Source organism: Drosophila novamexicana, unplaced genomic scaffold (genome assembly GCF_003285875.2).
Source record: "Drosophila novamexicana strain 15010-1031.04,08,12 unplaced genomic scaffold, DnovRS2.1 tig00000193-arrow-pilon, whole genome shotgun sequence".
Lineage (NCBI taxonomy): Eukaryota > Metazoa > Arthropoda > Insecta > Diptera > Drosophilidae > Drosophila > Drosophila novamexicana.
In genome coordinates, this window is record NW_020824787.1 from 1655 (window position 1) to 143890 (window position 142236).

The window sequence follows — 142236 nt, forward strand, 5'->3', positions numbered from 1 at the left end:
TATTTTTGGTCAAAATTCATGTCAAAATGATACCCTCAAATATCCTATATAGACATAGGTCAAAATTCCCCCCCCCATAACTTGGTCAAATCTCATCCGATTTTCAAATGGTTTGGCTTTTTGTTCATGGTTTGGCCTCTAGATCAATTCTGCATCCAAATCTGGTAACATTATTTTTGGTCAAAATTCATGTCAAAATGATACCCTCAAATATCCTATATAGACATAGGTCAATATTTCCCACCCCCATAACTTGGTCAAATCTCATCCGATTTTCAAATAGTTTGGCTTTTTGTTCATGGTTTGGCCTCTAGATCAATTCTGCATCCAAATCTGGTAACATTATTTTTGGTCAAAATTCATTTCAAAATGATACCCTCAAATATCCTATATAGACATAGTTCAATATTTCCCACCCCCATAACTCGGTCAAAACTCAACCGATTTTCAAATGGTTTGGCTTTTTGTTCATGGTTTGGCCTCTAGATCAATTCTGCATCCAAATCTGGTAACATTATTTTTGGTCAAAATTCATGTCAAAATGGTACTCTCAAATATCCTATATAGACGTAGGTCAAAATTTCCCACCCCCATAGCTTGGTCAAATCTCATCCGATTTTCAAAAGGTTTGGCTTTTTGTTCATGGTTTGGCCTCTAGATCAATTCTGCATCCAAACGTGGCAACATTATTTTTGGTCAAAATGGTAACCTCAAATATCCTATATAGACATAGGTCAAAATTTCCCCCCCCATAACTTGGTCAAATGCCAACCGATTTTCATTAGGTTTGGCCTTATGTTCATGTTTTGGCCTCTATATCAATTCTGCATCCAAATCTGGCAACATTATTTTTGGTCGAAATTCATGTGAAAATTATGCTCTCAAATATCCTATATAGACATAGGTCAAAACTTCCCACCCCCATAACTTGGTCAAATCTCATCCGATTTTCAAAAGGTTTGGCTTTTTGTTCATGGTTTGACCTCTAGATCAATTCTGCATTCAAATCTGGCAACATTATTTTTGGTCAAAATTCATGTCAAAATGATACCCTCAAATATCCTATATAGACATAGGTCAAAACTTCACACCCCCATAACTTGGTCAAATGCCAACCGATTTTCATTAGGTTTGGCCTTATGTTCATGTTTTGGCCTCTTTATCAATTCTGCATCCAAATCTGGCAACATTATTTTTGGTCGAAATTCATGTGAAAATTATACCCTCAAATATCCTATATAGACATAGGTCAAAACTTCCCACCCCCATAACTTGGTCAAATCTCATCCGATTTTCAAAAGGTTTGGCTTTTTGTTCATGGTTTGGCCTCTAGATCAATTCTGCATCCAATTCTGGCAACATTATTTTTGGTCAAAATTCATGTCAAAATGGTACCCTCAAATATCCTATATAGACATAGGTCAAAATTTCCCCCCCCCATAACTTGGTCAAATGCCAACCGATTTTCATTAGGTTTGGCCTTATGTTCATGTTTTGGCCTCTATATCAATTCTGCATCCAAATCTGGCAACATTATTTTTGGTCGAAATTCATGTGAAAATTATACCCTCAAATATCCTATATAGACATAGGTCAAAACTTCCCACACCCCATAACTTGGTCAAATGCCAACCGATTTTCATTAGGTTTGGCCTTATGTTCATGTTTTGGCCTCTAAATCAATTCTGCATCCAAATCTGGCAACATTATTTTTGGTCGAAATTCATGTGAAAATTATACCCTCAAATATCCTATATAGACATAGGTCAAAACTTCCCATCCCCATAACTTGGTCAAATCTCATCCGATTTTCAAAAGGTTTGGCTTTTTGTTCATGGTTTGGCCTCTAGATCAATTCTGCATCCAAATCTGGCAACATTATTTTTGGTCAAAATTCATGTGAAAATTATACCCTCAAATATCCTATATAGACATAGGTCAATATTTCCCACCCCCATAACTCGGTCAAAACTCAACCGATTTTCAAAAGGATTGGCTTTTTGTTCATGGTTTGGCCTCTAGATCAATTCTGCATCCAAATCTGGCAACATTATTTTTGGTCAAAATTCATGTCAAAATGGTACCCTCAAATATCCTATATAGACATAGGTCAAAACTTTCCACCCCATAACTTGGTCAAATCTCATCCGATTTTCAAAAGGTTTGGCTTTTTGTTCATGGTTTGGCCTCTAGATCAATTCTGCATCCAAATCTGGCAACATTATTTTTGGTCAAAATTCATGTCAAAATGATACCCTCAAATATCCTATATAGACATAGGTCAATATTTCCCACCCCCATAACTCGGTCAAAACTCAACCGATTTTCAAAAGGATTGGCTTTTTGCTCATGGTTTGGCCTCTAGATCAATTCTGCATCCAAATCTGACAACATTATTTTTGGTCAAAATTCATGTCAAAATGGTACCCTCAAATATCCTATATAGACATAGGTCAAAACTTTCCACCCCCATAACTTGGTCAAATCTCATCCGATTTTCAAAAGGTTTGGCTTTTTCTTCATGGTTTGGCCTCTAGATCAATTCTGCATCCAAATCTGGGAACAATATTTTTGGTCAAAATTCATGTCAAAATGGTACCCTCAAATATCCTATATAGATAGGTCAAAATTCCCCCCCCCCCCCATAACTTGGTCAAATGCCAACCGATTTTCATTAGGTTTGGCCTTATGTTCATGTTTTGGCCTCTATATCAATTCTGCATCCAAATCTGGCAACATTATTTTTGGTCAAAATTCATGTCAAAATGATACCCTCAAATATCCTATATAGACATAGGTCTAAACTTCCCACCCCCATAACTTGGTCAAATCTCATCCGATTTTCAAAAGGCTTTATGTTCATGGTTTGGCCTCTAGATCAATTCTGCATCCAAATCTGGCAACATTATTTTTGGTCGAAATTCATGTGAAGATTATACCCTCAAATATCCTATATAGACATAGGTCAAAACTTTCTACCCCATAACTTGGTCAAATCTCATCCGATTTTCAAAAGGTTTGCCTTTTTGTTCATGGTTTGGCCTCTAGATCAATTCTGCATCCAAATCTGGCAACATTATTTTTGGTCAAAATTCATGTCAAAATGGTACCCTCAAATATCCTATATAGACATAGGTCAAAACTTTCCACCCCATAACTTGGTCAAATCTCATCCGATTTTCAAAAGGTTTGCCTTTTTGTTCATGGTTTGGCCTCTAGATCAATTCTGCATCCAAATCTGGCAACATTATTTTTGGTCAAAATTCATGTCAAAATGGTACCCTCAAATATCCTATATAGACATAGGTCAAAACTTTCCACCCCATAACTTGGTCAAATCTCATCCGATTTTCAAAAGGTTTGCCTGTTTGTTCATGGTTTGGCCTCTAGATCAATTCTGCATCCAAATCTGGCAACATTATTTTTGGTCAAAATTCATGTCAAAATGGTACCCTCAAATATCCTATATAGACATAGGTCAAAACTTTCCACCCCATAACTTGGTCAAATCTCATCCGATTTTCAAAAGGTTTGCCTTTTTGTTCATGGTTTGGCCTCTAGATCAATTCTGCATCCAAATCTGGCAACATTATTTTTGGTCAAAATTCATGTCAAAATGATACCCTCAAATATCCTATATAGACATAGGTCTAAACTTCCCACCCCCATAACTTGGTCAAATCTCATCCGATTTTCAAAAGGTTTGGCTTTATGTTCATGGTTTGGCCTCTAGATCAATTCTGCATCCAAATCTGGCAACATTATTTTTGGTCGAAATTCATGTGAAGATTATACCCTCAAATATCCTATATAGACATAGGTCAAAACTTTCTACCCCATAACTTGGTCAAATCTCATCCGATTTTCAAAAGGTTTGCCTTTTTGTTCATGGTTTGGCCTCTAGATCAATTCTGCATCCAAATCTGGCAACATTATTTTTGGTCAAAATTCATGTCAAAATGGTACCCTCAAATATCCTATATAGACATAGGTCAAAACTTTCCACCCCATAACTTGGTCAAATCTCATCCGATTTTCAAAAGGTTTGCCTTTTTGTTCATGGTTTGGCCTCTAGATCAATTCTGCATCCAAATCTGGCAACATTATTTTTGGTCAAAATTCATGTCAAAATGGTACCCTCAAATATCCTATATAGACATAGGTCAAAACTTCCCACCCCCATAACTTGGTCAAATCTCATCCGATTTTCAAAAGGTTTGGCTTTTTGTTCATGGTTTGGCCTCTAGTTCAATTCTCTACACCAAATGGCACTAAATCTGGTAACATTATTCTTGTTAAAAATCATGTGAGAATGTTATCCTCAAATATCTTATATAGACAAAGGCTAAAATTTCCCACCAAAATGAATTGTGTGCTTTCTCGTATTTTAACTGCAGCTGTATAGATGTATTTATTGTCTACTCTCGTACTTACCTATTTTTGGTTCAATCTTGATTTACAAACTCAAACAAGTCTTGTAAAATATATTATATGTTTATATTTAATCGTTGCTTATAATGGATAAAATTCATGTTTAGTTAGATATATATAATTAATAGTCTATCTATCGTATGTTCTTATGTTTGTATGTTTCCCTTTTAGTTCTTGTCCTTTCTCATTGATTGGCAAATCTGAAGTATTACCGATAATAACTAGTACTTATAGAGCCTCGGCTTGAGCCGCTGCTACGTGCTCGCATCGATGTTGACATTCATTTTGGCCAGATTAGCGCGACTTGTGGCATGCCCCGGTTGCAGTTGCAGCGCCCTGCGGTAACACTCCACCGCCTGCTGCCGTTGGCCGCGCATTTGCAGAATAGCGCCTAGATTGGCGTGTGCGTGCGCCGCCTGCGGATGCAGTGCAGCTGCCTGACGATACCACAACTCCGCCTCGACAAGGCGATTGAGCAGACGCAGTGCATCAGCGACGGCTGACTGCAGGGCATAATTGTGAGGCGCCAGGGCAGCGGCACGCAGTCGATACCCAAGCGCCTCTTGCGGGCGCTGCTGCTGCTCCAGGAAGTCAGCTGGCGAAGGAAGCAAAAAGGAGCAGCATGTAAGGATATGTGTACGTAACCACAAAGTGTTGTTTCATCTTACCGTAATGGTGATGCGTGCTGGGCTCCAAGGGTGACAGTTCCACAGCGCGTTTGAACCACAGTTCCGCTTCCGCATAGCGACTGCACTGCAAAATTTCCGACAGGGGTAAAGAAAGAGGAACGAGCTGACAACAAGCTTTCACACTTACATTTCTGGCCAGCGCCTGGCCGTAAGACACATATGCCACACCCTCCTCGGGCTGCAGATGCAGCGCCAATCGCTGTTGCTCCTCGGCATCCTGCCACTGCTCCAGCTCGACATGCACTGCCGCCAGGCGTTGATGCAGCACCGCTCGCTGTCTCCGCCTGTCAATGGGCAACGTTGCCAGCGCCTCGTTAAGCACCTCCAGAGCGTGTTGGTGTCTGCCCCGCGAGCGATGCAGCGCACTTAATTGAAGGTAGGCGCTGTATCGCGCTTCCTCGTGGGCGTTGCGATCGCGCACCCCATGCCCCGGCAGCCTGGCGCCCGCCAGCAGCATCGCGCCGGCCTCCTCGTGTCGTTCCTTGTCCCAGGCCAACAGAGATGTGGCCAGATTCAGATACGCCAGCGCCAGCTGTGGGCGCAACTCTATGGCCCGGCGGTAGTAGGGCAGAGCGGAGCTGTAGTTTTGCTGCTGTTGATGCACGATGCCCCTGAAAGTGTGCAACAAAATATTGCATATCAAAAATTGCAAGCTGCCAAGCGAGTATTCTGCTAGTATAAATCCACAAAATAGTGTATTCAAATTATTATTCGGATTTTAAGCTGGCTAAGATTTGCAGTTCCTTAATTTTAGTTTTCAGCTTAAAAGCTAAATAATTAAGGTTGCTTTCGACGTAAATTCCATTTGAAAGAATGCAAATCGGGTACTTCAAAAAATCGGATTATGCGACTAGACAACTGAAGGGATTATTTAATAGCTAATTTTAGTCCTAACATATGGTGCCTTTAGCTTATATTATTTTATTATAGAAATTGAAGCAGCTGTGCGTATAAACACATTCCAAAGGTTTTTTTATCTACAACTGTTCATCTGCTTCTTTGCCGACTTGTGTTATTTTTTTCTTACATAAAGAAACCATAAGGCAAAACTTGTTAGAAATGCAAAAGTGGATAGCAGAAAAAAAAAATAGAAGCAGGCAGTTACTTAGCCCCGAGATTGGACCCTACCCAGGTCTAATAGTGTGCCGGAGTGCCAGAGTAAATTAACTTTTGCAGTGTTTTGCAGCGGTTTCTGTGGGGTTTCTCTGGGGTTTTGTTGCTCTAATTGCAGCGCTCGCTCAAATACTTCAAAATGTTGACCTTCAAGTATTTTCACTGGGCGCTCACTTAGTATTCTGTTTTTATATTTTTTATTCGGTCTCGCCACGTCGCTGGCTTCATTTAATTAACTGAACACACTCCGTGAGGTGGGGGGAGGGGGGCATGGATGCTTCAAAAATGTCTACTGGGCGGCGGATCTGTGCTTGCACATTGGGTAAACAAATATCAATGGGAATGGATATTCATGGCAATCTTGGTCTGGGTTTTTAATATAAACAAAGAGTTCGTATATGCATGAATAAGTGCTTTTAAATAAAGGATGCATTTTATTTGCAGCTAGAACGTAACAAAACAGTGCAAAATAAACCCGAGCACAGATTGCACAACAGCTTCACCAAAACAACAAAGACAGAAAACAACAGCAACAGTAACAACAACAAAAATAAGTTATTCAAACAAACGACGCGTTCTAAAATTTGTGTTGAGTTGCGACAAGAAGTCCATAAAATCAACACGAGGGCTATTTAAAAATTTGCATATTTTAATGTGCATTTCTAAATATGGCAATTGATAATTGAGAATATTTTCTTAGCTGTTAATTATTATTAATTGTTAATATAATATTTTTTTAATTATAACTTTATTATTATTTTTATTTAATAATTATTTTATTATAATAATATAATATCATTAATATGATGATGATGATGATTATTTTTATTATTATTATTATCTTTTTTATTGGTAATATTCTTATTATTATTGTTATTATTATAATTATTATTATTATTTTTTTTATTGGTATTATTCTTATTATTATTATTATTTTTATTATTATTATTATTATTATTGGTATTATTATTATTACTTTTGTCGCACTCAACTCTTCTTTAAAGTCAAAGTACAAGTTTTCGAGCAGCCCTCGATATGCAGTAGCTACAATTGTATTTTTTTTTATTTGCTTAAATTTTGTTTATCGTAGTGCAACAACCCATTGAGATTCCATGTAAAGTCTCCCGTTGCCCACAAATTTTAGAACCTGGCCAGCCGCCCGTTCCATTCCGCCAGGGCAGGTCCCATTCGCAACTCGGAATGCCAATGCGAATGGATAGACAAGTGGGAAGCAATGCGAAACGAGCCAAGTGAATGCATGCGAAATGCAAGCGAACAACGGATGGATTTGCTCAACTGAATATTGAGTGCGACTTTTCTATTCTATACTATTCCACAATATAGAAAACCGAAAATGTTGTTTTATACCATTTTCAATGTTGTCTCGACCCAATCTCTCTCCCTCACTCACCCTCATTCTCTCTCTCTCTCTCTCTCTCTCTCTCTTTCTCTCTCTTTCACTCTTTTTGGCAGGTAAGCAAACAAGAGCTAGTGTAAGAAGGGGAAGGGGTGGAAAAAGAGTGAAAAACAGAAATCGAATTATACAGCTCAGTGATTTTTCGGTTTTGGTGTTTGGTTGCCTGTTACTTGTAGTACTGCTCCCTCTCCCCAGCTGCCCCAGCTTTGATGTGGCATGCTACAGCTAAAAATCACAGCAGCATCCAGCACAATAAATCCATGACAGTTGACTGGCACTGGGGCTGAAGACCCGCAGACACGACGTGCGCCTCATGGACACGTGGCACAAGGTAAAAGCATCTGAAAATTTCGCAGCCGCAGGTTGCAAGTAGAGTGCGGGATTACAGGCGGGGTGTGTTTCGTTGTACGACTATTGATGGCTTTACGAGTAAATAATGTACAAACAGCTGCTTATCCACGTTGCATGTTGGCTGCCGCAGGGGGGGGGGGGGGGGGGGGGGGGGGAAAGGAGGGGTTTGCTATTGACATTGATTTTCGATTAGACGCCGGAAATGTGACATTCTGAGGCGCTTGCTTTTTATTACTTGGCAGCTTTAAGGTGCTCAACGACGCCGTCATATGAAGTGTTTATGGAAATGCGACCCAACTTGACTTTGAGATTAGTAGCAGCAGCAGCCGGCAAAGCCACCCCGCTCGCTGCCTTGTCCTCTTTCGCCTGGGCTGCATAATGCAAGTGGGCGGCGGGTGTAGAAAAATTCAATCAGGCAACTTTCCGATAAGCTGCAAAGGCAACTGCCAACATTGAGTAAAAGGCGCAGACGAGGAAAATGCGAGAGAAAAGCGTCTTAAACTTTCACCGTCGTTAAAATGCTTTAGCTTTAGTTGGACTTGCCGACTTCTGGATAGTGCTATGACAGCCGGGAAAGCAGCAGCAGCAGCCGCAGCAGGAAAAGCAGCAACAGCAACTGCGGATCGGGTATCGCTTTGAGCCAAGTTAATAACTTGAAGCCTTAGCAGTTATGAAGTTCGCGCTTTGCTTTTATGTCGTTGACTTTATTTGAAATTCCAAAATGTCAACTGGTTGGAAATATATTCTACACTTACTTATGCTAACTTTTTTCCGCACTTTATTATTATAACTTTATTATTATATCTATATTTGCTTAGGCAGCAATCGCTCTTAACGTTTTTTTTTTATCTGATTAATTTTAAAACTAATAATAATATCAAAGTGTAGAGATTTTGTAACTTCTCTACTAAGCATAAATCGACGATGTTTAGAGTGAGATACAGCATGTTTTGTATTTAGGCTCTCTTGTAGTATATACAAATTAAGAGATTTACTTTATTTTCGTACGATTCCTTGTTGCCCTTTACTTTTCTAAATCGTAATATTTATACGTAATCTGAAAATTACTGAATTACCTGAAAATTACATACCAATCGGCTTCTAAAGATCGCAGTTATTTGAGTATGAATTTCTATAAGCGTGGCACTAAGATAAGAATGCGCACAGCTGATTTGTAAAGTGCGAATCGTGAGGTGTGCGTACTTACGTTTATTTGTGTGTGTATGTGTATATATGCGTGTGTCTTTGATGTTTATGTGCATAGTGGGAAGCATGGCAGCTCGCCTCCGCGAATAGAGTATCGGCAAGTCAGACACAGTCCCAACTAGAGCACACTATTTTTTCGGGACTGTTCATCTTTTTGCGCTCCGTGTAATTACGCATCGTCGAATCCAGGTTGAGTTTTCTAGTTTCTTATTTTCGGTTCTGTCTCTGGCGCTTTCTCATGCAGCTTTTACGCTCTGTTTCTAAATGAAGGCAATTTGGCAACTGGCGGGGCAGGGGGAATTATGTACTATACTCGCATGATTACAGACTCCTTTATGCGGCGCAAGGTAGTTGGCCCAGCTGAGCAGCTGCTGCGGTTCCGCACACCGGGTGCCCAACCGGGAGTCGTGCGCAATTATTTGTATTGGGCGAACAGCTGTCGGCAGCTCAGTTTGCATTTTTGTCGCTGAGGGGCGGCAAGTTGGAGGAAAGTTGGCAAACGAACGAAAAGGGATTTGCCTACAATTTGCCAAAGAAGCAAAGCGAAAGCGTTTCTGTCCTTCGTTTGCCGCTTCTTTTATATACTTTTCTTTCCTTTCTTCTCTTCGCTTCTCTTCTCTTCTCTTTTTTTTGGAGCGTAAAGCCTATTATGTCAAACACAATAATCAACAATAAGAGGGGCGACAACAACAACAGCAATCATGACAATGACAACGGGGCGTATGAGCATTGGTCGCTTGGCTGTGCAGAACTGCAGGACGGTAGGACTGAGGGACTGTAGGGGTGAAGATCTGAAAATGACGTTGCTGCATATTCAAAAGGACACTCGCGCTCATATGCCAAGCAGGAGGTGCGGTCGTTGAACACAAGAGGCTGGGTGCGGCCAGGGGTAATGCGTTGGCATGTTGGCGCATGTTTGCGCTGCCACTGATCCCAATGGGAACTGGAAGGCAGCTCAGCTTTACGGGCGGTCGCCGCAGCGCGAATACATTTCCTCTTTGCCATGGCGGCAGGAAAGCGGGAATGGGACGGCGTGGGTAAGTGCAAGTGTCATTGGCCTTAAAAGCCAAAGCGGCAGCTGCAGTCGCAGTCGCAGTGCCAACCACTGAGCGTCCAGCGGATGCCGACGTAATGCATCAGCAGTTTAACTCGTATTTTCTCGCTGCATTGTTGCATCAACTGCAACACAGTGCATAAATGCCAATAGAGCTTGCAACGAGCACAGCTATTACCAGCAAATGCTATAAGCCGCATTCCTGTGTCCTCCATTTCACTGGCCAATTGGCACGCAGTGAAAACTGTTTAACAATTGTTGGAAAACAACCAGTTTGTGTACGTCACAAGTTGAAGGTGCTGATAATGTTTCATTTTATTTCATTGTAGGCCATATTTGATATCGTCTTAATTCCCTTTTTACTATAACATACTTCCTTTCTTACTCTTTATCAGACTTGCAGTTGAGTCCAACGATGAGAGCCTAAGGTCTGGCCCAAGTTAGCATCTGCTTGCAGCCCAGTTATTAAAATACAACTTTCCTAGCGTATGCTTTTATATAGAGTATTCTGCTGGGGGCGAGTTTTAGCTGAAGATTGGGTCAGAATTCAAATATTTACTAACCCCGACCCAAGGCTCAGTAATGCAGACATTTGAATTTCAAACGATTGTATAATGGAATACGTAGTTAACCGGCGCTGTCCGTCATCAGGTATTTTTGTTTAAGTTTTGGATGTACTATTTCCTTGAATTTCTCACTTGTGCGAAACTTATAACTAAACATATATATATATATGTTCATGATCTCCATCCTATACACTAGCAGCTAGGACACGACAAATAAAAGTGCTATATTAAGAGTTTGAAGCCGATCGGTGTAATAACAAAAGGGACAGCACGAAACACAAAAGATCAAGCACTGGAAAGTTTTCCCCAGCAATTTAACTATCATGCCTGGTACCCTACGCTATGATTGCCCTAGTGAAGATGACAGCCAATGTTGGCGCATTATTTGCGAAGTTTGACATCATTTTTGTGTTATTCCCCAAACTTTAATGTGTGAGCACTTGTATGGCAACTGAGATTAGACAGCATGGGATGCATATCCCCCGCGGCTGCAATGCATGACCTAATTAATGGCACACATTCGTTTCTGCAGGGGATTACAGCGCAATACCCGTTGAAAGCCTCTGCTTGTAGCGCTTAGGGGCTAGGCAAGTTAATGGGTGGGGCCAAAGGGAAGTTGCGCAAAAAAAAAATATGTATAGGTAGAAGAGCCAGCGGGCAACTGTTTGCTGTTGATGGTTGTCGAGTGCATGCAAATTGCCATCCAAAAGATGCAGAACATGTGCCCTTGTCCGTCCTGCATCCATACCCATACCGTTGCCCATTCCTCCCGCTTTCCGCTCCAAACCAACCCGTACGCCCAGATGATTTGTATGCGCGCAGCGGTTTGGGGCAGCGCTCTTTTTTGTACAACTTCTTAGATGTTGTCCAAACGTTTTTGCCAAGTGGCAAACAGGACAGAAGCAGCTGGCATTTGGCGTGCCTCAGACCACGGCGACCGAGCCTTTCCTCGCCAGCACTTCAGCTCCTAGCAGCCCCTTAACTGCCCCAAGGTCGCTCCAGCCATTCACTTTGAGCTTTTGAATTTTCAAAAGGCAGCGCGCAAAAACTGACATCCATTTTGAGGATTCAGGTTGCATGTTTGGCAGCCGCAGAAAAAAACGCCGAACTGGCAAAATTGCAATGCAGGTGCGAATTTCGCCTCAATCTGCATAGAGATGATGAGTTGGACGTGCTAAGCTTCGTTTACTTACAGATTAAAGTGCGCATCTGCCATATTTGGCCGGTATGCAATGGCCGACTGTAGTGCTAACTTGGCCTCCTCGTAGCGTCCCTGGCTGCTCAAGACACTGCCCAGATTGCCAAGCGCTGCAAAAGAGAGTAGAACTAGTTTAATACAATGCCACTGAGAGTCAGCTGAGCTTTAAGTGGATTAAATTGAAAGCTCAGTAATTAATAAATCCAATGCTTTAATAAGCAATTGTGTTAAGTACAAACAATTCATCCAACTCAAAGCTTTAAGCTCTTCCTTCAAATTGGGCGGGCTTTAAGTATTTGCTTAAAGTCTTCAGAAGTCGTATTATTACAGCTTTTAAATCAAAACACTTCTGATTAAAGCTTTCGCAGCTTTTTTCGATATTTCAAAGTTTAAGAGAATTAAAAATAGAAATTTCTTAAAGAATATAATATTTATTTTATGTTTAAAGCTTTTAACGCTCAATTTAGATATTTCAGAATAGAATAGAATTACATACAATTTATTAAGCTAAAAGCTCTCAAAGCTGTTCGGGTTAAGGCTTTTAAAGCTGGTTTTGGGAATATTATTGCCATGTTTGACAATATTTTGGCAATGTTTCGTGTTCGGCACTTACCTTTGGGTGGATTGATGGTCACAGCGCTCCGGAAAAGCTGCTCCTCATTATGCCAATCGCGGTTGCGTTGCACGGTGCGCAGGCCAAAGGTGACCAGCAGCAGACCAAGGCAGAATAGCAGCAACAGTCTGTGGGCAGAGCCGTTTAGACGCTGCCATAGCTTGCCAAAGCCAAGGCCAAGAAGCAGGCAGAAGCCCACGCTGGGCAGGTACAGCAGACGCTCGGCGAGCACAAAGCCCACGTGGAAGAACAAATTGCAGGCGGGCAGAAACGGCAGCACCAAAAAGCTAATGCAAATGACAAGTACAGGCTCCGATGCGGATATCGCGCTGCCTGGGAAGAGACAGCAGGCAGATGAGCTTGTACCTATAATTGAGGCACTTGACTGCTGCGGTGATCGCTGCTGCTTCAGCTGATGATGGCAGCCGCAAACGAGTCCATGCCACGCCTGGCAGCTGTTGCCGCCCAGACGCTGGAGCAGAGGCAGCGAAATGCTTGCCACAGCTGCATAGTCCGTGGAGGAGCTGCTGGCACCGCAGCGCAATCGTATACACTTGCAGCTCACGGCCAGCAAGGTGGCATAAAAGCCAGCGCTGAGCATGTTGCGCGCATCCCACAGCGTCCTGATGCGCGGTATGGCCTCCATGCCCCAGTCGAAGCTCAGGTATTGTGGCCAGAGCAGCAGCTTTAGGTTCACCACGGGCAGGTACAGAAAGGAGAGTGTGCGTGTCCACCAGCAGGACTCGTGGGCGGTTGGATTGTCAGCGGCTGAAAAGGCAACAGTGGGGCGTGGCACAATGCTAAGGCGACAATACACGGCGCAGAGCAGAGCTGTGCTTAAAATGGACAGAGAGCGCAGACGATGCTGGAATTAGAAAGCAAAAGGATAAAACAGATAATAAGGTGATAAACATTTTCCTTTTAATTTTCAAAGAATTCTCAAATATTACTCAAATCATTCTAAAGTAATTATAATTAATTAAGTAATAACATAGTAAACAAAACAAGACGTCCCTGAAATTAAGAATTATAAAATGAAAAGATAATAAGAAAATAGATAGATAGATAGGTATAATGAGAAGTAGGCAGTATACTTGTAAGTTTAGAAGAATACTGAAGTATTCAACAAATTAATTAGTTAAGTAATTCCAGTAAATTAAGTATTTGGTAATCACAATTAGACTTATTTCACCTAAAGAACTATAAAACAAAGTAAAACTAATTAACCAATAAGTGAGCTACGAAGCAAATTTATGTTTTTGAGAGCAGCTCAGTTATAATTCTCAAGTGCTTCTTGCTTTAGCTGAATATCATTGGCACAGTTCGTGGTCCACACTCCTGCTAACTATAAAGGGCTCAAGCTGCCACTCACCTTGTCATCTCCGGCGTGTTTCAGTCCCAGACCGCACAGCACGTCGCAAAGTCCGCATAGCAGCAGCGTCGTAATGGCCGTCTCCTTGCATAGCAGCGCGGCCAAAGCCGCAAGCAGTGTAACTGCCAGTGAGCGCCAATCCCTGAGTAGCATGTGGCGGCGATAGGTCAAGTAGGCGAACAGGCTGCAGACGCAGGCGCTCAAATCCGCCCGACCCACAATGCTTGCAACGGCCTCCGTATGAATGGGATGGGCGGCAAAGAGAACGCTGGCGGCCCAAACGCCGGCACGTGTGGGCAACAGCGTGCGTGCCACGAGCACGACTAGAGCGGTGGCCAGGCCGTGCAACAGCAGGTTGATCAGATGGAAGGAAAAGGCAGCACCGCTGCCCAGCAGGAAGTTGAGACGAAAGCTCAGCACGCACAACGGACGCCAGGAGCCATGGGAGCCGCTGTCCGTCAGCGGTGTGCCCCAGTAATCATTTTGCAGCAGCTGAGCCAGCGGCCCGGCTCCAGTTACATCCGCATTGCCCAAGATGGCCCGCCTGCAAGAGAGAGAAGGAGAGAAAGATAGAGCAAAAGAAATGAGCTCGCATTACCTGGGCCCGACAACAACCTGTGGCACACCTGTCCTATTAATTAAAATGATTAATTGCCCGCCCTGGCCAGGCCCTGCGGCCTGCCGCCTACTGCCTGCTGCCAAACTTAACTCGCCGCTTGACTCGACACGACTCCACTCTGCTCCACTCTATTGGGCACAGCTCGGATCGGCTTGCCTGCCACATGCAACTTGAGCTACTCAAATTCAAAGGCTGTGCCTTTGCTTATTTTATTGTCCTTTTGCTTTTGTGCTCGGCATAAATATTGTTAAAGTGCCGAGCGACAGGACTCCTCTAGCCCCCTTTTCGTACCTTGATTAATTGCCGATTTGTTAGCGCACTTGGTGTCGTTGTTATTGTTGTTGTTGTGGCTGTTGTTGTTATTATTGTATTTGTTGTGCCATACACATACACACACTTACACACACATCTGCACAGTCTATTGTCACTGGCAAAGTCAACGGTTCTTTGGTAATTGCCTCACCGTTGTACCTTTGCTTGTTGTTCTAATCGATTTCCAGAGTCTCCAGTCTGCCCCAGATCCGCACATCTGTCCGCTCTCCGCCAACGCCCTCACCCACCCGCACTGGGGCCCAGTTCCAGGCCATTGCTGCTGTTGTTCTCGGTGCTGTTTTGTTGTTATTGTTGCACAGTTTGAAATTTATAGTAGGTTTGCAATAATACCTTAGCTATTTTATGCATAATTAGTTTTCAACGTTATCCAGCAAATGCCATTAATTAACTTTCCCTCACTTCCTACACAGCCAAGGCTTCAACGATAAAAGGCAAACAAATAAAGTTATTGCATAAAAAAAAGAGTGTAGCAAGTATTAAACAAAAGTAAGATAACAAGGGCCGACATTGTGATTGATTTTCTTACGAGAGGCCTTTTAAAATAAGTATTATGTATTTATGATGGTATGGCAGCTATAAGATATACTCCTCTGACTCGGGGAGAGAGATAGAGAGAGAGAGAGACGAACGGGCGGACTGTTGATACTGATCAAGAATATAATTATATATTTTATAGAGTGATCTAGAGAGGGAGACGGAGAGAGAATCATACGAACGAACGGACTGTTGATAAGTATCCAGGATATAAGTATACACAGTATATCCGTCCCCATAGTCTGAGAAGTATCCTCCTCTATAAAGACATAAAAACGTAATGCAGAACTCAACAGTGTTAATTAATAAAACAAACAACAACATAGCATAGATAACAGAGCAAAATACGCGTTAACAGTGAAGTATAAATTAACATTTGCTTAACATTTAATTAAAAAAAAAAGAAAAAACAAATAAGCAAACGAAGATTCTTACAATTTTCTCAAATGAAAATGTTGCCAACTTTGTGAGCTAACAACAAGCTGGTTAACGCTTAAAACAATAATTTTGTAAGCTGGAGAAATATCGAGCCGCGAGTCGAGCCTCCTGCTGTTTATTTGGTCAACTTACCAGAAAAATATTTGTAGTCGAAATGTTAATAAAAAGTTACTTAACACGGAGATTTTTCAAATGTTAAAACGGCTTTGCGAGCTTATCGCTGAGAGGTTGCCTGCTTGTCAAAGTGCTTTAAGTACATTTTGTACACATTGTTAATGCTCATTAAAAAAATTATAATATGAATATAATTTTAGTTTTTATCTAGCGTAAACTTTAAAAAATGGAAAGCTATGTGAAAATAATAAGCTTATTTACGAAATGAAATTCTGTGTTTCTTTTCCATAATGTGAATGCATTTTAGAACAAAGTTGACCGCTTATTGCTGAGACGTTGCACATTATTAACATTTAGTTTACAAAAGGTTAAGGATAATGTGAACATAATTAGGTGTTTATATAAAGTAAACTTTAACAAATGGCAAGGTATGTTAACATTACAAATCTTGTTAAAAAAAAAAAAACAGAATTCTTTGTGTTCCTAATTAAAATGTGCACACATTTTTGTTTCATGCTTTAAGCTCTGTTAATATACCATAGATAACTGACACGCACAGACACACACACACACACACATATGCACACACGGAGAGGGCCTCACACGAAAGTAATTTGTGTTTACTTTGGTCTTAACTGCCCCGCGGGCTGTAGTTTTAGGTTTTTGGCATACGAGCTCAAAAGTTAACACAACCAAATGGCTTTATTTTTGCCTAGCTGCAGGCTATAAAAGGGACGAATCTGTTTTCAAACCATAAATAAAAAAACAAAAAATATAAATAAAAGAAGGCAAAAAATAATAAAAGCACTTCATATGCAAAACCAAAATATTTTTGTAATTTCTAAAGCATTTCATATATATATACATACATATGTATATGTATATATATATATTTGTATAAATGCATTTTTCAATTTTAATACGAATATTTTATTTAGCAGCTGGCCGGAAATACCATGAGTATATATTGTAAAAGGTTTGCATGGCGTCAATTCTTTTATGGCATTTATGTGTTTGTGTTGCATGCAACTTTTCATATGCATGAATGGTGGCATAAAAACGGATTCTCAAGTGCGGGGTGGCGGCGGGCGGGTGAAGTATATGCCACAAATTGGGTTGGCAAATTCGACGGCGAGACGCGGTTAAGTTATTGGTGGGGCAGCAGCAGCACCAGCAGCCATCACTTGGGCCACTCATCCACACTTCAATTTCAATTGGCATTTTATTCTGCGCAAAGCAGCCACAAAAATGTTGTTGAGAGCAAACAAATTCTTATCGGAAGCGCACAAAGCTCAAGAAAAACTGAACATGGAGCTGGAGTAGCTGCCACAGCGTGCATGTGTGTGTGTGTGTGTGTGTTAGGTTTGCAGTTTCAATTTTTGCATTTCTCTTGCTCTCGCTATGCCAACGCATAACAAAATTTAGCTACGCCTCATTTGCAAGGATTTCAAGCAGAGGAGCCAAACGATGGCGAATATTGAAAAGCATTTCGGGCTGCATACCTTGAAGAGCTGCCGGGGGGACATTGTATGCCCCATGCTGTGTGTGCTGCCTTTCGGCTTAATTTCTGGCTACGCAACGCACAAGTCAATGGGCGGCTATGGAGTGGGGAGTGGGGAGCGGTGAGCGGGGAGGGAGGAGCTAGCTTGCCTTGACGACACTGAAACTTGTCGCCCAACGTCAGCGTCAACATTATCGTCTCATCAGCAGAATTTCCGCAGTGCCTTTTTTGTGCTTTATCATCGTAACTAGTGAATGAATAGCAATACTCTCAGGACAGGTGCAGGGGAAGCGGCAGGGGGGGGGGGGGGGCACAACAACGAAAACATCAACACCACCAGCAGCAGGCAACATTGGTGGGCACTTTGTTAGCAGCAGCAGCAACAACAGCAACAGCAGCAACAAAAATGCCAAGCTTGAAGCAGCTTACAAGTGTGGCATGTAGTAGCTGCCGTTATCGTTCGCTTTTCACTCGCAGTCGAGAGCCGACGCTGGAGCCGGCACTGGAGCCAGTAGACAGCAGGAGCTGCTATGCCAAGGCTGGAGCCGTAGCCTGAGCCACAAGGCACAGGCTGAGACAGTGGACTCAGTAGACAGAAACAAGCAACGATCTGAAGTGTATAAAATATATATTTTCTGGCTAACGAGGCTTCAAACTATTGGTTAAGCCAATACTAATAATTTTTATTTTGTGGTTATCGATAAATGCTATCGATATGTAAGCAGAGTGCAATGAAATGGGTACGATTAAAAAATTTAATTTATTTTCAGTTGTTATCTCTTACGTATATCTATCGATTGCAGGTTATCGATTACTGCTGTCGATTAGCTCTATCGATATTGAATAAAATACACTTATTCTTTTGCTTTTATCGTCGTTTCTGTCTTACTTAACTTACTGATGTCGACTACTGTCATTTAATTTAATTCGATTTTTGTTGTAAGTTATCGATAACTGGCTTTGTTCCTATAAGCATGATTTTCACTACTTTTGTTGACGTATTCGTACAAACATCTCGTTTAATTTAGTTGTTTTCGTGTTAAACTTATTAAAGGATCTGCTTTATAGATGCAAGTCTGAAACTCGCATATAGGGAAGGTTCCGCTTTTAGAAAAAATATTCAATAATTTGGGAATTTCAATAAGGAAATCGTTCCACTGTGCTCTGGAGCCTTGCCTACACACACTCACAAACACGCACGCACTCACAGAACTGTGGTTGGCTTTTGTTGAAGACAATATATCATAGCATCAGCAGCGAGGAGGACACCCAATGTGAACATACCATACTCAACTGGCTCCCCCTACCTAACCCACTCTTCCGCTGCCCTCCCATTTTTTTATCACCTTCTTTTGCTGCCCTTACCTGGCACGCCGGCGTTATGGCTACCCACAAACACTTGTATGTTTTGTGGAGCTGCTTCTGCTTATGTAAAGTGAAAATTTTCGATTTTCTATAAAAAAGAAGCACAAAATGCCGTTGCTACTCTGCAGAGGTGGAAGTGGAAGTGCGCTTGGAGCCTTACGGGCGTGTGGCCATCAAAAAATTACGTATACGTAACGTTGGCTCTATACTTTTTTGTTGCTGGGCGTTTGTTGTCGCTGTCCTTTTAATATGGCACATAAATTATTGTAAGACTGCAGATTGGCTCTTTGGTAACATTTTGTAGCTGCGTTGTTGTTCTTGTTTTTTCCATACTACCTTTATTTTTACGAAAAGGCAAATATATCAAGTTGTGAGGTGTGAAACGCTTGACCGTAGGCAAACCTATTTAAAATCTGCCATGAAAGCTCTTTGAAACAGACAGGAGAATTACTTCGGCGGTATGATGATAAGCATTGTCTACCTGTTGGCCAACTAAGCTTTATGGGCACAATTTGAGAGCATTAAAGATTTAATTCTGCTTTGGGCATTATTATAAAAAAATAAATATTACAAAAACGATTTTTAATAAAGCCGCATACAGCATGCGTAAAATGTATTCTAAGTTATTCTAAGCAAAATAACTTGAAAAGCACATGAAAGCTCTCTAAAATTGTTAACATATCTAAAGTGAAGCACTTACTAGAAAACAGTTTAAAAAATTTAGTTGATTTAGCTTGAAATATTATTCCCGAACATGGAAAATATACAATGTTATAAGACTCAAGCTTTAATATGATTTAAAACTTAAGGCTATGTAATAAAGAGCTTTAAAAACATGTTTAATGCTTTTTAACTAAGATACGTCAGCTTAATAGAAGATAGTGAAAACTTTTTAAATAATGTGAAGCTTTACTATTGCTACTAAATAATTCTTTGCAGTTAAAAGCTTTCCTATGTTTCCATTAAATTTATATATACTTATAATCTCTGCTTATCCTATCATCAGAAACACTTAATTAAATGGATTTATTAGCACTATACGATATATGGCCCGTAACTTTGAACATAACTCGTTTTATTTGTGATTTGTATCCGAAATATATCATGCGAAACTTTTTAAAAACTCATATCTCGGCAACTATTGTACAACAGCATACATATTATACCCATACCTATAAAATGTGATATCCTGTGAGTATATACAAAATGGTAAAAACGACGAAACATGAAACAATTCACAACACACGTGAAAAATGTTTATGGATCGCTACGCCACACAACCCCTCCCCCTCCCCCTCCCCCACCACAACACCCAAACACCCAAACCCCCACAACAATTTTGCCACCGGCTCTGTATAAGCATTGGCCATTGCTCTTTTTCCAGTTGATAGGAAACAAATTGAAGGGAATGCTGCCATTTAATAAATCATGTTTTGTTTGGCTTGGCTTGACAATAATAACTTGTGCTCATGTGGCAACTGTGGCCATGTTCTGTGTGTGTGACCACAACAACAACAAAAATAACAACAACAACCACGACAACAACAACAGCAACAGGAGCTGCATAGGTAGGCACTGCCAGTGGTGTTGGCAGCTGCGTGAAAGTGACCACAGGAGCATCCGCTATTGGGCAAAAAACATAAACTCGCCAAGAACTTTTTGTCCCCGAAAGGGACGCCTTGTTCAGCTAGTAGGGGTAGTAGCTGTAAGGGATTGGGGCTAAGGTGGAGCTGAGTTATATAAGTTGCGTTTATTATTTGAGTCTGTCTGTAAGTTTTGTGCTTGTTTTCTGGCGAAGCCAAAAAAAAAAGGAACAACAAAGTAAGCGCTACAATATTATTGACTAGATGATACTGTATATAGGTAATAATTTATCTAAATGCATATCTAAAATTGCATAGCTGAAGTTCTTAGTGAAAATTTTCAGCTGCGACTATGAAAAATTAAGTGGCAAACGGTTGCATGCAACTTTTTTAATAACCATCCAATCGGGTTGAGAATTGCTTACAAAGATCTTTGTGAAAATTCATGGGAACAACGGGTTGTATAAGTGAATTATCATGAATTATGAATACATATTTGTTTCACCGTTTTTAGAAAATCCACCCGCACCTGTGGAATTTTATGTATAAAGTTCATCTGAAAAATCTAAGCTTCCATGGCTGGAAAACTTTTGTCTCGTAATTTTAAAAAGTCACATGGTATGGGCAAAGCCGGGTATACAGTAAGCACTTTCTAAAGTTTTTGTTTGCTTCTGGAGCTGTTCTATCTAATATGTTAATATGCGGAAAGTTTTAGCTTAGGATTCTATATTTGCTGAGGTCATTTAACCAGGTGGTGCTTATTATGATAATAAAAACAATGCCCATTAGGAGCCTATTATATTGCTAAGATTTTATATCTGACTCTAACTGGCATAGGAGATTTCTTTGGCACTAGCATGCCACCTTGGATCCATTTTGTGGTACAGGGTATAGAGTCAGGAGAAACTGCACAAAATAACGAGCTACAACTGAAGCTTTTGGCTGAGCACTTTGTGCATAACTTCCCATTTATGCTACGAGCCCCTCGTAAGCCCTGTCCCCAGCCCCCCTCCATTTGGCTGTACACAGTACAATTGTTTGCTCGTTTTTGTAGTTGTGGCGTCACTTGGCGTCCAGAAACGCAGCGGTTGACTTCGTCTATGGCAATGGGAATGGAAATGGCATAGGGTGGAGGTATTGGGGTAGGGGTCACTCCGTGTCCGGCGGTGTACAGACTGTGAACTGTGGCTGCCGCCTGACTGTTGCTGGTGCTGATGCTGCTGCTGCTAGTGGTCCAAGTGCTCGTCCTCGGGGGAAATTCCTGTCCATTGTACATGACTTTTGATATTTATGGGTAATTTCGTTTGCGTTTGCGCTTGGTTTTGGGTTTGGGTTTGCGTTAGCAGCATTTCAATGCTAGGTGAGCGAACAGAATGAGCCTAAGAACAAGTTCAGACCAATTTTGTACAGTGACTGCCAGCAAAACGACAACATAAATCAACAATTTTTGTTTTTAATTTGCTTGCCAGCAGCCATCGTCTGATTTTGACAATGGAAGAAAATATATACAGCGATAAGCTGGCAGCTCGTTGCCAGTTTTACAATTAGGCAAACCGAAAATTTATTATTGTGATTTTTATCAAACGAACGGCGGCACTTGGCGGCCCAATTAATCATAAGCATTCTGCACCACCCAGAGACCAACCACTCATCCAGTCGGCCAGAATTGTCGTTCAGGCTGAGACCCAGACGTGGTAAACTGGAGTCCCATTTACCTTCGTCAACTTGCTGACATATGGAATTTTTAATTCGGTTAAATTTCTCTTACCTGTCATCGTAGACAAATCCGGCGTTTAATGTGTTTAAGTATAGAACAAAGGCGAGCATCGTGCAGCCGGCAAGTCCTGCGTAGTCGGTGGCCTCCATGCTGCAAAGAGAGCGAGCCGAAACAAAACAAAAGTAGACAGTCAGACAAATGAAGAAAATATGTCCACAAATATTAAAGTTGAGTGTCATAAAATATATGCTCAAATTAATTCTCAAAGGCTCGACAACAAAGCACATAATCCCACCTGGCGAAGGCAAAGCTTTTATGCCCATCTCCAGCTGGCATTCACTTTTTTTGGGTTTCTCTTTATTTGTTTTTTGCTACAATTCTTAAAGGTAAAAAAGTCATGGAGCTTAAAATTGTAATATCTTTAAAAAGTCTCTAGTCGCCCAATATTCCTGTCAGATTACTTTGTCATAATGAAATCAGAACGAATTTTGTATGCCTGGTTTCTCTTCTAGCCTAGAAGTTCTAGATTTTTCAATATCATTAAATTACTCTCTATTAGTCTATAAATATGAAAATCTGAAATCTCACTTCAAATTTACGCTTTTCAAACAACTTCGATAAAGACTTTTGAATAATATTTCAAAGTACTCTAATCAAATTATGGAAATTCATTTTTTTTTAGGAAACTCCATTAACTCTAACTGACATATTAACTCGCTCTGAAGTATATTAAAAAATCTTAAAATTTTTATAATTAATTCTAAATAATTCAAGACAATTAATTTAATTTTTTGCGTATTAGTTTCTAATTATATATTTATTTATTTGGGTGCAAAAAAATTGTAATTACCAACAATGTCAAAAGCTAACACACTTTTCTGATAACAATTTCGAAATTGGTTCGCTTTTGGAATCAATTTTAACAACGAATTTGATCGAAATGCAATAGCAATGAGCAACATTCCTGCGTCCACAAATGTTCCCAATAGAAATGCTGCTAGTTTCTAACGTGTAATGGATATAACAATATATATTTCTGGTCTGGATAAACGTGTCGCCATAACGGGAACAAATCAGCAATCAAAAACTGTTGAGTTCAAACAAACCGTAACGCACGTTCATAACGATTATTGTTCGAATGTTATGTAATTGATGCGAATGCGGATACGACCGGACTAGGACATGGCACTGGATCTGGTGAACTGTTGTCATCCTCAGTCCCCAAGCCCATCCCCATCCCCATCCCCATACTCATCCTCATCGCCATCGTCATCGCCATTGCACATAATGCGCTGTTCGTCGTACCTCATGGCATTCTTCGTTTTATATTAGCCGCAGACATGTTGTGTGTTGTATGCATTGCTCTCTCTCTCTCTCTCCCACTTTCTCTCTGTCTCCCTCGCTCTCTCTCTCTGTGTGACGGAAATTAAACGTTACGAGTACATTTCGAATCGCCTGGCCTAGCATGGTGCATGGCTATCGGCTTCGGTGGACAACTGAATGCAGAATCCAGAAATGCCACTTGAAATGCAATCCGCTGCCCGGTTCCGCTTCAGTTGCTTGTTTTTGTGCTGGACACCATTGTTGTTGCTCCTGTTGCTGTTGTTGTTGCTCATGTTGTTGTTGCTGTAGTTGTCATCATCACCATCAAGCGCCATTACAAGTAATGAGTGCGGTAGGTAGTTGGGTGGAGCATTGGTTAGCTGGCTGGGTCGTCTCGGTCATTGCATGAAAATTGTTATCTCGCACAATGCAGACGATTTCCGGCAGGCATTTTCACATGTACACGCCCCAAAAGACACGAATGTCCTGCCCTCCACCCCCCTTACCCATTATCATCCCGCTCCCGACCATCTCACGGCATGTGCACGCGCCAGCACAGAAATTAAGTCGCACCGTTTGCAAATGACAATGGTCGCCATTCCACTGCGCGGCGTCTCGTTGCGAATGTTGCTGTCATTCTGTTTGGCTTTCCGCTGCTGCAGGTGAAACTTTTCTTTTTCTTAGTTTTCCAACTTATTGTTTGTTTTATTTTTATTTCCCTTTCACTTTGCGCAAATTAAGTGAATTGTTTTGATCGAAATGATATGATCCAATTGAGCTAGGCCAGCATTCCAAGACCCCCGCTATATATATATATATTCGTTATCCCAAATACTATAACCATCTAGAATTCCCAATGATAAGTACCGGCTGTTCGGCAAACATAATAACGCATTTCAGTTTACTTGAGCGCCCCAAGCGTTCAGGCAAATTAGCTCACATTCAATACTCATGGCTCCTCTGTCTGGGCTCATATCAGCACTCCAGGCGCCCACACACACACACACACACACACACACACACACACACATTCACATACACACATACCAACACTCAAGCCTCAACCTATTCAAATAGATTGTATATCGTTTCGCTTTCACATCCACCCACTTATCTGCCCTTCCCTTTATATCTATAGCTGAAATGATGCTGCTAATGAGTTCTAATAACGATAATATTTCGCTGCCATGTACTAAAAATAAATACAGGGTATATGCATAAATATCTGGGGCCACGTAAATATACGTAATTTTAGTTTAGTTACAGGCTGAAGTTCATAAATGCCTGAACTGCTGATTCGTAATTTCTTTTGATGGTTTTTGCTGCGCATGGGCCTCTGGACTTGCCCAAGGGACTTGAGCCTATACGAACTGACAATCTATTATAATAGCAGTCTGCATTATAAAGTAAAACTAATTTCGAGTCACCAAATTTGGAATGTAGCTTCTTAAGCATCTTGTATGAGTATACAGATCAAGCATCTTTCATTTTATAGCTACAGCCACCGCCCAGCGAAAGCTGCATGTGGTGTTGGTAGAAGAAGTTTCAGGGTATCCCCTAGCTAGAGCTCTCTTAGTTTTTATTCATGGGAAAATTCAGAAAAAAATGTTTTTCCATGCCACTCCTGATGAATTCATTCCGTCGATAAATCAAGTACCTTTTATAAGCTAATGCATATTTATAAATTTTTCAAAACCGAAATAAGTCTCAAAGTACTTAAAATATTATGTTGCCCCCGAACCCATTTATACAAATAACATTTTACTTCGTTTATGCAAATCTCATAAATTGTGTTTAGTCTTTCATCGAGCCGAAATATGCGCATTTGAAATGAGAGCATTATTTCAAGCCTTAGACTCGTGGGATTCCAGCCTACGCCAATGTTCCATTTGCAGCTTTAAAATGGCTCTTTAATCTCGGTGTGGATTTCATTTAGGTATTGATATTGATTTTTCTTTATGTTTGGAAAGGCTAACAAATTGAAGAACTGGTAGCCCAAAATTAACAGGTGCTTGCTCGGAATTTCTATAGAATATTCCACCTTTAACCTTTAGCCGTGAAATTAATTTAGCTTGTCATAAATAGACTGAGACGCAATAAAAATAAATGAAGGTATTCATCAAATGGCGCCCGAAAACAAGCATCTGGGCGACATGAAGAGGCCTTGAGACTGACACCGTGCTGTGGATCACTTTGCTAATTTTGTCAAGCCAGACATAAAAGGACACTGACACACAGACAGTCACACAGACAGTCAAACAGACCAACTACCAGCCCCAATCCCAGCACATGTGTGCGTCCTTGATCATGTGTCTACACCGTACTGTACTGTATACACAATGTCGCAAATTCATTGGCATGTATACGGTTGAGAAGTCAAAGTGCAATTAGCGCAACGCTGTGTGCTTGGCTTCACATTTTATTTTTAATACCCTGAACTAATTGAAAATGTGGAAAAAGGGTGTATTCCGGATCTCCGAATCCTCTGAATATATACATATATTATTGATCAGGAAGGCGAATCGATCTTGCCATGTCTATCTGACTGTTCAGCTGTGAGAATACGTCGAACTCGAGAACTACAAAAGTTAGAGATCTCAAATTTTTTATTTATATCATCTTCGATTTTTTCTCTTTTTTAATCGATATCTCAATTTCACATCGATATCGATTAATTTAAAGACTTGGCTATAGTATAGTTTATATAGATTCAAAACATTTTATATTTTTTATATTATAACTCCACCTTTTCACGCCGGAATTTGGATAAAAATAAAATTGCATAAGGATCGGACTAGTACCGAAGAAGGTGGCTGGTGTCTTCAAAGTATGCTCGACGCGAGGTTCAGGGTATCGGCTAGTCGTGCACATCCGACTAGAGCATTGCTACTTGTTTTTTTTTTGTATCACTGCAAATATTTGCTTTCAATTTCGTATGCAAATGTCGCTTGTGCCCTGTGCCATTAATCACAGTATAGTCACCCACCCATTGGCGGGGCCTTTCTTATCGTGCGGCACTAACTGTGGAGCATCCCTCAGAGGCGAAGGCAGATGACAGAAAAAAATAATTACGTTGTCATGTTTACGGCGCACTGAAATTAGCTGAAAGTATCAAAATGTTACCATCTTTGATGTTGATAGCGCGCAGAAGCCGCGCACAGCGACAGCAATTTATACTATACTATATATAGGTGTCTTTGCAAGTATTTCTAAGTTAAGCAGAAACTTTAGACTTTTTGGCTTTCGGTGACTTGCAGACTTTTGTTTTATTAAATCAGCTAAAGAGCATGTTGACCTTATTTCTGGCGCCCAACGTGGGGGCCAAGTGGGCGGAAATTGTCGCATACAGTGCCTTGGAACACAGGCGCACAGCACACCTTAAACCGGAACCGGAAACATTATTCCCAAAATGTCAAAAAACATAACAAAAACCCATTAGACACAATTCTGTTTTCTGGGTCAGGCGTCAGCACAAAAAGCAGCAGGCAGACAAGCTGGGCAGCTCCAACTCCCAAAAGTGGAAGCACACAAAAACAGACCAAACAGAACAAAACAGCAAAGAAGCAGGCAACGTAAAGCTAAAACAAAACGACGTGGGTGGCCCTCGATGGTGACACAAAACAGCGAATAGACTCCACAACTCGACTAAACTAAGGACTGAACCTGAGGAGGACCCCGAAACTGCACTCGGGCACTGCTGACCAGTCACGGCCAGGGTGTGGCGCGCGGGGGTTCGTGGGAGCAGCGAAACGATTGCGGAAATCAAGTTGTGTCAACAGCTTAAAAGCCAAAATGTAATAAGCCAGGGAAATGTAATGTAATAAAATATCAAATATAAAATGAAGCTGGCGGGAGAGCGTTGGTTGCCATTAAAGTTTTCTGCTTTGAAATTGGAAACAGAGGGCACAGTGAACAGCATAAGCAAGTAGGGAAAGAAAAATGGGTAATAATAAAGCGCACAATATTCTAGACATTTACATTTTAATCGTTAGCTGAAAGTCCTGGAAAATTATCGGTATGACTGTATCGATAGTAAACCTTATCGGGAGAGAAGAAACTATCGGTCTGATCGATTATTCTGAACATCGATAAATTTGAACTTTAAATGACTTAACAAAGAAACAAATTGACTCCTTAAAATATCGACTATCGAAACCATTAAATGATGCGCCTATCGATAATAATAGTTATTGTTGATTAGCCCCATTTCTTCCTTTAAAAGATTCCGAACTCATTTTCAACTGGTTTCTAGCTATAAAAAATGTCGATTTCAGCGCAAATGCGAGATAAGCTGGTGGTAAAAATCTTGTTAAAGATGCAGCAGATTAGCTCGCGGCTTGAAAACAACTCAGTCAAGTGAAGCACTGTGGCAGGGGGCCCATAAAAAGCGCTGTTATAATTTTGTGCAGCCGCAAAATATGCGATATTTTATTATTGTTGCGCCAAACAGTATGCAACACTTTATTTCAGCGCTATGTGCTTCCGCCGCTTCCTGTGCCTTGAAGCGCCCAAAAGCATTCCACGTTTTATATTGCTATTTTTGGTGGTGCCGCCGCCGCCGCAGCTGCTTCTACTGCTGTTGCTGGAACCAGTCCAAGTGCTGACTCCTCGGGCTGTGCCAAAAAGTACGCTACATAGTTTTTACATGCGATTTGAATGAGCACAAACGGATATCATGTCTTTCCCAGGGTGTTTGTGCATGTGTGTGTATGTTGTCCAAAGTAAGTAGCATATAAGTGCAATGGGAATCGTTTTAAAACACTCGAAAGCAATTCAGTTTGGGGTTTTTTCTAGAAAGATTATTAGAACAGACGTTTTTCTTGGCGCCAGAGTCTGGCATTTTGTCAGCTTGTGAGGCTACAAAATTATTATGGACTGCCGGCTAAAGCTAATTATGACAAGGAGCATAAGTTCGCCTTGCAGCCTTTATTTTAGATACCTATTTAGTTTGCATCGAGCATTAATATATTTATATAGACTCAGGAGCGAGAAATTAGCACAATTATTGATTGTCTAATTCGATAAAAGTATCCAATTTGAGAGCATTAAAATACTCTCCTTTAAATTATTAACTAGAAAGCTGTTAAAATTGTTCAATCTAAATGAAGCATATTGTGTTATTTAATAAAAAATAAATCAAATGCAGATTTCGTACGCAATTTATGCTCATTTATAAAATCTATTTATTGTTAATTGAATCAATTCCTTTTTATAACGAATACACGCCGCAATACGGTTGGCGTGAAACTTTTAATAAACCATCGTTGGGCCATTGAACCAAGTATCAAACAAATAAATGAAAAAAAATATGCATAAATAAAATATTCGTTAACTTTTCTCACCAGGCTTTTGTTATGTCATGTTCAAACCGAGTTCAGAGCTCAGCCCTTTGAAAGTTCAATAGCAAACATTTAAAAAAAACTCAACTCGCAATAAAGTTGGAAATAACTGTTGTGGGGGAGGGAGTGAGGGGGAAAGGGGGATGGGGTTGAAGTACTCACTGACGAGACTTTTTAATGGGCCGGCTTCAAACTACGTTGGATATCCGTTTCAGACTTTGGCATTGTTGTGCCGTTTGCCCGGGTTTTTGACCGATGTTTCAGATGGGTTTTAACCATGACGTTTGCTAGCCCAAAATTGAAGATGGAGAAGGGGTTGTGGGTCGGGGCGGGGGTGCGGGAGGTGCCACATTCGTGCTGGGCGTTTATTTTATGTCCTCTATTGCACTGTGTTGCACGCAATGTAAATGCTAATTAAGACCCGTTACATGCCACTATCTGGGCGTGGCAAAGTATGTGTGTGTGTGTGTGCTGGTGGGGGAGGGGGGCGTGGGCGTGGGCGTTTTGGACCGTGTTTGCCTCTTAATTGCGTAAACCAAGCGTTTGATTAGTATTTGCACAGCAATTGACATTAAACAGTTCAATCAATAAAAAATTCAAACGGAAGCCGCATGCCACACTCAAGTGTGAGCTCCGGCAAATATTTAATGTCTTAAGGGTTGTCCGAAATGGGGCTGTCATTCCTGTTGCTGTTGTTTTCGCTCCGCAATGACTGGAATATTATTATTAGCACACATCAGAATTCCACAATGGCTCGACTGGGGCTAAAGCGGTCGTTGGCCCCAAAAGTTAAAGAAGTCAGGAACCTCAATTGGGCTGTCAATCAATGCGTCCACTCGCGTCACTTTGTGCCACAATAATAGAGCTATTGATTTTTCGGCTTCCCCTTCCACAATCGCAATGCCTCCTTCCTAATGAGTTTCGGGGCGTGCATTGACATGGGCACGACCCTTGATCGTCTAATTAGCTGACTGTTTGACATTGGCTTCGATTTGACTGCGCGTAACTAAAAATTTTAATGCGACGGCATTCAAAAAATCCAAGATAAATAAACAATTTTTGTGGATTGAGTGAAGGGTAAACACTCAAGTGTATGAAGTAGAGTAAATTCTAGACCTCATTTTCTTTGTGAAAAATTCTACTGAATGTATAATGTTAAATAAGTTTGTCAAAGCTACAATTTGTATTCCCTTCAGTTTCCTGTTATATTTTTGGAAATCAGTATTCACATTTATCCTGTTCCAATATACTTAGAAGAATTTCATTCAAAAGTTCTTGTATTGTAACAATAATATTAATATTTGTAATGTGAAGAATATAATTGAGATATTTAATATATTTTTAGCTTTAATCAAATAATGTTATACTTAAAACACAAGTTAATATTAAGTTTATTACTGAGTCAGCTAGCTGAGTTCCTTTAAGTTCTCATAACAGTGTAGAGCATGACTGTTTCGACTTGATTAGACTTATAAATAGCGCTGCAGTCGGCCACAAGCCTACACTGAAAGCAAAAGGGAGTGAGTCGAACTGCCCTCCAAATTGGTTTCATTTCATGCGCTCAGCTTGAGCTCAAATGTCGACTCGGCGCCACACCAAAACATATTATTTTCAAGCTAAATAAATAAATAAAATATTGCCAGCATTGGAAGATTGCGCTGTTTATGCTGAAGCGGCGCACAAAATGGGAACCACTTGTTGTGCCATTTCGAAAAGAGTTGGCAGTGAGTACAGACTTATTTCTAAATCTATTTAATATAACTATTAAGTATTTTAATTATTAATTTTATTATTATTATTATAATTATATTATCGTTATTATGATAAGCATCATAACATATTATGTATTATATATTATATTATTATTATTAATTATTATAGAATATGTGTTGTTAAGTATATTTATTAAGTTACTTTCTTTCATATTATATCGAACTTATACATTAGTATCTAACAGTCGATTTATATTTGGAACTATTCGACATAGTTTTAAAAGTAAAATCTTAATCGAACATGTTTCTGCTGCCGTCAGTTAGTCAAAATTTCTGGTAAACATACCGCAGGGCTAACAAAACTGCTGTCTTGTGGATCTAAATTTAAAAAAATTGTGATTTGAACAATAGAAGAAAATGTCATTTTAATGAAATATGCGTTTGTTTAAGTCGTAAATGAAAATCATAATTGTGACGTTTGGTTTGCCTGAGTTGGTAAACTGAAACTGACGTCAGATGAAATCTAAGACTTTCAATGCATATCTGAGTCGAGCAGACTCTTGTGCACACGCATACATACATGTTCATTTAATTGTCACTCTTACAAGCGCACACACACAGGCACACACACACACACATACGGGTGGCAGCTACGTTGTGGCAAGTTCGTAACTTGCTTTGCCAGTTGTAAGAAAAAACCAATAATGAAATGGCACTGAGATTGTACTTGTAGCCACATGCAGCATCCTTATGGGGGGTCGGAGGTGTGAGTGTGAGTGAGGGTGAGGGTATGCGTGGGTCGGCTCAGCTGGCCCCTTTATCGATTAGCGCATGTAACTGTTTCTACCTATGAGTGTGTGCACCCACACACACACCTACACCTACAACAACAACAACAACTGCTTGCCCCTTTAACTTATATAAGCTAATGTGGGTTGCAGGCGTACTGTGTGGGGCGGCGGGAGATTTGGGCCTGTACTTTTTGGTGGCACAAAGCAAATGACGCTGGAATGAAAGCAGGAAACGTTGCCGCATTCATTCATTTTACACACAAAAGCCATTAAAACGCTTTGATTCCATTGTTTTGTTTGTCATCATCAACATTAGCGTCAGAGCCGAACGGGGCAACATCAAGGGGGTTGGCCAGATTAAAGGCTTAACAGCTTAAAGGCAAGTCTAACATTTTAGTTTTCTATTAAAAAAGTTACACGGTCGATAAAGAATTCATGGCAATTCAATTATGAACCGGACTAGTTGGATAATGAAGAATCCAAGTTAGTTTTAGTTTTGCATATTTGCTATTTAACATATTAATTAAATACCTGGATAGACACAAGTATGAAGTTGAACTCTTTTCTTTATAGGTTGCATTTAACTTTCTGTCTTACCTATTACATGCTCTTATTATTCTCCGCCCAACTGTGCACTTTCACTCAATATTTCGCTGTTATTGTGGTTGTTCCTGTACCTCAATATTTTTATTATTGAAAGACTTTTGCCTGAGCTGCGGGTTTTTTTATAAAGTGCCTGCGGTATCTGCTCCGCCCTGCTCCCTATGGAGCCACGACCCTCGAACGTCTCGACGTCCGACCGATTCTTGCGGAAAAATCAACATTGCACAAAAGTTTTCATCGCCCGCTGCCAGCTGCCAGCACCACCAAGCAACAGCAGCACCACCTCCACCACAATCAACCAGCATGCTTTTGCACCACACTTTTTTGTTTTGGCTTAGCGTTGATGATGTATGCACTTTGAAAAGAGTTGAGCAAAGTGGTTTTTCGGGTTTGATGAGCTAACGTCAGCCATCTGCACCGCCCAAAAGCCCACCCACCTACCATCGACCCTGGAAATATGAGTGCTCTGTGCTAGTGTGTCTGTGTGTGTGTGTGTGTGTGCGGTGTGCTTGTGTGTGCCCGTTTGTCTATGTGTGCGTGTTTACATTTCGTTGGCTGCATAATAAAGTTATTAATAGACTTCAATGGCGTTTCAATTATGCAATTTCTGCGATTTGAATTTAAATGATATTTTGATTGTTTGCTTTGCCGGTTAGTTTTTCAAAGTTTTTAGCTGAATGAGCGATTAATGTGCAGATTATAAAATTTCCAAGTCCGTTACCATTTTCATAGAAATAAGAGTTTCATTTACATTGAAATAAAAACAAGAAAGTTCGGCTTTCCTTGGCAGAGCACTCCGAATGATTGTTCCAATGAGAGCCCTATACAGATCTGTTGAGTAAGGTTTCGTATATTTATAAAAAGACTAGTTCGGCAAGTAATTGCTAAATTTGGTAAAATAATAATTTCGACCAATTATTCCTCCTTCAGTTATAAAAATGGTTAATCCGTTTTTGGGTTGGTTTTACGCTTTTTCGCAGTTAAATAAACAACTTAGTTTTCTACCAATAATTTCTATAGAAAGTATTTGATATAGTGGCCCAAGCCGACTAATAAGTTGATGTATCAAAGTACATCAAATACATAATGAAATCCTAAAAACATCATAATGATTAAAACACAATGATTAAATTCTGTAAACATAATCATGTTAAACAATGTGGTATACGATATATCGTTTAGCTGTTTGAATAAATACTAAGTTTCAGGGCAGCAAACATGGGCTCTACATAAAAGCTGGGCACACTGTAAAGAACACAAGATAAACGAATTGTCCGAAATTAATTTGATGTAAGTGCATTCCGAACGTAATTAACAATAAGAAAAAGTAGCTCGTTTTATATATTTAGTATGATTTTCAGAAGAAACGTGGCGAAAAGAACAAATATAAATGAAGCATAAAGACCATAAAAGAGTCAAAAAGGCAAAAAAAGATAAGAAACGTTCAAAAACGCACCGAGATGGTTCTAAAAAGTTAAAGAAGAGAGACAAAGAGGCAAAGCACAAGACGGAATCAGGTCCAATAAGCAGCGATCCAGAGCAACAGACCAACAACGACAATAAGCAGCAGACGCAGCCGGTTATGTCCGACTTCGATGTGCTCAGCATCTATGAGGATATATCAAAACTAAGCGCTGTAGAGCGCTATTTGAACATGCTATATCGGTAAGTCACAGCCGACCGATTCATATGCAAGGCGTGTGTTCAAAAGGTTTCGTTTCAGTCCCTTCACGTGCTTCGTGAAAACCAACTGCGAGTTCAAACTCTCCGAGTTGGACTGTTTTCTGTCGGACACGCGCTATGAGCCGGATAAGCACTCGGCTCTGCTCATACGGCTCTCGAGTCCAATATGCAGCTTAAGGCTTTACGATAATGGAAACATCTGCTGCCAGGGCTACTCGTACGACAGCGCCGCCCTGGGCATACATCGCTTTATTGGCACCATGGAGCACCTGGGCTACTCGCCCGTGTTTCAGAATCCCAAGTTTAATGTGGTCAATGCGACATTCTGTATGCCATTTAGCATTCACCTAGAGCAGCTTCATAGGGAATATCATGAGGATTGCTTATACAATCCAGAAACACGCCCATATCTGACATACCAAATACGCAACTCCTCCATTAAATTGGCCATTTTTCACGTAGGCTATGTGTACGTACTTCTGTCCTCCCAGCCGCGCTTCACCCAAAAGGCAATCGCTTTCATAATGCCCATACTCTTTCGACATAGAGCCGCCAATAGGCCCCATGTTGCGGAGTGTAGCAGCGGCGACATCAATTTCAAGTTGCTGTGGGAAAATGAATTCCAGAAGGCATACCAAGGCACTCTTAAATATTCCAGATGAGCAATAACTTTGCTCAACAATGTTGATTCTTTACTGCTGCCGCTGTTGTTGTGATTGCTGTAGTTGTTACTGTTGCATTTTTGCGCTGGCGTTGAAGCCAAACTTTAATTTTCATATATATGAACACCAAAGTTTTCTATATGAGCAAGCATATCCGGTTTATTCTCATAACTGTCGAAATGCAGCGCCCGGAGCACAGGAAACTTATTAGTCGGTTATTTAAATGACAAGAGCCGTTATGCAAACACACACACACACACGCACACACACACACACCAAATTATTTAAATATGTTCATAGCTAATTCCAAGAGAAAACAAAGAAAAATGCTGAAAGCTAAAATTTTATAAGTAAATAAATGAAAATATATTTCTGTTATCACCTTTTTTATACACCCTGTAACCATTGAGAATTGTTAAGAAAAGATCACCTGGTCTTATGCAGGCAGAAGGAGGCATCTCAGACCACACAGTATATGTACTTAATATTTTATCAATCTGAGTCGACTCGGCCATTTCCGTCTTGATATACGAATCGAGCTCGGAAAATCTAAAAGTTAGTCCCGGAATTTGAAAAATACGTTAGATACCATACCATATATCAATATGTGTCTTTTTGTTTATAAAATCGATAAATATCGATTTTGAAACATGATTTCTAAGGCATATCTCGGAGATTATAGGAGTTATAGACATACAATTTGCTATGTATATTCTTGGATGTTTCACATTTTACTTCACATAAAGTGAAGTTAAGGCAAATAGACAAAAGATTATGAGAAATTCGAATGCTTAAACGGCAGCTTGGCGGTTGGTTAAGGGCATCTCCTAGTCGGCCACTGCCGACCAGAGTACTCCTGTTTTTTATTTTTTATGTGAGTTTTTTACAAGTCATTAGCTCCATTTGCTTCCACACACAAATGTCAACCCATTTAAGGGGTCGCGGCGCAAAAACACTAAAAATCACTCACAAATTTACAATGTAAATTCAAAATGCAGCTCATCGAATTCCATGTTTGCATTTGGCAGACATAAAAATGACAGTGACAGGGCTTGCCACAGGGTGGGGCAGGGTGTGTCAGGGTTGGAGTTGGGGCTGGGGTTGAGGCTGAGCTTTCCGAGAGCCACGAGAAACCGGATCGCAGCGCAAATGTGTGAAATGAAATTTGAAACTGTCGTTCGCCCAGTTGCTGGCCATTTCAGACCTATTGCATTTGAATAGTTTTTGTTGGCGTGAAAAACAATTCAGTGCCATATTTGTGTGCACTTGTCGCATTTGTGTTTGTTTTGCGATACACACACCCACCCATGTAGAGTATTCACTGGGTCGGTCTGGCCCAGAGCGATATGGCTGTAGCGGTTACGATATAAGCGGATAATTTTCAATATTTTTGTTTGCAGTTTTTGGTCGCGTTTGGCTGCTTTTGTTTGTATTGAAACATTTTTGAACCGTTGACGGCTTTTCGCGTGTTTTCGCTCTGTTTGAGTGGCTTGTGGGCTATTGGGATTATTCATTAGATTGGCGAATGCCCTGTATACCCTTTTGTTTGTCTTACCTCAGCTCAACAAAATTGAAATTGTAGTTCTCATACTTTCTGGCAGTTAGACTATTGATGCTGAGCTGGGAGCAAATGTGCCATAATTTATCCTGTTACTTACGTTTGCACAAACCATAATAGCCTTTTTCTTACACATTTTCAAAATGTACAGGTTACAGCAACGGTCAATTGCTTACGATAGGTGCTTACAATATCGATATGTTGCTTAAGGCGCGCAAGTGTTATCGATAGTAATTGCTGCTGGTTGTCCTAAACTAAAATCTGCTCTTGTTTGTGTTTCAGTTATAAATTGTTTTATTTGGTGTTTTAATTGTTATCTTGCCTGGCAACCCAGGTGAGTACTCATACGCACAACTATTGTAACTATCTTGATTGGAACAGCAAGAATTCTGGCGTACATTTTTTGCACGAAGCTAGACAAATTCTTGCGTATGTCTCGTTTGCGTTTGGCTTAATGAAAATTGTACTTTTGCATTCAAAAATGTTTGCGCTGTAAGCAAATTAACTATAAAATCATTTTAAACTGCAAACGCAAAAATGCAGAGCTTAAAATGCAGAAAATAATTAATATTGGGTTGTTGTGTGGGTGCTGCCATTTCTAGAGTGACCATGCCATGCTGTTGTTGTTGTGTTACGGCTGTAAGCGGGGTGCCGAGTGACCAAGCATTCATGAAGCTGCTGCTTCTTGTTGTTATTGGAAGGGGCTAGAAATCTGTGTGTGTGTGTGTGTGTGTGTGTGTGTGTATGCCTGCATTTTCATAATTTCTGCACAACAAAAAACGAAGACCACGACAATGGTGCAAAGGGACGAAACGAAGCGCAGCAAATTCCAAAGCAATGGAATTTATGCAGCAAATATTAACTTACCACACACTCACTCACACATAACCAAACACACATACATATACACACACATAAATTGTGTGCAAAATTTCTCATGCAATTCATGTAAAACGCAGCGCAGAGAAAAACCGAAAGCAAAGGCAAAGAGCAAGGGAGAGTAGGTCGCAGCAGCCGTTGCCCAATTTGTGCATGGGCCAGCAAGAACTGACAACAAAACTCATTAGCAGAAGCGGCGACCGTGACCGAGACGGCGAGTATGCCGTTAGAATTGTGGGCAAAGGGCGTGCGAATGCCCGAGGGAGAGTTGGGGGCGTTGCTGCTGGTCAACCGAAGCCAGAACGCAGCATGCACTTTCATTTCTGAAAGTTTTCGCTATTTTATTCATATTTTTGCTGGGCCGCTGCCGCTGCCACTGCTGCACTTTATCTTTCTGTGGCGGTCTTAGTTGGCGAAATTGTGTGCAACCACGAAAATCTAATAAGCGCGCAAATTTGTTGACATTGCGCAAATGTTTTTTACGAGCGTCGCTCGCAAGTCCAAGAGCCTAAGAGCAAAAACTTTGAGCACTGTGCACCCCTCGCTCACCCCTCGCTCAACACTGTACACCGCAGATGTCCATTAAAGAAGGAGAAAGTCGCACCTAAAGCGCAACGGATGAAGCAACTGCAATGACAAAGAGCGATAGACATGCGGTAAATGAGGGAGACTGAGTAAAAGAGAGTGACATAGAGAGGGAGGGAGAGAGCGAAAAAGTGATTGTGAGCGGGAGCTACTGAAAGTACTTGACGCTTTTGACTTTGCTTAGTCTCGCGAGATGTTGCGTAAACTTTTTGGCTTTTGCGCTTTGAAAATAAAAATATAAGAAACAAAAAAAAAACAAAAAGCAACTGAGAACGAAAGCTTGCATCAAAGTCCATCAGGTAGCTGCAGACACATCACAGACACAAAGATGGCGGAGGGACAGTGTTGCCACACCATCAACTGATATGTCAGCGGATAGCCGCAGTCGAGACGAGACAATTTCATTAACCGCGGGGCGAAGGGCAGCAGGCAGCAGGCAGAGGGCAGCAGGCTGCAGGCACGTTAAGTCCAACAGACTTGCCTTTGATTTTATCAGTTAAAGCTTCACTGTACTATATGTACACGAGTATATGTATGTAAATCGGATTCTGCATAATGGACGCGTAAAGTTTTTTAATTATTTTTGTGGTTTTAAATTGCATTTCTTGTGAATCTGTGCAAAAAGGGCGGACGACACGATGTCCGTGCGAGAAAGGGAACCACAAATGCGCCGACTTTATCAGCGCGCCTGGCAATTGTCATCTGTGCGCATGCTGGGGGCGGGAGGGGTGCTTTGTAAAATAAAGGATGAAAGCTCACGTCGAAGTGCGTTTCATTCAGTTAAGGAAAAGTGCAATAACATGTTATTTTATTTCATGTTTTACCAACGTGCATTTCGCTTTCCTCATCATGTCGCCTGTTAACAGCGAGCGGCTTTAAAGCATTCCAGCCCTATTACGCAATTACAAGTGGAATGACACAGGGCGCGCATTTCGCTTTCAGAGTTGCATTTACTTTTCATTATATTATTGAGGCAAATATACGAGTAATTGAAATCACACACTCCACATTTCATTCGGCCGAGCAATATGAAATTCATGGGTAATTGGAATGGATACCATACATAAAGTATAAATGCACGAATTGCAATAAAGGCCTATATACGGTCAAACATTGTTGAATAACAACGACAGGAAATGAAATTAACTCAATTCAAGTATTTTGCACTGAAGCTCAAAAATATGAAAGTGGTATTGTTTTAAATGTGATATTTCAGCTTTAAGATGTACCACAACAAATTGATTTCAAATTGTTTTCATGTCTATTATTATAGACTATACGAGTACTTAATCTAAAAAATATTCAAATCCTCGTTGTTAACAGAAAAAAAAAATCATTTAAGTTATTTTGGGCAGTGTGTAAAATTGTAAATTTATATACAATTCCAATGATAATGTTAATTAAAGTTGAACATGCTTGTGCTGATGGAAGACTTGCTAATTTATTGGCAAAACTATTTTTTACTCAATAAAAACCAATTTCAATTTTGCTAATTAAATATTTATTATTTTGCACTAGTGCATACCGAAAGGCTTTTTCAAGTAGCACAAAATGCTGGCGTTCCACTTGCAAATCAATTAGTTGATATGCTGCTAGCAAAAAGAAAAGAGTGTATAAAGAAAAGTTAGGAAAATTTGCTACCGCCTGTCAAAAGTCGCTGCTAGCAAAAACTTTCTCCCGAGCAAGTACTATGCATTTTATTTAACACTCGGCCAGCGGCATACGCCTTCTAAACATGGCAAGTAAAGTTGTTCCGAGTGCTCACATCAATTTTGCCAAAAAACTGGGTTAGGGATGCCACACACACACGCACACTCACACACACACACACACACTCACACACATGCTTAAATGTTTTCCGACCAAACACGATTTCAATTTGGCTCGTTGATAAACGCCAAAAAATTAATTCAGCTAGCTCACAAAATGCCTCTAGTTTTTATCTGTGTATGTGGTAAAAATATTTTCACTTTTTAGCTGTGATTCCATTTTTGGCTAACACACACACATACATACACACTCATGTGTGTGTGCAGTATTTATGTAAAAATAAAGTTGGCTTTCTTTTGACTGTGCCAGGCACAAAGTTGCACCGGACTCGTCTTCGCCTGCGTCTTCAGGCCCGCCCACTTTCAGCCCCATCATGTGACTTAACTGTACTAAATAGTTTCTCACGTGACTCTTGCACATAAAAAATGGCTTTATTGCTGCACACGTATTCATTAATGGCAGCAATGAACTCACATGTGAATAGAGTGTGGGCTGTGGGCTGTTGTGGGCATGTGTGTGTGTGTGCCCTGAAGAATGTCAGCCCATCGGGCGAGGGGGCACAGACCCACGCTTACCACCCACACACACATAAACTGCATTGTTTGTTGTTGTTGGTGCAACTTTTGTTGCTTGGCTGCACTCAGAAAATGGTTGCAAGTCGTCTGCACAGGAAGTGCATATTAATTGTGAAAATTTGTACGGGTATTTCTTCGAAAATAGTTGCCTGCTTACTTACAACATGGCTGTTGTTCCTGCTGCCGCTGTTGCTGGCTGTTGTGGCAAGTTGCTGGCTTAGTTGGCTTAAGACCATGGCTTGGCTTGGTGCAGTGCTAAAAATATTACCTTATTGGAGCACTTGAAAAGTCAGTCAGAGTTTAATTTTTGGGTTTAGCCATGATGTTACAATGTTCAAGCTATGAAACCAAAAGGTATTAAATAATCAGAAACATTTGGTCAGACAGTCTAATGCAAGTCTTAACGAGAAAATATGTTTTTTTGACTCATTGGCGCCCAACGTGAGCCAGTCAGAAGTCAGCAAGGTAGTCAGATTCTGGTAATGAAAAGAAAGCATTTCGTTAAGTGAAAGCCTTAACAGAAAATACAATCAATCGACTCGGCTTAAAGGAATAAAACGTATTTAAGCAAATTTTTGTGCTATCATCTCTTTTCATCTCTAAAAATTCCTTTTAACAAATTTTTAGCCTAGATTCGCCCTGCGAATGATATTGATTGATATTTATATATTATATATTAATTTCAATTATGTTAAGTTTGCGCAAAAAGTATGAAATTCAGAAGGCTGTAGGGCAGTGAAATTAATTTTCTTATGAGATACTGGGGATTGAAATTAATATATAATTTTTATTAAAATATATCTCTATAAATTTATTGAAATGTTTTTTTTTTTTTTAAGCTTATGTCTAAGCGAATTATAATACAAATTTACTTTTTAGCTAAGCTGCATAGCATTGGCGCCCAACGTAGGACAATCCTTCTGTTGGTAAAAACCGTTAACTAAGAACATTTGATTTTGAAATGAAATGAAAACATAAAATAGATTGCAGTTGTCGATTTGATAGTTGAATTTAAGCAATCTTTTTATTCAATTTGTATGTAAAGCCCCTCCAAACTTGACTTTAGCCATAATCAATCCCAGGGATTAAAATTGCAATAGTTCAACGGGTTAATGGCCTTTCGGTTAGACCACATTTCAAATGTGGTTATGTTTTTCTTAAATTGCAAAGCCACAAATTGAACTGGGATTATGCCATATTGTTTGCCCGTATACATTACTCGTGCATATATCTATGTAGACCAGAAGTTCAAGAGCAGATTCAGGGCTGAGAATCGATTTGCAATAAAAATGTAGAGCTCACTCTGAAAGCTGTAAGCATTTTGTTGTTTGGCTATAAAATTAAAAACCAACACTACATATGGCAATGCTAATGGAAGAGTGTAACAGCATGGCGCGGGTCTATATGGATTTCGGATCTGTGGCAGCCATCCATTGCCCTGCAGTTGTATTAACAATGTGTGTGTGCGAGTGTATGTGTGTGTGTGCGTTTTCTAGTAGCAGTTGCAGTTACATTTGTTTTGTTGATTGCAGCGCAGAACAATTTTTACAAATGAATGAATTCGTGTTGTGCTCGTTTCCGTTTTCATTTTCATTTTCCATTTAACTGGCAACAACAAAGACCAAACAAATTTTTAGTTAATTAATGGGAAGTGTTGCTGCAGCAGGACGAGCGCGGCGTCGACGACGACGTCGTCAGTTTCAATGTTGATTTTCAGCTCGGTTGCAAGTAACAGCAGCAGCAGCAACAGCAACAGCAACAGCAACAGCAGCAAGCAACAAAAAAGGCAACAACAGCAGCAAGAGCAACAACAATGCGCCCAATTGGCTCAAAATGAGTTTTTATGGGATTTGCATACTCTGAATAGGGAAATAAGTGCAAACAATAGCAAAAGCAAAACACCGCCAAGTCTTCTGCACTGTTTTCTTTTTCTCACACACCAAATTTTTGTAAATTCTCTCATATTGTTTGGCATTTTGCTGGCTTAAAATTTGCATTTGCATAATTTTCATTTTTATGATACGCGGCTCATTTTCTGTTTTTCTTAATTGTTTCTTGTTGGAAAAGAAAAAACCGCAAGCCTGAAGTGTTACTTAAAAACCGAGTTAGATATGATGGAATTGGTGATACTCTGTACGGAGATAAATGCTACTGTTGTTCTCTTTATCGTTTATCCGATTGCTTTGAAATCAATGAAAATATAAAAAATATATTAATATCAAACCATCAAGCCGGTTTTAGCACGGATTGCAAATTATGATACCTATCTTAGCCTTTGTTCAGTAGAACGGAACCGAAACCTGCATCGAATCATATTCTTTCAAAGAAGTGAGAGTGCTACTAGGAAATATTCTGACATCAGCGCCGAGTCACCTTGACATTCCAGCTTTCTTCTATACTTGCTTCAAGGGAATCTTTCTCTTGGTCCACCCGATCGGAAATGGTACAGGGCAATATAATATAGGGTATATTTCAATTTCAAATCTCTATTGTATTTAGTTGCTAGATAAACGTGCTCACGGGGACGGACTAAAACATATACACTTTATGGGAAGAGATGTTTTCTTCTACATGTGAAATACACAAAAACATTCGCTATTTAACCATTTTAATAAATGATGTTAATTTGCCTCATTAAGTTTATAAACAAGTGTAAAGTTGTATTAAAAAAAATGTTACGAACCCAAAACTGAGGTTCACAGCAGAGCCTTAAGGATAGGCGTTGATTAGAACTGTGATCCGAACTAAAGAAGCAATGTTAAATATACAATTATGCTACACGCTTTGCACCCATAATATCTACAGGGTATACTACAAGGCAACAGAACTAAACAGAACAGAACAGAACAGAAAAGAACATTTAATGCGCACAATTACTTTGCATACATTACGGCGCGTGTGAGTGTCCGGCGCAGATTTGTGTGGTCTGGAGTTGGGAGTTGAGCTGGGTGCTGGAGTTGCAGCTGGAATTGCCTGCCTTTTATGGCGGCTCCTGCCTGACTTCTTTTACATAATAAAAGCGTAAACACGTTTTCACCATGGGCCGGCCGGCGCGCCCATTACTTTGGCGCCTCTAAGTGCCTCTAGGGTCGGGATTAGGTCTCATTCCATGTGGCGTCCACTTACGCGTGGCTGTTGCAAATAAAATTGCCTTTTTGGCTAGTTTTATGAATTGTTTCAATGCTCATTTACCGGTTGGCCTAATGGGTGCATTGCCTTCGCATTCTCGCCAATATATTTACTCTAAGTAGTGTACACGAATGTTATTAAACGGCCTATAAAGGGCACAATGCTTGCTTGTTTTATGGCGCATGGAACTGTTTTGAGTAGATTCTAGCAATAGCTACGCTTACGATAATGTTTAGATAAAGCACATATGGTGGGAGGAGTACAAGAAGGCTTAGGCGAAAGGGGATAGATAATGTTTACATATAGCAAAGATGGTGGGAGGTCGACGAGAAGGTTTGTGCGAAAGGGGATATGGAAAAACATATGTTCTCAGCTTCTTTAATTTATTCAACAAAAATTATGTTTTTATTATAAAGCAGACATTAATTATCTGTATCGATTTTTTCTTGGCTTTGTTAGAAAAATATTTAATATTGTTTATATTTACACAATTTGTCTAATCTATAAAATTTGGTTGAAATTCAAGAACCAACTTTCTGATTATGTATCTGATTTCTTAAAGGAACGAATGAAAAGAAAACTATTTTAAGGGAGGCAAATAAAATCAATTCCAAGAATTTTTCAATGTTTTCTCTGATTGTTTCTGCAAGATTTATATCAAAGATTCCTCGACACATAAATATACTACAATTGGAAAGGTCGGTTAGTCTAAAAGAGTTAAGATTTTGAATCGTTACCCAATTTATAAAAAGAAAACTTGAAATTTTTGTTGTTGGGTTTTTATATGATAATTTTATTGTTTTATTTTATAGATTTTTTTTAAACTCATTTTTTTGACAAACGGCTTAACGAAATTTGATTGTTATTAAAGAAGAACTTGTGTGTTCCTTGAGCTTGTTACTTCTCTTCATTTTGCATTTCAAGATTTTTTCTGCTCCCGACATCAAATTGGAACTTTGAAACACTTTTTTCGCCATTGTTTTCATAAATTGTAGAGCTTAGTTGCTTAGCTTGGAGAACACATATCTTAGTTATAAGCCATTTCCACAAAGTAACTGAAAATTCGCATTTAGCTCGCTTTTTCCCTGCTCGAATCACTTTTTTTTCGGTGCGTATTGCACAAAGAAGTTTAGCTTCCCGTTTTTTCATGCGCCACTTCGCTGTGCAATGTGCACGCATTTTCAGCATTGCCACTCGGTTGTGTGTGTGTATTTGTGTGTAAGTGTAAGGATATGCTCGGATGTGCGGATACGTAGACATACGCACCCACACATACTACTGTCCCAGTCGAAGCAGATTACTAAAGTCGCAGCTAACATATTTTTGGAGAGGGAGCACTGGAAAAAGGCGAACAGGAAAAGCAAGTGAAGAAATAGAAAAACAAATATAAGAAGGAAAAATAATTTTATAGGTCCGAAAACTAAATACCCTGGCTGACATGTTGTTAATATATTCAAAGTTCAAGGCATAATTAGAGCAAGAAATATAAACCAATTGCAATGGATATGGTATGGATAATAAACAATTAATCGGATATAGATGCAAGTACATATATAATATATGCTTACTGAGAGAATATCTGATTTTCGGTAAGCATTAATCGTGACATTAGTTTATATATCATTAAAAACTTGTATGAATTAACACATCTTTTTGCAAATTCTTAATTTGCTTTCTTAAATAATTTATAATTTAGGTTTCAGAGCTTTAACTGCCCGGTTAACTGAAAATAATTCTCTCTGTGCTATTATACAAGTCTTGTATGCATTCATTGGCAACTTCCACATATGAATAAAATTAAAAAATAAAAAATAAAAAAATGTATAGATAAATTTCTCCTTTCCTCGAATCTCTTCCAATCAATATGAAATAGTCATGCAATATGCTTATGATAAAAACAAACCTAATCTTTAACAAAATAGAGAAAAGTTGACTTCATTTGCCTGCAAAGCGTTACATATTACATGCCGCAACTCAAATGCCCCACGTGAGGGGGAAAAAAAATGAAAAAAACTGTTGCAAGTGCGCTAAAGTTTCATGCTTCAATGGAGGCCGACGCCAATGGCCACTCCCCCTGCTACCCGCCCTCGCCACCGCCCTCGCCGTGTGGTTGTTTCTGTTGGAGCTTCGTTTTCTTGGCGGAGCGGCAGCTTTAGTAACAATCAAATTTGCAGCCAGCTGAATTTCTGTTGTTGCCCCTGGGCATAATATTCTCATTGTTGTTCGTGTTGTTGTTGTTGTTGCACATGCATTGGGCTGTGGCTGGCAGCGGGCGGCACTCGATTCGGAGGGGCAGCACTTTCATAATCGAAATGCCAGCTAACCGGAGCCGATAGCCTGCCACAAACCTCCTGTGGGTTCTTTCCACATTAAAGCCGTAACGGGGCACACTTGAAATTTAAAAGGCTCCAGGAGCCCCAATCCATTGTCTGCCAGGCACTCGAGCACACATATGCTTAACGCTTACGGCTGGGAATATGTCTCTGGCTCTGCCTTTGGCTTTGGCTTTGGCGCTGTCTCTGGCTGTGGCTGTGTGTGTGGGTTTAGTTTTTGGCTTGAACGTTGCCTGCTTTTTGGGGCAGAGTGGGGTTTACTTGGGTGTGTTTTTTTTTCGTTGCTTCTTTCACTTTTTTATTTGCATATTTTAATGCAAATTGTGCAGAATTAATTTAGTGCTGTTTAGTCTGCTGTCTCTTCCCCCCTCAGACCGCTTGCTTGTATCCAATTTCCAGGCACTTTTACCCCGCCCAAAACCAAAATGTTCCGCCACAATTTTGGCTGTTCGTGTCGAGTGGGCGAGAGGTTTTGTTTCATATGTAAATATTTCGAGTTTCAACTTTTATTTCCTTCAAGTTCGTCGCTTTTCTTTATTGTTTATGCTTAAGCTGTGTTTCAAGGCGCATTGAAGTGTGGCCTAGTTTGCCGCCAAGGGCTGTCTTCCCCTCTCTGTTGGCCTGGGCCAGAGAGGTCGAGGGCGAAAAATATTTTATGAGCCATATTATGTAAACTGAATTTAGTTTTTGGCATTTGCTTGCTGTCTTCATTGCCAGTTTGTTGCTGAATTATTCGACAAGGCATTCAACTGGCACAACAATTTGCTCTGCTATGCGTCTTCCTTTTCAGACAAATTTTCGAAAAAGGGTTAAAGTAACGCGTTCAAACAAATGTGGTGTGTTCTATATGAATATAGGGGTTAAATTTAATGAATAATATAATTTGATTTCATGTTTCTACACACTTAATTGTTACATATTAAATTATTTGTACTCCGCCTAGACATTGTAGTTCTTAACACTCTTGTATTTGGCAGTTCAAGTGGTGCGTAATCAGCTAGCAAGAACTGAAAGAATTATTAGACAAGAAATTGTATAAAAAATTTCACTCACGTACAAAGGAAATGAAATGAAATGAATTTCTGAGCCGTCCTTCAGTTTGTGCTCTCCTAGTTATCTACATAGTCCGCGCCTGTGTCTCCTTTTTTTTTGCTCTTGCCCAACGGCAGCAGCAGCTGCAATTCGTGAGAGTCCGCGAAATTTATGCTGATCATTCATAATGTCAGACGCAAGTGAACAGGACCCTGCACCGACCCCGACCTCGACCCAGAGAAGCCGACGTGGTGCCCTTTAGAGCGGAGGCGGGGCCTAGGCCCAGGAGCTCTAACGAGCGGGAGCTGCGAAAATGAATGCGCATAAAGTGGGTCAGATCACATGACCGATTTCTCTTTACTTTAAAGGTGAAATACGCTTGGGCCTTGGAATATACATATATACATTTTCTATTATTTATTGAAGGTATATTACATAGGCAACATCCTTTAAGCGGAATCTATCTGTGAATGAATAAATGCAGAGCCAGAGTTTATTAATTTGTCAGTGCTTATGTCTGATGCCCTGCCAGAGTTTAAAATTTAAATGTTGATTTAATGTATATGTGATCTTAAGGGTAATAATAAAGGCAACGAGGGTATGCTGATTTTGTTCAAATGTATGAGACAGGCAGAGCCTATAAAATAGAAAGACTTCAATTTGGAAAATTAACATTGAAAACTCGTGCCTTTTCTATGAAATCCATTAAAATCAATGTTGATATTTGTTGTGCGCTTATGAAATGTGCGCTATAGATAGTCCAAGAAGCGAATCGAAGCGGTTCAGATATTATATTGTTGGTATAATTATAATTAAATGGATAATTAAGAAGTCGCCAAGTTTAGACAAGCTCAGATCGCACCAATAGATACCCTATAAATTAATGTGTTTATTTATATGTATGTAAGGCCAGTGCGCCGATAGGGTAAGTGGGCAGCTTTAAGGAAGGGAGGGGAGGGGAAGCAAATGAAAAAAATGTAAGAAAGAAATCAGCAAAGCAACACAAAAGTCGTGCACAATAAGAAAGGAAAATCAATTTCCGCTTTCAAAATAATTCCAAAGCCATACAAAGCTGTATGAACCGAGCCAAGATGAGGCTGAACTGAGCTCAGCTCCGCTCAGCGGAACAATGAGAGCGGACGGAGGAGAGCAGAGTGAGAATTGAGGTGCGGATGGAGATGGCAGGCGGGAGAGAATGGAGGATAGAGGATGGAGGGCTGAGAAAAAGTTGCCATTATCCTGTGCGCCAGCGAGAGATAAGATATTTGCACAAGAATGGCATTCAGTTGATAAAATCCGATTTGAAAATGAGCGAATGCCTGGCAATGAGCAAGGCACGCGGCACGGACTCCCCCATCGAAGAATGGTGGCAAAAGCTGTAGCAAAACAAAGCCCAGACACTGTAGTGGGTGGTTGGGGGGGAGGTGTATTAAAGGAGTCTGGCCTCGTCGCTGGCAAGGATAACAATTTTATAAATAAATATTTGTGCGCCCAGCAAAGTTGCCTTCGCTCCTTTGCGTTTCGCTTTTGAACTCAACTATCTGGCGATAAATCATTTGAAGTTGTCGTTCCCTGCAATTGGCCCGGTGACAATCTTTGTACCAAAAAATAAAAGAAAGAAAGAAAACAGAAAAGCTAAGGAAAAAGAGAAAAACAAAAAAACTCAAGGACACAATCGGCTGCTGCTCCAGCTGCTTGTTGTTGTTGTTGCTGTTGGCCACGTTTTACGCACTTTCGCCCGTAAATCTGCGACGAGCTGTACTGAAGCGCAAAGCGGAAGCGTGTCTCCGTCTGATAGTCCAATGACTTCCGCTCCTGGCGTTTAATGCTTTTTAATGAGTTGCTGCTCCCTGCCAGTAAAAGGTGCCAGAGAGAGTGAGAGGGGGCGGAATGGGGGGTGCAACGACATGCGATCGATTTCATTGATGACATCGCATGTGTTCCCAAAATTAAAAAGCCCTCTCACGCGTTCGGGGCTGGTCAGCAGCATTTGTGCATAAAAGTTTTACAGAACCTCAGACGCTGTTTAATACAATTAAACTCATTCAAAAAATGTAGATTTAGTAATTTCTTAGCTGGTATCTTATCTAGATTTATTTAAACTCCGCTGTATGTATAACGCAATTTTACCAACCTTGACGTGAGTCAATGTCAAGTGTCAAGTGTAAAAAACTGGTCGAAACAAGGAAAAAATTGATTTCTGGAACAACCCACATATGTATTTTTTAATACGTCTGCTCCGATTGATGACGTTTTGCCTTTGCCTTTGCTTCACTTTTTTTTTTTTTGGATTTTTCAGTCTGGGCTTGGACCATTGTGTCCAAATCGCTTTTGGACGACAGTTTAGAATTCGATTGGAGCGCCATTTGGTAGCCTGATTACTTATGCCGGTCAGGTAAATCTTGTAAAAATTGCCATCCCCACCTCCCCCCACAACCTACCCCACCATGCGCCCACCCTCTCAATCAGATGCTTGTGGCCAGTTCCTTTTATTTTTTTTGTCACTGTTGATTGACTCGATTTGTTGTTGGGCGGCGCCTTAAAATGCTTAGTACAACTTTAATTTGTTGTTTTTTTTGTTGTTTTTTTATTTTTTGTTTTGTCGGCCATCGCTCAGATTTGACTGTCTTTAGAAGCATGCGTTCCGGGCACTTGTTTTCGCTTTGTCGAGGAAAGGGAGTGCTTGGAGCCGCGGGCGTTTGGCTTTCTTCGTGCCGTGCATTGATAAATGAGCTAGCTACAAAGGTCGTTGCCAGGGTCGCGGGCCTTGGCTCTCTTTTACTTTTATTATTTGTTTATGCGCTGCGGACTGTCCGTCGTTTGGTCTATTGAAAAGTCGCCCATACACACCTCTCCCACCCTCGGCCGACTTGCTTGCTCTGGGCTCTACCCGGAAGATAAACAAGTGGCCGCAAATGGCGGGTCCAAAGTCGATGGCGAGTTGCTAACAAATTGTGGGCAATATTTTTGTTTCATCAACAGTGTCCTTGTCGTCGTTGCCCAGCTCCTTGGGGCCATTGGCAACTTTATTGCATTATTGAAAAACTTGTCCAAATATTTTGAATGTGTAGAAAAGCTTTTTGCTCTTATTAAATTTGCAGCCCTCTCGCACGTCGCACTTAATTTAATTGTATCAAAATATTGTATATACAGATCGTACGTATATACATAAATATATATATATATATATATAAGAGTGCACTCTCAAGTGTTTTCAGATTTATCCTACCTTAGTTTTCGGCTTCTGGAGCTGCAGTTGTGACAGCGCTGCTCAGTTTTCAGTTTCATCCAATTTGTTGCCATATTTACACATGATTTTATTAATGCATTTTCCCATAGTTTTCACATAGTTATGAAATTTTTATGACTTTTCATGCCTCGCACTGCATACAAGTATGATAAATATTATTTTTTTTTTTTGTTTTGTTTTGTTTTGCTTGCAGCAGGCACTTTACTTCGTGCCAACCATTTTAATCAAGCGAATTCTTTTGAGGCTTAATTAAATTTCACTTTATATTTTCCGATAGTTGGGTTTATTTTTTCATTCCCTCCGTTCATCAAACATTTACGAGCTGAAAAAAAGAATTAAATATTTTTCAATTTATATTACATTGTTTGGTATTTTATTATTAAGGTACAAAGAAGTAACTGGCAATATAAGTTACTTATTGTTGGCCACAGTCCCATCATTAAAGCCCTACGAATGATTTTCTGATTCGCAAGTAATTATATATATTTGTATGAAAAGAGCAGGAATGCAAAATGCGTATTACATACTTCTTGCATCATACTTGTGTATAAATCAAAGCAAAGAATTTGACTTTCGCCAACAGGTGGGCAGACAAATAACTCATAGGTACGGCAGCTTAAAATACAACAAAATAAATAAGTACAGAAAGAACAGTACAACGAGACTGGGAGCTTTTCATTCAAATCGGCAAACAAAAAGCGATTTTATAAATTCAATGCGAGAACGAAATTCATAGCATTGGCTTTGTAAAGCTATATATATATATATTTATAGAACTGCAAATCAAATTAGATTGTTATATTTTGTTTGTGAATATTAAAATACAATAAGAACAAGTAAGAGGTTCTATTCGGGAGCTCCCGACTAGGTGATACCCTGAATCCTCTTCTTCCAACATAAAATGCATATATATATTCTATTTTAGAAGCTATATGTCAAGTTAGGTGACTCTAGCTCTTATTATTTACCAAAATTGCCCAAAAAACAGGATATCGATATCGCTTTTTATTGATTGCTTGGAAACGGAGTAAGTTATCGACTATCGGAAACAAACTCGATCTGCGCGGGAACTAGAAGCATCTACATCTAAAATTTGTCTCTAGCTCTTATAGGTTCTGAGATCCTTGCGTTCATACATACGGACGGACGGACGGACGGACGGACAGACAGACGGACATGGCTAGATCGACTCGGCTATTGATGCTGATCAAGAATATATATACTTTATGGGGTCGGAGATGCTTCCTTTTGCCTGTTACATATATACATTTGGATTTTGCACAAAAACAATATACCCTTATACAGGGTATAAAAAGTGGTAAGAGGTACAAGAAAGATCTTTACTCGGATAGCTCCAAGTAACAGCTGAATGCGATACTAAAAGTTTTTGATATTTTTGAAAAGCTTTCGATAATAATATCCATAGCACTCAAAATGTCCTACGGCCCACTATTATCATGTCTGCCTTTATATCGTAGGTTAAATTTGTTGATTGAATCACAATCTTACGAATTTTGTCCTGCACTTCTAGTTAATTCCGGAACACGCAATCCAATTTACTTAGAAATTTGCAGCTGTTCCCTCTGGGCGTCACAAGTGGCGTATGCGCAATTTATGCGCCATACAAATGTATTATTAATATGGTATATCGCATATGAACGCACAGTATTATTTTTATGCAGCATGCAAATAAAATGGAAACGTGGCTAATTTTCAGCGTCTCCTAGCGAAATCAATGGCAGCTGTCAACGTGTTTGTTCCGTCCGCTCCACCATACACCGCTGCGCCCAGAAGGCTTCTCGATAAAATAATAAATAATAGAAAAATGCGCATAGAAATTGGTGGGCTGATTTTTTATATCTGACTGTGGAGTAGGGATAAGTGTGCGTGACACGCGCTCAACTCTTGGGCTTTTGGCCAACTGATTTTCCTCTATATACATGTGTTTAGCTTGTGTGCGTTTGTGTGCGTTTCTGTGTGTGTGCTATTGTGTGTGTGTGTGAATATAAGTCGATTTTAAAATGTGTGCGTTTGTCTCTTGTATTATTGAATACGACATTTATATGCCACCACAGGCCACATGCGTATTTTCACATAATAGACTCAAACACATACACATACACAGTCACAGATACATATACATATACGTACATAGAGATAGAGATACAGATATAGATACAGATACAGATACAAATGCGCTGCCATTTGGCGTACCCAACTGTCAGGCGCACGCATTTCGGCGGTTGACATCCTGACAAAAGCAGAAACAACACCAAAGCGCACAATAGACAGCCAATAGATGCAGAAACACGAGCCCAATACAAACGCACATCGACACATATGCAAGCACACACACACACACGCCTCACAGGCACAACGCTTTGTTGGCCAAATGAGGCGAAAGCCTTCACTAATTAGGCCTCAATTTCAATTACGTGCACAGCAAACTAAACAAATATTAGCTGGAAAATTAAAAATGAATTTTTGTTTGTATAAAATATAAAAATATATATTAAAAGTATCTATGCACATAGCTCAAAGTGGCTTAACGATTAATTAATGGCATTGCAATCAACTCTAAATATATAAATTAGCATCAGACACAAAAGAAACAAAATAGTTGTTTGTTTAAACAAATAAATATAACATAATAAAGGGATTGACTAGGTCACACCCTGTATCAAGCTCTTGTAATTTACTTAAATCCTTTCATCAAAAAAGCAGTGATAATACTGAAAGCAAATATAAAAGATACATTTTTCAAATTATTATTTTTTTTCTTAGTTTTTATTATTTTTACTCAACATTTCATCTATAATAATATTGATTGGGTAATTATTTAGGAATGAAATATTTATAGTATATTCCATTAAATATTATAAAATAATAACAGATATAGATGCAGATATCTGATAAAGATATAGATAATATTTAAAATACACATTCTTAATCCTTATATTTAAAATGATAATTATTTAGATATTGTTGAAAATAAGCACGAGTTCCGGCAACAATGCCTATTTGAAAGTTCATCACACTTAAGTTTAATGTTTTTAATTTTTCTTTAACCTTTGTCTGTCGTTCACGAACTATCGAAAGATGTTGATTCCCACATGCGTTATAAATATTCACACATTCATGTACACTATATGTATTTATTTTATATATTAAATATAAGGTAATAATATTATTATATATAAACTATCCACATTATCTGTCTGTTATCCTTCTGTCGGTACTCAAATATTAATATTATTAACACTGGGTATGCTGCCACACGTAATGTTGCTGGCATCAAATATCAACTTCTCAGCAAATAATTACCTCGAAATAATTTACTATATAATAGTATTAGATGCGATGTACACACACACACACACACACACACACACACACACACACACACACATACATCGACAACAGAACAGCGGAGGGGGGGCAAACAGCAACAAACACGAAAGTGGAACGAAAAATAAATTAGAATTTTTGTTTAATTGGAAATTTGATGCGAAATAACAAAAACGTTTTTACTTGCACGTTCTTGTTGTTGTCGCTGTTGTTGTTGTTGTTGTATTTGATGTTGGTTTTGTTATTGTTGTTGTTGTTTTACGCTTTGCTTTTCTCCTGCGCTGGCATTTCGCAAATTGAGCTTTTCTCATCATATTAAATTTCATCAATATGTACCTATTATTTTCATTTTTAGCATCATTATTTCTGAAGATGAAATATGGCATAAAATACTGAAATATCAGCAGCACGCCGCGGTTCGCTGTTCAAGGCATTTATAATTTACACTGAATTGGAGGGCGGGTGCCCCTGCCCAATAGGCAGGGGAAATTAATGTTGAGACTGGGCCATTGGGAGAAAATAATTTATATAAGGCAAGCGACAATCACTTAAAATGTTAAATGAAGACTAGCTGAATGGATGAATAGTACTCGATAAAGTAATTTTGGGAATGATTGAAGTCTAGCAATGAAATGAACAATTAAAACTAATTTTATATCAATTATTTTAGGTTTTTTTTGTCATTTTCCTAGATTCTTATTTAAAATATGCTACTATAAATATTAAAAAAAGAATAGCTCTTTACTTGCTTCTCCTAACCTTCTCTTTGCATAATTCAAAAATGTTGAGAAATTAACAAGAGCTTAAAAGAGAAGCAGTATATTCCATAATTACTCAAAAGCCATGCGACTTGTTTTATTATATTACATTACTAACTTATGGGAGTTTTGAATTTGAATTTTGAATTTTACTTAGAAAACTAAATAGTTCTTGCTATAAATTTAAAAAATGACAAAAAATATATTTAACTACTTCATGAATTCTTTGAAGACACAGTTCCCGACAAAAAATATATATTATGTTCCCACATCTTACCCGCTGCAAAATCATAAAACGAACGCATAAGCATTATCGTTTCGAAAAATACTTTAAATTTTGGCAGACCATTAACGTGGCCATAAAGTTTGTTAGTTGATATAAGCCAGAAACAAATAAATTCAACTGGCTCTCCCCTTTGTTCACCCTCTGGCGCCATTTTGGTTCATTGTGAATGAGAAAAAGTTAAAACGCATTTCCGCTTTCCCGCTACGGCTCGCCCGCGCGCCTGATGTGTGGCGCATTATTAACGCACATAAAACTCGCATATAAAGTGATTTAAATTTATTAAATATAAAAACCACGATGCAGCAAAGATGTGCGCATAACAATTGCAATAAAATTTAACGTGCATCGATAAAAATATAAAATCCAATAAAAGCAACAACAAAGCAACAGCGATCTCTGCCACACAAACAGACAGGCTGAAAAGAGAACTTCATTACTTATTTGAATGGAAAAAGAAAAAAACAAAAACACAAAATGATGGAAAAACTCACAATGCAACCCATGAATGGAAACTGCGGCAGGCGGCAGGAGGCAGAAGGCAGGAGGCAAGGGGCATCTTTATTCATTCCCCGCAAATGAAGCGTATGAGTCGAGTGGAGTCGAGTTGAGGCGTCAACAAAGGCGAGCGTTAAATGTTTTATATTTAAGAGCTCGCCAAACAACCTGCTGCCTGACCGACTGCATAGCCCACGTCTCGCATTGACGTTTTCTATACGACACGGCGTACCATAAATAATTATAATTTTCAATTTATGCAACATTTTCATATTGCAAGTATGCCACTTTATGACTTTTGCTTCTCCTTTCGAATGTCAACAGGCCCGAAGTTGGAGTTCCGCTTTCCACACTCCCAAAAGGTGCCTTCAAAAATTGCATTTTAATTGTTATGCAATAAACTCGTGTTCAATTGCGTGTTCGCAAGTATAAAAAAATGCTTTGTTTTTCCAGCAGGAATTAACTTTAGTCTGATGGCCTGATGTTTATCTAGCATTGCAAAAAAGTACAGCATTGCATATAAATCTGTTCTAATATTTAAATTTTTAGATTATTACAAAAACAGATTTATATGTAAGTTGAATATACTCTAAATTATTAATTCCCATCAGAGTGAGGCGCCTCAATAGGGTAGACCCCTGCGACCTACCTCATCAACTCAATACACCACAAATATCTGGAACAAAGTATATAATAATACAGGTATTTTGTTCAAGTGCATATATATATATATATATGTGTGAGTGTATGTATATGCGTGTGTGTGTGTTAGTGTATGCATGCATGTGTGTATGCATTTATGCATATACATATGTACGCATGAATGTTAATTTTCTAATACCAAGTGCAGTCCGAGCATATTTGTCGCTGTGCAGCAAATTTAAATAAAACAAAATTCTACCAAGTGCTCTACTCCTCGATTCTCAAGAATTCTAGTAGGCTCTGCAACTTTTCATGCTTAGTTAGTAGTGTAGTATTTTTTTTGGTGTTTTTTTTTGGTGATTTTTTTGTATGTATGTATGTATGTATGTATGTATGTATGTATGTATGTATGTACGTATGTATGCATGTATGTATGTATGTATGTATGTATGTATGTATGTATGTATGTATGTATGTATGTACATATGTAAGTATGTACATATGTATGTATGTTCGTTTGTATGTGTGTATGTATGGATGTATGTATGTATGCATGTATGCATGCATGCATGCGTGCACACATGCATCCGTGCGTGTTTGCATATGTACAAAACAAACATGTATACATGTATGTACAAAAAGGGATACATATTCACCTTGCCCAAAATTCTTTGAAACTACCGAAAAAGCTTGGCCGGTTTCACATAGGAGGTATAGATTCCCATAAACTGCGAAACACCCATTAGATTAATTTTGACAAAACTTCTTTGAAAAGGTTCTTGAAGCCAATCAGGTGGTAAGTAAAAAACCTTCATCCAACCGTTTTTCGGTTTATAACGAGTGTTGCGGGTGATATTTCCCAGGAGTTGGAGTTGGAGCTCCAAGCTATTTCGATTTTAGTACAAGATTAATCTGTTCTGAATTCTGAAGTTCTGAAGAATTTTAATTTAGAAATATTAAAATTGACCTGAAGCTTGTTTTCTGTAAACTAATCGAAATGTTAAAGATTTATAAGATGATTAGAATTTTAAGAAACTGTCTTTTTGCTCCTATTATAGTGTTACATTTCGCATAAGGATCGCTTTCGTAATTACTAGTAATTGCTTAAAAAAATGTTTTAAGTAAAGCAGAAATTGTTAGCCGCTATCTTGTTTGGCTAGAATTGTTTGTGAGTAACTTTTTAAAATATCTTCAGAGAATAGGAATAGCATAGAAACCAATTGCATAACTTTCTTATGGTCTGTTGTGACCGCACTCCAATGGCTGGAGCATGGGCATGGGCATGGGCTTGGATCCCGGTCTCCGGTCTGCGGAGTCGGTCCTCAACGACATCAAATAAAGTTCTGCAGTTTTTGTGCACTTGGATGTCAACACATCGACACATAACGGCACATTCGTCCAATTTACGCACACACACACACACACATACACAGACAAGTTGGTCCTGCGGCAGGCAAGAGCCACTCCAAGGACTTCAGCGCCAGACAAGCAGCGTCGTCCTCGGAGTTGAGCAAACTTGAACTTTTGTGGTCCGGCCAGCTGCTGACTGTTGCACAGTCTCCCACAGCTGTATTCATACTGCGAACCACCTATATATATGTGTATATAGACCTATATACAATTGTGTGTGTGTGTGTGTGTACATCAAAGCGCTGCGCCCACAACATTTTTGGCAAGTGCGCGCATTGCTTGGGCTCTAATTACATGTTGGCCTAAAGGAAAACTCGAAACTTGGCGACTGTGGAAAACTCGACTTGAGCATGCGTTGCGGTTTTTCATTTGCATTCGCTTGGACGAACTTAGTTTCCCAACGACTTTTAAGTGAATGAATTGTGTTGAAGTACATTCTTCTTTTTTCCTCCTCTCTGTCTCCCTCTCTCTCGCTCTTTTTCGGTTGCAGCGAGCATAATTACATTTGGAGCGTCTGTGCGAAGTAGTCGTATCTATATTTTATTTATGATTTCCACAGTTTTTCTTCCGAGATTGTCAACAGACGTCGAGTGTGCTGCTGTTGCTGCTGCTGCTGCTGATAATTTCGGTCGGCTAGGCAAATTCACAGTGAGCCACAGAGTTCACGGTTTAGTGAACAACAACAATTTTCTAGCCATGAATGCATCCGGTATAACCAAAACCCCTGCATCCCCCATACCCACCCCAGCCAGTCCCTCATTGCCCCGCTGTTGCCCAAGAATGCAGCGTTGCTGCGACTGTTTCGGTTTTCTTATGCGCCAACTTTATGTGGGGTGAAGGAAAATCATTTATCAATGTCAGAGAATGTGCTGCATGCACGAGAAGTTGTGTCCTGATGGCGGCGGGGCTGGTGGGTGCTTCCTTCAACAGCCTAAACTCTGATGGGTGTGTGTGCGTGTATATGTGTGTGGGAGTGGGGGTGTGGTGGTGTGTGCCGAAAAACTTGCGACTTTGTTTCACAAGTGATTTTGAAAATTATGCACACGCATAAATGCGCTCGTTCGTTTCAAGCCTGAAAACTTTGAAACCATTTTATCAATACATAATTCAGAAAACAAAAAAAAAAAAACAATAAAAACAAGAGAGCACGTCACTCCGCAGATGAAATACCCTTTCCTTCTTGTACATATGTGTGCAGAATTGTGCAGTTCGTAATTGTTAGATCTGGAGCTGATGATATAGGATTTCGCTCTCGTGTAAGATGCAAAGACTGCAAAAAAAGCAGTTTTTTCCATACAAAACTATATACAAGGTTCGAAGTTGTGCATGGAGCCTAAGCTTAATCAAGATATCTTGAAGAACTGAAAAGTTGTTACACAAGAATTAATTTACTTATTTACTAATACTGACAAAATTGTAAGACTCTCTGCAAGGGCAACAAAAGGCTGAACAGCACGCATAACGATTGTAGATTCTGGATTTGTTCATTTAGTTTGTTATTTGATTTTTTTTTTCGTGTTTCTTGCGATTTCTTAGCTCAATGTGGGCGTTTGCTTTTGTCTTGGTTTATGGCAGAAAACTTTAGCACTTAGCCGCAGAGCGCAGAGCGCAGAACAAGCTGCAGAGTGCTGCTTTGAAGTGCCGTCTCGTAGCGGCATTCGTTCTTTTTAAGCGGTCGAGCGGCGCTTCTAATTCTCTGGCCGCCACTTGTTTGCTGGCGAAACAAGTTTGCACTCGAAACTCGTAAATAATGAATGGGGCAAAAGCGCAACCGCACCATTCATAATGGAAAAAGTTGCCCCGTCCACTCAAAACTATTGCACTTGCCACAAGCCGACTACTCTTTGGCCAGTGCACGGCTCTGGTCTGGGCGCTGCTCCCAGCCCGGGCGCCTGCATCCTGCAACGACTTTTCCCTGCCCGGCTACAGCATCGGCAGCCGGCGGCGTTATTGTCATGTGTACAGTAAAAATAACAAATAACAAACACTGGGCGTGCCAGTACATGCCGTAAAGGGGCCGTGTTTGTGCAATGACGGCTGTGGCCTTGATGCGGTTGCATGCTCCATGACCCCATCCCGCCATCCCGCCATCCCGCCATCCCCCATCCCCACCGCCACTGACCACTGGCCAAGGTTAAAGTTGCCATTTTAATGCTGTATCTGCTGTTGTTTATCTTGAAAGCGGCACGGGGCTTAGCTTTTCGTTTCAATAGCCATTTCTATGGATATTTTGAGAAGGAAATTGAAATTTCGTTTAGTTTATCGCTGCGATAAATAACTGGGCTTAGCTTTAACTATAACCAGACAATGCTGGCCGCAGAGCCATGCAGCTGTTTATCATAATAATTGTTATTGATACCATTTATTACTTTTCGAAAGAGAGTTTCTGAGCTTGTCGATATATAAAACACAAAGTACCTCAGGTGTGCACAGCAGAAGTCACCCGTTCGTTAATGCAGTAAAGTATTCAATACGTGCAAGTCGAACGCCGAAAACTAGGCAACATTTATTGGCAAAGTTCGAATTTATTTAAAGTTAATTTGAATCGAAATATATATATATATATTTTTACTAAGAAGCAAGAGTACCCATAAGTATTTAGTTAAAAAATTTAAAATTAAATTAAGTGACATTTTTACAAATTGATTTTTTGACATAATCCAAAAGCCAAAGAGATCTTATTTTATCTTATATCTATAATAAAACACTTACCTAGTTTAACTCTGTGATTAGGCGCTTTTAAAAAATCTCCAAAAATAGCCGCAAAATGGTTAGGATTTACGCAAAAAGAACAACTTAATTAAAAATGACGCAATTGAAACGCAAAACAGAGCAAAACACAAAAACAAAAAAAAAACTGAAAAAACCGGATGAAGGTTGCTTTAAGTCTGCGCTTCGAGCGGAAATTGGAATTCACACACACGTCGTCCAACAGATGTCGCCACAGCACATTTCCCTGTAATAGCACACTATATATATTTATATGTGTGTGTGCGTGCTTGTGTGTGTGTGTGTGTACGCGAGTGTTTTGTGCTGGGGAATATTGTGCCGTAATTGTTGTAGTATTTTGACTTTAGTTTGAATCTTTTGCGGATTTAAATGCATTTAATTTATGTGGCTGCATGTGTGCACATATTTACATTGGGCGCTTTCAACACGACGTCCGCTTGGACATTGCGGCGGGGAAATGCGGGCAAATGGAATATGGCTATGAATGATAGTTGGTCAAAGGGTAGCGGGGTGGGTGTTCGGGTGATTCGTAATTGCCACACACGTGCACAAAACTCGTATTTCGAAAATCTCAGTTTGCCGGCCCACACGAGACACGAAGCAGACCGAGTCCACCATGCGATTCAAATGTAACAAGCAGACTGAGTGTGGCTCAGCAGCGGCAGCTGCAACAGCAACAGTAGCGGCAGCAGCAGAGGCGGCAGCGGCGGCGGCGGTAATGCTGCCGACGAGAGCATAAGTAGCAGCAGCGACAGCTGTAACGAGTAGCCGACGCGCATCGGCCTCAACACTGCCCATAACAACCGCCAATAAGCAGAGAGCGAGAGAGAGAGAGAGAGTACGCCTCTCACCCACTCGCTGTAACAGCAGCTCGTGCGGAAATTGTGCGCAAGCGTCTGCTCTCTCGTCTGCTGTTATCGTGGTGAATACGCAGCTCTGTTAAAAGGAGCAACAGTTTGGCGTTGCGTTGGCTCTGAACAATTTTTGTTTTCTTGCTGGGGTAGAACTGGGGCAAAGCCCAATAAACCTTACAAATTAAATAACTAAACCTTGCAAATGCCAGGCATTTAAAACTTCAAGATATATTGCTCATTAATAAATTTCAGAGTAAATAAAAGTGGAGCTTGACCTCATAGTTAAAAGTGCACATTGAAAATAGTGCTGCTAAATTTTATCCGCTGTTATGTTAATGCTTACATATGCTGTTAAAACTCACCCCTCTTGCTATAATTCTGTTTTTTAACAGTGAAAGCCGACTGTCTTACCTCGAGAGCGAACATAATGTCATAGTTAACATAGTTAACATAGTTAACTGTAAATCAAATCTGCTATTGCTAGACCGCCGTACACCCCTGTAAAGTATGTAAGCAACTCTTTTAACTCTTTATATAAGCTAATATTTATTGATATAAACAAAAAAAAAAAATATTCAAAATATGATATCGAATATACATTCATTTGGATATCATATTTGATCTCTGAGAATCTGATAAAAGTTGGACTTTAAGCACCGAAGTTACCCAAGAATCCATTTTCCATAGCGTGTAGGTGAGGGCAGAACGAACACTTCCTCTGCAGAGACGAGTTCAAAGCTGGATACAGGGTATTTCGTAACTCTACTTTTGCTAATTTCAATTATGGGAACATTTTGCAAGATAATAGCGAAACTAAATTGGATTCAATTGGATTAATTGAGTTTTGCTTGGGTCTTGTTTAAAGCCGGAGTCTTTATTTGCGCTCTGCTAAACTAGTCGCAGGTCATGATTTGTTTGGCTTTGCCCTCGAAGTTGCCATCCATTAGCTTGATGCAGTGCATCAACGTGATTTGTCGTTCACCTGCCTCGACTCCGGTGATTACTGTTATCACATTTTGTGAATCTCTCAGATGAGCGAGTTCAGAGTAATCATAACGCAACAGATTGCTGAGTAGGAAAGCTTCTTATCATCCCAGCCCTTTTGGGCTCTTATGAAGTTCAACAAATTATTGTGAATGGGATTTTAGCCCCGCCTCCCTAGCCTCCTCCCTGGCACCCGCTCCATGGGCTTGTTTTGTTTTTTGGGGTTGATTTGTATGCAGCGCTAAAAGCTTGAAAAATGTTTTACCCGCACGTGTTTCCTGCGCTTTGATAGAACGCACACACACACCCCCACACCCCCCCGCACACACACACACACACATTCGAGACACATTATATAAAATAGAATGTAGTGAAAAAAGCACAACAATGAAATGCCAGTTGGGTTTGCGCTGCCAGCGACATTCACATTACAATTTCCAAGGGTTTAGGGCTTAGATGCGGGTCGCGCGGAGGGCGGGGGCGGGGGGCGTGGCGCAACCCTTGCGCTTGGCTTGGCGTGTGACAGTTTTCGAGTAGAACAAAATAAAAAGTGTTGCAATTTTTATTTGGTACATGGCAGATTTTGTTGGGCACACTGTGTGGCACATTATGGTTTCTAATGAATGACTGGGAAGTACGACGCGGACACCCCCCCCCCTCTCCACTCACCCTCCCTTCACGTGGGAGAGGGGGCCTTGAGCGCTAGTCGAATGATTTTTGTCTGCGCGCATTTCTGTTTGACAGCGGGGAGCGCTTGCACTTCGCACGCATTGCAAATTTTCCGGGCTGCATTTTCGAAATTGAATCCTGCGAGAATGCGCGCTGACAAACATCTAAATTGTCAACGTAATGCGACAAAATATCGAAGTCAGCGGGTAAAGCCAGAGCCAGAGCCAGGAACAGGCACCAGTCGGCAGGCAGCAGGCACTGGGACACTAGCCAACGGTAGGGAGTAGCACCTGCCAGGACATCTCCTGACGCCTTGTCGCTGTGACTCAATTCAGTTGTGTGTGAAACTTGCCAGGCACGAATTCAATTTCGCGTCCACAGATGCCATTCACCTTCGGCACGTACAACTATCAACGTCAACAAGTTACACACAGCGCGCCGGGTCGAAGGCGGGGGGGCGGCGCAGCGAGGGTGCAGAGGGCTGCAAGGCGTGGCAAAGTAAAGTGGAAAACAGCAGTCAGACAATACAATTGCTTCCTTGAATGCATCTGCCGCCTCCACTACGTCCTTGTCGCTGTCATCCCATTTCCGCTGAAATTGTGAGACGTTCCCTCGCTCCTCGCTCCACGCTCCTTGGTCCTTGGCCGAGCCGTGGAGTAGAGTGGAGTGGAGTGGAGTCCACGCCGATTCCCTTCCACACTCTCCTTGTTAGTCACCATGATGAACGCTTCTGATGCTCCTGACATTTTATACTGAATTATTTATTTAGTTTTGCTTTCTCTATGTGCTCATTACTTCCTTTTTTCAATACCCTGCACTTTGGGGATTTGCTCAAATGGGTTGGATTGGCTTGTAAAAGTTAGTGGAATTGGAAGAAACTCAATTTTTTGTTATTGCTTTTGTTATTGTTTTGTTGCTTTTTTCTACATTTCCCCAATTTAAAAACATTGAAAAATTTGTAATAACGATATTTGGGTAAATTGCTTGAACCTTATATTGATCAGAAAATTAAGAAGTTTGGGCTTGACAATTTTAATAATATTCTTATTGTTTCAAATAAGAATTCGAGACTAGCCTATTTTCTGGTTCGAGCTTATCTCACCACAGCTTTTATTTCCTAAGAATTTGATAAAAACACAAGAGACATTAAAGGAAATTTAATTTATTAATTTACAAACTTTCAAAAGAATTAAGGATTTTAATAAAAATACCTTATATAAAATCCACAAAAATTGTGTAATCACACATCTGCTGTTGATATAGTTAGTTAAAGTGTTTACTTTTTCTATTTTACATATTACTTTATTTAATTATATATTTGTTTAATATTATTAGAAAAATTCTATAAAAAAAATATGTGTATTCTTTGATTGTAATTTTGCTAAGTAGAGGGTATATTCTAGTCAGTCATGAATGCCTGCAGCGCCATTGCTTGTCCTTTTTTGTCCGCAAAGTTGTGTACGTAGTTTGACATTTTTATTGTGCTGCGTTCAATTTGCAGACGACAAAGTCAAGAAGGCTGAAATATAAACCAAGTCCACGACCAGGCGATCACTTACGAGTCTAATTAAATATATGTATGTAGTACATACACAAATATATATATATGTGTACATATGGATTTGTATGTAGCTGAGGACTTTGCGCCAAATGAAATTGAACAAAATGCGGCTCTCAATCTGTTTGATTACCTCTGAGATTTGTGACGTCGCAGCTCTACTAAAATTAAATATGACTGTGAAATATTTTCAATTTGTGGACACGAAAACTTTTATTCGTTGTACTACGTACATTTTGTTACTGGCTTGGGCACCCGTGGGAAATTTCCTAACAGAAAATAAAAGTTTCTGGTCAAGTGAGTGCAAAACTTTTAAGTGACGCACTTTTTTCTTTCTCGCCCCGCCTCCGCTCTCCCCTTTGGGCACTTGGGACAGCGTTCTAGGTGGTTGAGTGGAAGAGGATTATTATGGATGGAGTGTACAATTTATAAGGCTTGACTTGTGTGCAGTAATTTGTGGCTCTGCATGTGTGGACTTTGATTACAGCTGTTGATTACATTGGCTACGTGTGCTCGACACTCAAATCCCTAGATATATAGACTTCCTTATTTTCAAATTCTTGTCCAATCAATTGCACAAAATTCAACTGATTTCCTTGTGGAGTGTCTATGTTAATAAGCTTTCTAAATTTCAAGTTGGCAACTCGAATAGTGAGCAAATTTCATACCAATTATTTAGGACTTTTCTAAAAAAAACGAACACCTAAACTTCTCTCCTGCTCTACAAGCCAATCAGCTTTTACTATGAAAGTTTAACTTGCCAGTGCTGGAAATTGAAATTTACAGTGCGGCTCCGTGTTGAGTAAAATGCGCTTATCGTTTTGTTTTCCAACACTGTTTGTACAGCTTGCAGTTCAATGCTGGCCAAAATAGTCAACATATTATTAAACAGATTACCAAAAATATAAATAAAGTACACAAATTGAATTGTTTTCTTGTATTTTATTTTTAGGTGAATTCCTAGTTAAGTGGCAAATTAAAATGAAACGCGTTGAACAACTAGATAAAGGTGGGTATAGCTTGTTTTTCAGTAAATCGTTGAGATCTTTGGTTAAGCTCGGCACAGCCGCAGAAAATTCAGATTTCAGTGCCATAAACAAATTCGTAATTGCCTTGTAATGCCTTGTGTTGACAGGCGTCCGACAAACAGATAAGGTCCTTTCAGTCAGTGGGAAATGGAATGCTGCAAAGAGCAACAAGATGGACGCTCTGTCATGTGTGTGTGTTTGTGTGTAGGTGTGTGTGTAGGTGTGTGTGTGTGCTTGTGTGCTGTTGCAGAAATTAGCATAAAACTTCGATTTCGCCTGCGCACATTGCGGCCAACGTAAATGGCAAATGGGCAGAACGAGGCGCAAAAACGTATTTGCCAGCCTACAAATGGCAATAGATTGCCGGCCATAAACCCAAACGGGCTTATATGGCATACGTACGAGCATAGAACGTAAATATAAAGATGTAATAATGCGCTGGTACAGAGTATGTTACTGGGAGATACCCTTTTTCTCTCTATATATGTAAGCTGTGCTCAATTGGCTTTAATTTTCAAATTGAATTTACTTCTGAAATAAGTTAAGGGTTTTTAATGATTAAATGATTAAAAGATGTGTCTTTTGTATAAACGAAACTTATTTTATTTTTCCCTTTATGAGATACATAAAATAGTACTACAAAAGCTAATTATATATTAAGCATCCAGCTCCCCTATATTAATGTCTTTCTATCCTGCTGCTATGCTCTTGAAGAACATATTTTGGTTATACATGAAAAAAGATATAGCCGACCCCATAAACTGTATATATTCTTGATCAATATCAACAGCCGAGTGCATATAGACAAGTTCTTCTGTCCGTCTGTCAGTTTTTATGCAAGCTAGTCTCTATGTTTTAAATCCATAAGCATAAGTCCATCTGTCTGTTTCAGGCAGTTCATATCCCGGAACCGACTAGATTGAACAACTGTACACTATAGCCGCCATATAAACAGTCAGAGAAAATATCGTTTTTCCATGGAAAATATTTTTCTTAACGTCACCAAACTCAGAAAAAACGTGCCTTTCTATTTGCCTTGCATGTCTATCGAATCGAACTACTTTATTATAACCTTCCTTTGGGAACAATCGATGGGGAATAAAGTTTTTTTTATAGAAGCAAGTTTATAAGGGTATTTAAACTTCGGCTTGCCATAGGTAGCCGTTTTTTTGTTGCCATACAGTTTACAGTGCAATCGGAAAAGTGCACGCCTTCTCACATGTAAGCTAGTTGCTTTGTTTTGCATTAATTACAAATCTATTCCAAACTTTAAATTGAGCTGAGTCCCATGCTAAATAAGTAGTAAATCTCGAAGCCCCAGGGCTAAACTCTATTGTCTGCATAATCTGAGCTGAAGTTAGCTGAACGTTTCGTTCATTTGACTAATTAAATTTGGAAAGTTGTCTGCTGGAATTTTATGAATATTTAAAAAGTTTTGCCAAATGATTCGCCTCATCGTTGCGTTCGGGTGTTCGTAGACAAAAGCCTCTTCAAATTGAAAATTCATCAAAAAAGTTGAATGCTTTGTAAAATGAATCAAATATTCATACATGCACGCAACTTTTTATTAGTCCAGAAAGTTGGATTGGCCAATAATTCGTTCACTCTAAAAAGCAATTAGCTTTAACTCTTAACTCCGCAAAAACTTATCTAGCTTTTGCAACGGGCAGATATTTTGAAAAAGACTGAGAGTTGAGAGTGCTGTAAAACTGTTTGCCACAGTGCGGTTCAGTGTTGGGTAACGCTTCTGCTTATCGATTACTTTCGAACACAGTGCCTAGCAGAGTTTGCAGCCTGTCAAAGTTGTTCCTGCTACAGTTTTGCACATGGACTCTAAATACAAGTTAACTGAGGCTAATTTGAATCTCAGATTCGATCTGAACTTTATAGACAACGTGCTGCAATGCTATGGTGCTCAGGCCGAGCCAGATGCACGTCGTTATCTACTGGATTTATCATACAGTAAGAAGCCAATTTATACGATAACATCTTCCTTTTGAACATGATTTGCCCCAGCCATGGCCAGGAATCAATTAGTCGAGGCGCGTCGCTTTGCCAATCTGAACAACAAAACCTTTATAGATGTCAAGGACTTACGTATTGCCAAAATGGAGAAGACCGACGACTTCCAGTTCGGTCCACTGTTGCTGGCCAAACCCATTGTGCAGCCGCTCTCCGCCCCCTCGGCCACCACGAGCCTCTTGCTGCCGCCGTGGCGCAACTGCCAGGTGGGCGCCAATGCCGAGCTGAAGCAGGTGCTGGCCGAAACGGAGGGCAGCAGTCTGGCAGAGAATGGCGCACCGCCCAGCAAAATGGCACGCGTACGGTTGCCCAATCAGCCCAAGATGATTTAGGAACTATTTGTAGTTTAATTCGTATAAATAAAGAATTGTAGTTTGTATATTATAAGAGGAATTGTGTTCTTTGAATACCCTTTAATTCTTGTCTCTGCTTCTGCAGCTTTCAGCTGTATTGGCCATCTGCAGGTCTGTCTCGTACTTTTTCAGGTTGTGGCCATATGTGCGACAGACCTTCACGTGCAACAGGCACTTCCTGCAAATGGTCTTTGTGCTAATCATCTCCATTTCGTATGTAGCCTCGTAAACGTTCCACGCGTGCGCCTTCCTGTAGGCCATCGCCATTTGCGCATCGCTGCCCGCGGCTGTCGCAAGGGGCACTCGATAAGGTTGCATCGATGCGAATATGTCGCCATCCAGCTCATTGCCCGTCGGCTGTTAGAATGTCTCGAATAGGATAGAGCTCAAGCGATAAGCACAGATTCAAAACAACTTACGGAGCCGGAACCATTCCACATTTCTTCAAAGCTGGGATTCATGCTGCTTCTAGCACAGATAATTCCGACTCGATAGAAAGAGAAAGTCCACCTCGCAACTACGCTCTGTACGTTCTTTAATATAATGCTTGCACTTTGACAGCCTGCAATGACTTGCAAAACAATACAAATTTGACAAGCAGTGCAATGGTTGCCTGGTTTTGGTAGAAGACATTATTTTTTTGGCTATAACTGTTAAATAAGTTGGCTGAGTGGTCAAGCTATTGAATCAAGCAGGAGCTTCTAAGATAGTCATGCTGCTTTCTATGCCCTTAGACGAGTCTCTTCGAGATCTCGCGCAGCTCCCTATTTTTATTTAGTCCACAGAGTTGGTCTAGACTCTATTATAGACTCCAACTGAGAGCCGTCTTCTGCCCATTGCATGCGCATATCAACTTTTGTACCTCTTCAACATGATCAGCATATAAAAATAGTTTAGTGCACTAATCCTTGGGGCTCATACATATTTATAAATCGAGTGTTTTAGTTGTTCTATGTTAATTAAGACGAGAAGCGGCGGCACAGTTACATTTCGAGCATCTGGCCATGTGGTAAATAATATTTACATGTCTCGGCATTTGCATAGCTAACGACAAAAACTAAATTCCCAAGCTCTTTCCCCGGCTCTCCACCTCTCTTTCTCTCTCACTCGCTCTCTCGCTCTGTCTCTCAATCTCTTAGTATCTCTGAACTGATAAAACACAGGCAACATAGCACTAGGTTGGTGTAGGTCCCCCGAGCAGTTTACAAATTAATGCGAGCTCGCACGTGTTAATTCAAGGATGTGCCCCTGCTGCTGGCGCCACTTTATCCTTTCTGTGGCATGCACAAGGATTCGGCATGAATTTGCATATTAGAAAAAGTTTTTCAGCCTGTGAAATGCCAGTTTAATATGCGTGAAGTAGTTTTGTCTGCTTAAGAATAACTAAACTTGATGTAGTCTAAGTTCCATGTGGGCACTCGAGACGCCCAAGCCCAAAAAACGCTCTGTGGGCGGCATAAATAATTAAGGCACATGTGGTTGTTGGGCTACGGCAGCAGATGCGCTATCTTTAACTCCTTCCCATCAGTGTCTACTGCAGTTCACAGAAATGTAAAAAAAATTAAAACAAAGAGCTGACCTGAGCTGTTGCGGTGATATAGGAAGCATCTTTGTCTTAACAATCTTTGCGGCTTGAGCCAAACCATGCCAATGAGTCTATGTTAAACGTGGTTGGGAATTGTAAGATTAAAAGCCCTGAAGCACATCTGTGATGCTTTATTTTTTATTGCAATTAAACTAGGGTACTCAGGATTGAATTCTCGAGTAAGACAGATGGAGTATATCTATATATATATATATATTTTTTTTTTGAGCAGTAGCACTGCTTAGTACACTTGATTAAAGTTTCTTATTTGAAAAACAATAGCATACTACATGCTAATAATAGCTCGCTCTGACTTTCTTCGCATGTCCTTTTTATCCTCTAAACACATAAATCACATAGAATAAGCTTGAAAAAGTGTATAAAGCAGGGAATATATATTTTGAAATCTGAATATTATTTATGTATATGTGTAGTTAATTTTAAAGAACAAGTTTGTGTATTGAGATCATTTTTAGTTGTGACCTATTCTTATATTCTTATACGGATTTCACAACAGCTTGTTAGTCAATGGTTGTCATTTTCTCCGGCCTGGGTGTAGCCTGGGAGCTTTTCTCGGCAAACATAAACTGTATGAGAATGACCAGATAAGTAACCACAGCGGCAAACATCTGCAAGAAGACAAGGGACAACCTTATTATTCCCCAAAAAAAGGTTAAGTGTTTAACTGACACTGCTCAGCAGGTGCAAATTGAGGCTGAAAAAGTCCTTTGCCGTCACGACAAAGCGTTGATGCAAAGCCTGCAACAGGAACTCGCTGACCAAATCGTTGTAGCGCTTGCTGCCCATAGGGTTCACTAGCTTGGGTATCAAGCAGCCGATCTGGCGACTCTATAAAAATAGAATTTTAGGACATTAAATAAAATCAAATGTAGGATTATGCCTCACATGATTAAAGCTTTGCTGGCAGTGCCAACAGGTCGCAGAGAGCAGCAGTCCCAGGTTGAGTAAACTGCCCAGATGTATGTATATATAGACTGGTCTCTTAAGCCGGGTCAGTGTGTGTCTAACTAGCCAAAAGGAGTTGAACAGAAAGTTGAAAAATAATACTATGAAAATGATAAGCAAACTGCCGCCATAAGCGAAATTAAGCTGCACAAACAATTGATGTAGTTCTCGGTACATTTCCTTAAATCTGATCACTGACACCACATTCGGCGACTGTCTGCCGTGGTTGGGCTGTCTAGCCAGCTGCTTCAGGCTCTGCTGCACACAGAGAACGCGCTCATTGGCCAACAAGACGTCCGCAAGAAACGCAATCATCTTCAGCTGCACACCCCAGTCACTGGGCGAGGAAAACCAAAAGATTGGCGTATACCACTGCGACGCGAGACCTATCTTGGACCAGACGATCAGAGTCTGAATCACCAGAAAGGGCACAACGACGCCAGATACGCGCAGCAACACATGTCGCTGGTTCTGTACTTCCAAACGGGAAACATCCAAGCGCAGTTCGAGCTGGCGATGTGTGCGACGCTGCAGAAAGGTGTTCAGCAAAATGATGCCATGTGCTATGGTCACCGTGACAAACATCGAAAATGCGATCAGACACTCGAGTTTGCAATTCGGAAATAGTGTCATATTTCTTGCAGCACCTAACCAAATCACGACAAACCAGCAGAGCCAAAGTCCAAGGGGCACGAACTGCAGCCGATGCAGCCGCGCATTCCATAGCACTCCAAATAAACACAGCACAAAGTGAAAGAGTTCCTTCGCCAACACCGATCCGCTCAAGAGCTGCATGTCTACTGTTAACTGGGTGCCAAGACCATACAGAAGGAGTCAGCTTCTGTTGTGTCTGTCATGCTCACAGGTCATAAGTCCACCAATTCATCACTGTCATAATTATTGGAGTAATTTCAGGTTTTTTCCTTTCTCTTAGAAGTTATCGGATCAATTAGGTGGCTCAACAGGACAGCTTTTACTTCTTTAAAACGTGTTTCTTAATACCCTAACTGTGGCTTGTGGCGAACTTGTTAGACCCTACAATATACATCTCCTACCCCATGACGTATATATATTCTTGATTAGTTTCAACAGTCGAGTCGATATAGCCATGTCCGTCTGCCCGTCTGTCTGTTTTCATGCGAACTAGTCTCTCAGTTTATGAGGTATCGTGATGAAACTATGCAGAAGTGCTTCTTTCTCTTGCACGCAGTACATATGTCAGAACCAGCTGGACCGGAACACTATATCATAAAGCTGCCATAGGAAACGTAGGCTCTTGTATTCGGCATTAAGTATTTTTCCTGTGCTTCGTAGATACGAGCAAAGTACTATAAGACTTATTAAAAGGCTGGGTCTAAAAGGGTATTAAATCGTGTTTTTTGTTTTCCTTACAGATCAATAGGGAACAATAGGGTCGAAGATAATAAATGCTTTGAGGAGTGCGGGCTTAAAGGTGGGAGGTTGTAGTTTTTTTTATATAGCGTGATCATCTATGATCTCGAGCTGTAGCTTATACTCACATTATTGGCACTTGCGTCGCCATACCAGAAGAGCGCTACGATGAGTGTGCCCATGGCAAAGCAGCTGTTACCATTGTAGATAAGCATGTAGACCCGCTGCGTTATGTAGGCCTCCGTGATTATCCAGTAGGCATTCGACACGAACTCCAGGCCGCACATCATCTGCAGCCCCAGCATGCCCCAGCCGTAGCAGTCGCTGAAGGCCTCGTAGCACTCGTAGATGCGGTCATAGCTTAGTCGCAGCGTCTGCAGCTGCTGCCATTCCTGCGAGCCGTACGGCTGCCAGAGGTCATTTCCAGCGGCCAGGCCGAGGAGCGAGTGGCGCAGTTGGCGAGCACGCTGGTTCAGCTCCATCACCTGCCACAGCAGCTGGACGTAGCGTAGGCGCAACAGCCACTTCTGGGGCAAGGAGATAATGTGTACGGGCGATATGCTATAATGTGCATTCGCCCAGGTCCTGGCCGCATCGCTGCCGATCTGCGTGGCCAGCAGCAGTAGCAGGCGCCAGGCTCTGCTACAGCCCCGCGACATACCCAGACGCTGCATCCGCAGTCGCAACTGAACTCGCAAAATGTCCAAGCGCGCGTAGGTTCGATGCTTCAGTGCGCTCTCTACCTGTATTAGCAGTCCTAGCAATGAGTAGCCTATGAAAAGAGCCGTTCCACTGATGTAGCTGATGCTCAGTCCTTTATCATTCCATAAATACGAGACACCAATCCACAGCATCATCAGATAGTAGCCAAGCCAAATGCAACGTACAAGCAAAGCGAGCAGCAACCACAAAAGCTGGGAGCTCAGCGGCAGGGGCACCAGACCCATCCACCAGTAGATGCCCAACAGGCAGCGCGCGGTTACACATTCCAGCGAATGCATGCCGCAACTCAAGAACTTTCAATCCACACTGTGCTACAGCTGAAATACACTTTAAGACCTAAACATGTTTAATCGGGCTTTTAGTAAGCCAATAAATCATATAAACAATTAAGTTGCATGACAGGGTAAATGCGTTTGTCAATCGCCAATAGCCAAGTGAAATACCGACAAGAAAAAACGAAAACTAAATACACTAGTATAGATGTATTTACAGCCAAAAAGATATAGTACTTTGATTTGTAGAAGTAGACATATATGGCGTTTGTTGACTTCAAACGAGCTATATCTTATGTCAGCCACATGATAAAGTGATCTGATCAGGTCGATTCTGACATAGCTTCTGCCTAAAACTGAAATGCAAAGCTTTGTAATGATAAGTAGCTTTCAAATTGAAGGACCCGTTTGTATAGAACCCGGCTGTTGACACCGTTCAAGAATATATATATGAGTTACAAAATTCGTAATAGAAATATTATGACCTTCACAAGGGTATTCAAATAATTGACATTTGAAATTAGAAGCTCAATTTGCTGTTGCACTCTGGTATCATTTCAAGTTAATGCACTGCAATTGTAATTTTTTATTTTTTTTTTTCTGCAGCACTCTGTAAAAATGTCAGGCTAAAATGCTGGCATCAAATGCCTTCTAAGTAGTAAGTGCATTTTCTTGCACAAAATATACTCTCAGCTAATTTCTGATTTACATGCATAAGATAATTCTGTTCGCATCTCAGGGCTGGGATAAATAGTACAAAATTTCTCCATTTCAAATTGTGGGAATAGGCAAACTTCGTGGCCCGAAGCACTTTTTGTCAAAATTTCTTAGCAAACCGCTGAGAAAGTGCCGATGGTGGCTGCTGATGTGGTGGCAATCGAGCTGTGGAATCCGATTAAAAAGTTGAACCGTCAAAGTTGGCTCTAACCCTTTCGTACACTGTATCTGTATCCATCTGTCCTTGTCTAACGCTCCCTTGCTCTGCGGAGAAACATTGTGGGCGCAGTTCAAATGACTGCCGGTTTATGAATTATGTATTCTAGCCAGCGGGGGACTTTGCGTTCAAAGCTAAAAATTATCCACTTTTTTCTCTACTTGGATGGCAACTAAAAAGGGTTGTGGTTGCTTTGAAGATTAGGTTGAACTGTTGTTGCCACAGCTCCTGTGGTCGACACCCAAGTCACCCACTGCATTTATAATTGCGCTCAAAATGCATAATTCTCAAATACTTATATACTAGTTGCTTGGAGTTGCGAATAAGTATTTATTCATAATTAATGCCCAAGTAGCAACTAGAAGTTACCCTTTACCAGATCATAGCCTAGCTTACATATGTGCTCAAATGCATATAAAATATTTCACTTTTACCCGGCTTTGCGCGGTACATTTTTTATAATATTACTTTATACATCTGTCTCTCACCCGAAACTTCGCTCATATGACCGTTGGATTGGGAGGGGGGGGGGGGGGGGGGGGGGGTTACAAGCTATATGAAATACTTGTGCAATGAATTTTCCCCAAAGATATTTGTATTGAATTTGAAGCCGATTGCTAAGTCGGTTACACTCTATAACAATTATCAATGGGTATAATTTATGGAAAAATAGTTTGTGAAAGTTCTGTCGCTCACAATTTCGATTTACATGCAATCCGATGTGCCCGGAAATATACAGTTTTATGAGGAGCTTGCTTAATGCGAGACTCTTATCATTTCATTAAGATTTCCATAAATACTTTATCACAGACTGTGGCCACAAACATCTACAAAGACACAAAAAGAAATTGTTCGCAATTGCAATTTTGTGAGAAGCCACAAAGATTTTACGTCACACACTCAGCCAAGGTGTGGAGAACGGAGCATTGCAATTTTAATAATAACTCGCAAGGGCAACTGGTTCGTTAACAGGCATCTGTCAGAGATTGGTGAGAAAATGTGCTGGTGCCTGGGCTGCGGGTTCCGTGCTGCCCAACTGGACCACAAAGAGAGTTTTGCATATTTAACAAGCGGAATTTAAATGAAAATTAATGCCAGCTGCTTCACTTGGCAACAGAATGCTGCAGGAAACGCAGTCGCTTTGAAAAATGATGCTAAAAGCAAGTGAGAGTATAACAGCTATAGTCGAGTGCTCGACTAGGAGATACGCTGTAGTAAGGTCTGACACGGAAATCTCTGGCGTTATTACGGTCAAATAGATTTTGGATGGTTTTGGTTACCAATACAGAATACTCGGAAAATCAATACACCTTTCATTCCATTCACTTGATTTGTTTATAGATAAGAGAACAAGCTGTTTCGAGAAGAATTGGCATTGAGTTTTAAATAGTTTGGAAGCGATTCCACTTTTTAGCAGAAAACTTCTTACCCGAAACAAACCTTATCTATGTTTGGTATCCGAGATCCTCTTTCCGAATGTGTGGCTAGAAATAATCGAGATGAGGTCGACCTAAGTTTCTTTCTATCATACCCCTTTTCTAGTTAGTTTTAATGTGCACATGATACAGCAACGGAAACAACTTCAAATCTAACAAAAAATGCATACTTAGTTGCTTGTATTTGTGTTGCTGCAGCATAACTGACGCCCAATCGGATTCAATTGTAATGAATACGTGTAATCGGTATCGTTTACCTGGCCAAATTGGCCTGCATTGCATCGAAGCATTTCTGAAACTCTCTCGTAAATTGAAATTAACAGCAATTTTCTACTGTTACGATAAGGAGAGAATTGTATTAATATTGTGATGGAAATTACGCAGAGCTGGGTTTTGTTTCTGCTTCGTTTCGAGCAAATCTCTTTTCGAGTTTGTTGCTCGTTTTTATGTTACGAGATATCGATGTTATGCGTATTTCCTACGGCCAGTGACAAGGGAAACGAAAATACATAAATCTAAAATTCCAAGTATTTGAGCACCAATAAATTTTCATTTTGATAAACCCTTAAGCCTTTTCATGGCCAAACAAACTTTTGTGATTTATGAAGTTTTCAGCTACTTCGCAGCACTTTTGGCAATAAAACACAACCCACATTCGACATGAGATACACAACTTTGTGTTTATGTATTTACATTTTAAAGACTCGCAGAGTAGATGAAAAACAAAAAAAAAAAAACACAACACACACAAGAGCAACAATAATCTTGATGGGGCAAAAAAAGATTTCCTACTGTCTTAGTTCATAAACGCAATGCTATAAAAATGAAATTTAACATAAACTAACTCAAGTGTAAAAGAGTATTACATTTAAGTGCCTAAAAAACTGATTGAAAAAGAACGTTGCAAAAGAACATAAAAAATATTGTGATAAACATTCAACTGTTAAACAATTTTCATAAATTTCATTGATTGAAATTACAAAATGTTCTGAATACGATATTTGAGTCGTTTTGTAATTTGCGCACAGCTTGCGCGGATGCTGCGAGCATATCCATAAACAAAATGCGACAAGCTCCCATATAATATGGCAGATTTCCATATATGCGAGCCGGAGGACGAGTACATGACATGGGGATGACACCAACTGCGTCAGCTGGCGATCAAAGTCAAATTAAATTGAAGCAGCTTTTTGGCGTTTCGGCCCTGGTCACAGCTCTTCTACACAAATCAGCCCCCATATGTATGCTATACATTCAGTATATGTATGTGTATATGTATGTGTACATGTGTGCTAAACATATCAAGCAGCAGCAGCTAGTATGAACAACATGCTCCTTTCATATTACGCACTTGCTTTCAAGTATCGTTCAGTCATCTGAAACGTGACACCGCATGCCAAATGTTCATATTGTTAGTTCATATGAAAATGGAATAAACAATAAGTTGAACTAATTTATTCCAAACTTTTCTGTCTCATCTCATAAAGTAATCTTTATTTTATTAAACATTAAGACAAAATCCATTTGTCTCTTTTCTAATATATGAAGTTCTTAATGGATACCGTCTCATTTACTTCTGCTGAATGTCAACATTTTTAATGTTATTATTTACTATATTTTATTTGGTTATATTTATATAACTTACTTCATTTAGTTTTATATTATTTATAATTCGGGGACCTCGAATCAGCCAAATATATAATTATATCATGGAAAGGTCGCCAAAACTATCTTTACAATTTATTTAAAAATGTTTTGAAGATCCTTTATCTGCATTTCGTGAAATCTACTTCAAAGAAGGTAGATTCTAATTTCAATTTTGTTTCTTTCGATCGGATGCCATAAAAAATAAATTGTTTTCCAACCGATACATACATAATAATATTAAAATATATCTGCGGGTCGAATGGCTTCAAAAACTTACCTAATATAACCTCAGCTTATCTCTTATTTTATGATCTTGTACTCTAAGATCTCCTTTAAAGTCAGTTTGAAAGTCAGTTTTCATCGTGTGAAGAATTCGGAGATAAACAGCTGCAATCAAAATTGTATGCATTACAATCTGCATAAGCAGAGTATTGTGCAGCCAGTGTAGTCCGCCTAAAAGATTCCCACTTGTTTAGAATAGAATCGGATGGTATAACAGACGCAATTATTTTAATTTCAGCATGTCACATGCTCGTATATCTTGCTTCTTGTTTTAATTTGTCCCTTTTAACATTATAAAGGCCATTTGAAACAGAAACAGCATATGGGGCATGCCCCAATGCATTGTTTGCTCTCTGTGCAAAATTGCTGTCAGGGAATTATATATACATTTTTTCTCGTTTTTCCTACTCGTATGTGCCATAATATCGTACGTGTTCAGCAATGCTTAACCGATATGCTAGAATAATTTTATTTTTTGCAATTTCTATTTGAACGCCTGGCGCCAAATGATGCGACTAAAATGGGCGTCGATGGTCGGACAGTCGGACAGTCGGACGGTCGGACGGTCGGACTGTCGGCAACTTGGCAACTTGCCAACATTTAATGACCAAAAACTAATACCAAAACGGACCGCATTACATGCAATTGTTGAACATTTTCAAATGGAAACTTATCTACAATTTATTTATGTTTGTTATGCGCAATAAAGAACTGCGCATTATGCGATAGAGAAAAATGCATAAATAAATAAATGTTTTTGCTAATCAGCGGTTTGATTTCGATATTTATTTTATTACGCAGATGATTATTAACTCATTAATGTTGATTACATAATCTTAGATTAGCTACATAAATGTAGAGCAACATTTGTGGGCTCAACTAATGCAAATGCTAATACTTTGATTGTTTGATTTTTGATTAGTCAGATGACCAAATATACAATATCTTCAAAATTGCAGTTTGGATGCGCGAACAAATTTAAAGTTTTAAGTCTGAGGTAATTGTGGTACAACAAAGTCTTCCAACTGGACTACGGCGTTCTTCAAATAGTTAAATCATAGTTTTGGACGGTTCGGGAGGTAATCGCAGGAATTTATCGCCAAATTGAAATGCAGCTGACATGGATGAGACAGTCAGACAAACAGAGCGACAGTCAATACATTTTTATTGTTTTATAAACAATTAAGCATAAGTATGCTCCCCATATGTGCCCCATTTTATAAATAATGATAATGCTTTACTTCTTGACACGCTGCCAGACTACCCTATATACCCCATATTGCAGAAGCAGTCATAACAAAATCGATAAAAGGCGACCAGCTCTTGGTAAGACCAGAACTCCTTTTCTGGGATCTTGTGTACTATCTCATCAATTAAAAATCTCCGTGATATTAGCTCAATCGAAAGCTATCCCACAAACCTAAACTAAGAAACACTCATAGCTTAAATGCCTAAGCGCTCCAACATGTCGCTTAATAGTCTCGATTCCGACTAAGATAAGATCTCTAAAATCAAAATAAGCGCAGTGCCCACGACTCCTTGCCAGTTATCTACGAATAGTAGGTGCTTTTAGCACGTCTAAAACGTATTTGGAGCAAGTTTTGTGCCCGCATAATGTGACATCTTTTTCAACTTATTGTGTTGCGCAGAGTGTTGCGTTATTTATGTATGCGCCTGTTGCAGCTACAGTTGTTGCAACTTCTGCGGCAACTTCTGTTGCAATTTGTATGTTGTTCTTCTATTTGTGGAGGTGTGAGTGTGCTTGTGTGTTTGTGTGTGTGTGCTGTGTGTTGCTGGTTGTGTTTGGCAACTTTGGCGTGGCTTTCGAGTTGTGCATAGCCCTATATTCAGTTACCAGGACCAACCGCCAGTAAAGTGATGGCCCCGCAGCAATCGCAGTTGCAGTAGAAGTCGCAGTCGCAGCAGCAGCTGGATGGTAAATAAATCACGTATTTAAACAAGTTGGCGAGTGGGCCCCAAACTTCAGAGTGTAAACAGTGCACGTACTACACAAGTTTGGTTTATGACAAATGTTCACAGCATTTTTGAAAAAAAAAATACAAGAACAACAAAGAAATACTGTAGAAAAGCAGCCCTTAAGAATAGAGTAAAACACCCTCCTTATCCTCCTCGAGCTTGCGTTCCCACAGCAGCTTAAACGAGATATCGCCACTTAGGGTGCCGTACTTCTCGGAGGGAGTTAAGTAACCGTTCTGAAACTGCGCCAAGATCGGCAGGAAGCCAGCTATGGCCGCTCGAGTCTCGCTGTGCTGCTTGGAGTGCAGGACGAGCACATAGCCATTGGCGAACACTGCGAATCTTATTGCGGTGCCATCGATTTTGTAGGTGATGAAGGGTCGCACATCACGATTACCTGAAATGTGTTCGCTATGCAATTCGCTCAGCATTTCCAGGTCGATTTTGAAGGGCAGACAGAAAGAGGCATGCACATTATTCTTACTAAAGTGCGTGATGTCCGCCTTGTAGTCAAGCTCCTCGACCATGTGGATAACCTTTAGCAGAGCTGTGCGCGCGGAAACTGCTGTCAAGGCCATGGAGGTTATTTTGCCGCCAGAGTATATCTTTATCTCGGCACTAGGATTACGTAGGCGGACAAACAATGCCGGATGATGGGCGGGCTCGTAGCGGGCCTCATCCAACAGAATCGCCAGCTCGTACAGGCTGAAACGGCAGCTGACGTCTACGAGGCAGGTGAAGGGTCTATAGAGCAGCTGCAGGTGCTTTTCAATTTTGCTCGCGTTCGCGATGTTCTCATAAATGTTATCATAATCAATTTCAAAGTCGGGTATTATGGGTGTTTCATTGTCAACGCAGGAACTAACCTCAACATATTGGCTATCAGAGCATATAGGATTTTCGTGCGCATCTTCAAAGCCGTTTTGCTCAAGAGTTTCTTTCAAGGAAAGTATCTCCGATGTCTCGAAAAGTTTTTCCATTTTGGATAAATCAACATCGCCGCTGTAGATACCGCTCACGCTTCCATCTTCTGCCTTGGGAAAGTCAATTTTGACAAAATCACCAATTATATCGTCATCACTTTTGGTATTACCAAAACTAAAGTCCCAGTCTAAGTCAATATACTCTGATTCTACTTGCTTCGAGTTGCCAAATTTATAGACTGGTTCCTCCTCTTCGTACCAAGGGCTGTCATCATTAACCAAATCTTTCATACTTTCATCTTGTGCCTTTTTTTTTATATCATACGGATTTTCGTTGAACTCAATCTGGATCAACTTTCTAATCTTTTCATCGTGATCTTTATCTTTGATACGACTTGGATAATCAAACTCTTCATGCAATTCAAATTGTACCAAATCCTCAATATTTTCATTTTGAGCTTCTTGGATACGACTTGGATAATCCAATTCCTCATGGAACTCAAACTGAGTCAACTCTCCAAGCTTTGCATGTCCTGGAAAATCCAATTCCTCATGCAACTCAATCCTGATTAAGCCTTTAATCTTTTCATTTTGATCTTCGTCGTTGATACTACTCGGCACCTCATTTATTTCTAAACAAAGAGCTATTGTTTCCTCGGCATTATTATTATCGCGAACAGCGCCAAGCTTTTCATTATCGTTATCAGGACACACACTGATATACGATTAGTAGGGTCCAGCTCCGAATTCTTAAATATACAACTTACCTATCTGCAATAGGATCCATGTTTAATAATATTATCTGCTCAAAGCAACAAGTTGTTATCAGACACACAAAATATTTGTATTTTTGAGAGTCACCAAACTAAAGCGACAAAAGTGTGAATTTAAATATTAGTTGTCAATTGTGATAGTAAAATCAACGTTTTTAAAGAACCTAATATAATATGTATGCATGTGTTTTGAGAAAAGTAGCAGGATCTCATCTTAAATAAATATATTTAAATTGCATGAGTTTATTTTCGGTAATACATATCAATATTCGAAGCCTAGCAATATTCATCACGTTCCTGCCCATAAGTGATATCTCCAAAAGCCATCAATAATATTTATCGACAAATGAAAATATTTATAAATATTTTCTGAAAAACGAAAATTCCATTTAAATCTGATTAACTGCATGTATACTTTGATCTGAGACTGCGCTTTAATAAAACTCTTGTAAACACTTCACAAACTATAGCAAATTGTGATTGGGAAAAAAATCGAATGGCTTCTCTTCATTTCACTTATGTCCTTTTATGTCCTTGTCATGTTCAAATTTACACACTGTTGACCATATTTTATGTCCATTCTGGTTATGAAATTTACAGAGCTGTCAAAAAGAGTTCAGCGACATTTTAGTAAATATTGAAATTTAATCAAGCAAAGTGCAAAACACACACACACATACACAAACACAATCACACACACTGAATAAAGGCCGGCAAAGGACAACAACATTGAACACATTCACCCCTCAGACACCTGTCACCGTAGCTGGCACTTGCTTCCTGCAGGATGGCATCCATTGCTTTATAAGGGACACACAATGCCACATGTGTGTGTGTGCATCTGTCTGTGTGTATGTGTGTGTGTTTATGTGTGTGTGTTTGGCGAAGTCAACAATCAATTGAATCGATTTCATTTTACAAATTGCGTTGAATTTTGTGGTGCAGTCAGCTGCAATTGACGGCGAAGCCAGTGGCAACAATAACGAGCTAACCTCAGTCCATCCATGATGGTGGTGCACATGGTGACAAAGGAACGACAACAGAGGGGGAGGACTGAGAGAAAGGAATATGTCTCTTATACTAGACTGATTTTGATGGTCAACTGCTACATGCAACAGCTTCTAATTGGAAGTTCACTTTGAAAAGGGAGCGAACCGCAATCCAACGGGTAAACCAATGCGGCCGAATATCGATTGATTCTCATGTAATCAATCAATTATTCCAATATTACATACTAAATCTGAGGCAGAAGTGCTAAAAATTGTGAATATTCAGTGTGATGGAAAACATTTTTGTACAGTTTCAATTAAAAATCGATTGAAAATCGAAGAAGGAACAAAAACCTTTCTTTGAAAATAAATAAATAGACGGAGGAAACACTTTCTTTGTCTAGGGACTTAAAATAAATGGCAAGTGGCAGTTTAATTAAGCTCGATCAAATTTCTACACATCTATGTAATCGCCCCATATTCATTTTTATTTAAGTCCAAGGAACTTTTTGCCCCCTGTCTACATAAGTAATATTTAGATGAGGCATAACTTCATAGTCCGCTGTCCTAACAATCTAAAAAGTTGTACAACATAAATCCCATTTGTCACAGTCGAAAATGCAATTTAGAAAGGGGCCCCATAATGGCGCTGCTTAAATCGATTATAAACCATTACAAGCGATGCCCCACACAGTCGGCAATTAATAGATTTTTTCGTGGTCGGACTGCAGCGGTAATTTTGTGTAGGCGGTAATTAAAAACTGTGGCGCCAGCTGTGACCCACCATGGGCGATGGGTAAATCCCATGGTCTGCTAGCCTCGTGGTGTTGCCCACTCATTTTAATTCAAATTGAAGTGGCGTTTTTGTGTTGTGCGAGTAATTAGGACGTAAAGTTGAAACGAAGCTTGCTGCCAACTGAAATGACATTTGGCCAGCCCCACAGTTTCGGTTTTAATCCCAGTCCCAATCCCAGTCCCAGTTCCAATCGCAGACGCAGTTGACCCAATGGGTGCCTCTGCCGGGTGGGTGTGATGAACAATTGGAGATAAGTGCAGGCAGGCATGAAATATAGCAAATAAAGCGGCGCCCTGTGCCCGACAAGCACTCGCATATAAAATGTCGCCAGCACGCAATGTTTTCATTTACCTAATCGCCATTAGGCGGGGAGACGTGCATTTCGAGGAATTACTCCGCAGTTGGTTGGCTGCCCTCTGTGGCTGATTTCCACTGGGGGTTCGAGTCATGTAATCGTTTTGTGCTGCGACTTTTGCTTTTATAATTTGTTGGAATATTTGATGAACACTCGCTGAGCATTAAAGTTGCACCGAGTCGCGCTGCGAGCTAAACATTAGAATATTAATACTCAACTGTTTTGTAGGTAAGCTTTTAGCTTGGATGAGAAAAGTGCTTCAAATTACTAAAATATAATTTTTGTCAAGCATAAAGTATCTTGAATGAAGTAATATTTTTTCTATATACCACAGGGAAATAGTATAGACAGTGTATTAAAAAAAGTATGTACAATAAAAGGAATTTTTTAGACTTTATTTCGTTATTATTGTACTCATGAAAACTAACAAAAAACAAAAGGATCTAATCATATTATATTACATATATATATTATATATACCCAGCACAATCCGCCAGAGATGATCCTGTAAGGCACTTGACCGTCATGCTTTTATTTATTGAAGATTTTCGCTTGAGGTGAGATATATTGTGTGCGCTTCATGTGAATTATTTAAGAATTTCTGTGGAAAATATAAAGGTTCACATAGGTGTAGAGGGCAGGGACAAGTTTCCATCCGATTGACACAATTATAAATGTGGAAAAGTGCCGCTGACAGTTTTTGGCTGCGAAATAGAGTGTTAAGTGCATTAGAAAGTTTCTCTCTATCTTTCTAGCTTCTTTTTTTTGTTTTGTTTTCTTTAAATTGTGCATTTCCACGCATGGTCAAGACGAAGGAGCTGCAGCTGCAGCTGCAGCTACAAGGCAATCCCATTCGCCCACAACTTAAATTGAGTGCTCGTCTCTTGGCCCCCCTGTACTCTAAGAACTTTGCAACTTGCTGTCTTCGAATCACCCGCATCCACATCCGTTCGCATGCATCCGCAGGACTCGTAATAGCAATTGCTGTCGTCATCGGCGTTGTTGCTGAAGGTGTTCATGCGTGCCAAGAAATCAATAGAAAAAGTTTGAAATTACAAAATTGGAAAGAAAACAAATAGTGGGGCGAACGTAAAATAAACAAACAAATACAATACTACGACGGAAGGAGCGGACCAGCCAGTAAAATTGTTGGCTTTGGCCAGCCCCCAAAGGCAAACAAATCCTCTGACTCTCTGACAAATGCTGAAAAGTTCAACTGCAACTTTTTCTATATTTCAGCTCACCCACACTCGCACACAAGACTACGAGCACATAGAATATTCCATGTACACAAATATATGTGATCCTGTCAATGGGAGAGCTGCCAACTTGCTTACAAGATTGAAGCGTGTAATTGTTAATCCCGATGGGTATAGCTTGAAGCAAGTAATTACTATATTTTTTATAGTCATACCAATTTTATGTTTTGATTCTGTTACATTCAAGAAGATTTGTCAAAAGAACTTAGCCATGTTGTTAAAACCAATGAATGGGGTTAATTAAAGAGGTTTTATATTATGTATGCTCTGATAAATATATCTACATATTTATTGTACTTTTCATAGGAACACCAATTTGAGGTGTTTCAAATCCCCGTTGATAACGTTGTATTTTAAGGGCTGCCAACTTTTTAAAAGTGTTCCAATATATGCGCCGAAATGTTCCTTCCTAGAGCTGCAGCTCCATCCCTAATATTACTTACCCTATAATTCAACTTTTGAAAGATGTTTTCGAATTCCGGCAGCCTTTATCAAAATTCGACACTCCATTCGCGCCCAGAGGTCGTGTTCATTGTTGATGTCACATCTGTCTCCGGTCGATGCGACTCTGTGGAATCTGCGTACCATCATAAATTATGCCGTCGTTGGTATTTAAAGCTGGCATTGTTGCAAGTCGGGTGATTGGGTTGCGCACCCCGCGCAGTACTCCACATGCAACTTGATTTATGCGCACCAAAATGCAACGAAATAAAATTGTTGTACTGGGAAAATATCGATGAGATCAAAGTGAGTGATTTATAGGCTGTTTATCGGCTCTGACCGGGCGTAACATGATGTAATTTTCAACTTCACATTTACATGACAGATTTAAGTGCTGTGAAGGTATACCGCGAATTTTGTGTGCCATTTAATAGTATAAATTCGATTAAAAATCGTAGCTCTATATAATAAAATACTTTAAAGAGTGTAAACTTTGAATCCTTAGTCATAGAGGGCAATATTAGTTGCAGAACAGCTAGCTCGAATTGACTGAAAACATGCAGAATATTTTTCTACCCTGAGCTTAAAAGACGATATTTAACTTGAGTTTAAGATAAAAAGCAGAACAGCATTTCACTTTGGTGCAGTTTAGAAAGTATTTACTAAAAATACAATGAATCCACCTAAGATAGTCCGAACCTTGTACATCAGTTCTGGCGAGGACGCTTCGCAGGATCATTTCAGGATTTTATTTCAGCTTTTACTCGTTAAGCTATTGCTAAGCATAAGATCAAGCTGCATTTGATTAGATATTTAATTCATTTTAAACTATAATTAAGTGAGTATGCTTTAAAATAGCACTGATCTGCGGCAAAAGCAAACCTACATTCAAAAACTTGCCTAATAATTCGAACCCGAATCTTGACTGTTGAGTTGCCAAGGTGACTTGGACAGTTTATCTGGCGGCGACTGTCCTCACTTTTAAAATTATTATTACTAACACTTTATTTCTTGATTTGCAGATTTGTTTAATTTCTATTCTCCAATTTCGTTAAAAGCCAAATGATTTAGGTTGAGAACCAATGTGTCAAAATGTAATTGAATCCCCAAATATTTGTTAAGCTTTCGTTCTACTTTTCTGCAGGTTTCTCTACCTTCTCACCTAGTTCCCTATTCTCAATCTACAGTTGACGAAACACACCTTAAAAGTGTGCAAATTTTGCTGATTGCGCAACACTCCCTGAAGTCTTGCCACAATGAAAGACATTTAAGCGAGCGTTGACGGTGCTCTTAAAATGTGCCGTTAATTTCCCAAAGGCATCCGCATTGCATATCTAAAACATGCGCCAGCGGCCAGGAGGGACCACGGGGTGGCACGGTGAAGGTAAATTGCGTAGGTGTTGAGGTAAAAAGGTTTCAATTCATTTTAAGCTTGATTCAAGTACGTGTCCAGGGGATGGGGCAAGCAGGTTTTAGCTCAAGTTCTTACACTGTTTGCGAGATAATACAAAGCTGAAAGGGTTATACTTAGATATACGGAGGGGAAGAATGGAAGATTGAATCTATAAACTAAAGAAAAAGAAGAAGATGAAAATAGAGCACATACCATTCAGTATATAATATTGTCTCATTGATACACTCTTTATCCAGATTTCTGATTAAGGGTCATTCAATTATCATCTGCTTAAAAATTCCTAAAATGGAACTAATTTCAAACCCAAATGATACTAATTGTGAGTGCCAGACATCTGCGGTTGACAGCATCAATGCATGTCAAGGATTTTTCGTCTACAACTTGACAGGCGGCAGCTACCGTGTCTGCCCTCTTGCAGAGAGGGGCACTCGTGGTGAACAGAATGTGGCTGAGGGGGGGGCATTGCACAAGTGCCAAGCACTGACGAGGACGCTCACTCAACTCGAGGGCTGTTCAGAGCTGATCAATGCAATGCGCTGAGAGCTCGATTCATAAATTGCGCATACGCCATGTGGGACAGCAGTGAAGAGTTGTTAATGCAATAGATGTGCCGTTGATATAGCTAAGTGGCAAAAATAGCTGCCAAAATGGCTTTGCTTGGCCCACTCGGCAACTGTTGCCAGATAAAAATGCATAATTAAAAAGGCAAAAGCTGGGCGAGAGAATTTTATAGCTGCAGCCAGCAGGGTTGGACGTGAAGAGGTTGGGCAACGAGTCGCATAAATTCGCATTCACCGCATCATAATGTCCGCAAATCCTGGCTCTGGTGCTTTGCAATATTAATAAGCACTCGAAAATGAAAAGGAGTCGTGCCAAGCCGTGTTCTGGCCTGGTCTTTAAGGAATTTTAATGGGCTTCGGTCAGGTCGATGCGGTGGGGGCCCAAAGCGGTCGGTTGCCGCAGTTTACCTTTTGCATATTTAATGCCTGAATTTTAATGAAAATTAAATCGAAATGTGCGACACCTGAGCTACACAACGCACTGGTGATTTATATTTAATCCTTTTGGCTAGCAGATGTACAATGTCTTCCCTCCTTAACAGAAACCTTGGCGTAGGCCGTGGCGTTAGCGTGCGTGTGGGCGTGGGCGTGGGCGTGGCTCCGTCAGTCAAACGTTGTGCATACTACACAAATGGCAAATGGCCACGGGCGAGGCAAATAAAACATGGTCCGCTGATTGATGACTTTGACTTTTGGCCATAATTTATCATAGATATCAGACGGCTCGCACTTATTGTCGTTGTTCTTGTTGCTGTTGCTGTTGTTTGGCTTTTGTCAATGGCAGCGAGAAAAACAGCAGCCCAGCGGCAACAGATGACGCTCATTCCGTTGAAAAATGCGCACAAAAGTGTCATAAGCCGCGTCGGGCCGTGCACAACAGACGAGGGCCCTGTCGAGGCCGAAAACTAATTGCAACAAATAATAAAAACTAATAGGCTGTCGAAAAAGGCGGCCGGCGGGCAGGTCGGAACGCAGACATTGCTATCAGTCGTAGAATACATTCCACAGCCGAACCCCTCACTGCCCACCACACAGAACATTTGCGAGTGAAAAATGACAACGAAAATGGCCAAGGCAAAAACTGCAAGCAATGGCAAAGACAAAGATCATCATCATGAATCATCATCAGAGCAGTCATATGGCACACATACACGCACAAACACACACACTCGCACACACATAAAGACACAAAACAGTTAGACAGTTCGCACTGTCTTCCACTTCAACTTATCCATGTGCAAGTTAATGTCCTGTCAAGAAGTCGCTGCCTCCAAGTTGCGTCCTTAAACGTCACAAATTTCTGGCATGTCGTGCCTGCGAATGCCGTGCATAAAAAAGGGGGTGCCATGAGGGGTGTTTGTGAGGTGGTTGGGAGGACTTACAAGCGCATTATCTAAGCGCTTAGTTCAAGAAGAAACCAAAAGTTTTTGCCTTGTACACAAGTATTCTTCAGAAGGTGCGAGAAACGCATTAATTTAACAGAAGTACCTCAAGTGACTCGAGTTGAAATTTGTTTACATTGTAAGCAGGTGCTTAAGCCTAAATATGTAGGTCTGTTCCTGAGTATGAATCAACGAAGTTTACCTCTTTTTCAGAAAGCATACACCATATTACAATTGATTTTTCAGCCTATGTGAGTACTCCTGTCTAATGGATTGACGGACTGATTGACTGACTGATTGATTGTTAGTTACCTTAGGTGATGCAAGCGTGAATAGAAGGGATTCGTGAAAAAGTTCACCCGAAAAATTGTAAACTGTGTGGAAAACAATTGGATGAATCGTTTTTTGTTTACAAATTAAACTTTATCATTTGGAAAAATGTGAATAATAATTGTTTAATTCTACTTGTTAACAACGTTCTTAGATACTTTTGCATTTTATCTCGAAAGGATTTTAATTGGGAAGCCGTGTCGTATGAGTAATATAAAAGAAAATTATCTCTATTCATTTATTATATTGTTATTATATCATTAATATTAATATTATTAATAATAATAATAACAATATGTGAAGTGCAATTATAGTTACACATAGTCGTATAAAGGGTTATGCACGCGAAAATGTTTGACAGTTCGTTCAATTTCTGTCAATTAAATATGTATGTAATTCATTCATTAAATATTAATTTCCAATAGTTATTCAATTATATTATGTAATCACCAAATGTATGCTTAAATCATTTGGGATTTCATGCGCGAATAATGTATTTTTTTCTTGATTACGTACATTGGATTGATATAACTCGCTGATTTACAGATTTGTTGTAAATCTATCCAACTCTTACTTTATTTGCATTCCATTTTTTTTTTGTTCATTTTCATCGGTCTTTCGTGTTTCCACTCCACACAGCGACTCACTTCAGGCGAGCAACACATCTCGCCGAGTGACACTTTGGCATGTGCGGCCAATTAGTGATGGCAACGTCGGCTGCAAACAAATAAAAATCGCTGACGGCCAATTCCTGGCCCCACACCACCCACACACACCCATACTCGATAGCTGGCAACAACAGTGCCACACGCAGACGTTCCTTGCAACTGCATTTTGTTGCAAGCTGTGCACATTTTTATGAGTTTTGCCGTCTGTCCGTCCGACTGCATGACTGACTGCTGTGTTCAAATGGGGAAATAGAGACATGTTGGCTTTTCTGCTTCCGATTTGCAATAGTTGACGTTGCCATGTGTCACATCATGTATGTTTGTGTGTGTGTATTGCTCTATGTGCAACTTTACCCATTGTTGCACAAACAAATCCTCATACTGGCAGGCAGGCAGGCCACATATGCTAATACATGAACGCAGCCAACCATAGAATGTTCTGTTATATCACAATGCCCCCTCTATCTAACTAATCCCCGAGGTTTTATCTCTAACCATTAAAAGTTTTAATCGATAAAAGCTAAGCAGCATTTAATGTGCTAGACATTCAGATATGCATATACATACATAATACGCATATATATATTAGACATGGGTCTATTATAATAACATTTATATATACCTGAATGACTTAATATTATTATCAGCATATGTAATTTGATACTGCTTGCGCTAGCTGTATGACTGACAAACTGATTGAGTGATTGATGAAATATGCTAAGGGGCTAGGTTTTCTGAGCGTAAGTTCAGATTTTTTTCCCCGAGTGGGCCGAAAAGTTATGGCTAAAATTAAAAGAAAATAACTGGGGAGAATACGGCTATTATTGTGTAAGATAGCAGTGCAGTCCGCAGAAATTCTGCCTTGCTGGGCAACAGTATCCAGATACTGTAGAGGTACCAAATTGATTGAGATAAGCGGCAGATGCCCAATAAAATTGGGGACGCCATACCTTACCCTTGGAAAGACTCAGTGCAGTTTTCGTTTCATACTTGTCCACCATTTGGGATGGCTTATTGGGGTTCTAAATACATAAAAAAGTTGCGTTTTTCAGCTGCCCGGAGCTTTGGAAATGCGTTTCCATCTTCCTGCAAAAGCACTTACTGACCTTGGGCTCTTTCTAGTTGATAGATGGTAGACGGCCTAACAAAGACTTTTTATAGTTTCCAGTGGCATTTTGATTGTCTGATACTCACGCTTTTCTCATACAACTTAAGACATCAACTAATCTCCACAGCGTTTAGCTTAAGCCATTAAAACTTGCAAAGGTGATGTTTGCATATATCATCCATACTTAGATCTATCTTAAAGACTTTTTGCCTAAATTTTGAATACTAGCTGAGAGCGAAAGACATAACATATCAGCGTCAAAGGAGGAAGGATTGATCGATTCCAGCTGACGGGTCCCATTCCTGTCCACAACGAACACATCAAAGTTGCGCAAATTGATGATCAAACGCTTCTGGATCTCGGCCACGCACATTTTCAATATATCGTAGGCCTGTGTCGGTTTAAGCCCCTCTGTCCAATACCGCTGGAAGATGCTGCCGCAGAACAGGCTGCCCAGGCCGTGGCCAGCATGATTAATAGGCATTCCGGCGCCATACGAGTCTATATAATGCAGATCGGGTCCCTCGATGACATCGTAGCCAGCCATTAGCATCGATACCTGGTATCTGGTATTTGTTCTTATATAGTCCGCCAGATTCTTGCGCGTGAAGTGCGCTGTGCCGCGTGGAGTCAAATGATAGTTATTGGATATCTTATATAGTTGCAAGTGCTTGGCTATATAATCAGTAAACTGTAGTGTGTCTCCGCCATCACCCACCGCGGCCAGCATTGAGAACTCGGAGAGGCGATGAATTTTTGACTGATCTGTTTAAACATGATTTTAAAATATCCCAGATTCATATATATATGTGTTGAGAGTGCTTTTGATTTACCATCTTTCATAAAGATCACAGACTTTGCCTGCATTGTATCACAAGCAAGCATCGCAAAATCCGAACCCTTTATGCCCAAAATCGTTTCCATTGCCATCCTGAAGGTTAATTTTGATATTTGCCTCCAAAAAAAGAAAATAGTTTAACTACAAATTTAATCCGTAAATGTGAATGAAATCATATTGATAACTCGATACGGCTAATCTCATAAAAGATTCAAATGAATTCGATGTTAACAGATGGGTTTTTTTGGGATTAAGTGTGAACTTTCGACATAATTTAAATTTAATGGCAGTTGGTCAATAGAGACACTGAGAGAAAGACAGAGAGAGAGAGACAGAGAGAGAGAGACAGAGAGAGAGAGAGAGAGAGAGAGAGAGATAGAGAGAAAGACAAAAAGGAAGAATAAGGGAGAAAGTAAGGGAAAAGGAGAATAATAGAGTTTAAAATAAAACTCATTTTAAAATATTCTGCTTTTATATGCAAACACTTAACATTGATTGGGTCCCATATAAATATTATGAAGCTTATTTAACATTTATTTATTGCTCGTAAACTTTAAAGTAGCAACATAAGATTGTATGCTGAAATTAATCATTCGGAACATCTAAAACGTTTTTGAAAAGCTTTGATATTTATTTAATGTAATTAATAGCTCCTATTTATCGGTCCCGTTGTCTGCGATCAGAGTACAGAAGGAATAGGCCGCCTTACAGTTGGCTAGAAAAGTGGTTAGCGCAATTGGTATAAAGTTGCCGGCACGTTGATTTGGCAGCTTCTGTGTTCGCTCTGCAAAGATAATCAGATTCTTTCGGTAGGTAATGCTCTGGTCGACCCAGTTGCTGCTGTATGCCGCATAGTGCAAGCGTCCAAATGAATATTCCACCAGGGTGCCATAATAGCAAACAGGAAAAATTTGCAGGGCCAGCGCAAAAATAAAGGACGCATAGTATAGACGCTCCTGCATGCTCTCCACATAGAAGAGCAGGGCGCACAAGGCGGCGCCCACATCAATGGAAATCACAATGAATTGGACCAGTAATGGCCACGAGATGATCTCCATGGCGAGCAGGTGCAGCCTGCCAGTAAGCGGAAAAATGTACAACTGCTTCAGTAATCAACAATTGAGCGACTTACCTACAGATCATCTGATGATCCCGAATGCATTTGATGAGCTTCTGCTCGTTGCTGCGCCGATCACTTTGGTCGTAGCCAATAGCTGAGAGGCGCAGGACGAGCTGATCGCAGTGACCAGCAATGAGAATAAGCACCAAAGGCGGAAATAAATCATCTACAAAGTTCTGCAGGATTTGCATGAATATCGCGAGAAACTGATGCATCAGGGCAATGAAGTAATTGGTCAGCGAATTGGTCCAGTCCAATGGAAACCAGGCCGGAAAGGGCAAAGAGCGTTGCTCGCGAAAAAAAACGGATACATTCGAGTTAATGCCAATCGCAACATAACTCAATGTATACAATTTGGATATAATGCTCAACATTCGGCTTGTCGTTGCATGTTCGGCACGCTGCTCGTTTGTGGTCACGCGTGTGTCCAATTTAGTCAACAGCCGCTCAATCTCCGGAATCTTCCTCAGCTGCTTGACATAGATCAGGAACTTCACAGAGGTGGCCACCGAAGTGAGCGAAATGTTAAAGTTCATCAGATTATCCAGCGGCAGCTCAAAGCTAAGCGTTGTCAAAATAAGCATCACTGGGAAAGCTGCTGTGACGATAGCATTTAAGGCCACGGCTCTCCAGAAACGATAGCTGCCAAGATTTCTGGCATTCAGCTCAACTGCGCCTAACAATCGCCACGCCCACCAAATAATGCCAAAGTAGACGCTCCGTTTGTTGCCGTTGACTGACATAACTTGTGCGCTGTCCTTTTGAGCCAAATCTAAAACCAATGGGAACCAAACTGGCGGCTTTTATACCTGGACATCTGCGTGGACAGCATTTAAGGGCAATTCGCGCAATTATCGACATCAAAGCGACGTTTAATTGCGAAAAGCCTTCTTATACCCTGCCAGAGGGTATTACAGTTTTGTAACCCGCACGCTTCCAGAGGTTACTTTCACTTTAGGCCCATTAGCAGAAACAATTTGTCGGCAGTTTAGCTTACGGTTTCAACCAGATTTTTCTCTATCATTTTTATAAAACAGTTCAATATTTAATTTATAATTGCCCGATCTACTGAAAATATTGCACCCCATAAATATTTTTATAAAGATTCGGGCTACATTTATTATCTACCCAAGACGGGCATCTGCTAATTATGGTTAGATAATTCCAATTTCTTGGAGATAAGTCTGCATGAAAAGTTTTTTTTTTTTAATCCAACTAAGTTTGATGACTGATTTAATTAAAACAAAATTGATTTATTGTTTGGTTCGTAAGAATAAATAAATCGGACTACCGGGGTCGAATGGGTTCTATTAACGTTTTGGCACTTGAAAATATAAACAAATGTTTCGATCAGTGAGCAATTCACAATAAACGGGTCGGACACAGTATGATCAACTTTCTGGGTCTTCCAATGTTTTAAAGGATTTACGTAGAGCATAACTCTTTTTAAGAACGGAGAAGGGCACGCCAGAAGCTCGCGGAAATGCAAATTTAAAAGTAGAAGAATATCGTATTGAAAACTGTCACATATTTAAGAGTATTTGATCTGCGGTGAAATGAAATCAAAGATATATATATATATATATATATATATATATATATATATATATATATATATATATATTGTGGTTGCCGTTGACTATATATATATATATAATTTAATTGTGAAATTAATTCCATATGGCACAGTTCAGCTAAAATTAAATGGTACCGACTTCTAGATAGAGGTGGCGCTCAATCAATTTGACAGACTTTTTAGGGCAGTCTTTAAAGCAAGTTTAAACTGAACTTTCTTTTATTTCTGGTTTCGAAACAGACGTTGGCACTTGCTGATTGCCTATTACTAAAGTAGTAAGTAGAGGCATAGGAGCACCTATTGGTATTGGACAGAATGGCGGCAGCTTGCGGACTCCGTCCTTGTCGACAACAAAGACATCAAAGTTGCGCAGATTGATGACCAATCGGTTTTGAATCTCCACGACACACCTGCGAACTATGTCGACTCCCTCTTGGAAAGTCAGATCTGGTTTCCACATCATATGAAAGATGCTGGTGCATATCGGATGGCCCAGTCCATGCCCGGAATAGTTGAGTGGCATAGTGGTACCTTGGGCATCTATAAAACACAAGCTCGGTCCGAACTCGGAATCATAGCCTGCCAGCAGCATGGCAACCTGAGAGCTTACTTTGTTACGTATATTGTCAAGGATATGGTTGCGTGTGAAGTGAACAACTGTTGGCGTGTCCATGTCGTAGCCATTTCTGATTTCATAGAGTGAAATATTTGTTGCTATGAAATCGGCAAAGTGCAAGGTGTCGCCGTTATTGCCAACAACCGCCATCATGCTGTTGCTCGAAATGGGGCGTATTTTTGTATTGTCTGCAAGGAACAACCGCTTCTTAGCTGCTCAGCACCCTGCAACCAGGTAAGGTATACTTACTGTCCTTTAAAAAAAATATAGATTTTGCCAGCATTGTGTCGGAAGCAAGCATGACAAAATCCTTTCCCTTTAATCCCAGGACTGTTTCCATTTTGCTTGGATATTAATGTTAAAAAATATAAATATATAAAATTAACTGGATATGAGGAAAAGTGAATACGATATGATGGTCGGAATTAGTTGATGGCTTAAACAAAAACTACTTGAGCTTAAAACTATTCACAAATGAAAATCAGTTTACTATTTGTCTGGGAATAAATTTGACGAGCTTCAAAAAAAGGTATTTATATATTATTATTATTTGCCCAGACTTAAATATTGTTTCTGGTTAATATACTCTGTTTAATGTACAATATTCTTAAAACATGAAAAATATGCCTTGATCCGGCACAGTATAGGAACGAGAGCGTTTTCGATAAGTCTAATATATTTACACAATATGAACTTTAATAAGATGGATTAATATCAATTTGAGTATGGCTACACCTGATGGGTTGAATAAAAACCAAGTTGATTGCACATAAGGCTTACAATTTAAGCTAGATAATCCCACCCAGCTCTATCGTAATGTTCGTCGCCTGTGGCAATTGCGATTGCCGCCTGTCGCGAAACTGCATTCGTTGCCGGGGGTGGCAGCGAGTGGCTCGTTCTGAAAAAAAGTGCAGGGGGAGGGTACTTAAAAAGCACTTTCATTTCACAGTAATTTTCAGCTTTTCCGCACTTGAACACGCTTTCAGGCATTCGGCATTGGGTTTTGGTTTTTCATTATTCGGGCGCTGCATTTTACTGTCTCTATTGTTTGAGATTTTAATGTGATGGAAATGCGCGCATTTCTGTATAATTATCACATCTATTTTTGAAATGGAAATATATTTCCGCAATTAAGAGCATATTTTCTAGGACTCTTGAAATATTAATGACGTCCGATCTCTTTGTTGTTGCTTTTTCAATAATTATAAAATAATTTTCGCTGCAATTAAACGCCAGCACAAAGCCGCAGATGAGAACCAAACAATATTTTAATCTTTACTTTTACAGAACTATCCATTGTGATATTCTATATAATATTTTTAAAGCGCTTCGTATTGGCTGTGTCCGAGCATTTGATACTGATAATTTTTCGTATGACGGTTTCGCTGACCTTGCACTTGTGCTGCACCAGCTGCACAATATCGCTGACCTTCAGCGGATCCAGTATATAATCCGTGGACCTCATGCGGCCCATTGAGCCCAGCTTTATGCCCGAAATATTCCTTGTGGCCAGTGTCTGCTTGTCAAAGACTGCGTCCAACAGGGCCCGCGTGGCCAGTGAGTAACAGTCCCAATTTATACGCTGATAGGCGGCCCGATCGACTCTGGTCAGGTTGGGGCCAATAAAGATTGTTGATCTTTCTTTTTTGCTGTGCAGCCTTTTTCGTTCAGGTATGGGTTTTGGCAAAAACTTAACTACACGATTCGCTGTCAAGTCGGTGTATTCCGGCAAGGCGCTTTTCAGTTCTTTCAAGCGCAATTGTATAGCTGCCAGACGATCCGCGGGCTCCGTTTGTGTCGCACGAGATATAACCGGCATGGCAGTTGCACTGAAAGTGAAATCTAATCTAAGAAACATCTGTACAAACATATAAGCCAGCGCTTACCTAAGATGGCGTAACTCTTTAAACTGAGCAAACCGATTTGCAAGTTGTAGTTCATGTGGGACGATGGAATGAAACATATCGATATGTCGATAAATATTATGAGGACTCTAAGCATATTAGCACGAAAAACAAATGTGCGCAAAAATTGTTAGTTAATGTTAGAAAAGCTTGGGCTGGTGGACCCATGAGGTTGTGCGGTTCTCTTTATTTTATGGGCTAAAATGGAAACGCGAAGCAGTTTGCGCTTCATGCACTCGGAGGAGGAGGAAGACGAGGACCAATTGAAACGAATATCCATGTGCTTTAGTATTGGCATCTCGGAGGTTGTACAAAATCACAACAATAATTTCAACAAGGTCGTTACACCAGATCAAAATGGTGAGTTAATTCAGATGTATTTCACAGCTTGGACACTTCATTCATCATAGATTGCATTTTAGGGCGAAACCCAGGCGGAGGTCTATTTGGAGCTGTAGAAGATAAATACAATAAGGATAGTTCGATGTCTTTTGCGGTGCCAAACAAATTTTTTGCCGAAAGTCGTAGTTTTTTGAGTGGGTTCGACAAATATTGTAGACGGTTAAATGCAACACGTAGGAGGTCGACTATGAGTTTTGATCACCTTAGCTATAAACAAGATAAAAAAAGTCTAAGGGAACCACCCTACAAGCCTGAGCGTTGTCCAAAGCACACTAATAAAGGTACACGTCAATTACCGCACCGGCGAAACCTCATGGAGTCTTACGAATGCCCAAGCCGATTAAACTTGAACTCGTATGAAAAAAATTACAATCCTCCAAGTTACAAGCCATTCAAAGAACGGACTCATAGAAAACCTAAACGAGAGCTAGAACAAGAAACGTTAAAGGAACCATTCTCCGATCTTGGGTATAATAGAGAGCGCACTCGGGAAAGGGATCATTCAAGGAAGGTGCGACACGAAAAGTACTATGAAGGAAACAATAACTTTTACAATGCTTTTTACAACTGCGACTTTCCGACAAAAGTGACTGATAAATCATACAAATTGAATCCCTCTGGACATAATGAGTATACTCATAACAAGCTATTGAACAAAGCTCCTTACAAAGAAAAGAGGCAAGCTTCTGGTTATACCGATCCTAATTATGTGGCAGCTTATAACTACTATAATCCTGAGCCAATGTATTCACCAGTACAGTACGGTTCAGAGTGGGACTTTTATCACAATGCAGCAATTCCAAACGCTGGAAAATACTATTACCGAAAGCCTAATAGGTATAATAATTATGAGTATGATTATGATTGTTATGATGATCCTGAGTTGTATAGATTTCCACCCGTTCGAAGGAAATCTGTTGATTTTTTCCCTAATGATTGTGAGATACCATATAACATATTAAAAAAAGCAAGGAAATGTGCAGCAATGCCCAAACAAAGATATGGATATCCAGAATACGAATTATGCTCTCGTGCTTCGGCTGTTGAAATTCCCTATAAGAGAATGAAGCGAAAATATATTTCAAGCTTTGAATATGAGCCGGAGCCTAACTGCTCAGACTCGGGTTGTGATATCTACAGCATGACCTACCCACAACGGCCGGTCAAAACATACATAGAGCCTTGGCCGCCAAGTAGCTGTCAGAAGTCGTGCCATGGCTATAATCCCTTAACTCGGCCCAGTCATTCCCAGTTTTGTGATGTGCCTCGAAAATGCAACCAGAAGTCGCTTAAGCAAAAGGTCTCTGGATTTTTCAAACGGTCGAAATGCAAGTCTCGGATAAAATGTTGCCGAAGGCCCAATCTGCGATACTGTTGCCCGGGTGAGGCTTCAGTCTGCAATTTGAACCGTATGCATAGTAAACCCTGCATTGATTGCTGCAACTCCTTCAGCAGCATATCATGTGGCGTAAGGTGTGGGCGGTATCCAAACTGCCCCATAAAACCCAGCTATTGCGGTACATCGATCCGGAAAACAAGATGCGCCGCTTACCCAACGGTATACAAAAACAGATGCCTGAAGAGATGTGGTGACGAACTGTCCTGCATGTCATGCACCAATTATCTTCCGAAGGTAAATAACTCTAAGTTTGAGTGTGAAAACAGGGGAGTTTCTAAATGCTGCAGTGAATATTGCAGAAATTTGGACGAGCCATCGTGTCAAGGTGCTGTTTTTCTCCAAAAAGCAGCATGTGTTGAAGCACCCAACTCTTGTGTATCTGCCGACAAGGATGTTGCCCCAATCCGTTGTTGCTGTGCCAATAACAATGCAGACAAGAATATTGGATGCTGCACTTATAGCTGCCCAAATAATGCTGAGGAACCTACACCTTGTTGCTTCCCGAAGGTTGACGCACGGAAATCTTGTTCCTCTATTTGCTCCAAAAAGGAAACTCCTACTGTGCCTAGTACAATCAATTTACGCCTAACTATTTGCACCACCAGCGGAAACTTGGTCGAACCGCCCAAAATCACAACCACATTGGTCGAACCCGTTTGCAAAACAAGCAGTGTAGCAAAATGCCAGTTGGAGTCGAGTGCAGACAAATGCCAGTTGGAGTCGAAATCCCATAGTGGAACAAGATGCCAGTTGGCTTCAAGAATCAACAGTTGCGTTGCAGTATCGGAGATGCCGAAGCCTTGCTGCTCCCTTCCAAAATTACCTTGTCCCAGTGGAATAATATCGTCATGTAAGAAGCCTTCATTATCGGAACAGCCCAACTGCGCCTTCTCTTGCCACAAGGTACCTTCGACTTGTGCCATTAAAACGAACTCTGCATGCAACCCCGTGTGTTCGGGAAGCAAGTGTAACTTAAGCATGTCAAGACCCCCATTGCCCTGTAACTCTAGAAGCAACTGTAGAGTTACCGTGTCGGAGTCAATTCCACATTCGCCTTGTTTAAGCCGTACTAGTATCGCTTGTACGGAAAATGACTTTATGAGCGTGCGCTGCAATCAATCAAAACTTATGACTCCTAAAACCAGCACTACCTGCATAAAGAGCATAATAACGCCAAAACCTATACTTTCCACATCCAGATGCGAGCAACCGAAGACTGGATGTAAGAAAGCCAGTACCATATCTTTTAACATAATTGAGCCAAATCAGCCATGCAAAAGAAATATCTGTGATAGTTCTGCTGCTTGTCTGGAAAGCACACTATATAGGGGCAGACCTGTGGAGTGCGGAGCCGGAGCAGGCCAATGTGTCAACGCCTGTCAAGCGGAAGAGTCGTGTTGCTGCAAATGTTTAAACGAACTACAACCGTGTAAATCGGTTGCCCAGTGCACTCTAAATGCTCGACCAGCAACTGCACCATGCCATAACAAGGTAGAATTGCTCTGCACTGCAAATCCCCTGTGGAAAAATCAAGAAGCATGCGGAAATTTGTGCTGTCCGAAGCTGAGCAGTGATCAGAATGCGAATTGCGATTGCCGTCCATCATATGTGGAGGAACTGAAGAAAGAACTTCTGGATGCCTTGAGGAGCGAGCAAAAATTGAATGCTCAACTACAATTTCAGCAGCCAACGCCGCAAATAAGTTTGTTCCCATGCGTTCCAGAGGCCCAGACATACCCCATGTGCCCACCACATGGCAACCCATGCTGCCGTGCGGAACCCGGCCTGAAATGCTGGGCACCGCTATGATCTGAGCCATGGCAATGATACGAATAACTTGGAGACCCAAAGCAATTGTCCTTTACAAAAGTATAGCAAAAGATTTATTAGAAAATAATCATCCCCATTTTTGGCTGAGGTAGGTGAGAAATATATAATCCAAAATTTGACTGCAGTTTAGTCACCTGTCGCCCTTAATGGAGCCTGTATGGTCAGAATACCATTGATGGCCATTTTAGCGCTCAGATCGATTTCAACAATGTCTGGTAACAGGAACTTTCTGTAGACCTCCATAAACTGACCCTTTTGCTTGCGATAGGCTTGCAGTTTGACGCATCTATTCTTAAGCTCCAGTTTGATGTTTTTCACTGGAAACTCGCTCATGTCGAATTTCCAGATTAAATGCGTCTCCGTCTTCACATAGTTGATGAACTGATCTTGATTCTCCAGAAATTGTTTCTCCTTCTTTAGCTTATTAAGTTCTCGGCAACAATCAAGAACCTCCTGCTCCAGTTGCTGTATACGTCTCTCGTGGCTGGAACGCATAACGTCGAAATGCAGCGGCATAGTGAAAACGTTGACAGTGAGAACGCCTGCAAACGCAACGATACGATAAATACTGACGATAAAAACAATCGATAATTTTGGGAAACAAACGGAAACGATAGAGAAAGCAGCTGCAACTCTGTTGAGCAGCAAAGAGAAACAAACAAAAAGCGTGCAAATTGGACAAATCGCTGCCCCACTTCCACTTACCATGTTTGGCCAGCCGACTAGTAATGGGAGCGAGGATGTCGTTTATATACGCCAATACCGCATCATCAACAAAATTGGCAACGGCACCTTTGGCGACATCTTCGTGGCCGAGGACGAGACCGATGGCCGGCGCGTAGCACTCAAACTGGAGCACACTGGGGCGAATCATCCTCAGCTACTTTTTGAGTTCAAGCTATATAAATTTCTGCTTTCGGGCATTGGGATACCGCGTGTGTATGATTTTTTTACTGAGCCCAAATACAATGTGATGGTCATGGAGCTGCTCGGCCCATCGCTGGAGGATCTGTTCAACTACTGTTCGCGCCGCTTCTCACTGAAGACGGTGCTCATGCTGGCATTCCAGATGATCGAACGGATTGAGTTTGTGCATCAGAAGAGCTTTCTGCATCGCGACATCAAGCCCGATAACTTTGCGATGGGCGTCGGGAACTATAACAATCAATTGTACATCATTGACTTCGGTCTGGCCAAAAGATACTACGACTCCGCACTGAACGAGCATATACCCTTCAAGTGGGGCAATAGGATGACGGGCACCGCGCGCTACGCCTCGATCAACGCACTCCTGGGCTTTGAGCTAGCCCGTCGCGATGATATGGAGGCTCTGGGCTATGTGCTCATATACTTTCTGCGCGGCAGCTTGCCCTGGCAGGGCCTATCGGGGCCGAAACATCAGAAGTACGAGATGTTGGCCGAGAAGAAACAGTCGATCAAGCCGGAGGAGCTTTGCAAAGGCTTTCCGGATGAGTTCGCCTCGTACCTGATCTATTGTCGCAATATTAGATTCGAGAAACAACCGAACTATCTTGGCCTGCGGCGTAGCTTCAGCGATTTATTCAATCGCCTCAAATATGTGAATGATGGTGTTTATGACTGGCATACAATACAATCAATTAAGGATCAGAGCAATAACGAGAATAAGGCAATTGACGACGAGGAGGAGCCCGACGAGTCTGCTTATAATTAATTTTTGCATATAATTATATTCTGAATCTTTTCAAAGAGAGAGTGTGTGTATTGTAATAAATGAGGACTTTTCCTTTAGCCAGGATTTTCTGGTTGCAATCCATTTTACAGCCTGTCAAACGTCCGAGCTGCCAATCCGAAATAGACAATTCCAACTTTTCTAAAATGAGTCCAATTAACACAACTCAGATTTGTGCAACGTTCGCATTTTGTGTGTGTGTGGATGGGTCGGCGTCCTGGTCGTGCACAGGACTCGAAGCAACTGCCAGAAATGTCTGTCAGGGCCAACATTGGAGCTGGAGCCGGAGCATTCGTAGCAAATGAAAACGTTGTAAATGGCAGCATCCAATTTACGTTTGCAATTAAACTGACACCGAACAGACAATTTTGATTTAGCCTGCAGTTCTCCGACTGTCCCATCCGAAATCCCGCCCACCCAGCTCCATTGGGACCTGGTTGCACATAACACGACATAATAGCAGCAGATCTGCTTGAACCCAATCTCGCCCATAAAACGTCAATTGCTCACAGTTTATCAGTATGAAGATTTATTAAAATGTATGTCTAGTAACACACACATTACATCCAGCTGTGGTATGATTCTTCCAGTTGGGTGTGGTTTCGGCTTCCTCGACAAGCAGGCAGGGTTGTCTCCAATACGACAACCATTCGGCGGCATCTGAAGATGTTTGTATAATCAGCCATATTTATAAATGTACTAGTCTGTTGTTATTTTTTTTATTAAATTTGGACTCAATTTTAGTTCTCTAGGCTTACGAAAAGTTAACTAAAAGTTAATTGAGCTTTAGATCAACTCAACGCACGGCCAACTCACAAGTCGTGTCAAGAGTGAAAATATTTTGTGCTAACAGTCCCTGCCTGGCTTGCCACAACACAAGTGTGTAAAGAAAATTGGGTGTAAGGCGCTGAAAAAACAATTGCATGCAGCACAAGAGCAAGGTTTCAATACCCTGTAAGTGTATAGGCGAAGAGGGTATCTTGAAGATTGGTATGTAAGGGACGTAAAAAAAACAAGTACCTCCTTGGCACATATTATATACATATCTTTCGTTGCCACATTCCCGTTGGGTGACAATCTTGAGGGAGCATAAGGGCTCACCTTCCAGTGAAACACCATAATAATTGCGTAAAAATATTTAAAAATTTTCTTTATTCTCGTTGCCTAACTATGCCAGAGATTCTTCTGGTTTATCAAAGAATGACAGTTCGAATCCAAGAAAGGGAACTAAGGAAAGTCGAAGTAATTAATTAAAAAAATAATGAAAAGATTTACCTTTTCCGTTATATTTATTATATTTATATTTTGAATTTATTATTATCTTAAATATTTATTTATACGTTTTCATTTATTAAATGGGTTTACTTTATTTGGAATCTATCACTATGTGATAATCAGCAAAATATACGATTTAAAATATATGTTAGCATATTACAATCTATCTAAAGTTATGCGCACAGGGTATTTGCTAGTAATGCATTCTAGTTGCATTGCAAGTTTGTTCTCTATTTTTTTGCTGCTGCACATAATTACATGAAAAAGAAAATTAGTGTCGAGATTTGCGCTTTTGAGCATCTCACCAGGTGAAAACTTTTAATGAGCATTTTCTTACAAATTTCCAAGTGTTGCCGCATTTAATTTTTTAATTAAAATTTTTCGTATCACGCTTGGGATGCTAACTTGCAGCAATTCCCCTGACAACACGACAGCCAACCCTTAAGTTGAAATATATTTTTCAAACTGACCGCCAGGCAATACCAGAAAATACGAGCATACTTAGACAGGTGGGATAACTGGCTTCACACTTTCAGCATCAATCAGGGCAAGGCCTGCCTGAAGAGCTGCTCGCTGTGTGTTTATATTTATCGGGCAGGACCCCATGTTAATGGCCAATTGACACGCCACTTGGCTTTGACGGGCGTGTAGCATACCCGCTTCGACGGCTACAGCAAGAGCCACTGGGCTGGCCGCAGAAGGCGAAATGTTTTTTGCTGCCACGCTGAACATGTGTGCGTGTGTGTGTGTATGGGTGTATGGGTGTATGGGCTGGTCAGCAATGGATTTGGCTGCCTGCACCCTTCCTGCCTTTGAGCCTATAATGAGGTGCTAACTGAGCGTGCTGATTGCTGCCATTTTTGATAAGGTGTCCGCATTAATATTTCTCTTGCGTTTATTCACACCGTTTCGAGCAGCCCCAAACGGTTAGCATTTTTCTAAAGGTGTGTGCATAGATAAGCCAAGTATCATCTGGATATGCTGAATTTACAACTGACTGTCAGGTTAATTTAAAGGGTATGCGTTTAAGACAAATATTAACATAAAAGATATTTTCAATTTACTCCGAGTTTAACTATTTTGATTATTTTAATATTCATTGTCCGATTTCTACTTGATTTTAGTTCTAATAATATTAATAGTCTGAAATCCTAATTATTATTTATTAATTGATTTGTCACCGTTATTGGTCTAAAATCATATTTTTTTGTATAACATTATTCTTATTCAAATACACCGGATATTAAGTATACGTTCTTCTGCCACACACATAATAATTAGAATCTTCATCTTTGTTATTTCCACCATGTGTTCTCTTTTCATAAGTTCTCTACGCTAACTTTAAGTTGTTGAACATTTAAAAGTTTTTGTTAAGCTCATATGTTTTTAATATCTTAAATCCTATATTTGATTGTGTACATATTTTGTGGTTGTGCGTAGTGTTATATTACTCATTATATTAGGAATGAACCTTAGACTCTTTTCAATTGAATTCAATTGATTATTGATTAGTATTTTTGCTTGCATATTGACATCAGAATACATTACAGACTTTGCAAATTGAATTGCCGGTCGTCAATAAAACATTGCATTTCCCTGCAGTCGCAGGACCAACCCTTATATTCGTATATGTGTGTACATGCATGTGTGTGTATCACAGCTCAAAAGGCATTGGGGACTGGCAGCGTTGCAAAAGAAATGTGCACAAATTGCACTTATAAATAAATCAAATAAAAATATCTTGTTATTATGGAGAAGGGCACACTTGCTGTCTACTCCTTGCTGTTGTCCTGCATCCTTATTGCAGTGGTTTCCAGCGCAATATTGCGTTCCAAATTGAGTTACATTTAAATATTTTGCCATTTGCAACTGCCACGTCCTTATGCACGAGCACCACTCCAACACACTCACTCCACTCCAGTCCACAGCCTGCCCACTCCATTCCACTTCAGTTCCAGCTTAGTTATGCATGTGTGCGCAATGTTCAAATAGTTTTCGTTGCCAATTTTCATCTTCTAGTAGTTAGAATCGATTGCTTATCAAAATGCATAGAGGAAGGAGGCAGCAATAAGCACTAAGAATTGTAAATACCCGATTGTATATAATATGCACATTCACAAAGCGTATATGCTGTCAGGTGTTAGCCGCCATTTCCCGGGCCAAAAGTTAACCCCTTCCCAACGTTTTTAAATTGTGTACATGTATTTAAATATACCAAACAGTTAAAGCGATTCGAAAGCTTTTCGTTTACTATTCAACCTAATATGTGGAATACAATAAAATAATAATAATAATTTCACGAATATAAAATGCAGTTAAATTTATAACATTCTGGCTCTCGTTAACAGATACGTAAACATCCCGATAGATTAGCACGGCTAAATCAAATCGAACGAAGGGATACCAATATATTAATTTTCCGTAGGTAAAGCTTAAGCTCATATTGCCCGGAGTCGGGTGAAATGTTTAATAGCATTCAGTTAATTCGTATAATTTCGATTTCCTTTCGTGCATCGAATGGCCAACAGGGCGGATAATTGATTTCATTTCCGCGCCTGCCACGAAAGCTTAAGCAATAAATTGAAAACTACACAATGCCCCCGCCACGGCTGAGAACTTGAAAATTGTGCGATAAGATCAGAAATAAATTTGCATAAAATGCATTTAGATTGGCCACAAAACAAGCCGCAAGCCCCAAGCCCCAACTCAAACTCCAGCACGAAGCTAACGCAAATCCGAAACCCAAGCCCAAAGCGAGCGAAACTTTTCACGGATAGCAAAATGCAAAAAGCGGTTGCAAATAACTCGCAGAAAATTGTTAGCAGTGCCCAGTGATTAATTATCTACATGAAAGCGCGCTATTTACAGCTTTACCTGGGCCCCCACCCTCTAGGATTTGTGTGTTTATAGAGTGTTTAGTTTTGTGCTACTGATGTGAGCTTGGATAAACCAAGTGGAGGTATGCCAAATGCCATTGCTGCTGATTTCCATAGCACACTTTATCTAAATTAAAATCAGAACTTCGCCAGCTCTATTCCCAGACACAGCGGGAACTTGATTTAGCAAACTTCGTTATACCCTATACACAGCATAACGGGTAGTATAAGCAATGCAGCAAGCCGCATAAAAAAGGAGAATACTCAGCGGGAACTTGATTTAGCAAACTTTGTTATACCCTATACACAGCATAACAGGTAGTATAAGCAAGGCTTCAAGTCGCATAAAAAAGTAGGCGACTCGGATTGCACTATAAACAAAACAGTTAACCAAAAAAAAGGCAAATCCAAACAAAATATAGAAATTTTAAGGAAGGCTCAGCCTCAAAGCATGTACAACTTTGACCGTCATCCGTTCATCTAACCAAATTGGGTAAACAAAAATTTTGGATTGCAATATTTTCAGTAGAATTGAGAGTTTAAATGTAAATGTTTGACGGTTTCAACTAGAAAATGAGTTCTTAAGCGAGGATAACCAGGTTTAGCAAGCGAAGCAAAAGTCAGGGAGTTGACCGCGGCATCGACTAAATTTCTTGGGTCTGAAGCACTGACTATAGCGCTATAAGATTCTGTATCTATATTTTTTAGCTCTCCTGCCACTTTCATAGTAATCAGATGTTAAGTCGTGGCACAGAATATCACCCAGTCAAGCACTCTGGCCTAGCCTGAATTTGCTCTGGTCTTACTAAGCATATCATCAAAGGCTAATATCTAGCTTCTGGCACTGGCCAGTAAATGTAGTTGCGGCTTATGAAATGTTGACCCGGAATGACTTTTGTCTGCTCCATCAGATGATGTCACTGTCGGCTGGCGAACGTGAACGTTTCGCTAAGTCCGACCCCAGAGTCAATGGCTGAGCAGAGTCCTGTGGCAAGGACAACGCGGCCGCCAAACGCTGCCATGACGTCTGCAGGTAAATTGTGTGTGTACGAGTATTTCAATTTAGCCAGCGAATAAATTGCCGGCAATAAAGTAGAAAAAAGTGTAATTTGTTTGGCTCGTTTGTTCTGTGTGTCATATCTGTTAGAATGTATCTGCAGCCCGGCAGTCATCGCACCCCCCTCCCTACTAGCCCCTGCCCTGTGCGGTGTCCTTGTGTCTGCGCCTGAGCGATGAGATTCTTATTTTAATTTTGATTATGTGCCTCTGCCGCCTGTCGGAAATGAACGCATTCTCAGCGGATTTCTATCTGCCAGTTACATTTACAAATTGCCCAACGCATTACCCCAGCCAACCAGTCCAGCCCCTTTCCCCGCAGACAGATTGAGTTGTACACACACACGCACACACAAACACACACATTAAAGCGCATTTCTTGAAGTTTTTGCCCACACAAATAAATGGCCACTTAGCCCAATACAAATGCAACGTGATGCCGTTAAGTCGATGCTTTTAGCATTTGATTGACACGTGAATGCCCCAACAACAACAACAACAACAACAACATGAAATACTTGAAATTGCTGGCCACTTAGCAACGCATAAATACCAAGCATCTATTAAGGGACGAGGAGGAGCAGAGTCCGTAATATTTGTGAATAGTCAAGAAACCAGTGCGAAAATACCAGACAAATGGCATACGTGCAAATTGGGGTTATGTTTGACAACTTTTATTGAATTTAATTAGTCAAACAACTGCAAATATACGGTTACCTAACACTATTCAATTGTCCACTTCAGCTTGCCCCTCTCCCAAAATACACAAAGTAAAAGCAAAACTGTGCAAGCGCCTAAACTAGTTGAGAATTAGAGTTAAAGGTGGACAGCTTGCATCGAACTTAATGAGTAAATCGATTACAAGCAAAATGATTATCTGCCTCTATTCAATTATCCAATTAAGTACATCAAATGCAACACAAGCCAGTTTGCAAATGTCCTACAATCTACTCAAGAAATTAGCAGCTGTGTATGCGCTTAAGCCAGTTGAAAATCTTAGTACGTATAATATGCATTGTATGTATGATACATGAACAATATTTTTACTTTTTAAACTTCATGCTGTCAGCTGGTAACTGAATGTAAAAGGTGTATAATGTCTAAAATGTAAAAGGGGCAGTAGCGACCACCTCCCACAGGAGGAGGTACATACATTCTTATATGAACAGGACCCATAATTATTGTATAATTCAATTGATAAGATCAAAAAAAAAAAAAAAACTAAATATACTAGTTTCAACTATTTTTTTATTTTCCTTGAATAGAAACTTGATGAATACCTCTTTTTAATTTGTATCTCTAAAGAAGAAACAAATATTTATATATTCAATCGTTTTAGTTCCGATCTATTGGTTATAATAATGTTCACCTGGAGTACTATTCGCAGTTGCTCTGCTCCTTTTATTACAACTCAAAACTCAAGGAGCTATTCAAATTCTAAGCAGCTATTCAAGAGATCAGACCCAAATAATATGATAAGTCACTAAACATGCATTCATGTAGCCGTTCCACTTCATGAATACAATGAAATATCATGGGAGACAACATATTGCTCCTTAGAATATAAGCACATACTCGAAAAACATTAAATACACACACACACACACATAAGCAGTTAAACAGCATGTGGGGTAAGGAACAGTCGTTTGAACGGTCATTTCCTGGATAAAAAGGTTCGGGGTTAACATCTTATGGGCCAGAATGGGAAGCAGTTAGCATAATGTCGGCACTGCTGGCAACTTTACAATGGCCAACTTGTGGCCCATTAACCAAAAAGGGAAAACAAGTGAAAGACATGCGAAACGCTTATTAAAACGATACTTCAGTTTCAGTTACCCCAACCCTGGTGTTCATGAGCTACAGGATATGCGACACATCCTGCGGTGGTGCAGAAGCTAAGGTAATTTAGATTGTGACTGCCGCTGGCAGGCTGACTTCCAGACCTTGAGACCCGGACTGACATGCAGGTTAAATAGATTAAGGATATCGCTTACCAGTAAGTGTCGGGCTAAGGGGCCGCCGTACACCTGCCGCCAACTAAGCGAAACTGAAAGTAATTGGCAAATATTGAGACAACAACAACTCAACGCGGCCAACAAAACGTGGGCGCTTCGAGCCAAGTTCCTTTACCAACACACAACAAATTGAATTATTAATGGTGTTGTCATTGGCATTGGATGCGGCTCGTTGAAAGTTGGCCGCGACTTTAACCTGCTCGTTAAGCGGCCCCCAAAATGGGAACTTGTTTGTCCAGCAATACAATTAAGTTGTCAGTCATCGCCGCCATCAGCTGCCCTCCCACAAAGTGGGCCCCAACAAGCATGAGAAGCTGACTTTCGACCTTGCCCATAAGTATTTATAATGTTGTTCTCCGGCGCGTGGCGGCTGAGGCTTCATTTTGGTTTTGCGGTGATGAGCTATGAAAGTGATTTCTGGCGAGTAAATACAAATGAAAAGCAAGCAAACTACATTGTAGTAAAATATAAGCACGGCTCTTGATACTAAGTTCTGCTAGAGGCAGGTAAACTGCCAAAAGTATACCAAAAAAAAGTCAAGGAAAAACACAAAAAGGGCGTTCAAGTGTCATCTAGAAAAACACTAATGAATGATAGAATGACTTAATTAAATTATTGGCTAAGACGAAGTTGGTCCTTTGCCTGTTTGACAACTTTCCCATTTTTTGGTGGCATATAAAACATCTACAGAAACCCAAACGCAAATGATACAAATATTTTCTCCCCTAGCTTTGCTCTGTGATTACAAAAAGAGGATAAGTCAATCCAATCTCTTAAAGCTTTGAGAAGGTCGCTATAAGAAAACGGTCAATCAGGTCAATTAATAATTATGTTTCCTTAATGTTTCTCAGCAAGGAAGCCAACTTCCGAAAAGACTTATTTTAAAAAAGAATATGAACTAATAAATGATTTACAATTTTGTTTTTCGAAAGTGCTGCGAAATGTAAATGATATAAAAAACCTCTAAAATCAATCAAAGCTAAAATAATGTTAAAAACACCCCATAGCCCAATCAATTACAATTACACTATGCAGCAGAATTACATTTTTTCTCAACACTTTTGGTAAAGCCGAATTGCTTAGGTAGTTTTGGGGCCGCCAATAGATGAATACAATAGATTTACAAGAAAACGAAACAAATTTTTGGATATTTTTCCTAAAAATATTGTTATGATTTATTTTATACGCTTCGAATAAGCGGTTTATTGTTAAAATCTAGCAATAAATGAAAAAGTTTAAGACTTTCAAGCAAACATGCTTAAGATCGATTTTTATAAAGTGAAATAGACTTTACTGTTGGGCAACTACTTTTATTGAGAGACTAAAATATGTAACTATATTTGTAACATGTTAGATAATATATTTGTACGGGGTATCTCATTGTCGAGCTAGTTGTAGTCTTCTGGATTACATTTTAAATATGAAACAATGTTTTTATTTTCATCAAAATTTTTTTCGTCGGATTCGATGTCAGCCGTTGTCGTTGGCGTCATTTCTTTAATTAATAAATTCAATATTTATGTTCGTCAAACGTGATAAACAAATTGCCACCGCTGTCAGATAGGAAATGGTTGGTCGAGTCGCTGGAGTCCATTTGAATGCCGCTCCCAGAGGGCGGACTTTGGGCCATGTGTTGTCTTATGGGCAATGACCATCGATTGGCATTTTTATGTCGCCTGACACTTAACTTTATTAATTTTTGCTGCACTGCGTCTAAGTTTTAATCACTTTCGCCCTTGGCCCCTGGCAAATGACGTGACATAACATTTTTATTTCACGATGAGTCCGTGCGTTGGCTTCTACTTCTGCTTCTTCTTCGGCGTCTGTTTCTGTTTTAGCCAGCTTTATGGGCTCATTTGTCGCTGGGCCACATAAAATACAAATTTAATTACGCAACAAGGGAAACCAATTTACGTGTAGTTTGCCTGCTGTCAGGCGTCCATTTAAAGTTGGGCTTGTATGCATAAATTGATCGACTTTATATAGCAATTAGGGTTATTTGTGTTGCCGTTTCATTAAAAATGCAAATTTTAAGCACTAACTTGAAGCATTCTACAAAGGCGCGATTACGCAGTTCAAGTGGCAAACATTGTTGTTGTTTAGGCGCTGTGGCTGTGGCAGGGTCAGGGAAAGGAGCAGGGACAGGTTATGGTAAACTCGCATAGGCACGGCACGGCACTCTGGCTGGCTGCGGGCCACAATTGCTGGGGCGACAGAAGTTATCTTCAAGTGGCCACTCGTCTGTACATGTTGCCAAACAGGCAGCCGGGCTCACAAAGGCGAACGTGCCAAGTGTGCCAGCTGCAGGAGACCTCATCCTAACACCCCAGACACTTGACAAAATGCACCTAGAGCAAACAATGGACAAATGTGCGGCAGGCGAGAGAATCCACATCCTCACACACCCACATCTTTGGGGAGCAAATGCATTTAGATGATGTCTGCTGCTGCGTGTTTTGATTCTACGCGTGTGTGCGAGTGTGTGTGTGTAGCTGGGACTGTTGTAATACGATGTTTATGTGCTTGCATCTGCTATTAACCTAATGTCAACGCCGCAGTTGCGATTATGTTTGCACTGTATTTCATTTGCATGTGCCACGAGGCCCAGTTAATATCCGGCAACCTGACGGTGCTTGTGATACAGCATATTCATAGAGTTTAATGCCATCAAAATTTAAGATTAACCTATTCCTCTTGCCCGGCTTCCTAAGGGCGTTACATTATGAAAATGTGTTGTTACAGAGATATGTGTATATAAGCTAATAAAGGACACAAGCTGCCAATGCAAACTGTCTTACTGTTAAAACTATATTAAGTTTGGGGATATTAGGTTGGGAGAACAGAATCTATATACTAAGTTTGATTTGTATAGCTTTAATAATCTTTGAACTATACACTAAAAGCCTTTAGGGATTCTATGTGCATGAGAGGCAATGTCAAAAATGGACAAACACATGCTGTGTAGAATACAGAAGAATATATATCCAGAACTTTAAAGATCGACATATTATAGCGGATGTTATATGGGGTAGCAGATGCTTCTTCCTGCTTCTTCGATTTTCATCTACATACGTTCAAAAAGCTGTTATCCTACATCGACCACAGACAAAATCACAAAATCTTCTACATTATGAATTATGTTATTACTTTATAATACTGAAAGCACTTTAAGAGCTTTACAAACTCATGGCAGACGTTCGGTTAAATGCCAATATTTTTCATATGTCAATTTGCTAGGCTTTTGATGGCGCACATTTGGAGCAGTAAATTATGAATTTGAGGCATAGGCGAATGCATCGTAATATTAAAATTGAACACGTACGGAACGTGAGCCAACTGACAGCAGCGCAGACATCGAAGCTGAGAAGTGGGCCAATAATATGGGGAATAGTTTTTGCACAAATGCCTTTCAACAAATGTCACTCCTCTTCTTTTTTTTTGGGCATTTATATCAAGGCCCCAAGCAGTTTGTATGACGCATAGTTTTGCAATCATAAAACCGGGTACATAAAAATGGATAAATAAATGCTAAAAGCCAACTTGAGCAACAACATTCGAATCGACTATATACTCGATTATTTGATCTCAGCGCTTGTAAGGCTACGAATGTCAGGTATTTGTAACATATGTGTATGTTTATGGGAAGCTCATTTGATTGATTACCTTGAAACTATAAAAACAATCTTAAGTAGCTCCTTCACAGTTTTTAAAATTCTTCTTAAAATTGTTGTAGAAGATCTTATTAATCAAGTTCTTTTCTGTACTCAACGAAACTTGTACAGGGTATCTAATAGTTGGACTGAAGCGTTTTGGGCTTTTCTATTTTTTGTGGCCCATTTTATTAATAAACATACTTATTTGTGCTACCAATTCATGTGTAGTTGAGGTCAAAAGCAGGCCACATGAAATATTAAAAGGCCACGACGCAAATGTGGATTATGTGAGGCTCTAGTGCTCTCAGTGCTCGGTTCGTTTAGTTTTAGTTTTTGGCTGGCATGCACAATAAATTGTATTTAAAATGAAAGAAGCATCTACAACTGCTCCATATTCTGGGCACGTGCGAATTCATTCTGATCTCCTGACATGGCAGCAGGCAGTCAGCCAGGAGGCAGTCGGCACCCGGCACCCGGCACCCGGCAGTCGGTAGCAGGCAGCAGGCAGGACGACACGATGTTTGCCTTTTGACGTTTACAAATTACCCACAGCTGGCACAGCAAATGCCAAAGCATTGTGTGTCCTGGGTGCTATATTAAACGTACATATGTTTAAAGCCACCTAAGACAGCCGAAACGGCTCACTCCGCGCCCTGCCCCGGTCCCTGCTTTATGTCAAAACAAGTACAAACATGTGGCACTTACATTTCTCAGTGTGTATGTGTGTGTGTGTGTGTGTGTGTGTGTGTGAGTCCTTGTGAATGGATGGTTGCTGCTTTATCCCCGTCCCTGCGCTGTCCGCCCGCAGTTAGTTTTGTTTTTTGCATGCATAATTCATCGGGCCTTGGATCTCATCAAATTGAGCGACCTCGTTAGACACATAAAACGTTGTCAAAATTGTCTACAGGCAAAACATTTGTTATTTCAATTATTTAAATGTAATTTTCCAAATTGTACTTTTCCGCTCAAAATTCTAAACAATCACAAATACTCCTCTGCATATGTCCGTTTCCCATATGATATGCGAGGGCTGGCTGAAAAATTTCAATTAAGCCAGCAAAACGCCGAATGGACTCTTATTTATATGAATAATTAGTATTTAGATTAGGCAATTTATTAAATTCAATTTGGTGAATTTCACTTAATTAAATAACAAAAAAAAAAAGTTTTTATTTAAGCTGCAATTCACTTGATTAATACAGATAGCTCTTAGCAATCTTTGGAATACAAAACAGTATAATAGTTAATATTCTGACTTAGGTCAAATACTTCTCAGTTAGCCCCAGTATACTCTATGTTTTATTTAGAACTTGCAGCCCGAGAAATAATTGAAATAATTGTCTTCAGGTTGAATTTTCAGCGTTATTGTCTTAATTATTTAATGGCCTCAACTTGCGTTGTGACCAAAAAAAGAAAAGAGAAACATTAAAAAAAATAAATAAATAAATTAAATGCTTTCGTTGATGCGTTCATTCGCGTTCGCTCTGTGTGAAGGTCCTCCTAATTGCGAGTCAACTCTTTTGATTTTTCAGCACACCAAAGAAACATTCCTCAAGGACCACTGCCAAGTGGCAATTATGTCCTCACCCAGTCGCTGAGTGTGCACTCAAATTGGCAAAAGGAGCGCTCCTTGCTTGTTGTTGTCGGTCGTTCGGTCGGTTGTTGGTGTTGCCAGTTGGTGTTGCATGTTGACAAGGCCCAAATGCATTTAATTTCTTAAAGAGGCGCGTAATTAGTTTGCCGCTGCACCGACGAGTGCCACACACAGCCACACACACACACCCGAATAATATAATACTGGGTACTCGTACACGTGCTTATACTCATACTCATACCCATGCTCATGCCGGCACTCAAACTCGTGCTTATATTATGTAGCATAATTCGAGGCGCCTCTGCAGTTAACTCGGTTCAGGTTTGGGCTTGGAGTCCTTTGCTCGTTTCCTCGTTGCAACAGCGGCCACTAATGTGCCTCTTTGAGGTTTCGTAATTAATGTTTAATTGCTGCGAAACTTTGCTTGAGGTAAGCCTCGCGGTTTCCACACAAATATGTAATTTTTCTCCAGCGAAGCGTTATTAAAAAGGCTCCTGAATCAGCACCAATTAAGGCCAACAATGGATTGTAGCTGACTAGATATGAGCTCAGCTGCATATGGTATCAAATTAACTGAAGTTAATTGGCTTGGGAAATTGTGCATTTTCTTACCCAAATTTTGTCTAGACTTAGTTGTCCCCCAAGGCCAAATCTCTGAATGCACCTGGCATTAGACACATAAGGCAATAAGACTTTTTCAATAATTAAATAGTTAAAGCTTATTCAAAATTCGCGTTAAACTCGTCGTATGAGTGTTATTTTAAAACATGGAAAATGTTGGATATTTATTTATTTATGGGTGCAGCCCCGGGCACGGTCAAAACGTTTATGCAAAAAGTTTAATCAACAAAACTAAATCGCTTAGAACGTAACTAATTTACGCTGCGGTACATGACGCAAAGTTTGGCCCATTTGCGCATCATAATGATAAAAGTTGGGTATCCCGCGGCCATGCGAAAGGTGTTGCCACGTGGGGTAACTGAAAATAGTCCGAGTTGAAAATAGTTAAAAATATTTACGTAGTAATAAAGCGCATGACACAGTTGATTAATGCAGTCGAATCGTATCGAGACAAATTGTGGATTAATTTAAAAGGACTGATCCCATGCAAGGAGAATTTCAATGGACTTTTGCTGTCTTTCGCAAATTGTGAATTCTGAATAGCAAGTGGCAGCGCAGTAAGAGCACATAAAAAATGCAGAGAAGGGGCGAAATGAAGCTGGAGAGCACTGTACACTTGAATGGCAACATTGAATACGCATACGATCCGAAGTTCACATGTTAATTAAATAGAAAGCCCAAACAGCAGCCGCACAACAGTGCGTATGCGTGATGCGAGCCACTCGTAACCAAACTCAAGTTGAGTCGAGTCGAGTCGAGAGCAGATGAGAACAAAAGGAGGAAACGCTGCCTTTCATATCAATTTGTTTGGCCTACGCATTGAATTGCGGTTTATGGATAAGCACAAGATGAGTAGAGCAACAGCAGCCACTGCACATGCATCCGACAGATATACAGATAGGTTGTGGGAAAATAGGGAACTGGCAATTGCAATACATTTGAGATTGTGGCCAAGTGCTGCGGGGGGCGTGGAGCACGTCGAGTGCTACTCAAAATTTGCAGAATTCATTTATGCAAATGAAGTGGCTTCTATGACGCCGACTCTCAGCATGCACAAGAGAACCGCCAAGCCCAGGCCAGAGCTAAGGGGTTGGATGCTCTGGAGTAAAAAACAAAAGAAGCCAATGCGAAGACAAGTAATGAATGAAATTTGAGCAGATTATTCAGTTCCTTTTGCGCAACAATTAAACAATTTACGTACATTTTCGAGTACTCTAACATTTTGCCAACTAATTACGCTAGGGATGAGAGCTTTAAGGACCTGTACCCACGGGGAGTTTCTAGCTGTTGAGTTGCCCGAGTTCATTTGCGCTGATGAACCTGAGCACAATGCCTGCAGTAGACGAGCACAAGAAATGAATACATAAAGCTCAATTAAAAGTCGGAGTACTTGCTAAAATGAGAGTGGATAATATAAAGAACTTTATATTTTGTTATTTAATTTGATTAAGGTTTGAAGGCGACCAAGAAATACCGGGGCAATGGAGGTAAAATGTTTGCAAATTCTGCTTTAGCAACAGCAAAGAAATTGTGAATGTTTGTACTTTTAATTGAAACTTATATTTATTGTATTATAATCATCTATTTCATATATATTATCAGGAAGAATCTACTCTTGATTCTTACTTCAGGCCCATTTAATGTATTTTTCATATTCAAAGTTGAAAGTCGCACAAGTAATTATTTACGTCAACGAGAGCAATTGAAATGAACTGTGAAACTAGTTGGCAAAATGCACTTTGCTTAAGTGTCCTTAAGACCTCAAGGATTTTCGCTTGTCAACGCCGAATCACAGCGAATGTGGACTTAGTGTGGACCAAGAGTAGATCCCAATTCAAAGCTCCGCTCCCAGTTCCCAAATCGCTTTCAAACCTGAGCACACTGATTCCGAACGCCTGCCAAATGCATATATGTAGGATTTATATATATGTACATAAATATATATATAAATGCGACAAATCTACGTATAATGTGCATGTGAATCTGCGGAGCTTTTACGATTCGGCCAGCGGGGATTATGTGCTCAACGGTTGTGCAACTGTCACTAGCATTGAAAAGTCCGAGGCGGGGGCAAACCCGCCAGGGGGACTGTCACACGAGCGGACAACAACAGTAGCGATGTCAGTTGTTGATTAAATAAAAGAGAAACCATCCCGAAAAAAAATAAAACAGGATAAAAAACGATGCTGAACAAAGGCAAATGCAAAATGAAAACTAAACTAGAAAAAAGTTTACTTTTAACATCGATTCCCAGGGCATTTTTTAGTGCACTGCAACAAATACAATAGGAGAAAGGGTGTGTGTGTGTGAGAGAGAGAGAGAGAGAGAGGATGGTCGAAATACAGACGTAGAGTTGAAACCTGCCAGAGTGCAGCGTATAAATAATTCAGGCCGAAATGTCAAACAGCGGCGTCTAAGGATGATTTTTGCGGAAGTTGTTGGCATTCTCGGCTCCTCGCAGCCATCTACAACTTTGCAGCATGAATAAGTAAACCATTGTCTGGGACCACCGGCCCCTCTGCCCGATCCCGCTCCCGCTCCCGATTCCGCATAACCCCGCTGCAACAGCCCTTCATTGTTAAAAAGTTGTTGACGTTGATGCTCTCTACGTGTAAAAAGGTGAACAACATTTGTAGACTCGCAATTGAAGTGACATTTCACACGGCATCCGAACCCCTTCCGCCCTTCCCACCCGCTTACCCACACAGCGGTATACCTTTTTGCAGTACCCTGCACTTCCTCCCCGCACGCGGGTCACGCCGCATCACGTCATCCGTCTGCCAAAGTGACTTCTGGTGACTTGTGCCGCTCACGTCGCAATTATTTGCAGCAAGTTGAAATTTATACCCACAAAACTTTTGCCCCAATCCACACACCCACACACACACTCACACAGTCTGAATGAATACATCAAACAGCGATAACCATCCCTTGGACCACAACAAAGCCAAAACAAATAATTTCCATCAGGCGCAATTGCTGGGGCGTTTCGCTATACCACCCCAGACGGGGAGGTGGGTTTGTTCTCAGCCTCTTTAGGGGTTGCTACTGTTTTGCCGTTGCGTTTCATTACCGAATGCCAGTTTATTAAAAAATTTGTGCCCAAAATTTAATAAAAACATCAGCAAACGACGTCGCAAGAAATCACAACACTTGACGCGCAAAATTCGTTCTCTCACCACCCTCCATAAAAATAAGAAAAAGCCACCACCCGTTGCCCAGGCCAGCATCCCCCTTCCGGCGGTCAGAGACTGTGCTATGACGCACCGGATGCCCAGATGCCCATATGCCCAAGCGGGCGTTATATGTATGTGTACATATATATTTTCTTTTTCGAGCACTTGCCAGGCCACACGTTGAACCGTGGCTCGACATCCCTCAATGTGTTGCCCGCCGGGGGGTTGCTTCCGTTGTGCCACCCCCTGCCGCAACCGTTTATTGCCTTTTCTTTCTGTTTTCTTTTTGTTTTTGTTTAGCAACTGTTGCTTCTGTTGCTGGCCATTGTTTTTGCCATATCTACTGCTGCTGCTTCTGCTGCTGTTGTTGCAATGTGTCGCATCATTAATTTTCTACTGTTATTTGTTTGCAGCCACCCACAGCCCCTATGGCCACCCCTTTTGGAATGTATCTCATATCACGCCTTTGTATCTGCGCCGCCGCTTCCATAAATTTTGATAATGTGTCAATTTATGAATGGCCCCATTGGCGACCGCTTGTCTATTTGACCGAGGGGATTGTCTGCTGTCAGTATATTGATTGTTTTATTGATGACCCCCCAGCACACCCTCCACGACAGAGCCGGGACCTTTCCTCTCACTTTTTGGTTTGACAAGTGTATAGAATATTGAGAACTTGATTCTAATACTTTATCATAAACGATTAGCACCTTTTTATCGGCAAGTGTCCGGCAGCTCCATATATAGATTGAGGCTCCCATATTCATCTAGATATGTAGACAGGACACAGGTGTCGAATTTGCCCTGATGAGAACTTGTCAAACTTGTCAGTATTATCATAAGTATCATAAATAAATCACAAAAAGCATTGTTATATTTTCGAAACCTTTAATGTATAAATTTGAATAAGCGAGTTTTTAAGACCCAATTCTTTATATTCGGAATCAATAATTCAACGATACTACCGTTAGTACAAACCATCGTCTATCGAAATCACTGGCAACAAATTAATCGATGCTTCTGCACAACAAACGACATTTTGCAACATTTAAAGCCGATAAGGCCTTATATTGGCTAAAGAGTGGATTTCACAACTTAATTACTAAAATGGGTTTTCTTCTACGTTTATGTGAGGTTTGGAAGAAAAGGAAAATTACTGGTATAAAAACCTTCTTTTATCGTAGTGTTTTTCGCCAACACTAAAATAATAGGTTTTTATTTTCGGCAATTAGATATCCAATTAAAGGGGATGGTTTCTCACATCTTTCAAGAAGCTTTGTGAGCTGCTTCAATAGACAAGAGACAGCAACAGTTGGCCCGATTGCTGCTCAATATTGGAATATTTATCTAATAACGAGTTATCAGAACTATCATACAATATAAACGATACTCTTCTTCCAAGCTCGAGGTGAGAAACACTTACTAACAGAGAAAAGTAACATGCATCTTCTTTACAAAGGCCGCTTACAATTGATGAATGTAATCTGAACTTGAATTAAAGCAAGTTCCCACTTAGATACTTGTACGAATTATGTATTTTGTATGCTCTGATCCAGGGGAATTTCTCGAAGTGTCGTATTAATTTGAACACTCCGGCTTATTTAATTATTCATAGCCAATGTTTGTTCAATTAGAGCAAAAGCCGATGCCAGTGACTAATTAATGGATAGACAGCATCATCATTAACTCTGTCGCACACACGACATTCCTGAGTATTCGTTGCAATCGGACTAATTAGGAAATTATATTCATTCGCCTCTGCGACTTGTGTTCTGACGAGGGGCAGCAGAGAAAGGCATACGGGAGAGTTTTTAGCAATTTATAAAAGTGTGTGGGTCGCTGAACTTCTGCGCATGTTGCCTTCGGTATTTGATATAAGAATTATTTCAGCATAATATTTGCTTTATATGAAATGAGTGCGATGCCCCATTTAAATATGCACAAGCAAATGTGTTTGTGCTTGTGTTTGTGTGTGGGTAGAAATACCTCCACACGCACATTTCGAATGTATTCATTTGTTTGTAATTAGGGATTAAGTAAGATTACAACCATCAATATCAATTATTCGAAGGCCCCACCATATGCCAATGTATTAGTTGCCGTACATGTGTTTATTACAATTTACGCACAACTGAAAGCCGACAAAAAGGAAGAAAAAAAAACAATACAAGAAAGCTTAAGGCTAGAATAATCGACAAGCAGACACCCTGTGTTATAGTAATTAGTGTTTTACATAGTTTTGTTTGCTTACATTGATCTCGGAGTTTATTGAAAGAAAATGAATAGTCAACCAAAGGTGAAGCTTTTTATTCAATCATCTTTTCCGTTCAAGATCTTAAAGTTTCCTAGATGTGTTCAATTCATTCGTTGCTTATTAAATACAATTAACATACAAATAGTCATGCCTTCCTTTTCACACACACTTTTTGGCTAGAGGGTATATACACGGAGAATAACAAAAGTCCACTCCACGTCATTTACATGGGAGCTGAGAAGAAAAAAGAAACCCATAACAATAGTTGGGGCACAATACATTATATAAATTAATGTTGATTTAATGGAATACATATTCATTGTGCTCCAGCAAAGTACAGTTTGTGGGTATTTAGTTAATTGCAATTAAATTCGCCACCGCAAATTGTGGGGTAAATGCTCCCCCGCACACAAATTGTCCACTTGGCCATTGACTATTTATGGGTAGAACATAGAAAACCTCATATGGAGAGTGCGAAGCCATAAGATAAATCCGCTTATGGCCTGACCAAATGTATACTGGAAGCTCTGAGTAGATGAATTTTGGACAGAAAGCTGACAAGTGATTGGAAAAAACAAAGAAGCATAAAAATAGCTATTAATAGTAATCATTTGTTAACGGAATCTGTTTCTTAAAGATAGTTCGCCTGGAAACCTGTAAGGTCAACGGCAAAGGTTAAAAGACATCCACGACCATGCTGAACATCGCTTAAGCCCCCAAAGCAGTAAATCACAAAAGTCAGAGATGTATATACTTTGAATGTAAATAAAAGCACCTTCAAGCTCGTCTTACCATTTTTACTCAGACTTTTCTCACTTCCACTCGAGTAATTACATTTGTATACCCTGCATCCATTTATATTTTCTGAATATCGCAGGCAATGTCACGCGTATCGAAACTATATTGAAATATACAAAAAAAAAATAATAATGTGTTGTGCTTCCTTGTGCTTCCTTGTGCTTCCTTATACCAAAAATGGAATTAAATAAACAGAAAATAAATAATAACAGATTAGATGGTTAGATGGCCAAATAGAACGGCATTTATTAAATCTTAAATCTGACAGAAGTTCAAACTATTCAAATTTAACAAGTTATAACTATTGTAGTATGGGCTTTATTGAAATTCCTCGATAAGCACTACCTATACTTAATTAAAGGCCTTAGAAGCAAGTTAAGACTTAGAATATGGTTAATTTCATTGACCATGTAAACTTAATATTCCATATTTTAGCTCTTACTCTGTCGATTGTCTTTGCTTCTGTTCATTTGGCTGCTGTTTGCTGCTGTTATACTTAAAGTTAAATATTTTCTGCTATTTCTAGAACTCGGGCCAACAAATTCTATTTGACAAGCATTATAAAAAGAACATTAACTCAATTTTCATTATGTCATAGCATATTATGATCCCACTTTGTTCTTGCCTAACTAAAGAGAATTGCAAATTGCATGTGTCCCTGTAATTATTTTTGCCGCAAGCTTCGTGTCTGTTATAGATACTTTTGGGTGCATTTCATAAAGTCATTTACAATTCTCTTTTATTTTCTGTTCTAATTTAACAAAATTAGCAAATAAAAAAGTTTCTTTTCCGCAAAATTACACAAATGTAATTCAAATGCCATCGGGGCGGCCGACACGAAGGCGAAGGCCCCCCGAAAAGGCAAAAGTCAAGCAGAAGGAGCCAGACAGAAGTGAACAGAGGGCGAGTGGCCCATAATGGGGGGCTTGAGCTCATTTTCAAGAAAACTTTTTCAGAATTATATGATAATTTTAATATACAAACAAATTGTGTGGCACTTTCAATAAAACTTTTGCCATTTCTTATGCTTTCAGCTGTTCGCCCGGACAGTTGAGTTATTAGCGTATTTACGGTCTCAATAGCTACACACACACCTACACACACACATTTGCCACACCACGCAGTTTGTAGCTCCATGCTGGGGCATGCAACTCATCTATGGCTCGTTCCAGTCACTGTCATGTGGTAATGATTGATGCAACTGACAATTGCGGCAACATCCGTACAACAATGAGTCAGAAAAAGCGCAACGCAGCGCAGCGCAGCGCAACCATGACAAATCAATCTCCACAACCAAAAAACCCATTGCCACATTCACGCTCCCCTTCTATGGCCAACCCCTCAAAGCCTTTCCATGCCGATGTATCCAGCAATTTTGACGCTGTCAACTTCAAAAACAGAAATGGCACATTTGCATGACAGCTCAATTCGTGAAATATTCGACGATGAACCCACTCGTATCTGTGTGTGTGTACGTGTGCGTGTATGTGTGCGTGTATATTTCAGTATTCCTCTCACTGTTGAGGAACTCATATTGCAACTGTTTGCCATCAGCATATCAGGGGTAAATCATTCGATTCGAATCCAATAATGTGTGAGATGGAATCAACTGTTCAACCTTTTGTGAAGTATTAAAAATATGAATATTGTACCTGACACATAAATTGTTATGAACTTGAATATTCATTTTATGGCTAACCCAAATTATTAGAAAAGAAAGCTGATAATTGAGGCCAGTTAAAAACAAATACCTCTCAAAATCGGTTGATCTTAACAAGTAAATACAAGGACTCAAGCTTGACAAGTAAGAGGCTAGAGTCGGGAGTTCCCGCCTAGGGGATGCCCTGAACCTCCTTCTACTAACACCAAATGCAGCTCGCGCTACTCGCACGTTTGCTCTGGTTGTAAGACAAATAAATTAAAAATAAATTAAAAAAAAAAAAAGTTCCCTCGATGGGACTCGGACTCGTAACATACCACGGTACTTGCAACTGATCACTACTGAAAAAAAAATCAATTGAAATAGCAGCACATAGACTCAGCCAAAAAACAATACACATGCAATTGCAATGCTGTTGATTATCAAATTCAATATAAACGTATGCATGTATTCAGAAATTCTGGCAATTCATGCTAGCTGCCGCAGACACGTGGGCTGTTTTTGTATATCCTAAGATGTGAGTTGTTGAAGTAAACCTATTTATAATAGCTCTTACATTCGTATAGTAAAATATAATAATGTTTATTATTTTGAAATATTTTAATTTATTTTATTTTGTTGTCCTTTTCATAATACAAAAAAAAACTAACCTAATATATTCCGCCTAAAACAGTTTACTTTGTCTTCTAATGAAATTAGCAGAACATTTTCCCATTTGGAATACTGTAATCACTAAAATCACTTTCCTACTGTACCAATCTCCACCTGAAATCTTTACATTTTTTAAATTATCAGCAAGTTTAATTTTCACAATGACATTGTAGAAAAGTTTGACCTACTTACCGATTTATTAGTTCAACCCTCATTACGTTTTACCTCTTTACATTATAAAATAACAAAAAGTGAGTAATTGGCAAAAGCAAATCGTATTAGCGCTTATTATTCCAGCAGGTTGAACATAGATTCTACATAAAATACAGTCCAAGATAGGGCATGCTGACCAAGCATTAGTAATACTTCTGCAATCAGAGTCCATGTAAAGGCTATAATTTGAATGTCCATTATTATTTAATAGTCTGCAGTTGAGTATGTCTCACTCTCCGTTGTCTATGTGTAGGTCAGACTGTCTGTCTGTGTTATATATGTATTTGTTATAAATATTTGAGGCAAGGACTTTTTTATTGTTTTACTGCAGTGGAATGACACCAAGCCGCACTTAAAATGCCAATTTTCGACAGGCAAAACCACAATTAATACGCCATAGTCGTTGTCGACCATCTGTCTCGTGTCTGATGGGTCTGTCCGACCGACCAGTGGCCAGTGGCCAGTGGCCGCCAGTCAGCGACAGTTGCAACTGGCTGTGGCAGTGGCAGTGGCAGTGGCAGTCGGCAGTCGGCAGTTGGCAGTTGGCAGTGCAATTTCAGTTTGGGCCAATGCAATCAAAAAGGATTCACATCCGCAATATCAGCGATGACCTCAAAATCAACATTGGGCCGACCAAGCCCAGCGACTGTCCAACCGGGCAGCCAATTTATTTGTTGACCCGTGGGCAATGCAGTCAATTTTTCGACCAACTGACTGACCCCCCCTCCCTTTGATCCAGTTGCGGAGCTGTAATCTGTGCCAGCTGAACGTCTGACCGTCCGTCTCGCCCTCTGTCCGTCCGACTGTCTGTGTGTCCGTCGCGTTGGGCAGTTTGTTCGGTTTTGCTGGAAATAAACCTTTGAGTCGCAATTTTTACGTTCGACTGCGGAAGACCACAAAATAATGACAGGAAATTATCTCAGAGTAAGAATATGGTAGGTCAGTTGGCTGACATCCAAAACAATTTTGCTCTGTTGTGATTACGATTTTTTGCCCGGTAGTCCGTTGACGACTGCAACGAGTTTGTTCCGTGCTCTGCCGTCTTTATTGGCTTTTCGTAATCTGTTTGTAGGCTCCCATCTGTGGGTTCTGTTTCTCAGTTCATTGTCACTAATTTGCTGCAATTTGCCAACTTATAGCATTTATTGAAGCTGATCTCCTGCTGCTTCTGCTGCTGCTCGTGCTGCGTTGCCCCAGCCCCAGCTTCAGCTTGAAACATTTTTAATTGAAAAATTGAATGCAACACTTGACTATGGCAACGGCAGGTTAGGGGATGTGAGCGCGGGCCAAAAGTTCATGCAACAACTTTTTACACCTGAAGTGATGCGGGGGTCTGCGAAAAACTGCTCAAGTTTTATAATTTTGTTAACATCGAAAAAATAAAAAAAAAAAAAGAGAAAACAATTTAAAAAAAGAAAGGCAAACGCAGGAGCCGGGCACAAAATGAAAACACTTTGTAAAAAGTGCAAAGTTTTGTTTCGTGTTTTGGTTTCTCGTTAAAAGGTATTTTGGTTTTTCTTGCCTCTTTGTTATTAACCAATTTGCAAAGTGCGCTTAAGTTTGCAACAAAGCGAACAGCAGTGTGTGGCATAACTTTAATTACTGATGTACAGTGAAACCGTTCTTTGTTGTTCAATTATGGATATCGGAGGCCTACAAAATCTGAAACTTAACGTTGTAGAACTATCTAAAAAATGTAGGTTGATAATTAAGTGTTAAACTTTGATTTTGAAAAATAATTTGGTGGAAAATTTGAAAATTTATAAAATACAACTCATGAAATTGAAAGATTGTAGACAGATTTTACATAAAAATGGAGGCAATAAAAAACTGGTTTTATTTAACAAATGACACCAAAATCTAGTTAAATGCATGCGTGTGTGTGTGCGTGTGTGTGAGATGGTTTAGCTGTTGCTTCAGCGGACGTGCGACTTTTATCCTGCTGAAAGGTGTTAATTGAGTGGCTTCATTTGCTCAACGGAAATGCCCATCAATTAAGGTAATCACGCAACAAAGTCACACTGCATGCCACGCCCCCGAGAAGCGTCCATGCCAAGGCACTGGCCCAGGTCGCCGACCACAGCAGGGCAAAGAGACCAGAAGCCAGCCAGAGTCAGGGCCAGAGAGTGCGGACTGTCTGTGCCGTGGTCGTTGGCATTAACGACGGCCGTCTAAAAAACTGCGTGACTGACACGCCATGTCCACGAGAGCATGTCCAAGTCGAAGTCGGACTGCCACTAGCCTGTGGGGAATGTGTGCGGGGTGGAGGGGTTGGGCTGGGCACGGAGCAAGGGGAGTTGGTGTTGGCTTTGTGCTTGGCTTTGTTAGTCAGACACAAAGGCAAAAAGCGCTCCTAATTGGCCGGCTAACTGAAAGTGGCTGTGGCTTGCTCTATTCACATGTCAATCAAAGCGACACACACCCACACACACACACCCGCAGGCACAACCTATTTGGGGATATCAAATTCAAAGAAAATTTGCCTCCCGCTGTGACAATCAATTCATTACAAGCGCCAGTTGACAAATTTCAGAAATGCCAAACACAGAGCTGAACCCAAACATGAAAACTGGGGAAACGCTGGAAAAGGCTTCAATCTCTCTCTCTCCCTCTCTCTACACGCAATGCAAATATGCGAGAGCGCATAAAATGAGCGGTGGAACGTGCCGCAACATCAAATGATGAGATTATCGTAAACTCGCCGAGACCATAAAGCAGCAACAGCATCCGTCTCGGAGCGGCTCCTAGAACGGGCCTGTCCTGGCCGTAAAAAACGCTTAATAGTCCATTAAAGGGATTAACACAGGCGGGCAGCAGCCAGCAGGGCCAAATAGCTGAACAAATTCCACGACATGGCCCATGTCAATCGTTAGCCTGGTCTGGTTGCCCGAGATACTCGATACTAAAAATCAAACAGCGAGACGATTCCCACACGGCCAACGCTGCGTATGAGCTATATTGAAAAGTGTGCACAATCGAATTGAGAGAATTCTTTATTGCTTGCTGGCTCGCGGTCGGACGGTCGGGGCAGTTAGGTCGGAGGCGGAAAAACGGTCGATCGCAGGCTTAATATAGGCAAATTAAACTAAGCTCGGAAAATTGCGTTTCAGTCACGTTCCAAGCAATACACAAAATGGCTCCATTTCCGTTCCGTTTCGGGGCCAAAGCAAACCAAAGCATGAATACGACTATAAACACATGCAATTTCCAGAAAAAAAAAAACAAAATACTTTTTCAGATCATGACGATGAAATACCCTAGGTTCCTAATCTTAAAGTAATTTTAAGTATCAAGGAAATCAATTTAAAAAACTGACCAAAAACGTAATGAAATCTAAAATGTTCGCATGCCAATTTATTTTTTTATATAATTTATATATTGCCACTTAATTTATATAGGCCTAATCCGTTGAGCGTGTTTGCTTCCTGCATTACAAACACTGTATACCCTCTTGAATTGTACAATAACTTGAACTCTCTGAAAATAATGCAATAAAAGTGGGATAAAAATAAAAATACACGCCCAAAAGCACGCTCTGACGCAGGCACACACCCACTCACACACACACACACACGCACACATACACACACGCACACATGCTAGCACAGCATTTGCAATAACATAACAGGCAAATCATAGCGAAAGCATAGAAAAAACAAAACAGCAAGAAATCATAAATGTAATTGGGAATTTTATGCGCCAACGGGGGGCTGAAACATAAATGCCGTCCAACCCTCCAAGGAGCAGCTGCCCGTCCCCCTCCTCTTCCTCACCCTGCAATGTTGTGCAAATAAAAGTTGAAATTGTCGCAAATTCTTAGAATATAACAAGGAATTTTCCACAAAGCGCGCAAACTGGAAAAGTCGTTCGTCCCAAGCAAATGTTTCAAAATTTTCCCACCCTCAACCCGTGGCGCCCTTTGAACGCTGCGCGTATGACGTTGACGCTTTCGCCATTTAAACTTCCAGCGACAGCTGTGAGTTAGACTTAAACACACATACACACACACATACACTCACAGGCACACACGCACGCATTCACAATGGGCGCCTGCTCGGTTTATTGCCAGCAATCAATTAAAACGGAAAAGTCATTTGTGACAAAAACATTCACAGACATTTAACTTTACGGATGGAATTTGTTATATACGCCGTAGAAAATCGATATATGCACATATGTGCGCACATACACATGTGTATTGTAATATTTCAATATGATTCTGCGAAAGCAGTTTCTGGTTAAGGTTTCAAGTGATTCGTTGAATCCAATTACCAAGTCAAGTGTCAACATCAAAGAGATGAATTATTAAAAATCACAGTCTATAAAATGTAACATAAATCCTGAAATATGTATAATATTCAATTAAATGCAGGCAACATGCAACATAATTAACCGCACAGTAAGTAGAGTGATTCGTCATAGCCGGAATTAAAAAGCAGCAAAAATAATTAAAGTAATTTTAAAATATTTTTTTCTATTTTTTTGTGTTCGTATTATCATTGCAATATCAATCGCAATTTAGTTATATTATTACTTAGTTATATATAATTATCGAAAGACAAATAAAAATCCAAACTAAGACTAATTTATTAATTACAATTTGGAAACATGTCTGTAAACACGAATATCTGTCAAAATTCGCCCATTCAGTCGAACTGTTGGCAAATAAACCCTTGCAACAGGGCAGCGGAAATGCACCCCATTAGCAAAATGTTTGCTCAATAAATTGAAACTACATAGACTTTAGTAATTTTCAAATCCAAAATAAACACGTTCCAGCTGCGGCGGGGGACCGAGCTGGTCTGGCTGGACTGGCTGGACTGGCGGTCAGTCAGAGCACTGCCAAAGCCAAATCAAATGTGCAGCTGCTAATATTAAATGTACACAAACGGAAGAGTTAATCCTTATCGACAATTTGACATCAGCAATTTTCGATGCTTTTGCTTTCAAATAACGGAAACCATTAAGTTGTCACATGCACATGCAACTCTGCCACAACAAAAAGAATAATATTAGACTCCTCTGCTGGAGCGGGCTCGACCTGCAGATACCCTGTACTCGAAATGTATTCAGTATATCTGAGTTGATTTTCAATTTGCAAATATCTTACTTGATTGAGGACGTAAATTCTATAAAATAATAATATTAAAATTTGATAAATCTCAGCAATTCAAAAATGTATTGCATAAAATCTGCTTCCAATTGTTTCTGTATGTTGCCTGTTCGCTCCTACGGTCCTGTCCAGATCCAGGTTGCAAACTGAACAACGTTGATGAACTCGGCTTATGGTTCAAATTATTGGTTTTTTATATACCATCAAAATGAAAAACAATTTTCTATTAAAAATATTGCAAGTTGGGCAGCTAATCTAAAGTTGAATTGTTAAACAATGGACCCTAAAATCTCCGAGATCATTGCAGATATAGTAATTGAGTTTATTTTTCCACATTTGCCATGTTTATACCATTTTGTCCGCTTTGTAAGTCACAGGGTATAAAAACAGAACCGAAAGGGCGGCCGTTCGTATATCAGCTGTGAGGGAATAGGAAAGAAAAAAGGCTCTGCGAACTGGCGGCAGGGCTGTGTCCATTTTCAAATGTTGTGGACAATGTGCGTGTGTATGCGTGTGTGTGTGCTTGTGGTGTGGTTGTGGGTGTGGGTGTGGAGCCGCCGAATGCCACAAGTGGTCATTCAGACAAATGGCCAAATGGCGGCGCTCATGAATAATTCAGATTTTAAATTGCATTTATGCAAATGCCATGCGGATGCTTGCAGATTTTCGCCACTGGCTGTCGCGAAACGGAGGCGTCACTAGCACCAGCAGCATGAGCAGCAGGAGCAGCACCCGTTGCCAGTCCACCAGCTCCTGGTGACGCATTTGCAACTAAATGCCCCGAAAGCTGCGAGTTTTTCGCTAATGCACAATTTGTATGCGTCAACACTTTCGTCAGAGCCGACGAGCAGACAAAGGGGCGAGCTCCGGATTGCATTAATTTTTATCAACCCAAATATCAAAACGGTGTTGATAGTGCCGAGGAGCAGCGGGCTTAAAGCCACTGTCAAAGCTTGTGCTGAAACGCGTCCCGGAATGGAGGCCAAGTGAATCAGTGACCCGGCAGGAAATAAAATGGTCGTCAGTTCGAGGGCCACCTGTTTTCTGCTCAACTCTTTTGCAATTTGTGTGTGTGTGTGTGTGTGTGTGTGTGTGTGTGCAATGCCAACTGCAGATGTTTTCCCGCTGTCTATCCCTCTCCAGTTGGAGTCTCGGTCCAGAAACTTGCAGATTTATTGCACAGAAACTTTTATTGCCTTATAGAATATGTACGAGAGTACGGGCCAAGATAAAGATGCAATCTGTAACTTGTTCGAGGGAAAAAAGCATTTGGCCAGCTGCTTCGAATAGTGCGGGTAATTGTAGTCCACCGGACGCCATTTGCTTATCCAGACGGAACATGAGTATCTGGTATCTGGTATCTGGTATCTGCAGTTGCCAAAGGCATTTAATTGCCACAAGACTGTTCTCTTAATTAGCTGTTAGTTGCCATTAGCATCTGCAGATACGATTAAAGCCAACACAGATGCTGCTCACAGGTTAAAGGTTGGTGACATTTGTTTCTTGTTGTTTGCTTAGTTTCCCTCAACTAAACTCTTTGTGGAAGGACACCTTGAGAGAATGAGGCACCTGATGCATAATTGAATGCAGCTATTCTTAGTTGTGATTTTTAAAAAAAAATATTACATATGCTTGAAGTCCTCTGGATTGTACCTGAATTTATATCGATTTTCTACCAAGAAATTTATTTCGAAATATTTATTAAATGTTTTGAATTAGTTTTCAGTCTTGCTCAGCTAATAATGAATACTACGAATTCGAATTCGACTTTCACAATTATTAGTTATGATTAATTTCTTGAACGGAATACTCGTCTAAAAGATAATCGCTTTGGCTTTGTAGTTTGTATTTTGCTCAACTTAAACTATTCGAAAATAAACACAAGTCGAAACAAACCAAAAAGCATGCAAATACATTAGAACATTTGACTAGGGCAAAAGAAACATTTAAACATTTAAAAGCTACATATGTAAGCATATCGGATTACATTAATCTAAATCAAAATATTACAAAATTCGCTTGCAAAACAAGTTTCAGCCTAGTTCCGTCAGATGTCACATAAATCTTCTTGACCTGATTTTTAATCTCTGGTGTCTAGAGATTCGCATTAATATACTTAAAACGAAAATTTTTAAAAGAAAAGCAACGTTCAGTGGAAACAACTGAAACTTTAGCATATATCGGCGGTAGAAAGCGTGGTTGGAATAGTTTTAACACAATTTATAGAATAGCTCATGAGTACCCTACCTAAATTTCAAATAATTTGAACATCTCGGGTGAGTATGAGTCTTCATTTCGAACGCCTATAAAAAGCCCGACATCTCCATTATAAAATACCATATTTGCTATTTCTTCGCCCACCTTGTTCCTAATATTCTCTTATTATAAATCGATTGAATAATATTCACTTCACGAAAAGAGGGAACGTTTTCCCTCTTCTAACCAAAATAATAAAATATAACGTGTTGCTTAGTTTTCGTACTCGCTTCCTTATCCGACATTTTGAATAAACTTTTCGTTGGGAATGGCAAAACTATCGGGTAAATGTTGTGGGATAGGATAGGAATATGGGATAGTAACTTCCCATAGGTTTAAAAATGTTGGCAAGGCAAGCTCTTAGGCAACATATTAACATATGAAGAGAGAAGCTAAATGTCGTTCAGTGTGAATTGGTTGCTATTAGTGGCAAAAATCTCAGTACATTTAACTAGACCACCGATACCATACAAAATCAATATAGTCGGTGCAGTCGATAGCGATATACACAATCTCCCATCTCTAGTACACAGCAACTTTCAAACCTAATTGCTTAGGGTTGGTTTAGAGAACTGTGCTCAATCGTACGAGGTTTGAAAATGAATGCATTTACTCAAACACCACGTCGACTATACGAAACAGAAACAGATCGAGTGCTTCAATCATTGACCGTCAAGCTGGAAAATCTTGAAAGAGAGTTGCAGAAGCGAAACTCAACAAGGAATAAAAATAGCAAAACAAATGGAAGGCAGCTTGTAAGGCGAGAAGCTTCGGACCAAAACTGGAACAGCAAGCAAAATAAAATGCAGATCGGACCAAATGGCACGAAGCTATCGAGTAAAATGTACTTGAGGATTGATTTGACTTCGTATCGGAATGCAACACGCGATTTGTGCTACATGATCTTCGGCAGGGAGACACTGGGTACTCATACTCTATCTGGCCGGGTGGGACCCGGCGCTGTGCACAACAATATGAAAACCAAGGAACAGCTCGAGCCGGATTTGGTTGAGGATATAGTGCATTATATTATGAGTAAATTTGAGGTGCAGCAGAATCAGGTGTTGCATGCCATACGCCTGGCTTGCCGTAACTCGGCCAGAACTTTGATGGAACGGAAGAAGGATAAGTGAAGGTGCGTTTTCCAGCCAGAAATTTGATGGAAAATATAAGGAATAAGTGAGATTATGTTTATTGTATGTATCTTGCCAGATATTAAACATCGTTGAAATGAATTGAAAGTTGCCTCGAAAGTCAATTTTGGGTAACCTTGTCGAGGGCTTAAATATGGCCATCGCTTGGGGATTTACTCTCCCACTCGCTCTCTCTTGGAGAAATCAATCAAATGGATCTAATGGTCCCTTCGACAATAACTGTGTGGCCTCAACTTAATGATGCTAATCGGATTTGAAAAATAAGAAAGATATCAAGGACGGCGAAGAGCGTATCACTTGCCATAACAACGAGTAGGGTTTCCTCAATGGGCGCAAAGAAAAGGCAGAGCCGACAAAAGTGGAGGAGACACGATTGTCCAACCATCCACACACATCGAAGAAGGGTCGAGGATTCGCTTCTTGTTAGTGTAAACAAGCGTCAACCGCATGGAAATGGGCGCCGCTTTGTTGGCCGTCATTCGATGCGAATAAACTCGAATGCGTTGCGACTCGATTTGATATTCATTTATGCGCCTCGAAGATAAGCACTAAATAAATAAATTCCCGCCCCGCCCCAAGAGGGATGTTGGGATGGACTATGGACTGAGAAAATGTAAATAAATGAGTGGAAAAATATGGTAAAAATTGAAGACAGACGCCGCTGGGTGAATCATCGATGGCATCAAAACGATTTAGTCTCGATACACTTTATCGCTCGCTCTATCTCTCCCTCTCTCTCTCTCTCTCTCTCTCTCTCTCTCTCTCTCTCTCTCTCTCTCTCTCTCTCTCTCTCTCTCTCTCTCTCTCTCTCTTGTATGCAGCCCTCTCTTTTTGGCACATTTTAAATGACAGCCAGCAGCTGTAAATTGTTGGCGGCTAAGTTTAAATTACAACTGTCAATCGAATCGAAAGCGAAACATGGCCTAAAACGAGTTAGTTGGTAGCTGTTATTCCCATTGTTTTTGTTGTTGTTGTTTTGTTTATGTTTATGTTAATGCACATATGTTGTTGCGAAATCAAAACATCATGAAATTGTTTTGCCAACATCATTTCCATTTTGCTTGTTGTTTTTGCCGGGCATATTTCCGTGCGTTTACAAAAAGGATATGAACAACATCCGGCGTTTGGGCCCATAATTTCTAACAACATTTTACTACTCATTGCATTTGACCAAGCCGACGAACTCAGCCAGCCAGCCAGTCAGCCAGCTAACCAGCCAACCAGCCAACCGATTTGGTTATTACAAACTCATATCTTGTGCTGTTGTTGCGGCGCATAACCAAACTGACCGCAGGGCAAGGGGCCGAAGGAGGGCGATTGGAGAATTTGACCAATTTTGGGCGCTGCTAAAAATGCTCCAAAATTTGCATTTTATATTAACGGAAACAGTTGTTGCCTTTGAGCGCACACACGAGGCCAGTCCTGAACTAGCAGATTCCCCTCGCAACCGTTCCACGCCCTCCCCTGCAGCCCCTTGCAGGCCAATGTGCCCACTCCGGTTATTGCTTCAGCCGGGTGCACATTTCCCAAACAAATTTGACGCGTTTATGCATGTAAATTAAACAAATTTGATTTTAAATATCTTTTGGCAAAAGGCAGCCAACCAACCAAAACAAACCAAACCAAGCAACCCACCAGCGTATCCCCAATCCACCAGCGACCCGAACGGACACGAGCCCTGCCATATGCACAGGGCAGCCTCATAAATATAAATCCCGCAATTTCAGTCCAGCCAAAGGAAATGCGAGCCAGCTGAGACGAATTTACTCGGCGGTTTTTCAATTTTCTGTGGTGCGAGTATATTAATGTTGATGTGTAAGGGAAACCACTTAAGAGGTGCCACATGGCATATGTGACCACTTGTAATGCGCAATTGGAAGCGAAAAAAAAGCGGATAGAACACACAGATACCCTGTTCCTAACTCCTAGAAGCAGTATTTCCTTACATGCACATTGGAAAATCCACTTGAATAAAATTGTAAATTTTCAAGCTGAGAACAAAGCAGATAATTAAGTTTTTGGATAGTCGCAATTAAACTTTTTCTGTTATGTCTTCAATTTCAAGTTTGTGTACAAGCGGTTCATACAAGAATAAAAAAAGAATCAAATTAAATCAAATTTATATCAGAACATTGCACATAGTGCAACAATCTACAAGAGCTCAAAATTGTGGAGCATGACAAGTGAAGACTCTGTCTTAAGAGCGAAGAAACTGCAGAGCAAATTCTAGAGGATAGATAGGCTCTAACCCTCGATACTAGAATAATAAGAACTTTGGAGCCAGGGTAAATAATTGTGTTTTTGTGTATGATACAACTGGACGAAGAGCTATAAAAATTGATTTCCACTGAGAGGCGCAATAGTTCCAGGTGGTCAATTAATAATAATAGATTAATACTATTGCTATGAAATAATGCTCAACATCGTATGACAGAATCATGGTTAGAAACTATTCACACCGAAAATGATTCTTTTTAATCGTATTTAACTTAAGCATGATTCGAGCTTGTCTTTCACAGTCACATATCTATGCTCAATCGGTTTGAGAATTGTAATCCTTGGCAGTTTAGGAAATGGCTGCTGTTCAAGGCAGCTTCTAGTTGTGCACTCTCAACTGGCATTGTTACATATTCTTTACAGCTACGTAGTCACAAGTACTTTCTACACAAGTAACTTTTACACTAGAAACGCCTTACTTAATTCTAAATTGCGTAAAGACTACTTAACTGTACTTTTGCAACGCTTTGCTGGGGTTTTAGTTGAGCAGGTGCTGAAATTTTCTATTTGTCACTAATAAATGCTTTTCGCTTACCTTATTTACCCTGCCAGAAATAAGAAATTCTGTGACGAAAGTTGGCACGTGTTGCCGCATCCACAGAACGGATTATGAGTCCAAGCCATACAGCACCCACAGAAGAACCCAGAACCAGGGGCCATGGCCAGGAGCTTGGCCATGCGCCATGCGAAAATCGAAGAACATTTTAACAATAAAGTCAAACATACTGGGAACATTGTTGGCTGCACTTAAAAGTCCATTAATGGGCAGCATTAAGTGGACATTGTGTGAGTTTTAAGCACATTTGCTTCAATGTTTGCTCTGATCTGGTCATTGCACAAGTCTTGGATTAGCAAGAATTAAGCCAATAAACGAATGCTCGACTCTGAGATGACCTGTGCTCAGCCATAGGCAATCTGTCGAGTCTGCACTTGGGTTATTCTCATAACTTTCCATGTTTTAAAATACATTCAGAAAAAAAAAAATATATATATATTTATAAATTTATATATATTGATTTATCACGTTATTTCTCTGATCTGGTCATTGAAAACGTCTTGGACTTGCAAGAATTAAGCCAAGAAAGGAATGATTCACTCTGAGATGACGTACTCAGTCTGCACTTAAGTTTATTCACATAATTTTCCTTGAAGTATCTTATATACCAATATACTATATAAAAAAAAAATACATATTTTATATTCATTTATCATGTTATTCCCTTGCTTTAAATCGAAGAAGTGGTCCTTAATTCCGAACTCTGTAAGCCAGTCATGCACTACACTCGGAGCTTTGTTGCCTGCAGCTCACGTACAGGACACACGTACGTGAAAGCTTTGTAAGCTTAAAGCACAACGTGCAAAATCAAAGCGTGCCGAGCTTTTCACAGCAGCATGCACTTATACATGCTCATTTACTAATACCTTAAAGAACTATAAAAAAACGCATACATAAGATTTTTCACACATAGGGTATTGGCTGAAAGGGTATTGGCCTGAAAATTAATTTGAAAAAGCAGTTGGCTGCCTTTTCGGGTCCCCATCTGAGCAGCTAACCAAAAAACATAATTTTGTTCTGCTGTTGTCGAGTTTCGCTCTTGCGCTGGGGGATTTTGCATGGCACGCAAAAACTGACAATTGCAGCGAATTTCAATGGCTGAAAAGAGCTATCGGGTGACTGCTATTGCTGCCTGTTGTTATAGTGGCCATTTCGGTTGTGCCAGTTGTTGTTGCCGGTTCGATTTTGCGCCGCTGGCTTTGAATTTACAGTTTGGCTGGGAATAAAACGCACGAATGCGCCGCCGCGAAAACAAAAATGACAATGGCAGGCAACAAATTTTGGAATTCCCAACAGCACTTCAACTTCCGGCTCTTTTTTTTTTGTCCATTTTTGTTTTTTTTTTTTGTTGACAAAAGTTGCGTCGCATCCATTGAAAATGTGACTCCATTTGAGATTTGCCAGTCCACAAAAAAGAAAAACAAACAAAACAACAATGATAAATACCTGCAACATTTTGCATTGTGTGTGTGCGTGTGTGTGACTGTGTGTATGGGTATTTGAGTAATGGGCGCCACTTTTAAAGTGCAACAAACTGAAATTGGTGCCTGCATTTGGCCTGGTTAAATCCAGTTGCCATCGAATTGCTAAACTGACAATCTGTCAATCTGATGAGCACGTGCAGCGACTCTCAGAGTACTCGTCGCTCGGGAGCCTGCCCAACATTTCGGCAATGCATTTGCATTTTCGCCTGAGCTCTTAATCAACTGTATGTGTGTGTGTGTGTGTGAGTGTGGCCCAAAGTGCTCGCCAAAAGTTGTTGGCCAGATGAAGAAGAAGACGAATAAGAAGGCGAACGGCTGGCTGCATTAGAAGGACACAGGCTACTTGTAGCAACAGCACAGGCCATCAATCAAATCCTCGATAAGGACCAAATTCAATTTTGACAAATCACAAATAGGCTTTTGTAAACTCAAATTAATGACAGTCGAGTGTCCACTGTGCGACAACACACACACACAGCATACATATATAATGAGTTACTCGCTTATGTATTTGTACATGATCATTTAATTACTTTGAGATGTCCTTTGTTTTTGATGGATTATTTGAGCTGCATTTCATTTGTTGCCCTCAAGTGCATCGAGTCCAAGTTGGCCAGCAACAAAGCAAGAAGCCGCTTTATGCACTAGCTTGGGATATTTTATGTATGTACACCCATCCGGCAGACAATGGACTTTAACGGTGGTCTGCTTATGCAATATTTCATTAGCAAACAAAATTGAACACAGTTGATTTTCTCTATGTCTGTTTAGACAATCTATAACTATCAAGTTCGATTTCATTTTTAGTTTCCATTGAAATAATGTACTGATAATAAAATTCTTACTCTTACATTGTGGTATTCAACTGACCAACTGTGCTAACATATAGAACATAGTACAAATTAGGCTAAGAGCCTTAAGATTCACAAAAAGACAAATTGGCTGCTGATGTAGATCTAGAATATATATACTTTATGGGGTCAAAGTTATAATACAAGGGTATCAACATAAAATTGAACGGCAACTTGTTGAGTTATTTTATAAAAGTTGGAGATCATATGAAATATGAAATTGTGAAGTGAAGAATTTTATTGCACACAAACTAAATAAATTGAATTGTTGGTAAAGATTTCAATATTGTAAAATATAAGTATATATGCACCCTTTCTAGCATAGGTCAAGAAGCATTTCTGAAGATTTGTTTAATACCTTCGATATCTCTACTTTGGTTATAGAGTATTTTATATATACTTTGTTTAAACAGGGTATTCCGAGAAAAGCAAACTTTTCTCCATTAACTTCTCCAGAAACTTATCCGAAAGTGTTCAACCCAATTAGGCTTTAACGTATTTACTTGTTAGTTGTAGACTTAACTTTCCATGTTCCGTCTCAAACACAACTGACTGTATTTCTGGCTTTTTGCAGGTGTTGAATTTACGTCGTTTTCTTTGTTTTACGATAACAAATTGCACGCAAACACGCAAATGCTTTCAGTTAGAGCGTCAGTTGCTGCCCGGCTCCTGCTGCAAGGATATGATATGTACATGAGTATGTTATTTGAGTGCTGAAATTAATTTTTCATAGACACGAAATGTGTTTTCTGTTCCAGGACCCACACGCAGATGAGTGTTTAATGAAATAATTAGTGCAGTCTGCTTATTTAAGTCATTGTTCGTTTTGCTTACATGAACAAAGTCAAATTCGATATGACAATTCGTGTTTAAATTATATGCATTTTTTCATGCCCTCGCAATATATGTGCTTTATTTCATTTATTATTATTTTTCCTTTTTTTTTTTGTTGCTGTTTTGCAGTTCAACGCCCACAATTAGTTCCACTTAAATAAATCAAAAGAAATTTTTGTAAACATTTGCCCACACAGTGGCTCCCACACATACACGCACAGACAGACACATTTGTATATGCATTTATTTCAAATTATAGCTGTTGCTTTTTGCATAAACCACAATTGTTTTTGCTTTATTCGAGTGCACGTTTTTAATGAATAATGCATTCATATTTACCGAGATGCACAAATTGCATGCGGCTGCGTATTAAAAATTAAAGTAGCTTCAAGCTTTACAGCCTTTAAATTCTATCCGAATCTGTCTAACGTTTGTTTAAGCAAGACACTAATCTTCGTCACGCCGAATATTAAATACCCTTACCAAAGTGCTTTTGTGCTAAATATGTATATCTTAGCGATTGCTCCTATGGGAAAAACAGACATGTTTTTGGTACCAATAAAGTTTTTCGACTAATTCATCCTAGAGAGCTATATGATAAATGGCCATATATACTACCTGTAGCATATGTAAAGTTTTACAACAATACGGAAACATGCTCTAATATGTGCGCCCATTTTGTGACAATCTTATGATAGCCAGCATAGGATTATATATGCTGCTTACATCTTCAAGAAAGAAACTCGAAGACAATCTCACAAAAGATTCGTCGAGACTTTAAAAGTATTTTGGTTACAGGTTTTGGCTCCATGTCCGTGTCATGTGTGAGTTCTTACCTGGTATTATAACCATTTTTTTCGATCGATTTTTTATTTAAGCCATGTTTTGGTTGCCCACTTTTTTTTTGTGCTTCTATTAACACCCGAGAGGAAAGATGAGTGTTACACAGTTTTCGCCATCAACTTTTGTCTTTATGAGCACCCAAAATCCAATTAACACATGCTGCCATATTTCCGGGCTAATCCTTCCCGGAGGGCGGCTGCGCAAATTACAATTTAAAAAATAATTACGAAAATGTCTGCAATGAAATTTTTGCCCGCAGGCATCGCCAGACGCCTTGCTCCCATTTCGCTGCTGCAATTTCTGAAGGCGCTAAATGTTAATGAACATTATAAAAACAATTGCAAGTAATTATAATTTGAATGATAATAGCGAAACTTCTTAATCCCCGCAACGGTAATTTTTATTCCTCCTCTCTCTCCTCTCCCGCTCACTCTCACTTGTTCTATACGCCCCCATTTCAACCCCCAAGCCCCACCGCCAGCTTGTTTCACGCTTTCAGCGGAGACAATTCACAAAGGCGCCGGCGACATCGCCTCACAAAACGTGAAAATGCATAATAAAGGGGGCGTGGCACTCGAACAGGACAAGATGAAATGAGAGCAGCAGAGAACGAGGTCTGAAGAGAGAAATGCGTTCCTTGTAATTAAATTCCTTTTAATGAAACCTCAAAACAAACACAAAAGCTCCCTGCAATACAAAAAAATACTCGCAACAATAACGCGAAAACCCAATAAAAAAATGGAAAAAATTACTAAAAAAAAAGTCCGAAGAGCAAGTGACAAGGCGACACAGTTATAAACAGAGGAGTTAAGGGACAACTCGAAAACTTGAAAAAAAAATTAAGTAGGGGTTTAAAATAAAAATATGAAAAGGTATAATTGAACCTACCAACTCTTGCTATTATTATAACCGGTAGCAATTGGAAATGAAAGAATAATATAATTGCGTTAAGAAAGTCGAATTGGTAGTATATAAGGATATAAAATATGGTAATCAAACGAAACATAAAATAATAATGTTAGCCTGCTTTTATAGATTGTCAATAATGTAATTACTAATCAATAATATGAAATTTAATATAGAGAGATACACTTTTTGAATGACATTCACAACTAAATACTAGAGATACTATTAAAACTAAAAGGCTTGTTTAGCTTGATTTTCAGTCAGTTTCATTGAAAGACTTACAATATCAAATAGCTGGATTGCCCTTGCCTATTGCCTATTGCCTTGCCTTGACCATTGTCTTTCTGCGTTGGCCTCAGAGCATAAACAGACAAATATATAGGAGCATCAAGAAAATTAATTCTAATTTGTAGTTAGCCAGAAAGGAAACTACCCGCAACTGACGGCGGCAAATTGGGGGTTGGGGGAAGCTGTTGCCATCGCGTTGCTAGTCCTGCTACTGAGTCCTTTGCACACTTTGCAGCTAATTATTCAGATGAAAAGCGCCGCAGGAGCGGGAAGGAAGCGAGCAGGCAACAAGAATTTTGCTCAGCGAAAAATCAAACAACGAAATTGCTACTTGCAATTTCTCGTCACGTTCAAAACTTAATTAGTACATCAGGACATCATCAGAGCTGCTGCTTCAGTTGCTCCTGCTGCTGGTAGTGCCAGGACTTCAACCGAGCTCGAGCCCAATGCAGTGTCTACAACTACGGCTGGTGCGGAGTCTGAGGACGAGGCCGAGGCCGAGGCCGGGACTGGGGCTGAAGCTGTCATAAGGACGTCATGTTTCTTAATTAGTTCTTTGTTATCATAACTTTTTGGCGAAACGTTGCGTCCACCACAGCCCATCGGCAGCTGCGGACTTCATCGAATTTTCGGTCTTGGCGCTTCATTAGCGTCCATGTACTATGAAAACCTACTCAAATTTCAGATGCTTTTCATGCATAGCATAAGCTGCAGAGTTACGCATCCATTGAGAGATACGCATATGCTTTGGGTTAAACAATCCGCCTGTTGTATCATCGGCATCAACGGATTTGTTAAGGCAACTGGTTGAATACTACAATACGCTGTGACAGGATTTGGAGGCTGTAAGCCGCTGCCAGCTGCCAGCTACCAGCTGCCATACTGTGGATACACACACACTAGCACAAGATTTTGGCATGCCGCACACGTAGAAGATTTCCGCACGAATTCGCAAAGCAACTCTTGATCCCTTTGACTCGTGGACATGTTTTCTCAGGCATTCTCTTTGATGTTTACAAATTACACCAAAAGTTGGCAAACAAATTTTCTTATTCACTTTTACCGACTGCGCACACAATAAAATGGCCAAGCCAAGCCCCAAATCCCAGCCCGAATGAATCCCCAAATCTCCCGCAGCAGCACCAGCAGCAACGATGAGAAATGCTTGTAAATGTGCCAAGTGAAATTGCGACCAGGAGACAAAAATTTGTGTGTGCAAAATACATTTACAATGCATTCTTGAGTCCTGGCCAAAATAATCGAAAAGTTTCAATTGTGCTTTTAGATCGATTTACCAATTGGATTTGCCAAGATTAACAAGTGTGAAGGCTCCCGTGGAGTAAATACCACGCGCAAATACCTTATACTCGGGTCTAAGAATATTTTATTCTCAAGACCTTCTTAAGCAGCTGCAATTTTTTCAACTCGAAATAGACTTTAGCTTTAAGACGCGACTCTGGCGATAGTACAGCAATTGTTTAGAGTCGATATTTGTTTGCTGTCGGATATTTAACACTCCGATAAGAAACACGCCTTTCCTTTTCCCAGAAGTGTGGCGAAACTCAGCTCCTTTTCTCGAATTGAAGATGCAAACCCGATATCTTTGCTATAGCAGTCAATCGATATAAGTTAAAGCAGTCAGATATTTTTAGTATACTTTAGAAGACTATTACTACAGGGTATAGCCATATTAAATGCACTTTGTCTCTTTCGGTAAGGGAAATATTTGAACTGTTGCTAGTAAAGCTAGCAAAATCAAAAAATAAAAACTAAAATCAACTTTTTTAATTTATCCAATTATATTTTTACGCTGTAAAAACTTTGGGCTTTTCAGTTGTATGTAGAAAAAGCTTCACATAGTTCTCCACATGCTGATCTCCACATGCCCAAACGCACGCACAACATTCTGTGTGTGCGTGGGGTGTGTGTGTGTGCGTGTGTACAGAATTCATTTGTGCACACAACAACGATAAAAACATCTTCAAGTCGAAGGATGTGCAAAAGTTTTTTGTTCACTCATTCATAAGTTTTTAATTAAATTGCCGTCACATATTTTTCCGAGCTCAAACAAAGTCGCTTTTGATGACGCTCTCCGAGGAGCTCTTTAATTGACAGGATGATTTATTTTCAACTTTTTGCTTAAATTTATACTAATCAGCTATTAACCAGAACGTAGAATAAATACATATTGTGTACGATATATGTTAGTGGCAAGCGGCAGATTTTTCATGACATGACTGACACATTTGTTCCTTTTACATTTTCCAAACATATAACAAAATGGTTAAGTATGCCAAAATTAAAATCCTTATCCTCTTTCAGAGGAAGTAGAATTCTAAAACTGCAAAAAACACTAAAACCGTATTCTAAGAAAACTACACTTTTTCGGATGAGATTTGCTTAATCTTGATGTTTGGCAACTATGTTTGAGACAGAGTTTATCGTCAATACATCCGTAGTATCTAGCTTAAGCAAAATGACTTACACCCTTACAAACAGAGGAATTAACTAATAAATTCAGACACCCTAAATTTATTCCTAAATATTCGTTTAGCCCTCATTTAAGACGATAAAACGCTTGAAATCTCCAACCTCATTCGGTTCGCATGTTTCACTTGCTTTAATCTTCGGTGGCAACATTTTCTGTATAACCGAATCCATCTGCTCCTTCATTGCATCTTTATTGTAGTCACAATCCTTAACGGGCTTAAGTACTGGCTGGGAGATCAGCTTCAAGTCCTTGTGCATCAGCAGTCGCCGGCAGAGCAGCTGCAATGGCTCTTCCAAGTTCCAGGCAGCGCGTGCCGACAGCTCACAGTAGTCAAGGTTGTCTTGCTGTCGAAATAACAGCTCCGGGCACATGCGCTCTAGCTCCGCCTTGTTGCCGCAGACGACCACCGGCAGCTCGTTGCCGCAGATTTCATTAAGGCGCTGCTGCCAACGTGTCACGCTGGCCGCAGTGCTGGCCACGCTCAAATCGAACATGATGATGGCACATTTGGCGAAGAAGAAGTAACCATTGTGGAGTCCTCCGTGCCGAGAATCGCCTGCAATATCCCACATCTCGAGCGCGACGGCCTGATAGTTCGTCTCCAGTAGCAGCGTGTGCACATTGAGTCCGTGTGTGGGCACATGTTGATCCTCGAACTGTCCAGTTGCATGCCGGCGCAAAAATGTGGATTTACCGACGCCAGAGTCCCCAAGGATGAGGCACTTGTATGTGTGTTGTGCGGACAAGCTAGGCCGAAACTCCATGTCTTAATATGTGCGTATGTTCGTATGTGTGTGGAGAAAATATAAAACATGAAGCTCTGTGTGTTAGTGTGTGTGTGTGTGTCTAAGTCGGTTTACTTTTAGAGAATCCAGATAACTTTGATTTAAATTCCCTACACCGATTTATATATCACAAATGTAAATCAATTACGGCGATCCGGGCTTGTCTTGTCTATTGTTGATAAGGTGTCAAGAGGGAAGAGTAATAGCCTACTCTTGATGAGCATCAGCAGCCGAGTTCTCAGAGACTAAAGAGCTAGATAAAATCGATAAGAATTGATTATGTCTGCCTTAGACTCTATAATAGCTAGCTTTTACAGACCTAAGATATTAAACGTTTATTTTTCTAGTGCCCGAAAACATCGAGTTTATTTAA

The 142236-nt window shown here is 40.1% G+C and overlaps 15 protein-coding genes across 20 annotated transcripts; 5 read left to right on the forward strand and 10 right to left on the reverse strand.

Annotated features, from left to right (window-relative positions):
* Positions 1-4521: 4521 nt before the first annotated feature.
* On the reverse strand, positions 4522-59545 carry LOC115759040 (protein O-mannosyl-transferase TMTC1). Of its 2 annotated transcripts, XM_030699863.1 has the most exons (10): positions 59518-59545; positions 59090-59125; positions 49418-49760; positions 22266-22364; positions 14011-14554; positions 12639-13503; positions 12021-12135; positions 5248-5731; positions 5100-5184; positions 4522-5026 (listed from the first exon to the last, which is right to left on the reverse strand). In XM_030699863.1, exons 3-10 carry the CDS (start codon positions 49489-49491, stop codon positions 4686-4688), a joined length of 2607 nt encoding a protein of 868 aa, XP_030555723.1. In that variant the 5' UTR covers positions 49492-49760; positions 59090-59125; positions 59518-59545; the 3' UTR covers positions 4522-4685. The 2 variants fall into 2 exon arrangements, with proteins under 2 accessions (XP_030555723.1, XP_030555722.1); XM_030699862.1 differs by lacking the exon at positions 59518-59545 and having other exon boundaries at positions 59090-59204.
* LOC115759041 (TATA box-binding protein-like protein 1) lies at positions 33186-34627 on the forward strand. The gene is made up of 3 exons (XM_030699864.1): positions 33186-33272; positions 33344-33647; positions 33706-34627. The coding sequence occupies exons 2-3, from the start codon at positions 33373-33375 to the stop codon at positions 34325-34327; spliced, it is 897 nt and encodes a 298-aa protein (XP_030555724.1). The 5' UTR covers positions 33186-33272; positions 33344-33372; the 3' UTR covers positions 34328-34627.
* A 5088-nt stretch (positions 59546-64633) lies between the features above and the next one.
* Positions 64634-66569, forward strand: LOC115759217. The gene is made up of 3 exons (XM_030700109.1): positions 64634-64648; positions 65982-66162; positions 66217-66569. Exons 1-3 carry the CDS (start codon positions 64634-64636, stop codon positions 66552-66554), a joined length of 534 nt encoding a protein of 177 aa, XP_030555969.1. The 3' UTR covers positions 66555-66569.
* A 43-nt stretch (positions 66570-66612) lies between these two features.
* On the reverse strand, positions 66613-67154 carry LOC115758791. Its single transcript, XM_030699564.1, has 2 exons — positions 66995-67154; positions 66613-66932 (listed from the first exon to the last, which is right to left on the reverse strand). The coding sequence occupies exons 1-2, from the start codon at positions 67034-67036 to the stop codon at positions 66636-66638; spliced, it is 339 nt and encodes a 112-aa protein (XP_030555424.1). The 5' UTR covers positions 67037-67154; the 3' UTR covers positions 66613-66635.
* A 1526-nt stretch (positions 67155-68680) lies between these two features.
* On the reverse strand, positions 68681-71519 carry LOC115759218. The gene is made up of 4 exons (XM_030700110.1): positions 70647-71519; positions 69067-69729; positions 68851-69009; positions 68681-68789 (listed from the first exon to the last, which is right to left on the reverse strand). Exons 1-4 carry the CDS (start codon positions 71517-71519, stop codon positions 68682-68684), a joined length of 1803 nt encoding a protein of 600 aa, XP_030555970.1. The 3' UTR covers position 68681.
* A 6309-nt stretch (positions 71520-77828) lies between these two features.
* LOC115758631 lies at positions 77829-79595 on the reverse strand. Its single transcript, XM_030699365.1, has 2 exons — positions 79480-79595; positions 77829-79427 (listed from the first exon to the last, which is right to left on the reverse strand). Exons 1-2 carry the CDS (start codon positions 79497-79499, stop codon positions 77909-77911), a joined length of 1539 nt encoding a protein of 512 aa, XP_030555225.1. The 5' UTR covers positions 79500-79595; the 3' UTR covers positions 77829-77908.
* An 8668-nt stretch (positions 79596-88263) lies between these two features.
* Positions 88264-89717, reverse strand: LOC115758626 (probable proteasome subunit beta type-2). Of its 2 annotated transcripts, XM_030699361.1 has the most exons (4): positions 89621-89717; positions 88874-89552; positions 88635-88820; positions 88264-88565 (listed from the first exon to the last, which is right to left on the reverse strand). In XM_030699361.1, exons 1-2 carry the CDS (start codon positions 89715-89717, stop codon positions 88978-88980), a joined length of 672 nt encoding a protein of 223 aa, XP_030555221.1. In that variant the 3' UTR covers positions 88264-88565; positions 88635-88820; positions 88874-88977. The 2 variants fall into 2 exon arrangements, with proteins under 2 accessions (XP_030555221.1, XP_030555220.1); XM_030699360.1 differs by having other exon boundaries at positions 88264-88820.
* A 561-nt stretch (positions 89718-90278) lies between these two features.
* Positions 90279-91488, reverse strand: LOC115759228 (odorant receptor 23a). Its single transcript, XM_030700123.1, has 2 exons — positions 90758-91488; positions 90279-90699 (listed from the first exon to the last, which is right to left on the reverse strand). Exons 1-2 carry the CDS (start codon positions 91486-91488, stop codon positions 90279-90281), a joined length of 1152 nt encoding a protein of 383 aa, XP_030555983.1.
* A 914-nt stretch (positions 91489-92402) lies between these two features.
* On the reverse strand, positions 92403-93347 carry LOC115758754 (probable proteasome subunit beta type-2). 2 transcript variants are annotated; one of them, XM_030699511.1, is made up of 2 exons: positions 93187-93347; positions 92403-93125 (listed from the first exon to the last, which is right to left on the reverse strand). In XM_030699511.1, the coding sequence occupies exons 1-2, from the start codon at positions 93275-93277 to the stop codon at positions 92524-92526; spliced, it is 693 nt and encodes a 230-aa protein (XP_030555371.1). In that variant the 5' UTR covers positions 93278-93347; the 3' UTR covers positions 92403-92523. The 2 variants fall into 2 exon arrangements, with proteins under 2 accessions (XP_030555371.1, XP_030555373.1); XM_030699513.1 differs by having other exon boundaries at positions 92404-92919; positions 93187-93269.
* An 896-nt stretch (positions 93348-94243) lies between these two features.
* Positions 94244-94862, reverse strand: LOC115759174 (protein insensitive-like). Its single transcript, XM_030700049.1, has 2 exons — positions 94824-94862; positions 94244-94766 (listed from the first exon to the last, which is right to left on the reverse strand). The coding sequence occupies exon 2, from the start codon at positions 94754-94756 to the stop codon at positions 94244-94246; it is 513 nt and encodes a 170-aa protein (XP_030555909.1). The 5' UTR covers positions 94757-94766; positions 94824-94862.
* Positions 94863-94917: 55 nt separating this feature from the next.
* LOC115759169 (balbiani ring protein 3) lies at positions 94918-98466 on the forward strand. Of its 3 annotated transcripts, XM_030700041.1 has the most exons (3): positions 94918-95201; positions 95252-96876; positions 96942-97023. In XM_030700041.1, the coding sequence occupies exons 1-3, from the start codon at positions 95045-95047 to the stop codon at positions 96999-97001; spliced, it is 1842 nt and encodes a 613-aa protein (XP_030555901.1). In that variant the 5' UTR covers positions 94918-95044; the 3' UTR covers positions 97002-97023. The 3 variants fall into 3 exon arrangements, with proteins under 3 accessions (XP_030555901.1, XP_030555899.1, XP_030555900.1); XM_030700039.1 differs by having other exon boundaries at positions 94925-95201; positions 95252-98466; XM_030700040.1 differs by having other exon boundaries at positions 94925-95201; positions 95264-98466.
* A 114-nt stretch (positions 98467-98580) lies between these two features.
* Positions 98581-99011, reverse strand: LOC115759175. The gene has a single exon (XM_030700050.1). It carries the CDS (start codon positions 98986-98988, stop codon positions 98599-98601), a length of 390 nt encoding a protein of 129 aa, XP_030555910.1. The 5' UTR covers positions 98989-99011; the 3' UTR covers positions 98581-98598.
* Positions 99012-99160: 149 nt separating this feature from the next.
* LOC115759170 (casein kinase I) lies at positions 99161-100263 on the forward strand. Its single transcript, XM_030700042.1, has one exon. The coding sequence runs from the start codon at positions 99179-99181 to the stop codon at positions 100163-100165; it is 987 nt and encodes a 328-aa protein (XP_030555902.1). The 5' UTR covers positions 99161-99178; the 3' UTR covers positions 100166-100263.
* A 29730-nt stretch (positions 100264-129993) lies between these two features.
* On the forward strand, positions 129994-130527 carry LOC115759229 (protein insensitive-like). Its single transcript, XM_030700124.1, has one exon. The coding sequence runs from the start codon at positions 129994-129996 to the stop codon at positions 130525-130527; it is 534 nt and encodes a 177-aa protein (XP_030555984.1).
* Positions 130528-141137: 10610 nt separating this feature from the next.
* Positions 141138-141842, reverse strand: LOC115759235 (GTP-binding nuclear protein Ran, testis-specific isoform-like). The gene has a single exon (XM_030700134.1). The coding sequence runs from the start codon at positions 141840-141842 to the stop codon at positions 141138-141140; it is 705 nt and encodes a 234-aa protein (XP_030555994.1).
* Positions 141843-142236: the final 394 nt, after the last annotated feature.

What these genes read in the sequence shown, in the direction of transcription:
- LOC115759041 (XM_030699864.1), top strand. Translation starts at nt 33,373, where the DNA reads ATGAAGCATAAAGACCATAAAAGAGTCAAAAAGGCAAAAAAAGATAAG. An exon ending in TATTTGAACATGCTATATCG is followed by an intron (nt 33,648 to 33,705) that starts GTAAGTCACAGC and finishes GTTTCGTTTCAG; the next exon opens with TCCCTTCACGTGCTTCGTGA.
- LOC115759040 (XM_030699863.1), bottom strand. Translation starts at nt 49,491, where the DNA reads ATGGCAACAAATTGGATGAAACTGAAAACTGAGCAGCGCTGTCACAAC. An exon ending in GGATTTGTCTACGATGACAG is followed by an intron (nt 14,555 to 22,265) that starts GTAAGAGAAATT and finishes TCTCTCTTGCAG; the next exon opens with GCGGGCCATCTTGGGCAATG. An exon ending in CAGCACGCATCACCATTACG is followed by an intron (nt 5,027 to 5,099) that starts GTAAGATGAAAC and finishes TTCCTTCGCCAG; the next exon opens with CTGACTTCCTGGAGCAGCAG.
- LOC115759217 (XM_030700109.1), top strand. An exon ending in TCTACTGGATTTATCATACA is followed by an intron (nt 66,163 to 66,216) that starts GTAAGAAGCCAA and finishes GATTTGCCCCAG; the next exon opens with CCATGGCCAGGAATCAATTA.
- LOC115758791 (XM_030699564.1), bottom strand. Translation starts at nt 67,036, where the DNA reads ATGAATCCCAGCTTTGAAGAAATGTGGAATGGTTCCGGCTCC. An exon ending in TGTGGAATGGTTCCGGCTCC is followed by an intron (nt 66,933 to 66,994) that starts GTAAGTTGTTTT and finishes ACATTCTAACAG; the next exon opens with CCGACGGGCAATGAGCTGGA.
- LOC115759218 (XM_030700110.1), bottom strand. Translation starts at nt 71,519, where the DNA reads ATGCATTCGCTGGAATGTGTAACCGCGCGCTGCCTGTTGGGCATCTAC. An exon ending in GCCAGCAAAGCTTTAATCAT is followed by an intron (nt 69,010 to 69,066) that starts GTGAGGCATAAT and finishes CTATTTTTATAG; the next exon opens with AGTCGCCAGATCGGCTGCTT. An exon ending in ATTTGCACCTGCTGAGCAGT is followed by an intron (nt 68,790 to 68,850) that starts GTCAGTTAAACA and finishes GTCTTCTTGCAG; the next exon opens with ATGTTTGCCGCTGTGGTTAC.
- LOC115758631 (XM_030699365.1), bottom strand. Translation starts at nt 79,499, where the DNA reads ATGGATCCTATTGCAGATAG. An exon ending in ATGGATCCTATTGCAGATAG is followed by an intron (nt 79,428 to 79,479) that starts GTAAGTTGTATA and finishes ATCGTATATCAG; the next exon opens with TGTGTGTCCTGATAACGATA.
- LOC115758626 (XM_030699361.1), bottom strand. Translation starts at nt 89,717, where the DNA reads ATGGCAATGGAAACGATTTTGGGCATAAAGGGTTCGGATTTTGCGATG. An exon ending in TGTGATCTTTATGAAAGATG is followed by an intron (nt 89,553 to 89,620) that starts GTAAATCAAAAG and finishes ATGTTTAAACAG; the next exon opens with ATCAGTCAAAAATTCATCGC.
- LOC115759228 (XM_030700123.1), bottom strand. Translation starts at nt 91,488, where the DNA reads ATGTCAGTCAACGGCAACAAACGGAGCGTCTACTTTGGCATTATTTGG. An exon ending in GATCATCAGATGATCTGTAG is followed by an intron (nt 90,700 to 90,757) that starts GTAAGTCGCTCA and finishes GCTTACTGGCAG; the next exon opens with GCTGCACCTGCTCGCCATGG.
- LOC115758754 (XM_030699511.1), bottom strand. Translation starts at nt 93,277, where the DNA reads ATGGAAACAGTCCTGGGATTAAAGGGAAAGGATTTTGTCATGCTTGCT. An exon ending in TATATTTTTTTTAAAGGACA is followed by an intron (nt 93,126 to 93,186) that starts GTAAGTATACCT and finishes TGTTCCTTGCAG; the next exon opens with ACAATACAAAAATACGCCCC.
- LOC115759174 (XM_030700049.1), bottom strand. Translation starts at nt 94,756, where the DNA reads ATGCCGGTTATATCTCGTGCGACACAAACGGAGCCCGCGGATCGTCTG.
- LOC115759169 (XM_030700039.1), top strand. Translation starts at nt 95,045, where the DNA reads ATGGAAACGCGAAGCAGTTTGCGCTTCATGCACTCGGAGGAGGAGGAA. An exon ending in CGTTACACCAGATCAAAATG is followed by an intron (nt 95,202 to 95,251) that starts GTGAGTTAATTC and finishes CATTCATCATAG; the next exon opens with ATTGCATTTTAGGGCGAAAC.
- LOC115759175 (XM_030700050.1), bottom strand. Translation starts at nt 98,988, where the DNA reads ATGCCGCTGCATTTCGACGTTATGCGTTCCAGCCACGAGAGACGTATA.
- LOC115759170 (XM_030700042.1), top strand. Translation starts at nt 99,179, where the DNA reads ATGTTTGGCCAGCCGACTAGTAATGGGAGCGAGGATGTCGTTTATATA.
- LOC115759229 (XM_030700124.1), top strand. Translation starts at nt 129,994, where the DNA reads ATGAATGCATTTACTCAAACACCACGTCGACTATACGAAACAGAAACA.
- LOC115759235 (XM_030700134.1), bottom strand. Translation starts at nt 141,842, where the DNA reads ATGGAGTTTCGGCCTAGCTTGTCCGCACAACACACATACAAGTGCCTC.